At 32.6% G+C, this 144179-nt stretch overlaps 9 protein-coding genes, 1 long non-coding RNA gene and 1 other non-coding gene across 17 annotated transcripts in view; 5 read left to right on the forward strand and 6 right to left on the reverse strand.

Moving 5' to 3' along the window:
- The first annotated feature begins 16140 nt into the window (after positions 1-16140).
- Positions 16141-20369, forward strand: LOC103496452 (uncharacterized). 3 transcript variants are annotated; one of them, XM_008458302.3, is made up of 2 exons: positions 16141-16378; positions 19329-20369. In XM_008458302.3, the coding sequence occupies exon 2, from the start codon at positions 19357-19359 to the stop codon at positions 20161-20163; it is 807 nt and encodes a 268-aa protein (XP_008456524.1). In that variant the 5' UTR covers positions 16141-16378; positions 19329-19356; the 3' UTR covers positions 20164-20369. The 3 variants fall into 3 exon arrangements, with proteins under 3 accessions (XP_008456524.1, XP_008456525.1, XP_008456526.1); XM_008458303.3 differs by having other exon boundaries at positions 16175-16378; positions 19356-20369; XM_008458304.3 differs by having other exon boundaries at positions 16175-16378; positions 19376-20369.
- A 2293-nt stretch (positions 20370-22662) lies between these two features.
- On the reverse strand, positions 22663-27677 carry LOC103496451 (protein FLOWERING LOCUS D). 2 transcript variants are annotated; one of them, XM_017046515.2, is made up of 5 exons: positions 25790-27677; positions 24500-25261; positions 24374-24416; positions 24175-24283; positions 22663-23445 (listed from the first exon to the last, which is right to left on the reverse strand). In XM_017046515.2, the coding sequence occupies exons 1-5, from the start codon at positions 27555-27557 to the stop codon at positions 23362-23364; spliced, it is 2766 nt and encodes a 921-aa protein (XP_016902004.2). In that variant the 5' UTR covers positions 27558-27677; the 3' UTR covers positions 22663-23361. The 2 variants fall into 2 exon arrangements, with proteins under 2 accessions (XP_016902004.2, XP_008456523.2); XM_008458301.3 differs by having other exon boundaries at positions 22663-23392; positions 25790-27675.
- Positions 27678-34637: 6960 nt separating this feature from the next.
- Positions 34638-54846, forward strand: LOC103496450 (exocyst complex component SEC8). Its single transcript, XM_051082557.1, has 27 exons — positions 34638-34918; positions 37295-37349; positions 39159-39371; positions 39716-39889; positions 40362-40466; positions 40847-40956; positions 42593-42766; positions 43563-43740; positions 43858-43964; positions 45021-45325; positions 45431-45594; positions 45940-46055; positions 46872-46942; positions 47316-47446; positions 47542-47591; positions 48481-48581; positions 49260-49372; positions 49511-49622; positions 49918-50111; positions 50257-50342; positions 52022-52208; positions 52292-52369; positions 52581-52682; positions 52806-52880; positions 53445-53540; positions 54161-54210; positions 54295-54846. The coding sequence occupies exons 2-27, from the start codon at positions 37308-37310 to the stop codon at positions 54380-54382; spliced, it is 3222 nt and encodes a 1073-aa protein (XP_050938514.1). The 5' UTR covers positions 34638-34918; positions 37295-37307; the 3' UTR covers positions 54383-54846.
- A 541-nt stretch (positions 54847-55387) lies between these two features.
- Positions 55388-72201, reverse strand: LOC103496449 (kinesin-like protein KIN-UC). The gene is made up of 21 exons (XM_008458298.3): positions 71720-72201; positions 70523-70623; positions 70032-70154; positions 69614-69799; positions 68485-68706; positions 68233-68401; positions 67939-68088; positions 67463-67551; positions 61068-61280; positions 60787-60921; positions 59584-59763; positions 58827-59006; positions 58249-58362; positions 58051-58179; positions 57830-57968; positions 57609-57701; positions 57082-57207; positions 56749-56874; positions 56296-56439; positions 56061-56189; positions 55388-55763 (listed from the first exon to the last, which is right to left on the reverse strand). Exons 1-21 carry the CDS (start codon positions 71985-71987, stop codon positions 55621-55623), a joined length of 3159 nt encoding a protein of 1052 aa, XP_008456520.2. The 5' UTR covers positions 71988-72201; the 3' UTR covers positions 55388-55620.
- Positions 72202-78206: 6005 nt separating this feature from the next.
- Positions 78207-84983, reverse strand: LOC103496448 (putative ribosomal large subunit pseudouridine synthase SVR1, chloroplastic). 2 transcript variants are annotated; one of them, XM_008458297.3, is made up of 10 exons: positions 84414-84982; positions 81422-81501; positions 81245-81345; positions 81062-81134; positions 80847-80940; positions 80679-80727; positions 80136-80286; positions 79810-79866; positions 79308-79363; positions 78207-78736 (listed from the first exon to the last, which is right to left on the reverse strand). In XM_008458297.3, the coding sequence occupies exons 1-10, from the start codon at positions 84880-84882 to the stop codon at positions 78676-78678; spliced, it is 1191 nt and encodes a 396-aa protein (XP_008456519.2). In that variant the 5' UTR covers positions 84883-84982; the 3' UTR covers positions 78207-78675. The 2 variants fall into 2 exon arrangements, with proteins under 2 accessions (XP_008456519.2, XP_016901969.2); XM_017046480.2 differs by lacking the exon at positions 78207-78736 and having other exon boundaries at positions 79304-79363; positions 84414-84983.
- A 1649-nt stretch (positions 84984-86632) lies between these two features.
- On the forward strand, positions 86633-90352 carry LOC103496447 (uncharacterized). Its single transcript, XM_008458296.3, has 4 exons — positions 86633-87658; positions 88556-89041; positions 89196-89708; positions 89943-90352. The coding sequence occupies exons 1-4, from the start codon at positions 87131-87133 to the stop codon at positions 90024-90026; spliced, it is 1611 nt and encodes a 536-aa protein (XP_008456518.2). The 5' UTR covers positions 86633-87130; the 3' UTR covers positions 90027-90352.
- A 2019-nt stretch (positions 90353-92371) lies between these two features.
- LOC103496445 (glycerol-3-phosphate dehydrogenase SDP6, mitochondrial) lies at positions 92372-97725 on the reverse strand. 2 transcript variants are annotated; one of them, XM_017046531.2, is made up of 7 exons: positions 97156-97725; positions 96464-96937; positions 95675-96006; positions 94996-95156; positions 94403-94661; positions 92785-93083; positions 92372-92693 (listed from the first exon to the last, which is right to left on the reverse strand). In XM_017046531.2, coding segments are annotated over exons 1-7 (1890 nt in total). In that variant the 5' UTR covers positions 97520-97725; the 3' UTR covers positions 92372-92692. The 2 variants fall into 2 exon arrangements, with proteins under 2 accessions (XP_016902020.2, XP_008456517.2); XM_008458295.3 differs by lacking the exon at positions 92372-92693 and having other exon boundaries at positions 92704-93083.
- Positions 97726-102272: 4547 nt separating this feature from the next.
- LOC103496444 (ras-related protein RABF1) lies at positions 102273-106257 on the reverse strand. Its single transcript, XM_008458293.3, has 8 exons — positions 106023-106257; positions 105661-105734; positions 105301-105384; positions 105072-105166; positions 104776-104881; positions 104210-104299; positions 103976-104062; positions 102273-102579 (listed from the first exon to the last, which is right to left on the reverse strand). The coding sequence occupies exons 1-8, from the start codon at positions 106045-106047 to the stop codon at positions 102541-102543; spliced, it is 600 nt and encodes a 199-aa protein (XP_008456515.1). The 5' UTR covers positions 106048-106257; the 3' UTR covers positions 102273-102540.
- A 22488-nt stretch (positions 106258-128745) lies between these two features.
- On the forward strand, positions 128746-132130 carry LOC127148522 (uncharacterized). The gene is made up of 2 exons (XR_007819547.1): positions 128746-129058; positions 131722-132130. It is a non-coding gene; the product is annotated as an uncharacterized LOC127148522 (long non-coding RNA).
- MIR172F (microRNA MIR172f) lies at positions 128840-129002 on the reverse strand. The gene has a single exon (NR_120717.1). It is a non-coding gene; the product is annotated as a microRNA MIR172f (primary transcript).
- Positions 132131-144053: 11923 nt separating the features above from the next.
- The window catches only part of LOC103496441 (probable protein S-acyltransferase 15), a 3743-nt gene continuing 3617 nt past the window's right edge, over positions 144054-144179 (forward strand). The window contains exon 1 of one of the 2 annotated variants that reach the window (XM_008458291.3): positions 144054-144179. This exon is cut by the window's right edge and continues 223 nt beyond it. In XM_008458291.3, coding sequence (XP_008456513.2) covers positions 144130-144179 — 50 coding nt within the window. In that variant the 5' untranslated portion in view covers positions 144054-144129. The other variant, XM_051082558.1, reaches the window with a different exon arrangement.

Below are 144179 nucleotides of genomic sequence, written 5' to 3' on the forward strand. Positions count from 1 at the left end.
GCCATTTTCGACACATTATCCTTCTTTAAATAGATGACTTTGGTCTATTAAAAAGAAAGAGATAAAAGGCTCCGTAAGGAGTTGACCTAGACATAAACAAAGAAATCAAGATCAAGCCGTCTGGAGGCTCGACTAAAAGGAGTCCAAGATTTAAACTGAATCAATGAATAAAGTCAACTAAAAAATTCGACATTCAAATAGCTCGACCGCGTAGGAGGAGTAGAACAAAGGTTCAAAGAAAAGTTTGTATGTCCTTATCAATGAGACTGGTCGATGTTCTTGGCTGGAAAAGAGAGCATGAACAAACTAGCACAACCTGAAAAAGGTGTGAAGGAAAGAGATTTCCCGACCTTCTTTTCCTACTAATGCAAATGCCCTTTTCATCCTTACTTAAACATCTTGATTTCTAATGATAAGAAGAGAATGAATTTGAGCATTGATGTCTCACTTTCAGTTACTAACCTCGTAATGGCAACTCGATTCCCTATCTAGCTTAGTTTAGTCTCTCTCCGACTCTGATTCTTCATCTCATGCTATTTCATGGAAGAACAAAATAAGGATGCCTTGGTCAGAGCTAGTCTGCAGACTCAAAGTAGGTAGGACAGTAGGTAAGAGCAGCTAGTCTACAGAACCTAATACGGTAGATAAGAGCTGGTCTACTGCCGATCCAAAGGAATGTTCTGAAACCAAATATATATATATATATATATATATATATATATATATATATGTAAGCCTCTACTGCAACTGGGCCTGATTCCCCCTTTCTCCCCTAGTCAGCATCTCATGTTATAGATTCAAGGGGTTCTACAACCTATTCCCAGCCTTGAAACCTCTACTATTCTTTCTTTCTTCTTTCTACTTGAGCAATAAATAACCTATCCTAATGGCATCCGCCATCCGCCTGTGGAATGAGGAAGTTGTTGGGGAAGCTGAAGTTGGTCTCATCCCCGTGTTCACTTTTCTTGCTCTTATTTAGAATATTGTGTATTCTAGGATAAACTCCCACTCCGTGATAGAAAAAGGCAGAAGCCAATAAAGAGGTCGTCCCCACCATAAGGCATTGGATGACGAAGGAGACATAAGAAAAGCCCACTACACAGAGGCACCAATGGAACTCAAAATCAGAGAGCTAAAATTAGCGAATAAGAGAAAAGCGTCAATGGAAGCTAAAGGTTCACGCTCGCCCTTGCATTGAGTATAAAGAAAATGTAGCGGTTTGAGACCGAGTTCAGGATTCTTCCTTTGGAAAGGTAGGTTGCAAGAGATTTTTGCTACTATCTCTATCTCCAAGGCAAGAGGAAAGAAGGCTCAATGAAATATGAGTTTCACTCACAAAAGACAAAATGGGTTTCAAGTCCCCACTACCATGAGTGAGTTCTCGCTGCTTGCTTCTACAATACGATCGAGAAGGAATAGAGGTAAGACTTATTGGCAAGGTAAGATAAAGTAATCAAGGGTCATATCTCCAACATCTTTCTCCAAAAATATACTGCACTACGCAAATAAAAAGGCAAAAATTTTCATATTACTCCTTCGGAGGCTCAAAGAATATTGAGAAGCGACTGGGAAGAAGGTGAATATGGAATTTTATGACTCCTAGCGGAGTGGTCCAAAGGAGTTGTTTATATCCATACTAGCTTTCCTTCCTCTCAAATTCCAAATCTAATTTTTTATTCTGGAATATTCTTTTCACCCTTTATTCACTTTGTTGCACTCTTTTTAAGGATAAGAAAGAAAAGGAAGGAAGAAATAGAAAAAGAATAATAATTAGATGTTAATGATTAATTAAAAATAAAAAAACAATGACAAAAAATGCATAACGCTAACACAGTTTGAGTACAATGATATGATGTATGTGTGATAAAAGATTCCAAGGATCGAACGAATTCGAAAAATAAAATTAAAGAAAAAATTGATAAGAAAGAAAAAGATTAAAAAAATCAAATGAATTGAATTAGTGTGAGATTTTTCTACTGAATGATATGTTTAAAAAAAAAGTAACATAATAGGCAACAATTGACCAGATGTTTGAAATAATCCTTTTAATTGCACTTTTTCGATGATTAATGTTGTTACACTTCGGTCTTGAACTCGTTTTAAATCCGGTAATCTGGTACTTAAAGAACAGAACAACAACTGCAAGGTAGATCGTTATTAAAATGGATAGGGTGTATGTTAGCTTTACCTATTAGAGTCGTACCCATATGAGTGTCCTTGGGGATCACCACTCTTTTTTATGACTGTGTAGTCCGACGAGACCACCAGTTTGACATTGACATTGACATAGATATGATTTGAGAGATCTTACGCGATCGCTCACACTTATGACTGTGCAGCTGATGGGACCACCAGTCTGACATTGACATTGACATAGACATGATTTGAGTGATTCGACGGAATCACTCGCAGCCCGATCGTCTTAGGTGTTCCTTTGGGTTCACCAAAGACCAGCTTGTTCCTACGGGATCACAATTTGTAATTTTGTTTTATTTTCTATTTACTTTAAATAAATTTTAATTCTTTTCTTTTAAAGTAAAGTCCATAACTTAGTATAAGAGGTGGATCTTTACACATGAAGACAAAACAAAATGAAGCCAGATTCAATTGGGAAATATTGTAATCGTTGAAAAAAAAATAGAAAAACAAGGGAAAGAAAATACAAAAGATACAACAAAAGGAAAACAAAAGTTGATTGAAGAAGATGAGTTTGATAATAACGAAACTTAAACTGAAGAAGAAATTGACATTGATAGCATTCAAGAACCAGAAGAAGTTGAAACAAAAGGAAGCAAGACAGAAATTAAAGAAATGCAAAAAGAAAATAATGTTAGTCAGCAAAAAAAGACAAAATTCTCAACACAAGGAAAAAACAACAAGAGAAACGAAAGAAGAAAGTCAACTCAAGAATACATTGATACTGCTCCATCCTTCGACCTACAAATTTCACAATATTTTAGAGATGATTTATAATATTTGTAAAGCTTCAAATCTTTAAATTTAACTTTCGAAAATTTCCTTATTTTATACTTGAAAAATCTGTATTCCATTTCACTCTTTATATCCTATAATATCTTGTAAAACGTATGAAGGGATCAATTACATTTAATACCACGATCGTTTATATTCAACAATACCATCGTTTAACCACATAAATAAATAGTCACTTAAATAATATACTCCATGATCGCGTAAATTGTACAACACCATCGTTTAACAACATCTTATAAATGATATCCTACACGATCGTTTAGTTGTCATTTATATTCAACAATACCATCATTTAATCGCATAAATAAATATTCGCTTAAATAATATACTCCACGATCGCGTAAATTGTACAACATCATCATTTAACAACATCTTATAAATGATATCCTACACAATCGTTTAGTTGTACAACATCATCGTTTAACATTATATGTTTTTCCAATCGTTTAACAATGCAATAAATTACATTTTTTAAAAGATCGTTTTGACTTCATTACACGATTATTTATATATATATATATATTAAATAGTAAGGAATGCGATTTCACATTTTAAAAAAAAGCACGCGATACACAAATTGTATAATATTGCCCCTTTGGTAAAAAATACCAATATATACGTTCCGCCTTCTTCGTTTTCCGTCACTTCGCAATACACAAACGCACTGATCACTCAGCATTTCGTCTCAAAGATTTTCAATTCCATTTTTCTCTTTTTCAGTCCATTTTTCTCTTCACGTCAAGGTATTTTGCTGAACGTTTCCTACTATAACGTTACACTTCGTCTTCTTTATATTTCAAACGTTTCAACTTCTGTCTTGAAAAACTATCGTTATGTTCTTAAATTCTTATTCTCAAGCATTTAGGTTTTTGGATTCGTTTAAACTTCTATTCTACAGATTGTTAAATGTTTCAACTTATTATTACTTGCCAATTAACTATATTACGAATGTCTTTCTATTTAGATGAAACGATCTGTTACATCAAGTAAACGACTATTTAATTTTAGGGTTTATGGTTTAGTGTTTTATAAACGATCGTGTACATAACGAAAGTATATTATGATCATTATTTTCAGGATGGTTGTACCTAGCAACAATTACTTTCCTGCCACTATCTCATGCTAAGTGCACAAGATTGGTTGTCTTATTAAAGATAAATTGACCAAGGAACAGCTGCAGTTGTTCCACAAATTAATTTTTAATCCACTACTGAATGTCAACATGGTCTTCAACGACCAGTTGATCCATCACTTCTTGTTGAGGCAGATACCTGAAGAAGCCAACGCAAATTGCATCTGTTTTTCTATTTTAGGGAAGTATGTCTATTTCACCCTAAATGAATTCAAGATCATAACTGGGTTGTGGCCAACCAGTGTAACATTAGAGAAAGACTATGATAATAAGCACCTACAAACCCTTCTATTTGGATCAGAGAACAAGAAAATAACAACGTGCTTGGAACTTGAAGAAATTTTCAAAAATTTTGAGTTTACAAATGATGAAGATACTGTGAAGGTTGCCCTGGTCCTTTTTATCAAAACTGTGATGGTCGGGAAGGATAAAAAACACACTTTCTTATACACTCGTTTGCTCAACAGTTTGAAGACAATTCTACAAGGGAAAAAAGAAGCATATGAGTTAAAGAGGGCAAGAAGTTCCAAAGCCATGGCATACTACAACATAAAAGGCTACGTACTTGCTTTTCAAGTAATTTTTATTTGTTTATACACTTTAATTAAATACAAATTAAACATCAAAGTTTAACATATTTGTTTAAATATCTTAGTTGTAGGCTTATGAAATATTCTCAACTGCAAGTGAGCACCTCTAGCCACAAAAAACAGCAAGGGATCAATCCCTAGAATATTAAGATGAAATTGCACACAAGCTTCATCTTACAAAATGTTGCAGAAGAACATATTCGACAATAAAAATGTAAGTAAAACTTTTCAGCGATCGTTTAAAACAATTACACGATCTTTTAACAAAATTACACGATCGTTTACATTTGAACATATACGATCATTTAGCTTCATGCAATATCATTTATGTCAAATACCATATCGAGTATCATGTTATTTTATAAACGATTGTTTAGTAGCTTGTTTGATATACAACGTATTAACAATTCTTTGATTGTAACATTGCATACTGTTGTTCAAGCTAAACTCAAACTATCAACCTAAGAGAAAGCTTTCATGGAAAGTCGAATTCGAGGGGATGATAACATGGAAATGAAGGACAATGAATCCATGCCAGATATTAACAACAGTGATAACAGTACTCCTGATGATACAACAAATAATCAATCATTGGACAACAACTTGCAGTCAACCTTATCTCCACAACTATCACCACGAAGGAAAAAAAGACAAATAGTGGTTGATGCATCCAATGACCAAGAAGAAAAGTCGTAGATCCAATGACAAAAAACAACAAAGTCATTCAAAATCCTATGAAAGATTGAAAAAGGACATCAAAGAAGTTCGTAAGGATGTATCCACGTAAACTTCTATAGTCTTTAGGATCGATGACACAATCAGAAAGCAGTCATTGGAGCTGTCTGAAATGAAGCAAATGCTAGAGAGATTGCTCCAGGTAAACTTTGTTTTCAGAAAGTATTTCGTTTATCAATTGTTTAAATAAACGATCGTGTAACTAAAATATCTGATCGCCTATCAAATCTCAATGATCGTTTATCATAGTTACACGATCGTTCAGGTATAATACATCATCGTTTACTTTTTATACACGATCGTTTAGCAATCATTTTTTAATTTTATTTTCATTTTTATTTATTTATTAGAATCAAAATCAAAATCAAGGCAATGATGATACTCATCATTTCCAAGATGATCTTAATGATGGATTTAATCAAGACAATATGGAAAAAAATGATGATCATCATATTAGAGAAGATATGAAGCAGTTACTTTGGTTAAAAATGAACCAGTAACGGAGAAAGAAAGTTCTACAATTGATTTAGAATCTTTATTGGTATGTATATAAAAGAACTCTGAAGTACTTTGCATCAATTATTATTGTCTTTTACTTTTTCCTTAGTTAACAACATTGTGCATTATAGGAAATAAATGAAGATCAACAAATACCAATGAAGAGAAGAAAGCTATGTAAAATAGCAAATAAAAAGGTGTCTGATCAAGATCAACAAGTTAATCCACCCACAACATCTACTGAGATCATATCAAAACCTACAATACCTGTCCCAGATGTGGAAATCAAAGATGTAGATAGATATGATCCCATGTGGAAAGTGGATCCAAAATTATGAAAACATACTTAGCATCAAAAAGATAAAAAAAACAACTCATGAAGAAAGGAAAGTAATCTCCACAACCAGAAATTTTTTTTTTTCAAAAAGCTTGAAGAAAACACATGGATACTAAGAGACGTAAGTATTCTTTTCAAATTTCATTTTATATATAAAAATACACGATCGAGTATAATATACTTTATCTAACCAAATGATCGTCTATATATATTACACGATCGCTTAGTAAGGAAAATGATGTTGTAAACGATCATTTGTATTTTCTAATTCACTAAATGATCATTTATATATATTACACGATCGCTTAGTAAGTAAACGATCACTTGTATTTTCTAAACGATCGCTCATACTCTCCTTTCTATTCACTAAACCATCGTTTAATTTTCTTTACAAACCATGGATTTGTTATTGTCCCACTTGCAGGAAAAAAAATGTTGCATATCAAGCAACTTTGCAAGTATACTTTTAGAGTAATAGATTCCGCGTTTATAGTAAGTTGTTATTCTTTATTTTATTTTATTTTTTTGTATGGAAGTTAAGCTACATAATTATATTTTGACTAAATTTTTTTACTTGTTCTTCAAGACTGGAATCAATAAGCCACACTGCATAGTTTGACAACGTCTTTTTGATACTCATGTGTTGACAGTAGACAATAAGAAAGTTGAATGGACAGACACAACAACACACTTAAATCTATGGACAGAAGAAGATTTGGAATACTATTTCAACATAGCTGTTGGTGATTTCCAAGATAAACTAGGGTGCAGAGATGTCAACTACGTGATTGGCTGCATCAACATAAAACAACACTGGTTGGCTATTGCAGCTAATATGAGAAAATGCAAGATGTACGTGTTCGACTCGATGCCAAATTATGTTGAGAAGAAATTTGTGGATCAAGCTCTTGAAATGCATGCACGATGCATCCCCTCACTCGCAATTGCAATTGGAATGAGCCTTCATTCAAAATATTTCAAATATAGCCCCTGGCCAGTACTCAGATCGAATACTATATTATAGAAAGGACGTTCATTGGATTGTGGCATTTTCTGTTCAAAATTTATTGAATGCCTTGTAACAAATGCTGACCATGATTGTCTAACTGTGCAAAACATGAAATTGTTTAGATAACAGTATATAATGGAACTTTTGGCAAATAAATACTTTTGATAAATAAATATATATTTGGTTCTTGTACTTTTGAGTTAATGTTTATATTCGTTTATATATATATCACAAAACAATGGGTTGTATAAAAATATAAAAACATCCGTGTAGAGAAATACTCATCGTGCATATATCTTTAAGCGATCGTTTAGTAAAGTCTAAACAATCTTCTTAATAAACATAAAAAATATTAAGCGAGCGTTTATATAAACCACATTAATATCTAAAAGAATATTAAGCGATTTCCTAAACATACAGTTGAAGAATATTAAGCAATCGTTTATATGTATCACACTAATATAACAGATCGTGTATATATCTTTAAGCGATCATTTAGTAAAGTCTAAACGATCTTCTTAATAAACATAAAAAATATTAAACGATCGTTTATATTGTTGGAATTTGTGTCCTAAAACTCATACTTTGTTATTTGATTCAATAAAATTTATTATTGAATACTATAATCTTAAAACCAATAATCTTTAAGGTCCCGAGGCTATTTACTAGTTTGTCATATATACTTGAACTTTATGTAGAGACATAAACATGAATTAAGTTCAAGTTAATAGCCCAAATGGTCTATAATGTATGAATAAGGTTGGGCGCCTTATTCTGGATAAACACTATGGATGCGGCCCACTCCGTAGTTAGTACAAACGATGTAATCTTGAATCGTTCATGTAGAGACATGGGAGTGGAGGTATCCTATGTAAATGGTTTGCATAAGACTAGAACCACAAAGTAGTCACTTTTAGTTATAACACCGTAAACTATAAACTGACTATTTCATTTTATGATGGCCTAGGTAACTTGATCTTAATCCTGAGCTAACTATGAACTTCTGTTCATTCGGTAGTATCCTTAGATCTGCATAGGTGAGGGCAGCTCAACATCGTTGGCCCAATAAGCCTTCCATTTTAGGGGTAAGATCGAGTGGATAGCTAGGGACATAGGGTGCAAGATGGAATTCACTCCTACCCACTTCAAGGATAGTAGATAGGTTGTTCCCTTAAGGACTGAATCCAAGTCTTGAACAAGGCGCCACACCTTCTCATTGGCCCGAGAAGGATTCTAATTTATAGGTTGGACCTTAAATCAATTGTTCAATAGTGGATCAGTGGATCTTAAGGAACAAGAAATAGTCTCGGGGGTAAAATGGTATATTGACCTAGCCGAGATTACGAACAACCTGTGAATGATCGACTTACCCATTATGGTTATATCAGGTGGACAGAAATATATCTATAGTGAGGGGAGTGCAACTAAGAGTCTTTAGTGGAATGACTCTTTAGTTAACGAATGTTGATTAACTTTGGTCTAAAAGAGTTTAGCCAGTTAATCTCGAATCATTGGAGCCCATGATCTATAGGTCTATTAGGTTCCCCTACTAGCTCATATGGATTCAACTAAGAACAAGTATGTTGAAGTAATTCGAATTGTTTGAATAAAGATAAGAGAGAGAAACCGACAAATATATAAGATATAAGTCGGTAGAAATAAACTTTAAGTTTTATGTTTATATATGATTTAAATAAATATGAATATAGATTCATATTTAAAAGCTTAAAAAGTTTAGAGAACGATCAAAAAGTCAACATGTTGATTTTTGAACTTTGACCGAATTTATATTCAAATATGATTTGAATTTTAGAGAAATGAATACGGATTCATACTCGGGAGGTTAGAATTAGTCAAGATGGGAAAATTAGTAAAAAGTCAAAAGTTGACTTTTGACTAAGAAAAGTCAAAGTTTGACTTTGACTTAAGTTGGTCAAATGACCAAAATGCCCCTTTGACTAATTACTATATTAATTAACGTTAATAGGAAATGTGGCAGCCGATTATGAATTGAAGGCCACTAATTTCATTAAAGAGTTAATGAATTGATTAGGTGTTGATTAGATATGAAATAATTTACATGCAATTTGCATGTAAAATTCATATAAAACTTCTCATTACCAAATGAGAAAATGATGAGTTTTTTGCTCTAAAAAAACACCTAAACGACTGACTCCCATCTCTCTCAAATTCTCTTCGCATAGCCGAGTCCCACAACTCAGTTCTTGGTCCTGAGCATAGTAGGTCAGCTTGGTGGTTGTCCTTGCTCGTGATTTTCAGGAAGAGAAGAAACTTTGGATCAGAAAAGAAGTTGAGAACTACAAAGGTAAGTTTATCGTTTACCTTCCTCTCTCTTCGTTTAGGTCCATCGCATAGCATGTACATGTTAGTTTCTAAATCGTTTAGATGCATATAGAGTAAAGCATGATCCTTTATTTTCCGCTGTTGCATGTCTCTATTGTTTGGTTTTTCCATCATATATATCTAATGTCTAAACGATATCAAGTCTCCATCAAATTTAATATCAAACGTGTATACATAATAATGAAAGAGAGATAGTACGCATTTTCATTAATTGTTCAAACCTTGCCTTGCTTACAAGTCCTACTATTATGTCCTTTACGATTACAATTGGAACATCTGGTTGAACTACTAAATACCCCAACAGATGGAATTCTTTGTTTTCTTGGTCTTCCAACCTGCCGTTTAAAGACTGGAGGTAATATTTTCGTGACAGAATCTACAGCTTTTCAATCAAAATGAGATCCAACAGGTTGAATACAACCATTGTATGTTGCTAATAGTGTTTCTTTATAATAAAACTCATATACATAAGAATAGGTATCTAAATTAAGCATTCGTAAAACAGCAAGAGCATGTGCACAAGGAATTTTTCAACATCTCATACTCGACAACTACAACATCATAAGTTTAACTTCACAATAAATTGTTGATTTTCATCCGTTACTTGGTATTCAGTTGTACTGATTGGATCAACCTAATACATAACACAAATAACGACAATTAATAAAACAATAAGAAATAGATTTCAATCTCTGTATACATCAGATATACATAGATATCAATCTATTAGTGCCTATCTGAGACAGGAACAGATAAATTACTATCTTTATCTATTGGATAGACAAAGATAGCAATCTATCTCTAATTGTTTGAGATTAAAAAAAAACTTACCAATAATCTTCTTGACTTTTCATGTTCTAAACGCAGAATGTTCTCAGCCCAAGAAGCCAAATGAATCCTCATTGTAGAAGCAGCTTTACTTCGTTCATAAAACCACTTTTGCAATACATCCCTAATTGAACAAAGCATCGTTGCCACAGGTAGTTCTCTAAGATCTTTAGACACTGAATTTACACTTTCTGCACAATTTGATGTTATCATTCTATACCTTCGTCTACATGAATATGCCCGAGACCACTTCCCAAAACCAACATTACTAAGATAATCTCTAATATTTAAACAAACAAACTCCATGCATCTCATGTGGCACTCAAATTCTTTAACAGTGTAGGCATAAGCACAGCTAAAGAAATACTTATCAAGTAATGGATCCTTAAAATGGACTTTCAAGTTACTTAAAAGATGTTTTGTGCACACACAATACTCAACATCAGGAAACACTCTTAAAACTCCTTTGGGGATGCTAAGATGCCTATCAGAAACAATGACTAAATTAGCCCGCTTTGAAAAACTACTTCGTATCTTCTCAAAAAACCATGTCCATGATACATCATTTTCAGAATCTACAATGGCAAAAGCAAGATGGAAGATTTGATTGTTACCATCTTGTGATGAGGCTGTTAATAGGATGTCACCAAACTTACACTTCAAAAATGTCCCATCAATAGAAATAATAAGTATACAATATTTTCACCTTTCAATTGATGCACCAAAAGCCATAAAGCAAAACTTGAAATGACCACTATCATCCATTTCTAAAGCAGTGCATGTACCTATAATAATGAAAAACACATTTCTATCAACACAAACATAAAAGAACTGAAAGAATCTGAAAGATGCCAATATTGGTCTATCTAGATAAACTGTGATATTAGTCTATCCACATCTATCTGCAAATCAATTTAAATTTGATATAAAAACTAATCATACCTGGGTTAGATTTAACCAATTTATCAAAGAATCTTGAAATCAATGCATATGATTCAACTGTGTCACCATGTAATATCTTTACCATATGTTCTTTTGACCTCCAAGCTTTCTGGTAACTTATATTAACTCCAAGATTTGTACGAGTCTTATGCTCAATCTCTTTAGGAATGGAAGGATCAGTAGACATGAATCTAAAATCATCTATCAAACAATTGTCAATTACTGTTGAAGAAGCTTGCATGTGAGAACTTTCGGCAGTACTCAATGAACAATCGTGGTCAGAAGTGTATTTTCGTAGCATCCACAAATCACTTTTCTTATAATGAGATGCCCTTACATACCATTTACAGCCTTCTTGCAGACATCTAAATTCAAGAGATCTCAAATTTGATACTGTAGTCCTAAATTGAAAGTTGTTCTTCACTACTATTATGCAAAAACATTTTGAAAGCACTTCTTTACTTTCAAATAAACTTTTTTCCTTCAAATCAAAATAATAAGAGATGTCTCTTATAACTTCATCTTTTGAAACAGAAGAAGAAAAACCTATATTCAGTGACATATCAACATTCCCCCGTACACTACTAGATGAAAAAGACGTTCCCAAACAATCAACACTTACATGGGCAACTAACAGATGTCTACTAGTTGCATTTTTAGCAAAAGCTAAATACCAAGCAACATCATTGTCCTTTATCGGCACCACAGTTTGAACATTACTTTTACCAAAATCAAATAAAACAGATAATTCTACTGATTCATCCAATTCGAGTTGTTCACATGTCAAAGCAACCAAAGAATTAAAGCTGACTTGCATATCTACCAAAATTCCAGACACTAAGTAATTCTCATAAAGATTGTAGCAATTCCATTGACCTCCATTAAAAACAACAATAGAAAAAGACATTCTAATCTGGAAATATATATATATATATATATATATAAAATTGAGAATACTAATCTGGAATATATATATATATATATATATATATATATATATATATATATATATATATATATATATATATATTATATATATATATATATAATTGAGTATTTAAATGTAATAAGAGAATACTAAACATTCGTGCAAAGAAGTTAATAAATACTAAATGATCATTTAACACCAATACACGATCGTATATAAAAAATCAAACAATCGTTTAAAGACACTGATCGTTTAAACCATCATATCCAATTTGATACACGATCGTTTAAAGATACTGATCGTTTAAATCATCGTATTGAATTTGATACACGATTGATTTAAGACATTGATCGTTTAAATAATCGTATTGAATTTGATACAAAATCGTTTAAAGATGCGGATCATACAAAATATTGAAAATTTTCGTGTTCATAAAGATGAATGATCGTGTTCATATAACAAAACGATCGTCTGTATATCGTTAAGCGATCATGTTGATAGAGGTAAACGATCAAGTAATTCAATGAATATTATCCTGAAAAACTTCAAACTATCAATCTTCATAATGATATACACATCTTACAGTGATTCTTAAAAGTTCAAAACGAAAAAAAAAAAGAAAAAAAAACCTTAAATTCTTACAAACAACAAAAAACTCAAACGACATTCATACTGAAATATAAATTCTTAAATCAACGTAAACAATAATCAAAACCTTCAACAATCTTCATAACCAAATACAGGATGTCTTACAGTAATACCTACATATGCTAAACATTCTATCTTCACGCTGAAATATATAATGCTTAACGAAATTTTATAATCAACTAAATAGTTCAAAGAAAAACGATATTTAGAATACTCACCAAAACCAAAATATCATAGATGATATTAACAGAGAAAATACACGATCTTGATTGTCCAAGATGACAAGAAGAGAAACGATGTTATCGAAGATTATGGATATCAAAACGAATGTTGTTGAAAATTACGAAAAATAGCTCGAAATAGCTCGAATGATCAAGATGAAAGATATATAAAAAAACGAGATGAATAACTTGAAAACGACGATCGTGAAAAAATCGGGAAGAAGAAGAAAATCAAATTTGAAAGATCGTTATAAAAGATTAAAGGCAAATAAGGAATTCTAAAAAAATAATTTGCCTTAATGGGCTTGTTATACTGGTCGTAAATAGTTTACAGTTTTGTTACATTTATGTAAGTTTTCCTTAATAAAAAATAATTATCAAGGTTCAAAGTCTAATTTTATAAACAAAACTAAAAAATAAATAAAATTGTAATAATTTTTAAAGGAAAATTTTTATAAATATAACAAACTACGGTCTTGTGTAACAAAACCCATAAAGTTAGTCATTTTTTAAATATTCTAGGTTTTCCCTTCCACAATTTTTCTCCTCTTATATTTTTTTATCGTCTTTCTTTCTTTCGCTACAATTTCTTTCCATTTTCTTCTGCGATTTCCATCTTTCTTCTGTGATTTATTTCAATCCTTCTTCTTTTCCTTTTTTTATGTCGTTTAGATTTAGGTAACCAAATTCGATTTTTTTTCTATCGTCTTTCTTTCTTTTCTTTCTTCTTTCTCTTTTTTTCGTTCGCTGTGTGTATCGTCTTTCTTCTTTTCCTCATTTAGATTAGGGTAATTAAATCTAAAAGATCGTATAGAAAGAATCTTGAGAAAAATCGTTTACCCAAATTTAAACGATTGTATACCAATTTTTTTTAAAAAAAATCGTTTAGATTTGAGGTAGCCAAATCTAAACGATCGTATAACCAAATCTCGTGTACCAAATATATTACACACGTTGTTAACAGGGCACTTTTTATTGTTTCTATTGTGGATCTATGGGCTTTTTTTGTTTTTAGAATTGTTAAATATTTTGCCGCTTTGTTATATTTTTTAAAAAAGACCCCTTCTTTAAATTTATAATCTAAATTAAAATCAAACTAAAGAAATCTTTAAAATATAATATCTTAAAATATACAAACTGAATAAAACTAAGGGAAACTTAACAAACTAATAAACTATTTACGACTCGTATAACAAAGCCCATAAAGTTAGTCATTTTTTAAATATTTCAAGTTTACCCTTCCATGTTTTTCTATTCCTCACGATGAAATCGTCTTCTTCCTCTTGCGATTTCTTTCATCTTCTTCCTCCTGCGATTTCTTTCATCGTCTTTCTTCTTTTCCTCTTGTTTTTTTCTGCGATTTTTTCCATAATATTTCTTATTTTTCAATTCTTTTTTTATGTCGTTAAATCTTTCCATCGTCTTTTTTCTTTTCCTCTTTTTTTTCGCTGCAATTTCTTTTCATCGTCTTTCTTCTTTTCTGATTTTGCGATTTCTTTCAATGTCTTTTCTTCCTTTTTTATTCTTTTTTCGTCGTTTAATATTTTCTTTGTCTTTCTTTTTTTTTCTTTTTTTTTTCGCTGTGATTTCTTTTAATCGTCTTTCTTCTTTTCATTTTCTTTTTTTACGTCGTTTGAATTTGGATAACCAAATCTAAACGATTGTGTACAAACAAATAGCAAATCTAAAAAATCGTGTATAAAAAATCTTGAAAAAACTCATTTAGATTGAAGTAGCCAAATGTAAACAATCTTGTAAAAAAAAATCATCCATAGACAAATCTAAATAATCGTGTACCAAAAGAATTAAAAAAATCATTTAACCAAATCTAAATGATCGTGTAAACAAATCTAAACGATCGTATAAAAAAATAAACGATCGTGTAGCAAAATAATTTTAAAAAATCGTTTAGCCAAATCTAAACGATCGTGTAGACAAATCTAAACGTCGTATAAAAAAAATAAATGATCATGTAGTAAAAGAATTTTAAAAAATCGTTTAATCAAATCTAAAAGATCGTGTACCAAGTTTTGGAAAAAAAATTGTCTTAGATTTGGGTCCCCAAATCTAAAGATCGTGTAACCAAATTTAAACGTAACCAAATTAAACGATCGTGTAACAAAATTAAACGATAAAATTAATAAATTAAATTGTAGTCATATCTAAACGATCGTGTACCAAACAATAATAGCCAAATCCAAATCTAAACGATCAAATCTAAACGATCGTGTAACCAAATTTAAACGTAACCAAATTAAACGTGTAACCAAATTAAACGTGTAACAAAATTAAATTATAGAATTGAAAAATAAATTATAGTCATATCTAAACGATCGTAACCAAATTGAAATGTATTCAAATTAAACGATCGTGTAACAAAATTAAACGATAGAATTGAAAAATAAATTGTAGTCATATCTAAACGATCGTGTACCAAACAATAACAAAATCTAAACGATCGCAAATATATTACGCGTGCTTTGTTGATGGCGTAGTTGACGGGACATTTTTTGTATTTTACATGGTGGGCTTCTGGCTTTTTCCATTTTCAAAATTGTTCTATACATAAATACTTTGCCGCTTTTTTATATTTTTGAAAAACCTCTAAAACTAAATTGAATCGTTTCTAATATATTACATATATATTTAATCATTTTTCTTAAATTTCTCTGTAGTTTAATTAATGATATCCATTAAAGACTAAACAAATAACAATGAAAGGTTACGGACAAAATTTAAATTTGTATGAGACCTGTTATATCGATTTATATTATAAATTTAAAAGATAAAAAAGAAAATTATACTGGGAAAGTGAAAAATAGTCTTAAAACTAAGTTAAAAATCCTTAATCATCTAAATTAATTTTCTTGACACCTAAATTAATCTTTGTATAGGTACGAACTAATATGACCCAAACATGTGTGTGTATATATAAACAATGCAAGAGGGAGAAAAATGGGCTGGTTGTCCTCCAAGGCAAGCCCCACAGGATTCAATGGCAGACCTCTGCTGACGAATATAAATTCGAATTTGTCTCTACCTGCCATCATCATCTAACTTTTTCCATAAAAGCTTCAAGAAGAAGAAGAGGATAACACCCATTGCTGCTATCTCTCTCAAGAACCACTGACCGCCTTGGTTTTCTAGGGTTTCCTGTAAGTTGTCTGATTTCCATTTTGCCAATTTATCCATAGTAGCTATGCTTGTTTTCTTATATATCGTCGCACTGGATGAAGAATGGAGATTCTGTAATCACTATGATGGTTATTTTTGTTTATAATATGATATTTTAGCTGGGTGTTGGTAAAGAGAGAATATTGAGGGCTGATAGAATTGCCCAATGATAAAAATAATTCCAATTTTCTAGGAACGTAACTTTAGGTTTACCTCTGAATTATGGTCTCAGGTTAGTTTGGACAAAAGCACCGCTTCAATTTCATTCGAGACCAAGGATCAGAATGAGAATTTCTGTGATGTTAAGAGTCTTTGTAATGTTAATAAATAAGAAAGCTTCTTCATAGGTTAATCTACTTGTGGTATTACACCTTAGGTTTTTCAAGTCAATTCTTGTTGGATCCTTTCATCCAAATGTATAATTCTTTTCTCTTTTTTTTTTCCGACAAGAAACATTTTGTTGATAGAATGAAATAAGCATCTAAATTGTTTACAAAAGAGATTTCCAATTGGGAACTAAGTAAGAAAGACTGAAGTGTTTAAAAGGGTGCTTATCTTTAAACCAATTGAAAGCTGTAGACAGAACCAAGCCCGTAAAACTATAAAAACCGAACAAGAGTTCCTAAAATAACGTTTCGTGCACTCGCTCTATAAAGTTCAAAACTAATCACGAATGATGGCTAATCAAATTGTCTTCTGAGATCCTTTGAAAAGGATGCCCCACCAAATGTATAATTCTTAGTCATACTGGCTTAGAGATCCCAAGTTTGAACCTTCGAGGTGGGGTGCAGGCGCCCTCAAATATAGACTAGCAAAGCTCCAAGTCCTGGTTATCGAAGAGAGAAAAAAGTATAAACTCTCAAATCAAGCTGTAACAAATCACTACTTTGTCATCAATATCACAGTTTGGGGCTGAGTTAAAGACACAAGATATAACAACTCTTGTTGATGTTGGGAATTTAGGAGGTGCAAGCTGGTGTGGGTAGGCTGAGTTCGCTTTTTTCCCCTTTTGTTCAAATCTGATGCTGAGCTGATGTTTCAGTTCAGCAAAAATCTAAAACAAACTCAAAGAAAGAATGCTGTTTTCATTTTGTTAAAAAATCATATCCACTGCCTCCCAAAAAAAATGATTGATTCTCATGTACTGTTGGTTCTGTGCATGGTTGACCGGAGGCAGTCTTCTGAAGCAGTGTAAATGCTACTCTTAAAATACTTCCTGGTCATACGCTAAAATGCGAAGAATGGGGAGAATGGTTTCTGAAGGGTCATTGTCATTACATGATATATGAAGCTTCCAATTAGGAATTGACACCTCTACTGAAAACCAATAGCAATAACAGATTCAAGGGCCATGGATCCAAATTATAAAATGCCGCAAAAGAGCCTAGAAATTGTACAAATTTGATTAGGAAGAAGGGATAAGGTCCTTTTCTGTAAGAACAATGGCTTCTAAATACTATGGTCAAATCGGTCATCCCCAGGCTGTTGATCACGTCTGTAATTTGTGTATCGGTCACAGTTAAGCAGATAACTCATGCTGTTTTGGAAACTTGTGTATGTATGCATGTGTACACAGTGCTCTTGGACTTAATATTGAAAGTTGAAAGACACAATTACTAGAGTCCATTTGATAACAGTCACAACCATGTTTTTCATATTTCATAACTAAACCCTTGGATTTTAAGTTAAATTGCAAAAGCAAATGCAAGTTTCTAAAAGTTTGGCTTTTGAAACACTCTTCGAGAGTAGATTGCAAATTAAAGAATTCAACAGGGGAAAGTATTGTTTGTAGCTTAATTTTTAAATACGAAAAGCAAAATGGTTATCCACAGGCCTTAGTTTTTTATCTTTGTGAAAATTAAGTTTATAAACACTATTTCACATATTGATTTCTTTTAGTTATCTACCCAAGAATGTTTTTGAAATTCAAGGGAAGTTTTGAGAACTAAGAATTTTAGATTTTAAAAACATGATTTGTTCTTGAAATTTGGCTAAAAATTCAAACGTTTACTAGAAAAAATGAAAATCACGGTGAAGTAGTCGTGAAAAAACAAGTATGATATTTAAAAAAATTAAAAAGAAAAAAAACAATGGGACCTAGGTGTTCGATACGACTCATGGGTTGGAGTTGGACAACATCCTCAATGAGATTCACCTTCATCTTTATATGCCTTGGCATATGAAATTTGAATGTTGGTACTGCATATAGAAATCGAGGTGACATGGATTCATTTTCTTTGCTTCTTGTAATCAGAAGAAAGAGAGGTGTAGAACTATTTGCAGATCCTATTTGCTCGGATGTCCATGCATATGGGTTTGTGTTATGATTACATTTTGCAGCTGCACCATACAGAAGTTAGCTTTTATTAGAACCAAGTACATTGACATTTTTTTTTTGGATAAGAAACAATTTGATTAATGGTGAAATTACCAAAGAGGCCCTCATATGGGGGATTTAGCTGCTGGAGTATGGACATTAGGAGATTAGGACTCAGGGCATGACACTAGATTAGAGAAATGCTCTTTTGGACGAATATTTACAAAAGACTTCCCCAGTTAGATGTTTTACATAGTTCTATTAGATTTTGTTTTTTTCTTTTTGATGTGAACATAGTTATTGGTTGTAGACCCCTGCCAATGCCAAAACCAAAAGTAAGCAAGAAAAGCAAATGTGGGCGACAAAGAGAAGATAAGAAGGCTGCCTTTTTCTATATAAATTTCGGACTTCACTAAATTTCCTATTACATTGCTTTTCTTATTCTACTTCTAATTTTATTCCCTAGTGTTATGGCATCTCATTGCTGCTAATTTGTTTTGCTAACTGCATGAACAAATAGCACTTTTAGTTATTCGACAATTTGTTGTCTGTCTTCTGTTTTTTACCCTTTCATTTCCATTAGCAATTACAGTTGTTATGTTTAATAAACCCAGTGATGAACTGCCATTCACCTTTGAAAGGATGCATGGATTCTCCACAGTTGACGGCTTTGTGGAGATAGCTGAAAGCTCAGCAGAGATGATCAAGTATATAGCAAATGAACCTTCAACTGGGCTTTTCTACATTCAACAGCATACAAAAAATGCTGTTCCCAATGTTATCAATCTGAAGAATAGTGTGGTAGACAAATCTCATGAAACAACTCTCCACACTGAAGATTCAGAGGATTCAATCGCAATGTTAAGATCGATGAAAGAATGTGGTTTTCCTATTGCTGATGAGATGATCAGAGACATAAGGAAGTCTCTTGCTATAATGTCAACCAAACAGCCAAGAAGGGGCTTGATCCATAATACTTCTGGCATGCAGCAACAACAGCCAGGGAGAATGAGCACTTGGAGGTCGGCCACTTGGGGGCGAAGAGCAATTGGAGCCCCATTTAATGATGACAGTGGAGGTTATATTTCGACAGTATTCAAGTCGGCAAGAGAAAAGGCGAGCAACTTTAAGTGGCCACAACTTGACATCAAGGAAGATCTTGCAGATGTTGAAGTTGATAAACTACAGCCACAATCCATCCAACCACCAGTTGCTTCTACTACTTCTAGCTCGTCACAGCCAGATATGGACAATGAGGAGTTGCCTCTGTCCAGTCAAGTTAATGATGAGTCGCAACAGGACGACAGGGTTGATGAATGTTTGAATACTGATTTACTTTCGGTGTCCGATAACTTTGATGATTTCAGGGCTGATAAAGAAGCGAAACTGGAGGAGTGGTTGGGAGGATCTAGCGGCTTGAATGATTTAAGAGATTTGAGGGCAGGGTAAGGCCATTGACATTGATTTTGAAGTAGTGTTGATGTCGTTTACAGTGCCTTTTTTTACTGTAAAAATGATAATAACAAAAATCACTCTAGACACACGTTCTTTTCTTCATTTTGTCCGACCCCGAATTGCACTAGTGAAGAGTTGTATTTCCATAGCTTTGTAACATGACGTTATTCTTATTGGAATAAGTATTTATTGGAGTGCCATATGTTCATTTTTACCTTTCTCATTTGAAAATTGATAAAGGATTTGAATACAATTATACCTAGAAGGTACTGGACTGTCTTGGAGATTGGACTGTCTTGGTTTAAGGATTGGCTGGATTGTTCTTTTGTTAATTTTTATATAAATGTTTTTGTATGGATGACCGTACTGTTGTAAAGTTGTGAATGCTGGTTCTGTCAAAGAATGTGTTAACTGTCTCTTGTGAAATTAATACTATGCCAATTATGTGTTTGGCCGACGGTTATTCGGAGATATTCAAAATCTCCTTGGCGTTTTATGTGTCAAACTATTGATTTAGTGGCCAGTCGTACTTGCTATCATCTTGGCAATGGTGCTTCAATTTCTTTCTGGAAGGACCCTTGGCACAGTTGTGTTCTTTCATAGTTTCGCTTGGCTAGCTTTCTTGGTATTGTGGTGACTGATGTTTGGGTTGAGGATGTTAAAGCTTGGGATTTGCGCCAAGTCGTAATCTTAATGATTTAGAAGTTCTTGAATGGGCAGCCTTGTCATAGCTTTTATTTTAGCTCCGCTTTCGCAATACCACTGATTTGTGGATTTGGATTATTGATTCCTCCTCGTCCTTTGTTAAATCTCTCGTGGACGACTTGGTGGGTTATGATAATAATAATAATGTCATGGATGTTTATTTCGCTATTTGGTTGGATAGTTTTCCTAAGAAAATTAAGATTTTCTTGTAGGAACTCAGCCTTAGTGTTGTTAATACTGTTGATTGCCTTCAACGTCGTATATTCTACATGGTCTTCCTCTCTCCTTGGTGTCATATGTGTTGTTCTCAATTGGAATCTTCTGCTAGTTGGTCGGCGTTTTCTTCTCATAACATGTTTGATTTACCCGCCGTCGTAAGAAAACTCTCTGGTTGGCTATCATTTGAGCTTTTATATGGATACTTTGGGTGAGCACAATAAGCACCTCTTTTGGAGCACTTGCTCCAGTTTTGATCTTTTCATGAATGTGGTTATTTCTACTGCTTTGGAATGGTGCAAATATAAGCACCCTTTTAAGCTTTTGAAGTCTTTTTTATCTTGTCTCACTTTGGCGTTCTTTTCTATAATTACCTTTGGATATTTAGGCTTTTCCTTTTATTTCATTCTATTAATGAGACGGATGAAATGTTTCTAAAAATATTTTATCCAGTATAAAGTTAAGATCGTTTATACGATAGTGCTCTCACATGTTAGAACTTTTTCTTCCTTATTCTTAATTAATCCAAACAATAGTGCTCTCAAATGCTAGGACTCTTCCTTATGCTTAACTAATCCACTACAATGGTTCTCTCACATGTTAGAGTTGTTTCTCCCTCGTGCTTAACGAATCCAATATCACAATGCTCTTACACAATAGAGCTCTTTCTCCCTCATATTAATTAATCCATTATAATTGTGTTCTCACACAAGTAATTCTATACATGCTCTTACACACTTGGGATCTTCCATCCTCACACGTGGGACTCTTTCTCCGTCATGCTTAATTAATACAAGATAATAGTGCTCTCAAACATTAGGGACCATACTTAATTAATCCAAAACAATAGTGCTCTCAAACATTAGGGATCTTCCCCATGCTTAACTAATCTAATACAATGCTCCTCTCACGTGTAAGAGTTGTTCCTCTCTCATGCTCAACTAATTCAATACAATAGTGCTTTTGTACAATAGAGCTCTTTCTCCCTTGTTTTAATGGATCCATTACATTAGTGTTCTCACCCACCTTCCTCCCTCTACACTTAAAGTAATCCAATAAAATGCTTTTACGCACTAAGGATCTTCCTTCTTCGCACTTGTTAGTCGTTAATTCAATACAATAATGTTCTCACACGTTAAGACTCTTCCTCCATTTGCAATTAGCTAATCTAAAACAACAGAGCTCTCACAGACTACTAGGCTCGTCCTCCCTCACAATTCATACTCCTCTTTGCTTCAGTTATTTTAATCCAATCTTAGCATAAAGGCTTAAAATGACTTTTTTAAGGGGTAATTAAAATGGGTACCAATTTTAGGAATAATATTCAAATATATAGCAACTTTTTGAGAAAAAAATTTGCAAACATTGCAAAGTCCACCGTTAATAGATTATTATCGTGTATCAATGATAGACATGGTTTATCAGTGATAGACTTTAACAGATTTTACAACATTTGCAATTTTTTTAAAATGTTCGTATATACTTAACTATTTTGAATTTAAATGCTATATTTACGACTATTCCTTTTTTAAAATAAAAACTAAAAAATGTATTCCAAACTCACCCCAAAGATACAAAAATTGAAAATTGAATAGTATTTCAGTGTAGGATTATATGAATAAACAAATGCATATTTAAGGATATTACACTAAACACAAACCAAAGTTTCAAACCTACACCTTGCAAATTCGGCATTCCTTCTTTCTGTTCTAGTAGTGTACAAGTAAACGATTTGCTAACCATAATTTCCCAAGCATACCCTTCTTTGGTAATATTCACCAAGCATAGGGCAATATTGCTCTAATAATCATTCTAACAATTGATTTTCAAGTACCAATTCAAAACCTTTGCCACCAACATCACATGTCCATGCTCTGAAGCTTGCATGGACCTGAAAATGAGAAGTTCCGCTCAGAAGGTGCTGATTCCACTGTGAACTCACCATAAAGCTGAAACAGGTGCTGAAGTTGAAGCCTTTTCTCAGCAAAACAAGCTTAGCATCTCCAGATCATGGCTAATGGGTAATACCATTTCGAGGTCAGTAACTTCAGTCTTATCGATCGATTTGGTTAAGGCATACGCTGGAACTGTCTTGTTGTAAGCATTTGATGTTTGAGTTCCAGGTAGATTACAGAAAAGGAGATCTGCAGTTCAACCAGCTGCACAAGGATCTATGTTTTGACGGCTTTGTTGTTAGGTTGCAAGTTGCAACAAAAAAGTTACCTTTTGAATGGTCAATTGTGTCGACTGTCAAGAGTATGAGAAGTCTACTCAATGCTTAAAGATGTCATGTTGGTTTGATCTGTGAGAGGTATCATAAATTCCATCAGAGGAAGGTTGGATCATGACGTGAATCTTAAACAAGAAAATAAAGTAAAACCAATCGTCATGAGTCGTTAACCATTGGCAAAGGAATTATATACATAAAAAAAGATAATAAAAAGAGTTATTCAACATAACCAATATGTTATTTTTATAAGAAACATTTTATTGATGAATGAAAAAGGGAATCTAGATTGTTGTAGGGTAGGGTCAGGCAGGTTGCCTTATGAGATTAGTTGGAGTGCATGTAAACTAGCTCAGACACTCACGGATATTAAAAGGAAAAAAAGCCACAAACTTAGCGTCATGCTTTTTTTTAATCAATACATTCATAGTAGGGGTTGACAACGGATTGCAGGTTAAATTATACATGAGGTTCATATGGTTTAGAAAAAGTTATAATTTAGTTACAACAGTTTGAAGTTTGAATTTTCCTATGGTTTTAAAAAAAAAAAAAAAAAAAAAAAAAAACAAGCCACTTCATTAATGATTGAAATTCCTCCCTGTGGTTTGAATGCTTGAATTCATCCCCATGGTTTGATAGATTTTTGTAGGGACTATTTACGAGGGTTTTATAAAACAATAGGGACAATTTATGAAGTTTTACCACATCATAAGGATGAAATTTTAGTTTTTAAAACTAAAAGAATAAATTCTAACTTTAGGCTTGATGTAACCACAGCGGAAAGTTCATTCTCAAAAAATTCTGAAAGGCACGGCCATCAACATCCATCTAAAGATCAAGGCGATTAGGCTATTTACCTGAAGGGTTGCAGAGGAGTCTTGATCCATCTGCTTAATGTCATTTGGCGTGTTAGAAACAGGAGCAGCTGCTGCTACTCTAGTACTGTTTCTCACTATTTTGGCCCTCCTACAGAAGTGAAACAAGATTGCGAATATTGGAAAATCAATCTTGAAAAGTAGATTATCAAATGAACAGTGACAAGAGATTTAAACGTACCTAACTGCATTTCGAGTGCTACTGGTTTTCATCTTCGATGTCCCTTTGAAAACCAAGTAAAACATTAAGTGTGGCCTATAATAATTTTGACTTAAAGGGGAAAAAGTACACGCAGACCATGCTCACCTGATTTAAGAGCTAAATAAGTTGAAGAAGGTTTCTTATTCCCCCTCTCAGCTTTAATGGAAGCAATAACAGAATCAGCATTAGGACCCAGACCTTTTCTTCCCACTAGTCTCACACCTAGCTTCTCACACAAGTAATTCAACCTCATTTCATCACCTCCTCGCACCTCCCGGAGTTCAAGGGCCTGTTGCCTCGACAACAGAGTATAAACATGAAGCTGTTGCTGTTGACTAAAGTGTGATTGAAGTTGTTGGAAAAGCAACTTATTTGTGTGCCGTTGATCTGAGTTTGGACCTTCGTGATTCTTCTTTTGAGGATCATTAAATGTCACCCTCAGAATGACTGTTGACTTAGGGTCAGCATTCTTTCGACCAAAAATTACAGAGAAGCTACCAAATTCTAAATCTGGCTCTCGGAATAGATCTGCAAGAAGACAGGCACAAGAGTGTGCGTTTTTGGAAGGGCCTCTATCAATCTTCAGCTTCAAAGCTCGAGCATTGGCATAGTTCGCCATATTGGCTGCTTCTCTGAGCCCACTGAGAAAAGCTCCGTGCATCGTTGCTGGATATCGCCTCGTAGTTGCCTCACCAGCAAAGAAGAGTCTTCCATCTCCCACATTTTCTGCTAGAATGTCATAGTCATCACCTGATGCGCCCACTGCAACATTTGAGTAAGAGCCCAGACTAAATGGATCACTAGCCCATCTAGTACAGACTGTCTGAATAGGCTCTGGAACCTCAATTCCTTGGGGTTCATAGATACCTGCATCTCTTTATGTTGAGAATCTTTTAAAACCACAAAATTAACTAGAGCAATCATTTCAAAGATATATTAAAAAACATTTCAGTAGGAAAATACAATGAAGACAAATAACAACACTCAAAACATTAAAAGGGTAAGAAAATAACAAAAAGTTAGGGTTCTCCTGATCTGACTTTTCTATTATAGGAGTTACGTAATGGGATATCTTAATTTCTTCTAAAAAGTTTCTTTTCGATGAATCATTCCTTTTTTCTAAAAAAAAATCTCACTTTTCCACAAAAAAAAAAAAAAAAGAAATGAAAAAGAACGAAAAATCTATTGAGGCTATAAAAGAAGACCCGGTGAGAGAATATAAATTTCAATCATGGATTTCAAAGATTTGCCCTTAGTCTTAAGAAATCTAAAATGTAACCAAGTAATGGTTAATAAAATTCTCGAGCAAAAAATGGTAGACAAACTAACTTTGTGCGAAAATTTCAAGTTCAGAGATTCCCTACAGAAAAAAATGGCATGAGCATAAATTATTACCCTTAAGAATCTCAATAACTCGGGTCACGGCATCTGTAGGGGGCATGCTCTCAAACTTATGTGCAGCTTCACCGGCAACCAAGGCTATCAACAGGGGACCACCTGCAACAGTTGCATAGTTGTAAAATAGAAAGAACTCTCCTCGACGACTTGGATCATCAGACAGGTGCCCAAAGGTATCAAGATCCATTTCCCAAAACACACGAGGAAAAAGCATTGCAACCTTATTCAACAGTCCAAAACCAAGCCTCTTTATGCCATCCAGCTTTCTCTGAGGCAATTCTGGAATAAACTTAATAGAGCCACTCTTCAAAACGCCAAGAGGTACAGTGCACAATGCCATATCACCTTCAAAGACCTGATTTCCAGCAATAACCTGCACGCCATGGCCACTGTATCTAATAGTGTGCACTGTTTTCTCAAATAAAATGGGAACATTTTCAGCCAATGCTTGAACCAACCTTCCGTTGCCCCCAGCCAAGAAGCAATGATCCCCTCCCATATCATATGGATCATCTTGGTCCCAGAATGCAAGCGAAAGCTTTGACAGCAATCCTGCATTCGCATATTCTAAATTAGCAAGATGCCAATTGAACAAGTTCATCTCTTCACTATTAATTGCATCCCCATGAGCCTGCCAAAACGTTTCCAGTGCAGCACCAAGAGAAACATCAACAGAGACCTCTCCCATTGACTGCCTGAGCATACTTGCCTTATCCAAAAGATGGTTAAATGCAGTTTCCACCTTCAAGTCCATATCAGGATCCACAGACTTACCACCCAGACTATAAAGTGGACACTTATCTCTAACCTTATGAAGAGAATAGCCTAATTGTCTAGCCATAATCCCAAGTGGGTTTCCTAAAGTACCCGTCAAAACACTCCCACCTAAATCTGCAGCTGCACATACCCGGTTTCCACCCTCCATCTTCTTCGTATACACCCGCCCACCCGCTCGCTTCCTGCCCTCCAGAACAGTCACTTTAAACCCAAAACGCATCAGTTGCCTAGCAGCAGCAAGACCTGCCAGTCCCGCCCCAACCACAATTACACTAGGCTTAGATGGTTCGGCAGGAATTTTTTCTTTAATTGCAGGAGCAACCCCAAAATTAATATACCCATGTGAAACCAAAAAATTATAAGCAGTGTCTAGTAAAGTATGACAATGAGTAGGTATAGAATCAATAAACATTTCCTTAGTCACCCAATTCGACACATTTTCACGCCACTTCGCAATGATGTGATTCCGAATGATAATGTAGTTCACCTGTTCAATACCTCCAATAACAGAGACCACCCGAGCATCAATTTCATCCTCCGTTAAGTGATCAGCAGGAAATCCAGCCGTCAGCGCAAGCAAGGCTTCGGCAGTGGATTCTTTATTGATCACGATAATCTCATCAGCAACATCTGGGACATTGGAGCTAGAACTTCCAACGTTATTTCTAGATACCGGTACTGAAGCTGAAGAAGAAGAAGAAGAGACGATGCCATTGTTGCCACTGAAACTTCCATTGGGAAATGGGGGGAAATTAAACGACGTGACACTTCGCTGTGGTCTGCCTCTTCTCCGTTTCTTGGGAACTGTGAATGGAAAAAACTGGCTGGAACCATTAGTAGAGTCTTGATCTGGAGTGATACTCGTGTTGATCGTTGTATCGGAATTAGGGTTAATGTTGAGGCTGAAATTCTCTTCCGGTAAAAAGAGAGTGAACGGAATCGGCGGGAACGAGGCAAATAATTCGGAGCTTTGGTCCGATGGATCCATGATTTTCCCGGCGATCGCGAGGCCGAAGAACCGAGAGACGGTCGTCGGAGGAGAGAAGATTAAGGGGCGGTTGGTTCATCATCCGACCATGGGTAAAGGAGGTTTACCCAGGTATCGAGTTTACAAAAATACCCCTCCTTTCTCATTCCATGGGTAAAGTTCAGAAGAATATGGGGAAATTGGCAAACATAACTTAAAAAAAGAGGGTTAAATGACTTTTGGGATAGTTTTTTAAAACAAAGAGTTTTAGGACAATTTAGGTGTGAATGTACACAAATGTCCTTCATTAAATTTCTCTTTCCCTTTCCCTTCTCTTCCACGTAAAAACTTTCAGCTTTGGCTTTCCCTTCTCTTTCGCGTACAATTGTTTCTCTTTCTCTTCTCTTTCGCGTAGAACACCTCAAGTAAAAAAAAAATCGCCTTTTGTTGGCTTTTGAAATTTCCCGCTCTATTCCTACACTCTGCTCTTCGAAGATACTTCGATCATTCATCACTTGCCGTTCATTGGTCCTCCATTGCATTTCGTTGCTTCTCCTTTTCGAACCATTAAATCAACTTTGAGCCTTTTCTCTTATTTGAGTGAGTTTTATCTCTAACCCATTTTTAATTTATTTGCTGTAAATGTTTGGTTTAGGTATTTGTTGTGAGTTTCATCCATCTGGTTTAGGCTTTTTTGGAATCGACTTATTTGTTGGAAATTAGTTTAGTCAAAGTTTGGTTTAGGTTGTTAGAAAGTTAAATGGGTAGTAAAATTAATTGAAGTTAAATATAGTTGGCATTTTGCTTCTTTTTCTTGGGATCCCTTCTTTAAATCTGAATTGGCTACCTCTTAGAAGTGCAATTGAAGCTCTTTTATTTAGCAGTGAGTTTTTTTTTTTTTATCTACATTGCTTTCTATCTATTGTGTATTATTGTCTTATATTGTGAGCAATTTCATGCCGCTATGGATGCTTCTCACACTCTGGCTTTCACTTTGATCACTTTCACTTTAATCCATTTGGAGTGATTTTATGCATGTTTATATGCATTAGTTTGTATTGTTCTATGCATGTTTAGTTTGTATTAGCCCCTCATGGTTTATCTCGCACATATCTCGCACCTTCCAAACTTTCACTATTTATTTTAAAATCAAATTAGTACACCTCATAATCCATTTAGAGTGATTATATGCATGTTTAGTAAGTCTCTTAGGCCTTCATGGTTTATCTCGCACGTATCTCGCACACATCTTGCACACATCTCGCACGTATCTCGCACACGTCTCACACATTCCAAACTTTCACTATTTATTTCGAAATGAAATTGGTACCCCTACTAATCCATTTGGAGCGATTCTATTGATGTTTAGTAAGTCTCTTAGACCCTCATGGTTTATCTCGCACGTATCTTGCACACATCTCGCACATTCCAAACTTTCACTATTTATTTCGAAATGAAATTGGTACCCCTGCTAATCCATTTAGAGTGATTCTATTGATGTTTAGTAAGTCTCTTAGGCCCTCATGGTTTATCTCGCATGTATCTCGCACGTATCTCGCACACATCTCGCACATTCCAAACTTTCACTATTTATTTCGAAATGAAATTGGTACCCCTGCTAATCCATTTGGAGTGATTCTATTGATGTTTGTTAAGTATCTTAGGCCCTCGTGGTTTATCTCGCATGTATCTCACACCTTCCAAACTTTCACTATTTATTTTAACTTTCACCATGCTGTTATGACATGTTTAGTCAGTCTCTTATGCAATTATTATTTCATTTGTTCCTTTTTGTTCGGGCTTCAATTATGACATCGACATCAACTGATGGACCCGCGTACGAGATTAATCCTTCCCATCCTTGGCCAGTTGTCATTGTCGACTCCATTCCACTACAACGAAATAATAGTGATTGTGGCATATTCACCATTAAGTATTTTGAGTACATAGCTGTTGGTTTTGATTTAGATACATTATGTCAAGAAAACACGTCCTACTTTAGAAAACAATTGGCATTTCAATTATGGACCAACACTCCTATGTATTGAACTTTGTTGCGAGATTTGTAGGAGTTGTATATCATGTATGTTGCAAAATATGTATCGATTCTTCTCTATAATGCACAAGTATAGATGCTATATAAATTAGAGTAAACGTAGTTTATGAATGGTCAATTGATGATATTCAAATATCATATTTGTTTGCAAAACTACTTGTAGGTAAATGATCGCTTAATACTTTTTATGTTTATTAAGAAAATCGTTTAGACTTTACTAAACGATCGCTTAAAGATATATGCACGATCTTTTACATTAGTGTGATTACATATAAACGATCGCTTAATATATAAATTAAAGCAGCTGAGTAGCAAAGAATTAAAAAAAATATATAAATTAAATTACAAACTAAACGAATAGTCGTGTGAAATATATAAACGATCGATTAAACGATCGTTTAGTTATATTTAAACGATCGTGAAACCAGTTTGTATATTAAACAAATTAAAATCTGTGTCAAAACGTTTGTGTTTTTTGTGTTCCTAAATGAATAAAGCAGTTGTTATTTTCGTCTTCTTCATTTATCTAGAAGCACATAAAGTAAGAATGTTTGGAGACATCATTAAGAAAACACATCCAGACAGATAAATAACAAACTAAAAAAAAGTAACATTCATTAATTAGTGTAATAATTAGTACATTGGTAGAGAAATTTTTAAATTTGTATGCTGGACTTCTCGGTATATGAAATTGTATTGGTACACGTTAATCTGTTGTGACCTATTTCTTTACATCGACCATACTTATGCAATTTCGGAGCTTCACCAACACTTGGAATCCTTTTTTTCTTCGGTCGACTAACTCTTTTGACTACTTTCGGAGGTAAAACAATCATATGTAGATAGTCTTCGCTTGTCTTCCAAGCTGACTGATTTACAACTAGGTAGACGGCCTCCGCATATGCTGCCAACAAACATTCATTGGTGTAATAATTAGCACATAATCTATAAACATTTATATTGCGATCTCGTGCTGCAGTAATGGCATGTGAGCATGGTAGTTGCTCAGCTTGAAACTCCTTGCAAGTGCACTCTTGCAAACTAAATCTTTTACTTCAATTCATTTTTCACTACCCATTGAACTTTCTAAGAACCTAAACCAAACGTTGACTAAACTAATTTACAGCAAATAATTCCATTCCAAAATAGCCTAAACCAGACATTTACGGATGAAACTCGCAACAAATACCTAAACCAAATATTTACAGCAAATAAATTAAAAATGGGTTAGAGATGAAACTCACCGAAATAAGAGAAAACGCTCAAAGTTGATTGAATGGTTTGAAAAGAAGGAGCGACGAAATGCACTAGAGGATCGACGAACGACAAGAGACGAATGGTCGGAGTATCTTCGAACGACACTAGAGCAGAGCAAAGTATCGGAGCAGAGCGATTCTTTTTTTTTTTTTTTTTTTTTTACTTCAGGTGTTCTACACAAAAGAGAAGGGAAAAGGAAACAATTCTACGCGAAAGAGAAGGAAAAGCGAAAGCTGAAAGCTTTTACGTGGAAGAGAAGGGAAAGGGAAAGGGAAGGAGAAGGAGAAATTTAATGAATGACATTTTTGTCCATTCACACCTAAATTGTCCTAAAACTCTTTATTTTCAAAAACTATCCCTAAAGTCATTTAACCCTCCTTTTTTAAGCTAATTTTGGCAATTTCCCAAGATTATTTTAGTTTTTCGAAGTATTTTAAAAAAATGGATACATATTAAAAAGTAATATCCTAAAATAAATTAAAATATTTATAAACTTATTTTAAAAACTACCGTAAAATTTTGGATGCATCAAATATATAAATTCTTAATAATATTTATTACCGATCAAATCTAAAATTTTACTATATTTTGTAAATATTTTATCAAAATTTACTATTTTTAACTTTTTCTAAAAAATGTTTTTAGAGTATATTATTTGAAGATTAATTATTAACATACTATAAAAAAATATGATGAGACCAAAACCTTACTCCTACAACTTTCATCCATCCACCCTAGCTTTCTGGGTGGTTATGAGTTAGTCGTTTGTTACCCATGGCTTTATTCTTTTCTATTTTTTTATTCTTTCTTTTCGACTTTAGCACCAATTTAAATACTCATGGGAAGAAAAACACATGTACATTTGACAATTTCTTCTTTTTTCTTCAAAAGTGTTTTTAGGTAAAAATTTGTTTAATTTATCCATGGAGATCATGATAGAAGTTCGACAACGATCATCGAGAATGGTGGTTTGAGGTAGTCAAGGACAAAATGATAATCATATGTTGGCGATATTGGTCATTGAAATCAAACGATGACAATCACAGAAAAAAAATAGTTTTTGGCAGTTGGCCAATAACAATCATAGAAAACAATTGACAAAAGTTGAGCGGTAATGGTTACTATAAAACAGTTGACAAAAACAAGGCGACAACGGTCACTAAAAAATGACCAACCAAAGTTGTTAGACAACAACCACGAAAAAACGGTGAAAGAAAGTTGGCCGACGATAGTTCACATGATTGTCGAAAATTGGTTGGTGAGGATAGTTGAAAGTGTTGGGCGGATTGTTTCATACAAAATATAGACATCAACCATTAAACACACGAAATTTATCTTTTTAAAAATTGGTTTTAGGTGTTTATCCTAAACCATAATATTCTATAAATTCATTTTTTCAAATTTTATTTTAAGTTGTTGATAAGCACATGATATTTTTCTAAAACAACTTATTTTTTAATTTAATCGTTTGAAAATGCAATTCAAACACATCCTTAATCCTCTTCAATTTCTCTTTGCAAAACTTATCCTCTCATAAAACAAACCTCAAGAAATTCCCCATCCAAATTTGGTCCGCCTATCTCCTCGTTGTAAAACACCAACTGTGTTGTACTGAAAACAATGTAAATGCAACTCATTTATGTCAAGTATATTATTGCTTTATTTGTCAAAATTACATACTTATATCGTAAGGGGTGTTTGGGGGAAGGAAAGGGAACAGGAGAAGGGAAATTATGAAAACCAAATGATTATAATAATCATTGGGAGAAGAAATAAGTGGAAAGGTTACGGGGATTATTTAATCTATGTTTGGGAGAAGGAATAAGTGGGAGAATTATGAGAAATTGTTTATAATACTTGTTTGGGAGAAGAAATAAGAGGGAATGAATATGACAATTCTTTTTTATTATTTTAAATTAGCGTTTGTAAATACGATGTTAATTTTGAACATTTTGTATGCAAGTTTTATGTGCCAAAAAAATTAATTGATGCTTTATATGAGAAAGAAATTACATGTATTTTTTAAAAATTGATGTTGTAAGTGCAATATCGGGAAGTTGTGTATCGATAACAATTGATTTTAAAAAGTTTATTATTTATTTTCTTTTTAATTCGTACAAATGTATATTCTTTAAATTCGTATTTTAAATCAAATACACAAATATTTATATTTTATTTACCAACATTTAAATTTTTTATTGGAAACATGTTTCATTAGTTTTTGTAAATACGATGTTAATTTTGAACGTTTTGTACGCAAGTTTTCCGTGCCAAAAAAATAATTAATGGGCTATGTGCGAAATAAATTACATTTTTTTTTAAATTGAAGTTACAAGTGTAATATCGAAAAATTGTGTATTGTTAACAATCAATTTATTTTATTTTTATTTTTTTTAGTTTGTATCGTAAATCCAATATACGAATATTAATATTTTATTTATCTAAATTTGGAATTTTTATTCGAAAACATGTTTCATTAGCTTTTGTAAATACGACGTTAATTTTTAACGTCTTGTATGCAAACTTTTCGTGCCAAAAAATTAATTAATGCGTTAAACATAATAGCATTGAAACGAAATGTGATATGGGAAACAAATGTTTTTCTTTTCGAATGTAGTTAAACGACGAACATTAATTATATTGTACAACTTTATTTTGAAATATAATATTAAAATAATAAATATATTAATAATAACAATTATAATAATAATTAACTTCTTAATTTAAAATAATAATGAATTTCTTATTTAAAATAATAATAATAATAAGTTTCTTAATTTTAAATAATAATAATAATAATATCACACCTCAACAACAAAAAAAAAAAGGAGGGGTTTGAGAGGATGAAAGAGATTAAGAAAGAAATGGAGTATAAAGTATATTATTTTCCCAACCCTTATTCCTTGTCTCAAACATGCAACTTTTGGTTTCCTTTTCCTTTCCTTCTCTGAGTATCAATAACTATATAAGTAAAACAAATTCTTGGAAAACTAAAAATATGGGTCTTTTTCTTTTTTTAAAAAATAGGGTAATGACTTCTAGAACTGCTTCTTATGAAAAAACTGTTTTTATGACAAATTGAGGTGAGAAAAATCTAAAACACCCTTAAACCATAAACATACTTTCATCTTTTTTTCCCCTAAGAAGTAATACGAGCTTCCTTCTCCATATTTTCTCTCATCTCTCCAACTTCTCTTCTCAAATTCTTTGTCATTTCTTATAATTTTTAGCCGCTCTTAAACGAACTTTCTTGCCAATTACCATTTTAGTTAACTACTTATGTTTATATTTTTATCTATGTATTTTTGTTGTAGATAATCTAGTTCGGTTGGTCTTTGATGTGGTGTTGAGTTAAGTTATTTTTGTTGGTCTTTTGCGTAATTTGTGAAACATTTAAACCTTAAATATATAACATAAAATCAAATTTGTAGTTGTTTAAAGTGATTTGGAGTTGTTTATTTAGCAAGTTTTTTATTACTTTTTTTTTCATCTCATAAACATCATGTAATTTCTAAATTTCAAATGTTTAATCCAGAATGATGTATATATGTTTTATGTGATTTGGGGATTTTGATCTAAATATGTTGTGGATGTTTGTAACTACTGTGTTTCTTTATCTTGCAAACATTTCGCGTGAGAGGTGAAAGAAGAGAGGGCGTGAGAGGTGGAAGAAAGAGAGGAACCGCAAAGTTGCAGTCTTGTTTGTTTCTTTAAAATTAAGGACAAATTGGAGTTTTCACTTTATTATTTGTCCCAAAACTCTTTTCCCCACCAAAAATTTATCTTTTTCTTTCTTGGCAATTTCCCTAATTCTTCCCGCTACCCTCGTTGAAAATTTCTTGCTTTGGGACTTTAGGGCAAAATCGGCAGATCAGCATAATTTTTTTTCTTCATCACCATTTTCTCACGTTCTCAGCAAAATCATAGCAATAATTCAGCTCCCTTCTCTCTCTCATCAGCATTCTGTTAGAGCTTTGGACTCAGTTCATCTCCCTCGTCGGTTGGCGAATCAAACATCGGTGATCTCATTTCTTCAGTCTTCCACGACAGTCAATGTCTCTTGATTAAGGTTTGTTCTCCTGATCTATTCTATCGAATTTAGTTATTTTTAATGGCGGAGGTTGCTGGTTGCTGGTGAATTATCCTTCTATTGGTAGTTGAATCATGGTTTCTGGGAATTCATGACGTGGGTCTGGTTTTTGGATGGTGTAATTTTTTTTGAAGGTTTTAGTTACTGCCAATCCGTCGTTTTTTATTTTCCGAGTTTGTTGTAATGCGTGTAATTGTAGGTCTCATCTTGCTATTAGTCACTTCCTGGTTGTGGTCGTCTACTGTACTCAGTTGTAACTTGGAAATTTGTGACATTTGATATCTAAAGTGGCCTATGCCCATCACAGTTTCTATCCTACACATTTGGCTGTAAAAATTTTTGTAGGATTTTTTCCATAAACTTGAACCCATTGCAAAAAAAGGTTTATTCTGAGGAAGTACTTATCCTCGTTGCTTTCATAAATATTTCTGGGTTTTACCCTTTGTAATCTTAATTCTATAAATGAAATCAGTTTCTCAAAATAAAGGGAAGGAGACATTGCATTCGTGCTGCATTTAATTTTTTTCCCATAGAGTGACTATGCTTCTCAAAGAGGAGAGGAAAAGGACGGCCTGCACTGGCCTGATTCATTTTAGGAAATGTTATTAGTGAATATCGTGCTATTTTGTAGTTTGTTGCTGTAGTAGATTATTTGGCCCTTTGAGCTTGGTCTAAAGAATTTTTTGAAAGACTTGAGCTTCCCTTTAATGATACCGGCTTGATATTTTTAGGGAAACGCTTGAAAATGGGAGAACCCAGAAAGAAGGGAGGCAATATACAAAAACGGCCTCCAATCTAACATAATGATACCTAATGTGTAATTACAAAAAAGCCAATTTACCAATGCCTGTAGGGACATGTTGAATCTAAATAGAACCATACCTCACTTAGAGGTCTCTCAAACCCCTCTAAAAAGTTCTATTGTTTCTTTCTCCCAAAGCCCCCAAACTATTGTTTCTTTCTCCCAAAGCCCCCAAACTATGGCACACATCCCAATGTGCCACAAAAACCTTACTTTTTCACAAATCATGAAAAGGGGGATGGAGAAGGAACTCCTTCGTCATCTCTGTACAACCTCTATGTCAGGTTAAACTATACCAATTCTTCAAAAAACACTATGATTCCAAACTACACAATAAATTTCACTAGCCCAAGAAGATAATCTAGATCTTTTGTTGGCCTCCTGCAAAGAATGCAACATAACGACCCCATTGTTGGAAATTTACGCAAGATATATAAATGCGGAATAAACTAAACTATATCTCAAACTCCCACGTCATAAGTTAGAACCAAATAAGCAATCGATCATAAAATTGCAAATACTCAAGTGTAGGAAAAAAGGAGAACGACTCAGGAAAATATGTTGGTTTGCCTCAAACTTGGGACTACGTCCAGTCTTCTACAAGTGCAGGTTCTACTACAATGTTGATTGAAAAGAAACCCTCGAAACACGCTTACAAATCTCTTTCCCAAATACCCCAACAAAAGCTATTTGAATCTAGTACCACAACACGGTATCTTGGAATAAAATAAGATAAATCCCCAACCCGATAAGAAAAATACACACTGTATTTTATAAAAGTCACTCACTGTCACATTAATACTGAAGAAATAAAAAAGAGAAAAAAATTCCCAAGGCACGACTTCTTCTTTTTTCTACCGTTTGGCAAAAGAAAATTGGGCTCACTTGAAAATTTTCCTTCCAATTAAGCACATATGTAAAATGGCACTAATAATGGGCCAAACCCAAATTTCAGCAGCCTCAATGTTTTCTTCTTTACTAAGCATCGGTTCATAATTTACCAATCAAGAGACAATTTTTCCACCTCCACAATTTCCCAATCAAAGAAAAGCTTATGGGTTAAGAAAGAAAGAATTGGGCTTTGGAGTTTTGGGCTCCATATCCTAACACCCATCATGTTGGTCATCCTTCTTGAGACTCTATTAAAGGCGTTATTTCTTCCATGGAGAACCTACCAGACAAAAAACTTAGCCTTCCTCTAATTTTCACTTTCCATGAGGCAAAGACGGAATAACTATTGGGAGATAGGTTTGTTAAACAAAGAAGAAATGATTTACACGAGAACTCATAAGAAGGACTAGGGCTCTAGGAATAAACATCCCTTCTACCTTGGCTACAAAGAAACTCTCCAAGCACCAATAGAAGATTGATAATATCCAACATTTCCCTGTTGTACAAGGCTCGAGTGTTAGAAATGTTATTAGTGGCTACTGTGTTGTTTGGCTCCGTTTTGTTGCTATAATAGGTTGTTTTGCTCATTCAGCCTTGGTTTTGTGAATCGATTGAATTGAGTTAAGTTGTGCTCTAACAGTTACTTGCTTGTTCCTGTTTAGGTAAAGGCTCGAAATGGGAATTTTTGATGGCTTGCCAGTCCCTCCTGAGAAAGACGTGAGTCTTCATTTAGATGCTCATTTTCATGCAGTTTTGGGGTGTTACATGGGTTATGGTTCTTCATTCCTTTCATATGTTATTATAACTGCCCATCAATTTTATTTTTTATATTTTGCCATGTTCGAAAAGATTTTTAATGTGAATACGATTAGTTGATCACATTGCACTGCACGGAAAAATATTTGGAGGTTTAAATTAGTGTTTAGAGTAATAGCTTGTAGCAAGTTTCATTTTCCTTCTGCACATCAGGAAAGGTTCATTGATTCATAGATTGAGTGTTATTCTGTTAGACCCCAATAATATTCCGGTATAGTAGGAGAGGAAAGAGTGAAAAAGCACGTGTAATTGGGAGTGTGAGTGCCAATACTGGGGTGCACAGTTAGTTAGGAGGGAAGCGGAGGTTTAAATAGTGGGGAGAGCAACTGTGAGAGGGGGGATCATTTTGGTTGAGGATTTCTATGTCATCCTTGAGAGAGAGGAGAGAGAGTAGGAGTGTTTCCTTTATTTTCGTGTTTCTGCAATTCAAATTTCAGAATTGATAGTTCATCGATTCTTCATTGTACTTCTTTCGAATTACCAATTGAATAAGAACATTTCTAGTTGGTGTTCTATCGTATTCATGATATTTGTATTACTTGCAATGCTTTTGTTCACACATTGTAAATATCTGTTTTTGTATTATATGCTCGACATGACTTCTAGTGATGGCATTTGAAACTTAGTCATGTTTCATTCTTCATATTGGTTCTCCTGCCCAATTAAGCCAATTGGGAGCCTTCTTTTCTTTAAAGCACTGACACATATTCATGTATGATAGGATACAACTAAGATACAGGGTATTGTAAGTGGCAAAGTGGTCTTCTTGCCAAAATCTACTGAGATTCAACCTTTCGTTGCTCCGAGTTGACTAAATGCAATCCATTAAAGCATAAAATATCCAATTAATGACATAAAGATACTTACTTTAATCCTTCAACAATGGAGGAGGTTGAGTTTATGGAAGGATTTGTGATTGACCTTGGCTTGAGGATGCAGATGTCATATTACTAACTAGCTATCTAATAATTAGTTTAAATTAAAGGAGGTTTCAAAAGGGAGTGAAAAAAAGAAGAAAGGAATTGAGAGCTTTAAAACTAGCCGATGGCGGTGACGATGGTGAACGGCTTAGGGCAAACAGCATTTCTTAGTCGAAGAAATGGGAAAAACATGAGGGGGTGACTTGTTCATTGAAGACAAAGACTGACGAGGATGCAAGGGAAATGAGGAAATCTAATTTTAGGGTTTATTTCTTTTACTTTTTCGACTATTTATTTATTTACTTTCCTTTTGAGGTGTTGTTAATTATAATGCTTTTATGAAATTAAGTGGGTTGTGGACTTAAGATTCAGCCCAAGTATTCAAAATTTTGGTTTTGGCGTGTCCTTCTCACGCATCTAAAAGGGACACATGTATGGACGTAGCAATATCAGATACATATTGACACTGATTCTTTGCACTATTTGAGGTATTTGTGATTCATAGCTTATTTGTAATCCCCTTGGCTTTCAGGGATCTTTCGTCGCCCCTTTTTATACACTCCATTTTTTTTTTAATGAATACACTCATTCCATAACGAACAAAAAAAAAAAAAAAATCAAAACTAAATCCTGTGTTGACCCTTGCTATTGTGTGCATGTCTCTCTCGTCATTCATTATGGGCCTGTTTTTTTTTTCTTTTGGGTGGTGGGGGGTAAACATTGAAATTGATACTTTTCGAAAGGCCATGTACTAGGCATCTTTATATTTGGGTATCCATGTTAAATGCAGTATTTGAAGGATGAACTTTCGAGAGTGGATGAGAGCTGGGCTGCTGCAAGGTTTGATTCACTTCCTCATGTTGTTCATATTCTAACGTCGAAAGATCGTGAGGGGGAAGCACAAGTTTTAAAGGAGCAGAGTGATGTTATTGAGGAAGTTGTGGATGAAGTGGTGCATGCTTTTCACAGTGGTTTCAACAAAGCCATTCAAAATTACTCCCAGGTTTATTATCATCATCATTATTTTTGCCTATGTGCTCACTTTTACTCTCTGATTAGGGACTTAAATGTTCTCTTATCCTTTCAATTAGTCATTATTCTTGGGACATATTTTCTTTAGTTGAACCCATTGGCAGCATTGAGATTTCCTTGGTTTTGATAGTATCTCGTTTCAATATACCTGGAGTGTTGTTCCAGGGATCTCTATAATTCATATGTACTGTAGAATTCTCTGTAATTTGTTAAACAGCTCTTCTGAAGTTTTTCTCCCTTCTCTTTTCGTATTTGTTGCAGAATTTTATATAATTCATTTATTAAACCAATTTTTTTTAATTGATTTTTCTTCAGATATTGCGTTTATTTAGTGAATCCGCCGAAAGTATAGCAGTTTTGAAAGTTGATTTAGCTGATACAAAAAAAAGTTTCAGTGCGCGCAACAAGCAGTTGCATCAGCTTTGGTATCGTTCAGTTACATTGCGTCATATAATATCCCTTCTAGATCAAATTGAGGGCATCGCTAAGGTATGTCCTCTTGATTTTTTGGTTCTAAATCTTTACATTTCCAACAAATGATTATCTGAAATCTGTAAATTGTTGAAAACTGATTTTTGAATGAGTTTGTATTGTCACTGTATTCTACTTTATGATCGATGCAGTTTACTTCATAGAATTGAAGTAGGAAAAAGCTCTTTTGAGTACAATCACTTACCTTTTATACCTAGTGCCTTCACAATCACAGGCCTTTTATACCTATTGATCACTCTGCCTTTAACATTGAAACCATTAAGCAAATGAAAGAACAAATGTTCTGACTTTTCTTGAAGATTATGTTTTCTCTTCTTTTCAAGGCCTCATAGAAGGCGAAGGTACCTAATGACTACATCTGATGTTGACTGTCACTCTTCTATGAAAAATGGGTTCAATTTTGGTGGAGAACTGTTTTCCTTCATTCTCAATAATTGTAGTAGGCATATTCATCTGAATCATATCTCAGGTTCCAGGGCGAATTGAAAAACTTATCGCGGAAAAGCAATTTTATGCAGCTGTTCAACTACATGTTCAATCTGCATTAATGCTTGAGCGAGAAGGGCTTCAAACAGTAAGTTTATTAAGAGAACTTTAATTGCCCGACAGGAATGTTTATATTCATCAGTTGCTTCTAGTGTGATTATTGCTCTGTTAGGGAGAGTTTGGAGGAATGAAGAGGGAAAAAGGGAAAAGGGGAGGAGAGTGTGGGTAAAGGGAGTTACTTTCCTTCTCTTTATGAGAGGTAAACTGGGTTAGGGGCTATTATCATGAATCAATGTTTGAGAATCTGAACCTAGGATTTGATAGAGCATGCTTATTTCTTTGGCCATTTTTCAATTTAAGAATTCTCTCATCTGGTTCCTTTCACTTGTAGTTGTTATTTCTAGTACTTGAAGGACAATTTGCTTGTTCTATCATGGATGCATTGTGATGACACCCATTCTCATGTAGGTTGGTGCTCTTCAAGATGTGCGGTCGGAGTTGACAAAATTACGGGGAGTTATTTTTTATAAAGTTTTGGAAGATTTGCATGCTCATCTTTATAATAAGGGTGATTACAGGTACTTGATTTCTTCTTGTTCTTTTTTTAGCTTGACATCAAGTTTCACATGTGTTTTTATGCATTATGATGGAGTAACTGGTCATTTATACTTCTCTAGTTGTTGGTTGCGGTTCATGTTATTACTTTTTAATGCCATTTTGATGTATATTACTGTTAGATGATATAAGATTAAATTTGGCTTCACCCATCAACTTAAGCTTTTGGATCAATTGGTGATTTAAGATGGATTAGTTTAGGAAGTTCTGGGTTCAAAATACTACAATATTATTTCCCCCACAATTAATATTAATTTCCATTTGTTGGGACTTCTTATTTTAAGTTCACTAAGTTCACAAGTGAGGGGGAGTATTAGATGATATAAAATTAAATTACTTTTTACTCATCAATTTAAGCTTTTAAGTCAATTAGTGATTTAAGATTTGCTCACGTAACTATGAGTCTAATTTGAATGTGATGAAAATAAAAAGTATGTTATAATTTAGATATTGTGTTGATTCTTAAACATAAGTTTTAACTTGGGTTATAGGTCCAAAGACTTCTGAATATTTGAATTCAGTCTGTTATTTTTTATTAAATGCTCAAACTAGTTCTTGATTTAACTCCTTGGTTGGTTTTATGATTGGGACTTAAAAAGGGGTATTACCTTGTATTGTAGCATTGCATCATCTTTTTTAATTGCTTAATGTTGGTAAAACAAATGAAGGCAGAAGCATCTTGAGATAAAGAAATGAGAGATTGTTTTTTTTTGTTTGCTTTTCTTTTTATTAAACCACCAATTCACCCCAAAGCTTATGCTAGTGGTTGAAGGCAAATTTAATTATATATTACCAACACTCCCCCTCATTTGTGGGCTTGAAATATTTGAAAGGTCCAACAAGTGGAAATCAATTTTACCTCACTTGTGGGCTTGAAATATTTGAAAGGCCTAACAAGTGGAAATCAATTTTAATTGGGGAGGAAACGACAATGTAGGTTCTTGAACATAGAACCTCCCTAGACCACCTGTTTTGGTACCATATTAAACCACCAATTTACCCAAAAGCTTAAGCCGGTGGTTGAAGGCAAATTTAATTATATATCACCAACACTTTTATGTATGAATTATTGTCCTGCAATTCAGCAATTATTTGTTTTTGGTGAATTTTCACTTTTCTTTTTCCTTTTTGAAATGGAATACTTGTCCAATTGTGCGGGGATGTCGTAGGTACTGTTGAACTAATAATTGTAGCAGGCAAAGATAGACAGGTGTAGAAGTCTGTGCGTAAGTCTACTGTGATTGATTGCATAAAATTTCAGGCATCCTCTCTTTATAGTGCTATATGTAGTTCTTTTGATAACTGGTGAAGTTGTTTTATCGTTTTCTGAAAGTGAACTTTCCTTTTAGATTACTGGTGAAGTTATGTCTGTCATAAATTAATACAAAGTTTCTTTTTGTTTTCTTGATATGAGGAATTTGACAAAGTTACTTCATGTCTTTCTAAGAAAGGAAAAAAAAAAAAGATGTAGGCAAGCAAATCCTGTTTGTGCCTTTTTCAGCCACTTACTTGAAGTCAAACTATGTTGTTATTTAATTACATATTTCCTATGATATTTGGTTTTTGCTGATGCCAAATTGCTACAAAACTTTTCTGCAGTTCAGTAGCCTCAATCATGCAGGAAAGGGACGATGAAGTACCAACTGCTGAAGCTGTTGCTTTGTCTTTGAATAGCTCACAATCTCTGTCTCGAAGAACCAGGTCGCAGAGAGGTGACAGTCAGTTTGGCGTTCATGTAGATGGATCATTTAGAACAGGTTCTGTTGATGATGGGTAAGAGTTTTCACAAACTTTCTTTCCTGTCACAATAGAGGTTTCAGTAATTTATTTTCATTTTGTAAATTTGGTATTTCTTCAGTGCTCTTGATCTAGCCTGACTTTAGCCTGACTGATGTGAGAATTTACACGTTGTCATTTTCTTTTGTCATTTTCTTTTTTTGATAAGAAGCCTGCCCAACAAAAGAAAGCTACTACAAAAGGCCTTCCAATCAATTTTACGATTGTCATTGATTTCTTGAGCTTGAACAATTTGCTTGAGGTTATAATTTTTTGGTACAAGGTAGTATTTATATTTAGTTTGTTCTAGTAGATTAGACTTATTCCATTCGTGAAAGGCTAAACAATGTAGTATTTATAGTTAGTTTGTTCAAGTAGACTACACTATTATTACTTTCGTGATAAGTTACACTACATCACTGGGTGAGGGCTCACATGGATGGACAAGAGATGGCCAGAAACCAATAACAGAATCTCATTGGGTTACATTATTAGCGAGAATTTTTAAAAACCCTTTGTTGTTCATTTGCAAACTATATCTCCTTCAATCTAGGCAAGGGCCTTCTTACTCAGAATCATGCCAAAGTCTGCTCTCTGAGAGCAAACAACATATCCTTCAATCCAAGTATCACGTATTAATATTTTTTGGATTGAGAAATTGCAATATATGAACAGAGATCAATAATATGTGCTCAATCCATTTTAATGGAACATTAATTTTCTGAGCAACATCAAACGTTGCTGATGTCCATAAGGAAGTATGTTGTTTTCATTATTGTTCCCTTGTTTCCAGGTCATCTTATGATGGCCACGAGGAAGCTAGTACTTTGGAATTAAACGATGAAGCTGTTTCAGACGGCCAGTCAACTTTTTCAAGGGTCAATGGTGGAGATGGTGGTTTGAAGGAGGCGAAACTGGCTACACGTCAATTGCCAACATGGCTTTCAAATTCCATTCCGGATGAATTTCTAGTAAGAAATATTTTCTATTCTCTTCTTTTTAATAAAAAAATCAGAGAATTTTCGTAGTCTTACAGTTTGATTATTTCCCTTGACTCTGGCTCAGTTTCTTTTATTTTTTGGATGTAGGAAACAATTAAGAAGCTTGATGCTCCACTTCATGTGAAGTATTTACAGACCATGATTGAATGTCTGTGTATGCTTGGCAAAGTTGCTGCTGCGGGTGCTATCATATGGTTTGTTTCTTGTCAAATCTTTTTTCACCAAGCATTGGGGGTTACAAAAAGGCTCTCCGATTTTTCATAGGTCTCTCAAATGTTAACTCAAAAAGAAACAATAACATCATCATTAGGGATGGGCTGACATATAAGTTCTTCTCTCTAAAAGTTGGGATATAATTCAGGAGAATCTTATTATAGTAAAAGATGTTTCCGATTCATCATTTAGATGAATACTCAATTTTGCTCTTTATATGGATTACATGGAAAGAAAGGAGCAACTGCCTTTTCACAACGACAAGGGAAGCTCTTTTGATAGCTATTTTTGAACTCACTGTCTATCATGCTATGGCTTGGTGCAAATGAACATCTCTCTATAGCTCATACAATCCAGGGAAAATTGCAAAAACTACCCCTTAAGTATGATGGTAGTTGCAATTACCCCCTTAAACTTTCAATAGTAAGAATTGGGCTCCTAAGCTTCTATAAATGTTAAAATTGGGACCTCAAACTTATAATATTTATAAAAATTAAACTCACAAATGATAAAAATGGAACCTTTAAATTATACATATATGTAAGTTTGACGATCCAATTTTAACGTTTTTTAGATAAGGTGGAGGTCTTCATTTTTAAATTTGAAGGTTAAGGATGGAACCGTAACTACCATAATACTTTTGGGGTGATTTTTGCAATTTACCCTACATTCTATCTTCTCTATTAACCAATTGGAGGCCTTTTATTATTATTATTATTATTATTATTATTTTAATTTCATACATCACAAAGTGTCTTATCCAAAAAAATACATCAACGAAATATGCTTCTTATAAAAAAGAAAAGACCCTACTTTTTGGAATCTTAATCTTGTAGGTATTGCTTCTAGTCTGTTTCTTTGAGGAGTATACTTCTTCTTCTTCTTCTTTTATTTTTTCTGCAGCTCTTCTGTTCGCTTATTGCTTTATTTCTTTTACATGATTCATTCTATCATAACCGGAAAGGCACTCAATCTATATTTGTTTGATCTGAATTTATTTGATTTATTAATTCCTTTAATGTTTTCTTATCTGACAGCCAAAGATTGCGACCAACTATCCATGAGATAATAACTTCTAAAATCAAAGCTTATGCAGAACAAAGAAATTCTTCTAGGTTAGGCTTTGGTCAGGCTGTTCGATCTGGGACTGCTGCTCATTTTACGAAGGGACAGTTAGAAAGTTTCCATGTACCAAAACATAAGTCCCAGAATGGGATATCACTGGCTGGGACATTGATTGCAGTGAGCCCTGTCTCACCTGTGATGGCTCCCATGGGAAAGGCACAGACTTCTGCGAGAGATCTTCTTGATTCTGTTTTGGAAACTGTTGTTCGTGTATTTGGTCAGAAAACATATTTCATATATTTTGATTAGAATATTTTTCACATTTTTTCTATTTCCTTCTCCCTGAAATGCTCATTGTTAACTGCCAAGGGTGATCATACAGAGAATCATGTTGTTGTTGGGGAGCTTCTTGAAGCAAAAGTATTACGGCATGCAGATATGAATACACCGAAGTCAATGCCAACTGATGATAATTGGAATCCAGACTCTGAAGCTTCTCAAGCTACTGGAGGCTATACTATAGGCTTTGCCTTGACAGTTTTGCAGGTAATCATGTAACTTTACTCTCTCTCTTTCTCTGTCACTCTCTCTATCTTCTTTTTTCTTCTCTTAAAAAAGTTTTAAATTATAAATCAAGAAACTTGGATATTTCTTTAAGAAAAAGAAAAAGCCGAAACCAAAACAACCTTAGTGGACAAAGGGACAAGAATGACCCTTCTCCAAAATAAGTAAATGGTTCAAACTAGAAGCCTCCTTTGTTGATAATGCAAGTTTTTACGAGCACTTCATGCGGGCTATGAATTGTGTAAGATCACGTAGTTGTAGATATCTTTACCAAAATCTTGGTATTTTTGATTTATATGCTTTTGATAGCTTTGTCTTCGAAAACAGAGTGAATGCCAGCAACTCATTTGTGAGATTCTGCGTGCAACTCCTGAAGCAGCATCAGCTGATGCTGCTGTACAAACAGCTAGGCTTGCGAGCAAGGCACCCTCCAAAGAAAAGAGGCATGTATTTAGCGGATCTTGTTTATCATTCTTGAGCATATTTTGGAATCCTTTTTTACTTTCATTTGGTTATCCTTTCATGCTTGATCTTCATGTAACCTTTGGCACGTTAAGCTTCTTTATCAACCTTCAGCATATTTTATTTCGCTTCTTTCTTCTTCATTGTTGTTTTTCTAAATCTTCTGCTTTCTTGCTCTGGTCCTCTGGATTTATAATTTAATATCTGGACTCTGAAGGTAGCTTTTGAGATCTAATTTCTTGGAAGGTTCTTGCCTACAGTACATGCACGACATAAAGGCAGCCGTACTGTTAGCTCCTTTACTCTTTGGTTTCAATCCTGTCAATGTTGGATTTGGTGTGACCGCGAACTTTGGCAGGAGAACTTATTAATCCATGTGCTCCTGGATTATTTATTTATTATTATTTTAATATTAAAGGACGATCAACAATTATTGATTTTAAATTGGCAATCTTTCTCGTAACCTGCCTTCAAGTTTTTGGAGTTTTGGTCCACCTATTTCATCTATCAATGAAGTTGTTTCTCTTGGTTTTTTCTTTTGAAACGGAGTCAAGCCTCTTTATTAATAATGAAAAATAAACTAAGTTTCTCTTCTTAGTTTTAAATAATAATAACAACAATTATTGATTTTTCTCTCCCAAATTTCTGGTAATTCTGTTCGTTCTTCAGTCTATAATATATTCATATTTCTAAGGTATTAGAATGCTATGCTACTAAAACTCCTCACGTTTATGCTTATATCTTTTTTTTCTTGAATTTTTATGGCAAAAATGCATTTTCATGCAAGTGAACTGCAGGGATAGGGCAGATGATGGTCTTACCTTCGCTTTTCGTTTCACAGATGCTACGATATCTGTTCCTAACCAAGGTGTGTTTAGATATTAGTACATGAAAAGTAAGAATTTTGTTTTCCTTAAACCAAGGGGCGATAGATCTGTTTGGAGTCGGTTTCAATGAGCTACTTTGACCTAAAATGTGAAGTGAACTATAAAAATTAATGAATTTCATTGGTTCAAGTATTCCTGATTGATTATGTTGCTGTCTGAATGGTTAATAACGACCTTGTGATTTGAACCTGGATACTCTAGCTCAATTCTATTCTTTCTTTCTCTCTCTATATATTCATTCATCAAATGCAATCGTAATTGTCATGTTCTGTCGTGTTTGGGTTTTCACTTCATCCACTTCTCTATTCTTCAGCGTATCTGAATACTTTTCCATATTGTTTAATTATTATAAAGGTGTGGATCTCATCCGTCATGGTTGGAGTAGGAAAGGTCCCAATGTATCACAAGAAGGGTATGGATCTGCAGCTGTCTTGCCTGAGCAGGGCTTTTATTTGGCAGCAGCCATATACCGGCCAGTTCTTCAGGTTTCTGACTGTTATTTATGCAGACAATAAAAAAATAAATGAACAAGTGATGAGTCAATGTTGTTTCTGTCCTGAAATTTTGATGTCTTGCCCAGTTCACAGATAAGGTTGCTAAAATGCTTCCAGAAAAGTACTCGCAGCTTGGGTAAGTATTAAAAGCTAGAAAAATACAATAACATGTTTCTATCTAGACACCACTTTAAAAGGATCTCACTTGAAATGGCTAATGATTCATTGCATAGTTCCTTTATTCTTCTATTCTGCATCTGTGAAATTATGTGGGAGAGACTGTCCTAGTTAAACGAAGACATGCTTCGATGATCCGCTAATATAAAGATAAGTTGTGTTGTTTGAGAAATTTCCACTGTATCTGAATATTGGTTATCAGTTGTAGTCTAAGAAACACGGACACTTCAGTTTGGATAGTGTGTCCGTGTCCGACACGTGTTAGACGTTTGGACACTCTGACACTTGGTGGACACTTATTGGACGCTTGCTAGTCCAACAAATGTATTAGGCATACATAGAACTCTTGTTGAGTACACTAAAAGGTGACAATAATAATAACTTTTGAGCATGGAATACATCAAGCTAAGTCTTTTAAGCCTATAAATGCGTCAATTCATTTACTATAAAAATGATTATATTATTTTAATAAATGTGTCCTTGCCGTGCCGTGCCGTGCCATGTCCTAGATTTCTAAAATATGGTGTATTACCGTGTCTGTGTTGTGTCGTATTCGTGTCTCATATCCGTGTCTGTGCTTCTTAGGTTGTAGTGGTATAAAAACTTATCCTGCAGCATTCATTATTTTCTCTGTCCATTATTCACTTTTAAGTTTATTTTTATGTGTTAATTATAGAAAGAAAGAATTTGTATGTGATGGTGAAAATATACTATTGACATTTATTTTAAGAATCTAGTATCTTCAGTTGGTATTTAATTCATCCAAATATATTATCTTCAGAATGGCTTTATTTTGTTTATTTTTTTGCAGTATTATTGATTTTAGTAATTAATTCCTGAAATTACAGGAATGATGGATTACTTGCTTTTTTGGACAATTTTGTGAAGGACCACTTTTTGCCGACTATGTTTGTGGACTACCGAAAAAGTGTGCAACAAGCTATTTCAAGCAAGTTCTCTCATCTCTCAGCTTCTCCTTCTAAAAACTATTGGAGGATTGCAACCTGAAAAGTTTTCTTACAATGCAACCACAAAAATCAGTTCCCCATATGTTTATAATTTTTCTTGAAATAAGCATATTACTAACATAAGCAGAATTGAGGTGTAGAGTGAAGTTGTAGAGGTTCGATCAAGCAATTTCTGTTCACTGCAGGTTGGGTTAAAGATGGAGTTCCAATGAGTTACAGTTACGAAAAACTGAATTGTGCTGACCATGAAAATAATATCCTGAGGGTTTAGGGTTCATTTGAGTTCTCTTTGTATAACTCTAATGTACTTTGAGCATTAGTCTCGTTTTATTAATAAAATTTGAGACCCATCTCCTTTTCCAAAAAAAAAAAAAAAAAAAAAAAATCCTGAAAAGACAATTCTCAGTTTGCTCCATTGACCCTTTTAATTAATATGATGTAAGAATATATGCGATAGCGGGCTTGGGTTTCTATTGGCCATAAAATGAATAGATCAAATAGAGTTGTATGGTGTGAACTTTTCAAAAGAAGGAAAAGTATTGCTGGGGTACATTCAGTCTGATACGTGATCAAAGACTTGTCAGTTGTTGGTGCCTTGTGGCCTATGGGCTATGACATTTCTGGCGAACTATATTTCTAAATTTAATACTCTTTTTTAGGTCCGGCTGCATTTCGCCCAAGAGCTCACGCTGCTGCAATTTATAATTCATCTGTCGAGAGGGGTCGACCAGTCTTACAAGGACTACTGGCTATTGATTTCCTTGAGCGAGAGGCAAGTCAACATTTCTTCAATGGAGAAGCTGACTTTCCTCTGCAATTATAGTTCACCTTTTTGTACTCCAGATTTTGATTTCCTACGCTTATGTTTGGCTAAAAAAGATTCTTATTTGGACTTCCGAAAATGTTTTAGGTTATTGGTTGGGCTCAAGCCATGCCCAAGTTTTCTAGCGACCTTGTGAAGTATGTGCAAACCTTCCTCGAGCGAACATATGAAAGGTGTCGGACATCGTATATGGAGGCATGTGTTTTTGTTCCTTTTCTACATTCCTTTTTCTTCTATTGACATACATACACTTAATACTCATGCTATCCTTCTCATTTTAGCTTTCCTTATTGGTTGTTTATTTTCTCCGTGCATATTCTTCGTTGGGTTTGAAATTCTGAACCACCGAATTCATATTTGATCAATATTGCTCATCTTCTCATGTAAACTCAAAACAATAGAATCCCCTGTTGCATAATACTGTACTTACCCTATAGCAATTTCTTTTTTCAAATAACCTTGTACTCAAGAGTTTTGGTTTTAATTCCAGGCAGTTCTTGAAAAACAGAGCTATATGCTTATTGGGAGACATGATATTGATAAATTACTGCGACTTGATCCAGCTAGTGCTTGTTTATCAAATCTCAGTAGCCAGTCAGACCTGGAAAATAATATTTCTGGTGCTGAAACTGCTGAGATTGAATTAGAGCTCTCTAATTTGTTACTGAACTTACCGCCAATTAAGCAGGTTTGGAAATAATATGCTTGTTATGACAGCTAAGTGCACTGGTTCAGACTTCGAATTTTTAAGTTCACAGAGTCTGCCTCCTTTCCGTTCCAGAGAACATAAAAATTAGAATGAAGCTTACTGTTTTGTTAACTATTCTTTGTAGGAGTATCTTATTCGTGATGATCACAAACTAATTTTGCTGGCATCTCTTAGTGACTCACTGGAATTTGTTGCAGACTCTATTGACAAGTAAGTTCCTTAATTTGCTTGTCCATGCCTGTTTATTTTCTTCTTTTGTTTTTCCTTTTGTTGGTAAACTTCAACTGATTCAAATTTAGCCCTCGAATGATTTTAGAAGTTGCTCGTTTAAGTAAAGCTGGAAGCTGTGTAACATTTGCCCCTATTTTCTTTAGTATTTTTCTTATGGTTCAAAGCGTTTGTTCTTTGACTTACTAAATGTTCCTGTGATCTATTTAAGTGAGTCATAGCTAAATCTCGTTCAGCAAAAGTCTTTAACCCGTTGTATGCATTCTGTTAGAATAGATTTCACTTTCACTTTTGAACTGAATTTGAGATTCTATCCAAGTTTTTTAAATTATATTTATCTCTGGAAGAGGTTAACAATTAGTTGTTTGTCTGTTAAAGTTGGCTATAGGTCCTTTTGTTAGTCACCTATATCAGTAGCATCCCAAGGTTGGAATGTTGTATGTGCATTCAAGAGATTTGGTCAGCTATATCTTCACCTTCTTATTCACATCAATTTTAGAGGCAGAATGACTAAACCGATAATCAAGGATTATGAGTATAAACCTATAAAATAAAGTATTATGAGTAAAAACAACTTTAAGTCCAATGTCCCTGTTGATCTCATATGGACGCTCTATTACACCCCATTTCTCCAAGTGAGCAACTTTGGGAGGATATAATGACGGACTTCATTGTTTTCTGTTCTTTTTAGGTTTTATTAATGTTAAAGTAAATTAAAGTGGATTATGACAAATTGTTGTGGCAACAACAGACCTAGAATAAGTATGTCCGAGTGCGTCCCTGGATTCTAGGGTCTCTTTATTTGTATTCATAGTATATCTCTTTTGTACTTTGAGTTTTTCATTAAAAAAGAAGCCGTCTCCTTTTCAAAAAAAGAAAGAAGAAGAAAAACAGACCTGGAATAATTGGTAATTGGTTAAGCCCTAGTTTTGATGCATGCTAATTGGCTAGGACTACGAGTGAATTAAGCAAGCAAGCTCACGGTCCGTGCATGGTGTGTTAACAACATGCAACATGTTGAACATGTTGCATAGTGCATGTATGTGTAGTAAAAACATAGCATACGAGATTTGGCGGAGTTTTCAATCGGCTTTGTTTGTGTGGTGCTGCTTGAGGTGTGCATGTGTTAGATGCTCGGTGTATGGGGTTGTGGGAACTTCGTGAGAGGTTTGTCCATTCTCAAAGGGGAGAGTTGAGACGAGTGGTTATTTTTGCTTGTTGTGAACCATATAGGCGTTGAAGGCTGTCCTAGAGAGCCTCACCACAAGTCTTGCTAGGCCATTGTGCCTGCTGAAGCAGGTTATTAGAACCTCTCAGCACCATACAAGCACCACCCATTTGGGTTAAGAAGCTTTGAGACACGATGTGTGTTTCATTGTTCTTTCACTCCCATGGAAAGTGTTGATTGTCTTTTCGTCCTTGTTAAAGATGGCGTGTTAACATGTTAAAGAGTTTGGACATTGAAGACTTTCTTTACTTTTTGTATGGAATGAAACAATTCTATAATTTCTCTTTAAACAGATTTATTTGTTTCGTATCAAAAAAGTTAATTTGATGGAAGTTCTTATTTTCAAAGTAGAGCCACATTTTTTGCTCATTTTTAATATGAATTCAATAACAATAGCAGTATCATAAACGAACAGTTTTTCGTTTGCATACAGGTTGGGACAGACAACTTTCAAACCTTCATATCAAGCAGAAGTTAATGGAAGGCACCATCATAACCGAACAAACAGTGCACTTACTCGGGATCTGGCATCATTTTCAGAGGAGTATAGGAAATTATCTATTGACTGCCTCAAGGTTTTGCGTATTGAGATGCAACTAGAGACACTTTTCCATTTACAGGTTGAAATTTGTGAATTGCCTAGGATTTTTGAGTTTGCTTGATAGATAAATGAAACAATTTTGTAATAGTATTATTGAAACAGGAAATGACAACTAGGGAATATATGGAGAACCAAGATGCAGAAGAGCCAGATGACTTCATTATTTCCCTCACTGCACAGGTAAGTTAGATGATTCTTTAAATAGAATCTCTCTATTGTCTGAATACATCGAAGAGACAATCCATAATTTATTTTTGAATTTTTTTCCTTGCTACCTCGTTTTATTAATGTTCAGTGTCAAGAAATTCATACCATGTCCTGAAAGTACTGTCACTAGGACAATCTCATTTAGAAAGAAAAAGTTCACTTTTTTTTTTTTTTTACCTTATAGATAACACGTAGGGACGAGGAAATGGCGCCTTTTGTTTCAGGACTGAGGCGGAATTACATATTTGGTGGAATCAGTGGTACTGCAGCAAATGCATTTATTAAGGTTCACACCTTTTTCATACCTCCAGATTCCTTGGGAGTTTTCATCATCTAACTTTTTAGATTTTAGCTTTTCTTAAAATATCTCCTCAGTTCGTCCCTCTCACTGATAAGATTGCATGTTTAGGCGGTAGCTGATATTAAATCTATCAATCTCTTTGGCGTTCAGCAGATATGTCGGAATTCAATCGCACTTGAACAGGTACATCATATACATCCCATCAGTTCTGGAAAGAGTGAAGTAGCCTGAAAATAGTTTTGTCTGGAGTGTAATGATACTCTAATTCGTGTTCGCCAATTTTTTGACACACGTAGTAAAGAATGGTCTCTTCTCTAGATATTTAATCTCAACATAAAATTGCATAGTCACAGCTAAAGCAGTACGACCAAATCTACTAGAGGATTAATAAGCTGAAAAGTTGTAATGTCTTTTAACCACATGGTGGCTGGATTGTTGATTCTTTCTTTTCTAGCATCTCTAATTGATGCGTAAACTTATGAAGTCTTACGATGTTCTGTTTCTACTCAAAAAATTTATTTTTCTTGTTCGCTTGACTTGGTTATAAAAGCCAAGTTATGGTACGTCCATCTGTGGCTTTAATTCCTCTTAATGGAAAATGTAGAAATAATTTTTAGTTGGATACTTGGATTATATTCGGTTAATCTCAAAGTCATGGGTACAAATAGATTATAGATATAACAGGTTCGTACGGTTGCATTGTGAAAAATGCTACACAAATTTAGTCGATTTTGTTATAATTTTCAGGCGTTGGCAGCAATTCCTTCAGTTAATAGCGAGGTAGTACAGCAGAGATTAGATCGTGTGCGTACTTACTACGAACTATTGAACATGCCATTTGAGGTGAGTTGTTTAATTTAGTTATTAAAATCTATTGCATAACAGAGTCACTGAACTCTAAAAAAATGTCTGATAGGTTCCCAAACTTCCAATAACTTTGTGTCTAATAGGCTCTCGAAAACTTCAAAAATTTTAGAAATTAATTGATCTATCAGGTACTAATGAATCCTATCTTTTGAACTTGGTGTCTATCAAATCTATGAATTTTAGAAATTTAAAGAGTTCAAGGACTCAATTTGTAAGTTTTAAAGTTTGGGAACAAAATAACTCAAACCTCTCAAGTTCTTTAATGACTAAATTTTTAATTTACCCTAAACTCTTTTTATTCAAGTCCCTATTTGATAATCATTTGGTTTTTTGTTTTTGAAAATTAAGCCTATAAATCACTGTCGTTCATTGGCCTATATGTTTTGTTGTCTAGGAGTAGTTTTTAAAAGTTTGTTTTTTTTTTTAGAAAGTTGGCTAAAATTCAAATGTTTATATAGGAACTGTGAAAACCATAAGTAAGAAAATGTGAAAAAACAACCACAATTTCAAAAAATAGAAAACAAAATGGTTATCAGACATGATCTAAACTTTAATAATGCTGCTCTATTGGCCATGACAAATTGATTCTCCTGCAGGCCTTGCTTGCATTTATCATGGAGCACGAGCATTTGTTTACTGCAGCAGAGTGAGTTAACACTTCACATTCTGTTTAATTAAGATGATCTTATGAAACTGTCGATTCTGAACAATGGATGTGTTCTATTGATAGGTATGCAAATCTTCTCAAGGTCCAGGTTCCAGGAAGGGAGATTCCACCCGATGCACAAGACCGTGTATCCGAGATCTTATCTCGTTAGGTTTCGTGCCACTCATGTATCCGAAATCTTATCGCATTAGGTTTTGTGCCACTCATGTATCCGAGATATTATCCCGTTCACTCCCCAAATGCTCCGGATGGCCTTTGCTCATGCCATATGCCATTTTCAGGGGTATCTGTTCTAAATGTGAAGCATATAGCTCGGTAGTTGTTGAAGTATAGCTGAATGGCAACCTTCGATGAATCATTCCTTCCCTACGATGGAGGTTGCTAGCTATCCCACGGTTTTGTTATATGCGGTAAATTTAATCATTTCATTTGTGGCGGTGGTTTTAAATCCTTGTGTAGAATCAATTTTGGTTCTTTTTTTGGTTTGTCGATCCTCTTCAGTAACTTCAATTCAGGTTGGTGAGAATTGATAAGGTTTCTTTTCATTTTTTTTAAAAATGTACATGTAATGTAGAAACGTTTTACTTGTATAAAAGTATATTATTGTTATTATTCTTTCTTTTTCTTGTTTTTTTTCACTAATTTCATCTGAGGTGGGTGGTTCTAACTTGAGTGATGTTTTTCGCTAGCTCAAAACCTTTAGTCTTGAAGTTAACACAAATGATGACTTAAAAGAAGAGGCACAGAAAATCTGAAGAGAATGTCATTAGTAAATCATTTTAGAAATTACCACCGACAGTCGGGGGCTAGAGTCTCCCTCGATTTTATATTCATTATATAATGTATATTAAAGAACTAACATTATATTGATATTGTTAGTTGGTTCAGTGTTAAACAGTCTTCCAAACACTCCTTAGTTCTAGGTTGAAGGCCTCAATCTTTACATTTTTTAAAAGATTAATTTTACTAAAAGCTCATTTCAACAAATTTTCTTACTGAAAAAGAAAAACAATAGTTTTAGTGGTACAATGTTCATCTTAAATTCACTTGATAATGGTCGAATATTAACTTTCAACAAATATCTGCTTTAAATTAAAATTTGCAAGAACGATCTAGATTGAAGTATATCGATACATTTTAGGTGGTATAAGGGGAGTGAAACAAATAAAACTTTGATTCTTTTTTACAATGAAAAATGCTCAACACATTACCAAAGTAGGCGTCCTTGCGGAAATGATTGGCCCTGCTAAAACGCGGGAAATTGTTGTGTGAAATCAGAAATGAGATATGGTAAAGAAATGGATTTATGATGTTTCGGAAAAAAAAAACAAATAGATGGTAGGTAACATTTGAAAGCTATACATATTGGGATCTTGCTACTTGCTATTCTTAATGAGCCTGAGCCTGAAATGTAGGGTTTAGCTTCAGCATTTTCCTCGCTAAGTTACGGATATCCTCTTTATTTGATTCTCGTGATATTCGCTCCAATTCTCTCACTCCATCGCTGTTTACAAAATCTACTGCATTTTCCTCTGCACATATACGATAGGTGTAGTTATGGTTCCGTTGGATAATCAAATGACTTTTTGGATTTTGGAAAACACCACTTCCACCTATGAGTAATATCTTGTCATTTTGGTAATCCTTTTACTTTTCTTTTCTTTCTTTTTTCTTTTTTTTCTAAAAATTGAACCTTTCTCATGGTCAATTTTTTTGCAATGGTATGTAGCATTATATCAAAGTTAGGATGAATAAGTAGGAGATTCCTTTTGGTCACTTTATATATGTTGTATACGCATGACAAAAAGCTAAGAGGTTCGAATCTTTACCATTTTGCGCTAAATGACACAAGGCAAGCTCGATATGGCGCCGAGTCGATGCAGAACTTGTATGAGAATTGCTAATTAACCACGTAAGGGCACCATCCTCCATTAGCAGAGAACGGCCTTTCTTGCGTCCTGCAGCAATGTAAAATTAGTTTGGAGAAAACTTAAAAGGTAGATGTAATTTCTGTTCAAAACAAATTAAATTAAATTTAATAGAAAAAAAAAATGTAGTAAAAACCTTGAACAATTCCCCTTGATTCACATTTAGCAAAATTTGCCATTCCCCTTGCAACTTGAGCAATAACATCATTATTGCCGGATGTAACCATTTCCAGAAGAGCTTTAATACCTCCGTCATCCTTTAGCATCTTGTGCAACTTTTCTGTTACAGAAATTTTCAGTATAAAAATTTATTGAAATCTCTATCATGGTAACCTGAAAATATTATATATTAGGGCACTGTTCCAAGAAAGAAAAAAGAAAGTGTATACTATTGCATCTGGAGGATTCCATTCATCGGGTATGTCGAATAAAACAAAATTAGTGACGACTTTGATACTGAATTAAATTATTGATTGGCCAAAAACTTAAATTAACAGATGAAGGTAAATTTAATATTGTATCATCTAACGTATTGCTTTTCAATTCTAAAAGTTGGGCAAGGTGGAGTATTGGCAGGTTTTGAGTTTACCATTTCCACATAAATTAGCAAGGGCGCCAGCAACCATGCGAAGAGTTTGGGGATCGTCTGTTCTGGATGCTGTTCTTGCCAATAGCTGGGCACCCCCTTTGCTCATTATTACGGCTTGATTCCTCTCTGAGTAAAATCCCCAAGGCCAGTCCCCAAAAAATTGAAATTTGTTAGTGCATTTTTATGAATGACTTGGTTTAAAATAATACAACAGCATATGGCTACATTTGTGTATGAAGATCAATAATGTTGAGGAAAAAAACAAAGAAAAAAGGACTGAAGGAGATTATGCAACAATTCTGTAAATCTTTTATTCCAAGTAGTCGGGTTTACCGTTCATTGCTAAATTGGCAATAGCTCCCGAAGCCACTCTGAGAATTGTCATATTTCTAGATGATTGCAATAGCATAAGTAAAGCATCCAAGCCACCTTCATCTACGATTTTTTCCTGATTTGAATCTGAAACCAATGAACACCATCAGATTATAATCCAAACATCCTCAACTTCTAGTGTATTAGCAGTGAGAGCGGAGAGAGCCATTCATTGAGGGGTACACACATTCCCCTGAAAATAGAATTTGACAAGCCAAATGGAAATATAATATTTTTTGTGAAATATTTAGTCTTTTTCGTCTTTTAAGTCTTCCCCTATATGAGAAAACATACTTTGCACATATTGAATAAAATCTATATTATCTCAAAACGAAGATAATATCGAAGTCCATTAAGTCATGTTTACATGCAGTCAATCAAAAAATTGAAATATGACCCAAGAATCATGAACCCAAAATTTTTAGGAGCATGTTGAGGATCCTAGAAAAGATGAAGTGACGTTTAAATTACGGGGAGAGAGTGCACACCTTCAGCAGCAAGATTGGCCACCACCTTCACAGCATGGACTTGGACATCAGAGTCTGTGGAAGTCAATAATTGTAGAATCTTCTGAAGACCAACTGGATATCGAAGCAATGAACTTCCGATTAGATAATTTAGAATTTCAATTCAGATTAAAAGATCTTGTACAAGGCCCATAGAATTTTTCATTTTTATTAAACTTGAAGTCTATCAACAATCATCTTACCTTCTTCACATATTTTTGCAATTGTTGCACGTTGACCAGAATTGGTCTCTTTCAATTGACCCGCCTTGTGAAAACCCATGGAAGATGCTAAGTTGGAGGGTTCTCTGTGTATATTATCCTTCATGTACGATTTCTTATCCTGGGATCAATGAATCATAAGAGAAGACCATAAAAAGCTAGAACGATTTTCATACAAAGGGGAAGTGCAATACAAAATTTACCTCAAAATCATTCTCACTCGTGGGTACACTCCTTTTTATTTTAGCCAATTCATTTTCGACAGTTTTCCTCTGCTTCTCTTCTGACAGAAGTTTTTGCCTCGTGATATAAAGTTCTTCCTTCAGTTTTTCCTAAAAAATACAAGGATATGTAAACAATTCATTGACAATAAGTTGCTACAATTTAGCTGGATAGCATACCTTCTCTTCCACTAGATTTTTATGCTCCGACTTCAAGGATTGGAATTCAGTGAGAATGCCTTCATGTGACTGGCATGAACGTCTTAACTTTTCCTTGAGGTCTTCGATTTCTTCCTGCTCATAGAGCAAACAAAAGAAATGAGTAGGATAATGACGAGGACAAGAAGAATTTAGTCTCAATTATATAGTTTCCTCGAGGTCGCGACTTACAAAACAAAGAGGCTTAATGTATTTAGGCTCAACAAAAACCCAGTAGTGCAGAAGGGTATAACCGTATAAGAGTCTGCAACCGAAGCCTTTGGCACAATCTTTTCCCAATCAAGGTTTCTAACTATAATTAGATTACAACATCGTAGAAAGATGTCTGGGTCCCTTTAAACTGGATTGATGACATGCAAAGGGAGGAGGGTGCTTGTTCTTGAGTTGAGTATCGATTCAAAATCATATTTTATATGAGATGTCAAATCACAAAGGAGAGAGATGAAAATAAATCTTTTTTACGAAGATGTAATGACGGTAACTAAAGGTCAAATAACACAGTTTACTAACTTTCGGATATATCTTATAAAGAGATTAACCTGCATTGAATTTTGATGATTACTTAGGCAGCTCTTTGCCGAATGTAGCTGTTCTTCTATAACTTCAACATGAGCATTCTTATCCTCCAACTGTTTAGTTAGTTCTGCAATTTTCTTCTCAAATCTCTGAGCCGCTTCTGCAAGTGCCTTCTTATACGCTGAATTTTCTGTTTCATGATGCTGTGCACCGCAAAGAAGAAGAATAAATCTACTGGACACTACCGATGAACTAAAGGTAACAGAAATCAATCTTTTACAGTATTGCTTCAAAGTCAAGCACTAAGGCCAACTAAAGTGTCAATAAAGGGAGGAGAGGCAGTTAAGAATATAACGATCAATAATAGATGTAGTAAAACAACTGTAAGCGGTTAAATAATTCCACGTATGTGACAACCATTCTTTCTTTTTCATTTTTTAGGAAAGAGAAAAGGTTACAAATAGTTCAAACTTCAACAACTTGTTTTCCATTTACAATTGGAACACAAATTTTCAAGAATATTTATAAACAAGTGGAAACCAAAAAGAAATGAAGTATCAAACAGAATCGATCAAAACACAAACACTAGCAGGCAAATAATCTTTTGCGACCAAAAGCTGGAACAACATACAAAACTAGCAGTAGTATTTATATCCGATTTCAAATTCACAATAATAATACAATTCCAATGTAACGATGAATATATAGCTAAGGAAAGTAAAGAAAAGGCAAGGCTTCCAGCTCCACCACCAACTATCTACAACTGATCAATTTACTGACCTGAATCGACTTCTTGTGATCAGACAAGATCTTCTTCATAACTTCTAACTCTTCCTTGCCACTTACAGAACGAGCATGTTCAACTTCCAGCTGTTTCTTCAAATCTGCTATATTCTTCTCATACATTTGAGTAGTATCGGCCAAAACTTTCTGATACGAGTAGTTTTCAAGTTGATGTTGCTGCCGGTACATAAAAAGAGACCATCATTTTCATAAACTCTTTGGTGCAAAGGAAAATATATCCCCTCCTATAAGCCACTATTTCCAGTACAAGGGTTTAGTAGAATAGTTGGAGATTAAGCTAGTTTCTAAATAAAGTAAAGATTAAGAACTATAAGTAGGATTCTATATTCCAGTTTACTCTAATCATTTCTTTGTTTTTCTTTTCTCTTCTTGTTTTTTTTCTTTTTTTTTCATTAATTGGGATAAGGAACCACATGTCACCGCTTAAAAAAGAGATAGAAAGTGGAAGAAAACTGGCCGGATCAGAACTGGTGACATTTGGGACCAAAATTAATGAAAATAGTAGAATTTTTGGTGGGCAAAAGAACAACAAGGATTAGTCTTAACCCATGCATCTTTAAGGTCCTGCTTTATGATAAAAATTAGAAGTTAAAGAAAAAGGGGGAATAGCCTAATTCATTAAACATAACCCATAACCAGGGCCACTCACGTGACGCACGCTACAGCATACAGGTAAAAGGACTGAACAAATGGGGTCTATAATTTTTGCTGGCCAAGCATGGCTCATTATGAGGACAACAGATACAAGCCAGGTGTTTATCGTGGATTATTAATTATATATGTTGTAGCTAGCAGCAGTGAAGCTGAAGACCAGACAAGAAACTAATCCATTTAGGAAGCATAACATTAGTTATAAAATGCAGCGTATACCAAACCAATAGGCCACCGCAAATCATGTAAAAGTAATTGAAAAATTGAAGACTTGAACATAAGATTGTCTAACGTAAGACTACTGAAAAAATCGTCCTTCAAAGAGACCACCCTTGTGCTAGACTCATATTGCTTGACTTAGTTTTTAGATAATGACTTATACCATCATCACACGCTAGGTTAACATAATACACTTCATAAAACAATGTAGAATCACGAGTTCATTAAATGAAAAGATAAGTGGTCAGTGGTCTCAAAATGAAAATGTGCGAAAAGAAGTTGTAAATTGTTTATCAGGATTGATAATACCTTACTGTGTTCTAAACTCATCTCCAGATGACTAACTTTATCACACATTAGGTCATTGCGATCTCTTTGACGGTTCAACTCGATTAATAAATCTGCCATCTCCTTTTCCATTCGCGTATTCTCCTTCTCTAGAAACTGAAATAAACATCATCAGAACAAGATTCTCAATACAGGAACTACAGAAAACCCTTGAAATAGAAAAGAATTCTAAAGCCATATTATAAATGAAACACCGTAGGAAAAAGTTACTTAAAAAAGTATTCAAAAGGAGAGATGGCTACCTCAGACCTTGTAATTAAACTATTTTCTGCTTCAGCAAAGGAGGCTTGACAATCTCTCAGCTCTTTTTCCAGTTTGTATTTCTCACATTCTCTTAATTTTTGCTGCCTATCCACTTCTGCAGTGAGATTGTCAACTTGATTTTCAAGCTTTCGGCATAAACTTTCATAATCAAATTCTTCTTTAAGTTTTATCATGTTGACAATCTTCATTGCCTGATAAAAGAAAAGATAGCAGCCTATTAATGTCCTGAAATAAAATATACAAACGAAGCAAAATATTCTGATTCATGATTAGGACGGTAGCAGAGGTTAACACTTCAATCATTCAGGAAATGAACACCTAGGTAATACAAGCCAACTGAAATTCTGTCAAATTTGAAGATCCTAAAAGATAACAATAAACCCAATTATACAAAGATGCATCTGGTGTCGTGTTGGAACTCCAACACAGTTTGGAATCAAGATCTTTTATTACTTCACTTTCTTTACACAATTAGAATTGAAGAGATTTCAATCCTTGGTTACAATCTACAATTCTGTTCTTCTCTCAACCAGAAAATCAGAATTCTATTTCTCACTCAATTCTCTAACAAAACAGAACATGTCCCTTCCCTCCCACGCTAACTCTATTTAACAGCTTTTCCCGCCCAAATACAGCTGTCTTTCCCACCAAAACATGCGCACTAACTCTATTTAAAATCACGTGTTTTTTATCTAGTATTTTCTACACGTGCTACTTACTAACAAAGCCTATTCTTCCTTCTACTGTAAACTTGTTTAATAAGAGGTCTATCATTACTTCCCCCTTTTAAATTCACCTTGTCCTCAAGGTGAAGAGTTGGAAATTTTTCTTTCATTTCTTCATAGGATTCCCAAGAAGCTTCATGCTTAGGCAACCCTTTCCAGCTCACCAAAACTTCCCACTGTTCAGCCCCTGTCTTTCGGTATTCAACAACTTCTTCTGGTTCAGACTTCCATGTATAATTCTCATCAACAAACTGAATAGTAGGTTGAATATTTTCATGCTGTCCCACCAATTTCCTCAACTGAGATACATGGAATACCGGATGAATTCTTGAATTCTCTGGCAACTGTAAACGATAGGCGACGGGTCCAATCTTCTCAATAATTTCATATGGCCCGAAGAAACGAGGAGCAAGCTTTTCATTCCTCCTACTTCTCACCGTAATCTGTCGATAAGGGCGAATGCGCAATAACACAAATTCTCCTACAGAAAATTCCACATCTCTCCTTTTTCGATCCGCATATGACTTCATTTGCTCTTGTGCCAAGCGCAAATGTTCTCGTAAAGAAACCAGAACAATATCTCTTTCCTGCAGCATCTCTTCAACAGTAGAATTCTTAGATGGAGAACTTCCATAAGATATAAGAGTAGGAGGTTGTCGGCCATAAACAACTTGGAATGGAGTCATACCAATTGAACGTTGATAAGTCGTATTATACCAATATTCTGTCCATGGCAGCCATTTAATCCACTCCTTGGGTTTCTCATTACAAAAGCATCTCAAATATGTTTCCACCCCTCTGTTCACAACCTCCGTTTGGCCATCTGATTGAGGATGATAAGCTGTGCTTTTATTTAATTTGGTGCCCGACAAACGAAACAATTCAGTCCAGAATTGGCTAAGGAATACCTTGTCTCTATCCGATACAATAGATAAGGGAAACCCGTGCAATCTTACTACCTCCTTAACAAACAACTCTGCTACCAATTTAGCAGTAAACGGATGCTTCAATGGTAAGAAGTGCCCATATTTGCTCAATCTGTCTACCACAACCAGAATTACCTCATACCCATTTGATTTTGGAAGTCCCTCCACAAAATCCATGGATATCTCACTCCATATAACCTGAGGTATCTCCAATGGAACCAGTAAACCGGCAGGTGATAGAGCCATTGTTTTATTTCTTTGACAAGTTAGGCACTCTTCACAGTGTTTTTTAATTTCTGCCTTCATCCCTTTCCAGTACAACTCCGCTGCTATTCTTTTATAAGTTCTCAGAAACCCAGAATGTCCACCAACTGCTGAATTATGAAAAGTTTCTAGAATTACTGGTTTCAAAGAAGATTGCTGAACAATTACCAATCGGTTCTTATACATCAGCAATCCTTTCTGCAACGAATAGCTGTCTACTTGCAACTCTTCTCCTTGCTCAAGCTGTCTTACTATCTCTTTATACTTAGAATCTTGAGACACCTCTCTTTTAATCACATCCAAATCAACAGTGATCGGTATAGACAACCCAAACAACTGTACTTCCTCTGGTTTCCGTGACAGAGCATCAGCTGCTCTGTTTTCCACTCCCGGTTTATAGTCTACCTCAAACGAGTAGCCCAACAATTTAGCTATCCACTTCTGACACTGCGGTTGTATGATCCTCTGATCTAACAAAAATTTAAGTGCCTTCTGATCAGTTTTGACTCTAAACTTCCCAATCAGCAAATACGGTCGCCATCTTTGGACTGCTAACACAATAGCCATAAGTTCCCTTTCATACACCGGTCGACCTCTATCTCTCAGTGCTAATGTGTGGCTGAAATATGCTAGTGGTCTTTTGTCTTGAACCAATACAGCTCCAACTCCATATCCAGATGCATCAGCCTCTATTTCAAATTGCTTATTGAAGTCCGGTAAAGCTAACACTGGTAAGGATACCATTGCAGACTTCAACCGGTCAAAAGCCTGAGTAGCTTCCTCAGTCCAACTAAATCCTCCTTTCTTTAATAACTGAGTAAGTGGTGCAGCAATAGTACCATAATTGCGCACAAAACGCCGGTAATATCCTGTCAATCCAAAGAATCCTCTAGTTTCTTTGACATTTGTAGGTCGTGGCCAGTCACAAATTGCTTTAATTTTCTCCGGATCCACTGCCACACCTTCTCCCGAAATCACATGTCCCAAATACTCAATTTTCTCTTGAGCAAACTGACATTTCTTCTGGTTAGCATACAGTTCATGTTGCCGCAGCACTTTCAACACCATTTCCAAGTGTAACACATGCTCCTTCTCATTTCTACTATAAACCAATATGTCATCAAAAAAAACTAACACAAACCTTCTGAGAAATGGTTTGAAAATTGCATTCATCAAAGCTTGAAAGGTAGCCGGAGCATTGGTCAGCCCAAATGGCATGACTAAAAATTCATAATGGCCCTCATGTGTTCTAAAAGCCGTTTTCTCTATATCTTCATCAGCCATTCTAATTTGATGATACCCCGATTTCAAATCAATCTTGGAAAATAGAGTTGCTCCACATAGCTCATCAAACAATTCCTCTACTACTGGTATGGGAAACTTGTCGGGAATCGTGGCATTGTTTACTGCTCTATAATCTACACAAAATCGCCAACTCCCATCTTTTTTCTTAACCAACAGAACTGGACTGGAATATGGACTTGTACTCGGCCTTATCACCCCTGAATCCAACATTTCTTGAACTAACTTCTCCATTTCCCCCTTCTGATGAAATCCATATCGATATGGCCGCACATTAATTGGTTCAGTCCCATCTTTCATATGTATATGATGCTCTATCTCTCTCCGAGGAGGTAATTTTTCTGGCCAATCAAAGACATCTTGGTACTGTTTGATCACTGAACTAATCAGTCCCTTGCTCACTGCTTCTGTGTTTAACAAACAATACTCCTCATCTCCTACTGTTCTCACTTGCAAGGATCTACACTCAATCAAGAATCCACTATCCCTTTCTTCCCAGTTTTTCATCATATTCTTTAGGCTGATCCTTGCCTTAGTCAAGCTAGGATCCCCTTTGATCTTCACCTCTTTTCCTTCAGCCACAAAGGATAGAGATAGGTTCTTCCAATCTACTATAGTTACCCCCAATGAGTACAACCATTGCATTCCCAAAATGACATCTACTCCTCCAAGTTCCAAAGGAAGAAAATCCTCCACAATCCTCCAACCATTCAACTGCACTTCTAGTTTTTCACAGATTCCTTTACCCTGAACAGCTGCTCCAGAACCTAAGATTACGCCATAGTGTGAAGTTTCTCTGACTGGTAAAATCAATTTCTTTACTAGTTTTTCAGACACAAAGTTATGTGTTGCTCCGCAGTCGATCAATACAATCACTTCTTCTCCAAGCAATTTACCTCTCACCTTCATAGTTCCAGGATCATTGAGACCAACCACCGAGTTGATTGATAATTCAACCACTGTGGTTAAGTCCCCATTGACTTCTAGGCGGCCCAAATCTTTTTCCTCTTTTTCTTCCTCAACGATTTCATATTCATCTTTCCCTTCGGTTATTACAAACATCCTCAACTCACGTTGTTCCTTCAATCTACACTTATGATCTGCAGAATACTTCTCATTGCAACGAAAACATAAGCCCTTCTCTTTCCGAGCCTGAAATTCTGCATCAGGTAGCCGTTTATATGTTCCCTCCCTTCGATTTTCATTGGATGCCCGACTTCTCAAGGTTATGGTTCGAGTGGAAAATGAAGAATTTCCTTTAATGTCTCCTGCTACTCCTCCCGGATTTATTTTCCCATTGCTAGCAATCTGACTAGACAACTTACCCCCTGAGTACCCACTCATTTTCGCCTCCATTCTTACTATTTCTCTATTTTCAACCATTTGTGCCGCTTCCATCATTTCTGCCAAACCCTTCGGTCGACAGAAAACAACTTATGATCTAACCCACGGCAACAGGCCATTCATAAAAGTATCTTCAATCACCCATTCCGGCAATTCATTAACTGGAGCTACCATTTTGTCAAACAAATTTATATATTCCTCTACAGAACCCTCTTGTTTAATTCTCAGAAATTGCCCGCCAATAGTGCCATCTTTACTGGACCGAAAACGTATTAACAACCTCTCCTTCATATTCGACCAACTAACAAATTTATTTCTCTCCTCTTGAGATCTATACCAATTCAGTGCTGGACCATCGAAACTAATGGTCGACACCAACATTTTTTCAGACTCCGTTAATCTATGAATTTGAAAATACCTCTCTGCTCGGAACAGCCAAGAATCGGGATCCTCTCCAGTGAAAACAGGCATCTCGATCTTTTTAAATTTGTTTCGGTCAGAGTTTCCATCATCGCAGTCGATCCTCCGTTCTCCTCCATCGTTTCGGTGATTCCGATCCGATTCATTCATTCTACTGGAGGACGCGTCGCTTTCTTTCCCTTTCGCTTTTTCAAAATCCTTCACGGCGGGTTCTGTCGCTTGCCCACTCATCATTGATCTCTCCTTCGAACTCGTCTCAATGATCGTGAACAAAAGCTGCTGCTGTTTTTCCGACTGAAGACGCATTAGATCGATGCTCTTCGCGATTTCGGCTAATCCTCCCTCAATCGCCGGCATTTTACTCAACTCTTTCTTCATTCCGGCAATCTCCTGGTCGATGTATTCCAGCCGTTCTTCAATGCGGGTCTGCACCATCCCTCCCGAATCACTGCTCTGATACCAAAATGTTGGAACTCCAACACAGTTTGGAATCAAGATCTTTTATTACTTCACTTTCTTTACACAATTAGAATGGAAGAGATTTCAATCCTTGGTTACAATCTACAATTCTGTTCTTCTCTCAACCAGAAAATCAGAATTCTATTTCTCACTCAATTCTCTAACAAAACAGAACATGTCCCTTCCCTCCCACGCTAACTCTATTTAACAGCTTTTCCCGCCCAAATACAGCTGTCTTTCCCACCAAAACATGCGCACTAACTCTATTTAAAATCACGTGTTTTTTATCTAGTATTTTCTACACGTGCTACTTACTAACAAAGCCTATTCTTCCTTCTACTGTAAACTTGTTTAATAAGAGGTCTATCATGTCGCAGCTTTTATTGTTCTTATTTCAAGTCCAATGTGACCTGCTTTCTACCTTCATTAACAAAATTGTTGTCTGCTTTTATAAAAAAAAAATTATATGACATCAATGACGATGACACTGTAGCCTTCTTGATTTGAGGGGATATAATAATTGCAGAATCATGTCTAAGTATTAAATCTAAAGGTCATCGTTTTATCTCAAATTTTATGCACCATATCCACACATTGACGGAATATAAAAGTTTGCAGCATCCAAATGAAACTTCCAAGGTGAACTGTGAGATAGTTCTGTTCGTGGAAATTTTCTCCACCAAGTGTCGTGGCTAGCTGTGATCTTCATTCCGCTACTTAAAAGTATGAAGTCATCAGAACTCCACATAAATCTAAAAAATCAGTTTCCAGTATCTATTACACAGACTTTAGCACCACAAAATCTTAAAAAAGCTTAAGTTACCCAACCAAGAGGAACAAGCCATGTGGCATTGTTCCGTATAAAAGGTTTAAAAGAACGGATGATGACAGTATGAGGATGAAATAGACTATACAATAACAAATTGAACTCACACGTTGTCCAAACATTATTGTGCTAGCAGTTTCTGCATGGTATCTTGAAGATGGTCCAATTGTTATAATGAGAGAAGTCCTAGCAGAACCTACCAGAATTAGACTTCATTAGTTCAAAAGCAAATTAAGAGAACATCAGTGGACATAATATGAACAAAGAAAAGTCTCTGTCTTCGAAAGGCACGCTGTTAAAATAACCAGCAATTGAAAGAACATACTGTCGATCCTATAATTCTTTTTTAAAAGAATATAGAATCGCTAAGGATGTATGCCAACCAACACATCCATCAACGGATCTAATTGTCAATGTAATACGTGAATTTAAATCCAGGAGATTATAACATCGTGAAACTATAAAATATAGGATAAGAGAGGAAAGTAAACTCGTATATTCACTGATGCGTGATATAGGAGATATATATATACTTTATTAGAACTGGTCATGGGAGAATCAGATAAGATTTCCAGAGTCAAACCTCCAAAAGAATCACGAAGAAGTCTTGTAAGCTTAGAATCTCTGGTGGGTATATGGGAGCTGTTTTCCGCCAATGCATTGATACATTTTCCGAGGGAAGTGAGAGAAAGATTGATAAATTTTGCTTCTTCGAGTAAATGACCTTCACTTCCTGCAACATGAAGCACAAGTATGGACAACTTAAACTAGTTGTTCGTGCCACACCATGTAAAAGGGCAACATCCTCATACTAAAAAAAGACGTTAAAAGAAAGGAGAAATGCAAGGGTTGGGTAGTGGCCACAAAAAATAACAACCAGATTTATTTATTCTTTCTGATCCTGCTAGATCCACGACCAGGAGCTTGCTTTTCCGAATCATTGGTATCCCATTACCACCTAGAATATCAATTGCATGGTCATTTGCATTCCCTTGGGAAGCAGTCATATCTTCATTTCTTTTGCTGACCGCCCTTCGTACATAAACCTGTGAAAATTGAATTGATAAATAATATACTAGATACAAATTTGAAACCATTGATGAATATTAACGTCCTACTGAATAACAACCATGAGAATTGCATGACTTCGTGAACTTTCTGTATTCAGTTTTGTATTGGCTGCATGGCGATTAGACTCACTAATCTCCAGTAAATGTAAAAAGTGATCTATATCTTGAATTTTGACGACAGTAGCACCAGGAGCTGATACTTCTCCAGTTTTGGGATCTTCATTAATTGGGATGTTAACCTTTTCGGGAGCAAGCAAATCTTGAATGGATTCCATATACAACTGAAAACATATAGAACACAGTAAATTCTCATTCATCTGGAAAAAATCTTAGTAGTCCTAAGAAGAGCTATTACTATCAAGCATGCAACGGAAACATGCGTGTGTCCAAAATGTACGAGACACGGAGATTCGGGCTTGTTCATATAAACTAGATTTTGAACTTTCTTCTTCTTTTCTTAATTTCACTTCATGAGAAAATAAAAAAAATTGATAATAGTGGAGAAAAAAAAACTGAACTTTTAGACTTCTTTTAAGCATATAATTAGGCTAACATATTTGGTTTTATAATTTTTTCTTTTATGTTCGTAGGATTGAATCTTTTAGAGATTTACTTAAAAGAACGTACATAGAACATGCTGCACCATTAGAAGGGCAAAAGTATTCATAAGATAAAAAGTTGCAAAGCGTATGAAAAGTTCAACTCATCTCAAATCTCATTTGCTCTTCATATTCCAACTTTTTTTTTATATATGAGTTCAAGTCAGCTTATGCACATCTTGATTAATCTCATGGGATAACCCACCTAACCCTACAATATTTGAGTTTTTAGGAAACTCGTATAAAATTAATTACTGGATAAGTGGCCACCACACTGAACTTTTTGGAATTCATCCATCCAATTTATTAGTTTTTTTTTTTATATATTCTTCCAACATTTTACAGCTCCAGTCTCGGCTAAAAAAACTTTAAATGGTCGTAACCTAAAATTAACCAACCAAAAGTAGAACTATAAAGCAAGCTCAACAAATAAAAGACTGCATAATCCGTCCAAGTAATTGGCTGCAAGAATCTACTGACACTAAAGTTTTCAGTGCTCAAAATCAAGAACCAAGAAACATAAACAATCAGAAAGATTCATAAAAGTAGTATGACAATCACTACTCATAAAAGAACACGTGCATAGTACCTGCAAATAGGAAATTTCCACGCTATCTGAAGTAGGAGATACATTAGCAATTATGTCCTCCAAAGCTCTAACCATGATACCACGCTCGGACGCATCTTCTTTACCCATCCTTCCAAGTGTGTAAGTCTTACCAGTACCTGTTTGACCGTAAGCCATAATTGTGCCATTATATCCATTTAGCACGCTCTGCAAAGAGTACGCAAACCTATTAACACAAATAAACTAGGATAGACTGTAAAGACTTGAAAGATGAAATGATTAATCTATACAACAAGAAGAATCATCAGATATGGGAAGCACATCAGAAAAATGCTATGAAAGTTAAGATCACATGCACGCATACAGCATTTGAACCACAACACAACACATCAAACATGATATTTGGAGAATTCTCAATGACCGCTTATCAGTCACAAACCTCAACAACGGGTTTTGCCACCACTTCATATACACGCCTTTGAGAAGCGGATTCCGTAAAAACTTCATCAAATCGATATGACTCAGAACTCCAGTTGTTTTTTCTCAATTTCAACCGCTTCAGCTACATAGTGAAATAGAACATAAATAAATAGTGGAAAAAGAAGAAGAAGATCGATACAACCACAGCTAACATGAAAAAAAATAAAGAAAAGCACTTGAAGCACACTGTAGTAACTTGTGCATAATGATGAATTGATAGGTTGCTCGAATAATATATACATCTTAGTATCACAAATATTTTCTATCCAATACATGGACCCTGTTGAAAAATATGAACTCCAACTTAATGATGAATAGGTAAGCCTTTTCATGAAATAATTTTGAAAATACATTTTTCCTTTTTTTTTCTTTTTTCTTTTTTTTTTTTTTTTTTTTGAAGGATACAAAACTTTTCATTAAAATAATAAAAAAGACAAATGCTCAAACTACCTCTGGTTGTAATTCAACACAATCAGCAAAATCTGCATCCGAAAGAAGATCCTCAGCATTTCTAGGTCGAACTCTAACAGCCACTCTCACCCGTTGAGAATCTATCATCAAAAGGTTCACGTTCCAAAAACATCAAAACTTGATCGAGTATGATACTTAGATGACTGTCAAGCCAGCCTGGTTTGGTTAAGACTTGACATATAACAAGGAAATAACACCCCTAATCAAATTAAGCATTTTGTATATCATATTTACATTAAATGTTAGGTAATAATTACTATTCACCTAAAAGGCTAAAACTTTAAATCAACAAATATACCAGTCAACTGTTTCTGGTATGAATTTATCACTTAACTAAGAAGCTGAAACCAATAGGTCCTCATATTGGAATTTACACAGGCCATGGACTATCTTAAGCATTGTTTTTCAGGATATGGACCATCTCCGTGGAATTTCTGCGAACTACAATTTACTGTTTTCAAATTCCCAACACCCAACGGAGTTCACCAAAACAAATGTTCAACCACGTTAAAACTTTGCTAGTCATCGATCAAATATCTTCAGAGTGATTGAATGGCAATCATCAAATTACGTCAGTATTTGAACATTTAGTGATGAGTCCTACCAAAATGATAGTACCAGAGAAAATATTACTCATTGTATGCTTTACAATTTCTTTAAGCGCCTTTCCCTTAATCCAACATCCAGCATGCTAACCATTCTCGTATGTGCTCGTCACAAGAGAACAGACACGTAGAACAAAGTTTAGTAACAAAAAGAATCGCAACTTCTTCGAACTGTCAGTTTAAAACATTCCGGCCACTTAAGTTTCCCCAACTATCTTATTTATATTATTGTTCATTTTGTTAACAAAATTCCAAATGGAAACAGAGCTAATTAACACCTACCATCACAATTTCGTACTTAGGCCCCAGAGATAAAAATCTGCTCACTAAACTGACAAACATCATCATAAATTTGCACATACAGGATCAAACTGAGATGTGCGAGTTTACACTCATTTAAGAATGTAAACACTTCCTATAAAATCAGACTTAACAAATTACAAACCAACACAACACCTAAACACGCATCAAACCAAAAGCAGTTAAGAAACAGAGCAGCACGGCAAGCATCCAAACCGCGCAAGCAAATAAACAAACGCACGAAGAGATAGAGAGCAAGAGAAATCAAGACCTTCATCGCCGTCAAACGAAAGAGACCTTGAATTAGGAGTAAGAGAGCGTCGAGAAGCAGTAGACGATTTATTACGAACAGCAGAACTAAGACTCTGTCCATGACCAACACTTTTCGAAGCAGCAATGGAGAAAGAAGAAGAGCTATTATGAGCAGGAGAAAGCGGAATATGATGATGATGATGAACGCCGGCTTGCCTGTCGGACTTCAAAGAAGACCTTAAACCATTACCGCTAATACCACCAAAACCACCACCATTTGAAGCCATTTCTGTGCCAAATCAAAGATTCCGATCAGAGCATGGAGGTGGAAGGTTGAGGTGGAAGTGAAGGGCGAGAATGCAAGGAACATTTACAAGAGAGGATGGAATCCATGGCGGAATATGGGAGAAGTTGAGGCCGGCACGTAGAGAAGAAGAAGAAGAAGAGAGAGAGAGAGAGAAGCGGTTCCCGCGTTGGCAATTGGGTAACGTTTGGGGCGGCAGCGTTTATTTATTGAAATTTAGATTTATAGTTATTTAACTTATAATTTATTTTACTGTCACTATTATTATTTGACTCAAATTAAATGCCCATTTAATTTCAATCTCAAAACTAACCAATAACAACTCTTTGTTTATTTAAAAAAAAAAAGAAAAACAAAGAAGAAAGAGAATATAGAAATGGATAATTTTTTCTTTTTTTGAGATATATGAATAAATTAACTTTCCTTTCAAAAAAAATAATAATAATAAATAACTTTATAATGTGGTCAATAAAAATAAAACTAAAACTAAAACTAAAAGTGTATTTTCTCCTTGTCCCCTTTTAACTTGTCTTTTTGTTTGTGATATTGACACCTATGTTGGGGATGTTTTCTTTCTAATTTGCATGGACATTTGTTATACTTTATTTTCTAAAAATAAATTGGAAAAAATGAAAAATTAAATTAGATGGGTTGCAGAAATATTTACAAATATAACAAAATTTTATAGTCTATCGTATTTGTCAGTATCTATTCGTGATAGATGTAGTTCATATTTTTGTTATAATTGTAAATATTTTAATTCATGTTGCTATATTTTAAAACAAAAAATTAAAAAAAAAATCATTATTTCACTCAAAATGAAAGGAATTTGCAACAAAAAATTTGCCTTCTTTTTAGTTTGATTTAGAAAGACTTGTTGGATCTAGGTTTTCAAATATATTATAGAATATAGATTTTAAGTCATGGAATATAGATCATTTTAAGTCATAGAATATTCCATGTATTTAACTTTAGCTCTCCACATACTATGTCACAATTGATTATAGCTGCTAACTTTTTAAAAACAATACATAACTTCTCATATCTCATGATATAATGAAAACCAATAAAATTTTAAAGGTAGGGAACTCCCTAAGACAAATGGAAAAATATATATATATATATATATATATACAAACAACAGATACAACCAAATATAGCTAAAAAAAAGTTCATGTTCATTAAGTTATTCCCTCGTTCACATTTATATCACTCGTTTAATAAATGAATAATCATAATGGATAACAAGTTTAAAAACAATAATTAAGTGTAGAACACCATTTAAAAAACTTGCAAGTATAATAAAGTCTATTGGTGGTCGTGGTCCGTCCCTTGTAGATTATGAGAGTTTATCTATTATATACTTTGTTATATTTACATTTATAAATACTAATATTTTTAATTTGATTGTTACATTTGTAACTGTTTCCTAAGAAAATGGTATTCATCCGTCTTAATAAATGATGACATTTTACTAAGAAGACAAAAATAATGGTGTCTTAGCTTATTATCTTAAATTCATGTTTAGTTTACAACGAAGAGAAATACCAACAAAGCTAAACCAAGCAATTTCTTTCAATTTAGAGTATTACTTACTATATTGTAACGACCCACTTAACTATCGACAAATCTACAATTTTGTCAAGGAACTATAGAACTAAAACTAATATAGTTGTCAAGACATATATAGATCCAAAACGTTGTGTTAGGGACCGAATTTAATCTTAAAATAGTAATTATAAATAATGATTGAGAAAAGGTAGAAAACTGTTTAAAAGCTGCAATCTATTAGTGAGGTCTATATAATAGGGTATAGAATAAGATTTGATTCATTTTCACTTTGAAAAGTAGAGGACAATTATTGGTGTATCTATGTCTATTTGTGGAAATTGTAGGGACCTCAAGAGACATAAGTCATTGATAATGTTGTAGGACATTTAAATTTGCAAAGATTTTATAAGGAAGTTGTGTATAAAGTATAGCACATGCTATGTTTTTAATTCTCACTATGTATTAAGAAAAATTTAAATAAATAAAGGACAATGCTTCTTGTTGGAAATTATTGTTTGACACTTATTGAAATATTTATACTTTGGACCAACTTGAGATGAATAATTCAAAAATAATGCAGTAAGTGCTTATTTTGAAGTTTTCATCTTCTTCTTCTTAAGTGTAATCATTTCTCATGAATCGCACGAAGGGAGTACACAATTTACAGTCAAAAGAAGTAATATGAATCAATTACTAAAAAAGTGAATTAAATTTCTCTAATCACATTGGTCCAAATTGGTTAGTGGGTCCCACAATTAAATAGCATCAATTTCACGACTTATGTTAATTACAAAAGACATTACTTTTAAGGTTTAAGTGTATATATAGCGTAATTTCGAAAGAATTACCAGTACAACAAAATTTAACAATAATACAATTTATTGTCGATAAACTTCTATTAACGTTATGTTATGAGAGTTATAACTAAATTTTGCTACATTTTACCTGCTTTCATGTGTATCTAAGACTAAACGACGTTCTCTATCAACTAAACAATCCCTTTATTCTAATAAAGATCTAATGTAGTCATTTATGTCAAAATCACTTACCAAAAAAGTATAATGGATACCTTTTTAAATTAATTGAAGGAACCATGTAATGTTATCATTTAGACTCATAAATGTGAATGCATGAGATGTTGATATTTGTAAAGTGTAACTTTCATGGGACCAAAGTTATGGATATGATGGTAACATAAAGTAACCATAAAGATAACTTTCCAGTGTCCACTCCCTACATCAATGTTTTCTTTTTCTCGAGAATGTTGATAATTCTTTTCCAACATTCGGGAAATAATGACAAACTTTTTAATATGTTTTCATGAAATGTGTTGAAGTTCGTGAAAGACATTAGAGAATAAAATGGGAAGACAAAAGAAGATTTTTTTTTACTTGTTGGTATAATAAAGATAACATAACGAGTCAAGTAACATCTTTTACTTATCCTCCAAATATCGTCAAAACAAGAGTGATAAAAAGATACTAGAAAATAAAAGTAACGAGAAGACATTTTTATTTTAGGTTAAAGGAAAACTTTTGATTCTAATCCCGTGTGAAAGTAAAATGTAGACCTCATTTCATTTATATTTTTACTTTTAATTTTAAAAATTAACTTATAAACACTTATTTTATTTATTATTTTCTTTCGTTAATAAGGTTCAAGTCAAAAATTAAAACAAAAAGTAAAATAATTACCATACAAAGATCTTAATTTATCAATTAATCTTGATGTGTAATAAGATATCCTATGTACTATCAAGTATATAATAATTTAATCTCAATTTGATTCTTAAGCTTTAGTAGGTAAGTTTGGGTTGCATTTTCAAATATTTATTTAACTTTTAAGAAAAATATCAATTCAAATAGATTTTTAGTCTTTGAAAATTTGAAATTTTAACGATTTCAACTCTGACCTAAAATAAATATATGTATATATCCATCTAATTTTGTTAAGACTTTGTATTTTATACATTAAAAAAATATGTTGAGTTTCTAAAACCGATTATCGATTCCTTTGACGAAAACTAAATCATTACTTCTATTAAGTTTAGGGTTCAAAAGTACACTTTTAACCTACCTTTTATTTTTAGGAATTTAATAACAAATCATTCATACATGACAATGACATAGTGAAGTATAAATACTAGAATTCAATAGGTTTATAAATCACAAAGATTAAGTCCATACTTTTCTTTCCTTTTGTAAGAATGAAAAAGGATGAAAATCAATATGTAATTTTGATGCTATTGGTTGTAGTATCATTTTAATCATTTTGAAATACCTTTTCCATCCATTATAATAGTGAATTTGGAACAAATATTAAGAATAGAGTGAGGACCAGGTGTTTTCCACTTCTCAACCACACAAAAAGAATTGGGAAAGAAGATATTTTAAAAAAATAATAAAAATGTTATGTGGCAACATTCCATTAAACTATATTCGAGATGCACCAAGGAAGCATCATGTTTTAAACATTGGAATAGTTATAAATATAACAATTAGATTCAAAATAATTAAGTATATAACTACATTTTAAAAAACTTGTAAATATAACAAAATCTATCAAAGTATATCAATGATATAAGTTTATTACTGATAAATCATGTTGTAAATATTGAACTATAATTGATAAATCTCTCATACTTTGCTATATTTGCAATTTCTTTAAAATGTTGTCATATACCCAATTATTATTTCTAAAATTCATACTCATTATAATTACCCTTGAGCACGTCTAGCATTTTCAAACTAATTTTAATTACACGATCAAATCTAGAAAAAGTTCTCAATTAACTTTTTTTTATCACTCAACTAGATAAAATATACGTTCTCAATCAATAGTTTGAATTCCCACACCCCATCCAGGGATAAAAATCTAGCGAATGATCGATTCAATATTTTTATCAAATGGGTGACCCTAGTTTATTCATATTTGACGTAACACTATTTGTAAGTGTGTACTTGGAAGTGATATTGAAATTGTTAAAAATCGTCTATTTTCAACATTATTCCATAACACATTTTTAATTACTCAAAATTGAATATTTTAAATATACTTTTCATATCATCAAAACTAGTTTTAAATAATTAAAAGCATAATCAAAACCACCCCGATACACATATTTAATCACTAAAAATTAATTTGATATTTAATTTTACACTTTGTAAATATAATTTTCATATTATAAAAATTAGTTTTGAATGATTAAAAATAAGATTCAAACTAGTTTGGAAAAATGGTAAAGGTGATGTTAACGATTTTAGAAATGCTCAAACACCGCAAGGTAAATCTTGTTCTAGTCCTAGCAAAAACAACAAAGAAGGTTAAAATGAAATACCAAACCTCGTACCTGATGGAGTTTGAGTTAATGGATGTACGAAAATCCCATTGTATAATATCCATTTTGTCAACCTCAAGGACGATTCTGTTGCTACTGTAGAACAAGAGAGGCTCTGCTCTGCTGTCCGTTTGTTTTCTGTTGCTTCATTCAGCTGACATGGGATGGCAGTTTTGTTTGTAGTCGGTGCAAGCTGGAATTTGGACAAAAACCATGTTACCAGATCTCAAGTTATTTCAAATAGTACATAGATCTTAATAAAATTGAAGCTAGCAGGACTAAATAGAAAGTTAAGCTAACAAGTTACAAAGCTAAGAAATAGGCCAGTTATGGTCTTGGATATGTGGGATTAGAGCAAAATCCATGTTCCCAGATCTCAAGTTATTTTAGAAAGAACATGGACCTTGAAAAAAAAGAATGAATTGCTGGACTGAATAGAAAGTTAAGCTAGAAAGCTCTATCTCTTTTGATTAAACGGCTAGATCTTTGCTTCGAGAGGAGTCTTTGTCGGTTTGAACGCCATTACTAGCTCTGTGATATCTCCCTTCCTCTTTTTGGCTTTGTGATGGGTTAGCTATGAGTGTTTTTGGCTTGATTCCTCTCCTGCTTTTGGGGTGTATGGGATTGTTGCTTTGTTTAGTTTTCCCCTTCTTTGTGGGTTTCTTGCAACGTCAATCCGTTTTACAACTATCTATTCTTCTATCCTTTTATGTCACCCTGCTACCCTATGGTGCATTTGTATTTTTTTCAACTGATTGGGTTGCACATCGGCTCGTCTTGGATTTTTTATTGCCACCCCCCCCCCCCCCCCCACTGGATATTTTATTTGAAATTGTTTCCAATCCCCCATTCCGTTCAAGTATTGTTTTTGATCATCCTTATTTCAGTTTTATAGTTTAACATGATCCAGTGCTGCAAATCTTATTTCAATCAAATGAAGCGTAATATATCGAGAACATAAAACTAGTCAGAAGACTCATAGGATGACAGTCATATAGAGACCAGGAAAATTCGTACTATATGTTGTATTCTATTAGGCATAGATGCAATAGATAAAAACAACAAAATGAACGGTTTTTTTTTTTTTTTTTTTTGTTAAGAACAAAATGAAAGGATATTGTCAGTAAAGGCTCTTACCTTCTAAAATACAAGCTTTCAAAGTCAGAGCATGTTGAACTTGCAATCCATATAAGATATTTCCTTGCTAAACGAAGCTTTTCTATGAGCTTCATACAGAAACCTCATCTGTCCGCAATGTTGATACTATGCATCTGCTGGAAGCGTTTGTAAGCAGGAGTAGATGACTAAAGAGAGTTGAGAAAAGAATATAATTAAATGTGAAGTCATATATGAGTAATGAATACAAGATTAAGGCCGGGTGTTAGAATACCCTCCCACACTCGCTTTCAGTGAGGTGAGAGAAAAAGCATCATTGCAACTACCTGTATGTTCCTTTACTGTTCAGTATAATACACAATGAGATGAGAATAATTGGATAATAGAATGGTATCGCACGTCATTCGTATTATCTATAAAATTTGATGGTCGACAACCTGCACCTTCAATGTTGTTGATTGAAATCTTCAACTCAAGCATAATTCTAAATAATCAGTGGCCATGGTGTGAAGCGTGAGCTGGAATAAACAGCATCCAACCTCTTCAAATGTCGATACTGTCCCAGCAGTTAGAGAAGTAGTACTCGGCTTCCATGTGGTATGTCTGAAATCATTCCTACCACATTCAAGCTTCAACAACTATGGACGACTCTGAAATCATCAGAAACTCAACTTTTCCAACCAATTGCCTTCAGGTCACTTTGCTTTAGTTCAGTGTAACTTCCAAGCCTGAAATAATGCAGAAATTTTTAATAAATCTACATGCCAACACATTTATCTCACTCATGTTCACAAGTAAGCAGCCAAAACTTCAAAGTCTTTCTAGTTTCACCCCGAAAAACTGTAAAAAAAATGAAAATTTGTTGCACAATCTTGACGGTTGTGGCCAAAGATAAAAAGGGAATTCTTGAAGAAAGACTCGAGGACAGAGAGAATGAATTATATCCACCTGATCATGATTTGTGATAAATTTTATTTTAAGGATTAAAATTGTTTTATTTTCAATTTATCTTCAAGAATAAACTTTTAAAATCTTCGTTGTTCAATTGAAAAGGTGTTTTTATTTGGTTAGTTTTCTGACAGCATATCATAGTTATAATATGCTGAAACATACTAGTCACCAACATTTCCGAATACTTACATGCAAAATAGGATAAATTATGTACCTTTATTACTTGGTTTCTGTTGTGTGAAAATGATTTGTAAGTGAATCATCTAATCTGATTTTGTACCCATTCCCAAACAGTAATAAGTTTGACAAATAAGAAACAAATCAAAGGTGATCACAACAAGAAATTACCCCAAATCTGATGGAAGTCTGTAGCCACCGATCCTTACACGCTTTAATGAATAGATCTGTTTCAATAAATTCCAGAAATTACACATGCAAATAGAACTAGCAGACAAACGCAAGCAATAGAACAAGTAGTTAAAATGGCACTAAAAAGATATCTCCCTCGATGTCATATTCCCAGTTTCCTCATGTCCCAGTATATAGTGTGGCTATCATGAATAAATGGCAGGAAAAAAACTCACACGAGGTAGGTAAATACATGTTTATATTTATAAGTTCAAAAAAAATATTTCATGAAGAACTATAGTTACCTATAACAAAGGCCTACAGTACAGAGGTACCAACAAGAACAAAAAGATACATCAATGCCCCCAGAAAGAAATGAAACATTTCTTCTTCCTCATTTTATCGTTATTGTTAAGAAAGTATCATGAGAAAAGTAAAATGAAACATTTCTTCTTCCTCACAGCAATGGGCACAGTCTTCTAAGGTCAGAACAAATGCTAACCTCTAGACCAGCAGCTTTTACAAGTTCCCTAACTTCATGGTTCCTTCCTTCATGTACCTGCAAAAGCACAATAAGTTAGTCGGAAGCTAATGCATGACAAGCGCTGCATGCAGAAAAAATGGTATTAATAAATTTTCCTCCACAGACTGCTGTATGGCATCAACAATAATAGAGTACAGATAAAGAAAAGCATTTAAGGTAAAAGGCAGCAGACTTTGTTGTTCTATATAATCATTACTTCATGACCAATTAGATCAAACAAGAAGTGATGAACGCACTGAAAGTGAATAGATATTTAAAATATATAATATGAATGGACAAAGCACCACGATACGCAGACGAGGCCTTGATATATCTGGCTGCCGTGGTAGCAACTCCACAGAATCCGGTGTGCAATGGACACCATCAATTGTTGTTCCCTCACTAATTGCTATCAGGTTCTGCTTACTAACATCGCCATCTATTGCTGCAATGTATCTACAATTATAGAGGGCAAATGTTACATTTTAATATTTCAGAAATCCAACATTTAAAACTTTAAAAGCTATATGTACTGGGAAGCACAATATAAAAGATTAAATGCTCTAATGCAAAATATTATAAGGAAAAAAGAACTAAAAAAGAAGATCGGTACAATATTTCTCATCCCTGAAATAGTCAGTAGATAAAGGTTCCAGTAATTTTCATTCAATAAATACGCCACAGATTTATAGGCCATAACCCACAATCATTCCTCATATATACTCTCAAAGATTTTTTCAAAACAGTTCATCTCTAGATTACTCCCTGAAAATAATGCCAGAAGTTACTTCTGTAGGTACCTTTACAATGCATTAGAAAGAGTATGGAAATAAATTTAAATCACTTACTCCTTCGATAAACCAGATGAAGGATGTGAGATACTTTGAGCAAAATCTCCTGAAAAAGAAAACCAATGGTAATTTTGCAAAGGGTTCAAGATCTATCCTTTAAACTCCAAACCTTTCGTACAGCAATCCTAAATAAGGAGGCAACCATGAGAAGTATGTATAGCATACCATCATTTGTCACTATAATCAACCCAGTCGTTGCAACATCAAGTCTGCCAACTGTAAAGAGCCGTGGTTTGGGTTGCCCTGGATATGTTTTATCCTGCAAATGCAAAGTTGTAGTTCAATAACTTGCAAACTATATTTCTTCCATCAAAATGATCATAAGGTTATCACTCTTTTGCTTGAAAACGGTATGATCAGTAGGTTTGAGTTTGACGTACCCAACTCTTCAAATAATCATCAAATAGACTTATCACAGACTTTGACTCTTTTTTCCCAGATGAACAAATATACCTGCCATGGCATTCCTTTATAGATTAGCAACGGAAGAACATAAAAGCCAAGTTCCCAAGAGAAGCTTGGGGTAGGAAAGGGAAATTGGTCTTAGAGAATAAGTGACCTACCCTTTTGGCTTGTTCAGAGCTAGATAAACTTTTGGTGGTAGTTTCTTAGGAAGCCTATTTCCATTCACGTAAATAATGTCTCTTGCAGGATCCACCCGAGTCTGCAGAAAGGTGAAATCATTTATACCTTCATAGTTGAGACAAAATCCATACAACCCAAATTACATAAAAACCAACCTGAGGAGTATTGCAAACAGAACCATTAACAGTAACGCGGCCTCCAAATATAAGCTCTTCACTACTCCGTCTTGATGCCACTGAAAAACGAGTATAATACCAACTATGAGATCTTAAGAGCACAATGGTAATTACTGTAAACAGGACATTGCTGGGCAGAGAGATGTTTGTGCAGAAATCGAGAAGTTTCTCCTTCATCCGCCTTTTAGAGAGAGAGACAGTTTTTTGTGGCTTGTTGGGGTGTGTGCAATTGTTTGGAATATTGAGGGAGAGGAATGATAGAGTGTTTAGCGGCAGGGACAAGAACCCTTGTGAGCTTTGATCTATGGTGAGATTTTATGTGTCCCTTTAGGCTTCTGTTTTGAAGTTTTTTTTTGAAACTATGCTCTATGAAACAATTTACTTAGCTAGAACCCTTTCATTTTGTGGGCTTGTTTTTTTGTACGCCACTATATTCTTTCATTTTTTTCATAACGAAAGCAATTGTTTTAATATATAAAAGGACACTGCAGAGGAAGACGAAACAGAACACTCCATGACCAATGCTAAACAATAGAACACAAAAAAAATAATAATAAAAATAAAAATAAAAATTTATCCTTACAAGCTCGACCAAATTGTATACAACTGAATTTTCATCAGCCCCCGTCCTAACAGGGATTGAGGCTAGCTAGAAACAACAAGGTATTCTATAGAAAGATTCCAACTTAAGTGCCTACCATTGTAAAAAAGGATCCAGTTGTTGGGGAGAATGGATAGAGGATAGATACAACTTTTAAAACAAATACCAAAAGGGGAGCAAATATTAACCAGGTTGTAGTCCAGACCTCCACAAGATATCTCTACCTCTTTCTTTCTCTTGGGCCAAATGTTTTTTTTTAACGGAAACAAGTCTCTTTATTAATAAGTCAAAATGAGACAAAAGCTTAAAGTACAAGTGGATTATACAATAGCTTTTTATAAAGGATCGACTAGCGCACTCAAACATCTCAACTAGGTTGACACCCCCTTAGTGCCCTCATAAATCCGGAGCTTTCAAAATGAAAATCTTGACTATTAAAAGATCTAATACAAAGTAATAGTAACGCAGAAGAAGGAGAATTCAAAAACAGTACAATAAAGACAAAAGATCCATTATCAAGCTGTAAAAATAAAAGCACTCCAATTTAAATTTAGATTTTGGATGCTGTAGTTGCCGAAGAGCTTTGAGAGAGTACACCATGGCTTACAAAACGCATTATCCAACATGTTCCAACATTAATTTTATAAACAATTGATCTTATTACCATGGCCTGCCAAACGCATTTTTACGGTACATGACAATTTACATAGTCGGCCATTCGTGGTTTTACTATGAGAATGGAACTCAAAGAGAAGAATTTCCCTTAAACCTAACCAATAGCAAATAACAGATCACAGACTACCGAACATGCAAAATCAGAAAGTATGCATAGACGGTGAGAAAAATATAAGGCCACAAATAAGTAGATGTTGCAAGAACAAAGAATAATAGAAGGTTCGAGATGGAAGAGCTGTGTTAGACCTCCAATATTATTTCAATATAGTAGGAGAAAGAAGAAAGAGATGTCAGAAGTTATTGGGTAGTTCTAATGTAACTCGGGACAATCTCGGGGTGAAATGTTGTAACTCGAGACAATCTCGGCCAATCTCAGGGTGGATTGTTGTAACTCGGGGCAATCTCGGGGTGAACTCGGGGACTGTTTTACTATTTAGTCTTCGGTTAGGATAGTGCTGTTATTTTTACAGTTTTTGAGTCTTACGGTTGAGGAGGGAAGGGGTAGTTTAAGGGAAGGAGAGGAGTCTGTGAGAGGGGGATTTTGGTTATTTTGTGAGTGGGCAGTTCATCCTTGAGAGAAGGATAGCAGAGTGTGTTGTTCTGGTTTTTTTTTATAGTATTTGTGTTTTATTTCCAGATTGATAATCTGTCCATCTTTCATTGTACTGAAGTTTCTTTTACTAAATTGAATAAAGAACATCTACCCTAGTGTTCTATGAAGCTGTCATATGAATAATATCACCAAAAATCAGAAAATACCGAACCTTGTACACAGAAGAGAGTCTAAGCCCAACAAATCAGTACCTCGTTCACAATATCCAATTAATTCAACTTTGTGGAGAATAAACCAATTGTTCATAAATAAAAAGTGAAAAAGTCTCATTGAAAATAGTACTAGTGTAAAAGGTTAAGATCCAATTTGAATAAGATATATACTATAGATTAATTAGTGGTCATCCAAATAATCATGTCCCATCTTCAAGTTACTCTCGCACTATTTTACCTAGTTGGAAACTCTTTCTTTTGGTAGAGCTTTTGTGGGCTTGGTTCTTTTTATTGTCTTATATTATTTCGTTCTTTCTCAATAAAAGCAAATGTTTCTAAGAAAATATGACCCTTCTTCAAGTTGGTTAAGACTTGAAAAGATATATCCACTCGTGAAAGAATGCAACTGAACGAATTGAAAGGATCCGCCCCTAAAGAAAGAGTCACATACGTTGCATTCCAACAAGAGCTTAAGCTCCTATTATATTTTCCTCTACACAATTTATTAGAGCCTTCGTTAGTCTGGGTCCGTCGTGCTGTTTTGATTCTTTTTTCTTGGAGTATAGTTGTTGATGGAGACCATATTTAAGCTAGTATACCGCATAACACTAGTGTAGAAACCGCTCAGTTTGTTCAATCTCTCCATTTCTATCCACATGTAATGAATAACTTGAAGTTCATGCCAAGTAAATCAAAATTAGCACCGATTTGACAATTATACTTACAAATTCTACTAACTAAACTAGAAGTAGATGCCTATTGCTTCCGTCCTATTGCCAAAACCTGTTGTCGACATAACTAAATAGTTTCCGAAAATAACAAGACTTCTACCCACCACGCCAAGAACCAAACACCAACAAGAAAAGAGCACATAACACAGAAAGGAATGCAGAGTAACAGAATTAGCATTTTGGTTAGAGAAGCACAAACCTCCAGCGGCAGCAAGAACTTTACTGAGACGTTGCGACGACTCCCTAATGTTCTCATTATAAAACCTTCGCGCAGCCTTCGAATGCTTAGGGGGTTCGGTTATGGGTTTACCAGCAGAAACCTTCTTCTTCTTGGGTTTGGTTTCATCCTCCGACATGGAATGAAGGAACCGTGTAGGCGGATGAGACTGGAGCTTGAGGTTCCCATCTTCGCCGCGAACTATCCACGGAATGAAGAGCTGACCGCCGGTATTTCGATCGATGAACTGAAAAGGGTCTTCAACTTCGGATTTGGGCTTGGGTTTTGGGGGAGCGAATGTGATGTTGAACTCAAATGAAGATGAAGAGGAGGCGTTGGGAGTGGAATTGGATGAAAGCGAACATGAAATACGAGGAATGGCGCGAATGGGGTTGAAGATTAACGAAGGTTTTGAGAGAAATGAGAGTGAAGAAGATGCTAATGAAACCATTTCTTGAATGGAAATTCTTGTTCTGTGAAACAGTTTATTGAATTCGCGAACTCGCCTTCGTGTTTATACGATTGGAGAGCGAAGACGATTGAGCTAACGCTATTGCTGACTTGATTTATTTATTGTTAAAGAAATATCTTTTATCTATTTTCATTTTTTTCCGAAAATGAAAATGAACCGTTATAACAAAATCTTACTTTATTATTTTTCTATCTTGTACTTTAAAGTTATATTTTTACGCGTTGTATCAATATAGTTAAAATCAGAGTAAGTACTAAAATAATTTTTTTTGTATAAAAAAAAAAATGTTAACAATTTAGAGAAAAATGTACAAATTTAAGTATGGATGTTCGTAATTGTATTAACTTATCCTATTCTTTGTGTATTGGGTTTTATTTGGATAATCATTTGCATAATACATCTAATCTTGTAAATTAGTTCAAGTTGGGGAATTCTTATGTAAAAGCTTCCACAAATTATTTGCTCGAAGACATTCAAATAATACATAATCAGATATCTCTATTCCTTTCAAACAAACGAGGTTATAAGGTAAAAAAAGATCAATTCCACTTTTCAATGAACTGGGATAGGTTGGAAGACAACTGTCGATGGCTTTCGAAATGAAGTGTTTAATCTTGCAGGAAACATTTTATTTATACAACTTACTCCAAACCTTATTCATAGTCTAGTCATTAGAAGAGGCTAAAATGATAATTGTGTTTTAAAATGATACGTAACAAATATTTACTTTATAGGCACCATTTTCGTGAGGTTAGTTGTTTCTTCCAGTTTTCAACTTAGTTGGGGGTGAGATTTTATAATGTCACAATGTAATGAGATTTCATTAATGTGTAATATAAAACATTGTGTTATTTTATTACCGTTGATCTTTTTTCAAATATATTGCATTGTTAATAGGAGAACTTTACAGTACAAAGACAATGAACACAAATTAAAAAAATCAACCAAACAAATGAACCTAAAAGGAAACAATACGCAACAAAAACTTAAAGAAAAAAATATAAAGAGAATAAATCAAACAATCTTCCTCGGAATAAACTCATAGTCAATAAAAATAACACGAGTCATAATTTCAATACTAATCACCGAAGGAGGTCGTCGAGTATCACCATAGACACATCTATTATGCTCACATCAAACATGATAGCAACATACCAAGAAACTTTACAAACTTCACGATTCAATGATTCCCTTTATTTAAATGGTAAATCCAAGCAAGCTCTGTATTACAAATGAAATCTGAAGAGTTGCTATATTTGCGATATTTGTAACATTAAATTTTTATTATAAATTTATGTGAAAGTTTAAATTTCAACTTAAGTTTTTGTTTTTATTTTAGTTGTGAGAAGATAATTAGTGTAAAAATTCGACAAATGTGATTATATATAATGCAATATAATTCATTTTTAATTTGGTTTTTTTTTTAACTCAGTAAAGGCATTTTTACTTTTTCTTTTAAGAGAATACTAAAATTATTTTTACAAGGAAATTACAATTTGATCTATCAAACTGTATTTTGTTATTTTAATTTATCTTTTAGATAGTGATATATTTTAATTTATCATGATATATCAAGGATAGATTACGCTATTTTGTTATATTCATAAAACAATCGAACATTTTTAGTTATTTAAAATAATATTTCAAAACTAAACTATAATTTCACCAAATTTGCATTTTTAGAAAAAAACAACCCACTAATTACTATTTGTAAATTTCTTACGGGGGGATAGGGCAGAGTCGAAGGCCCAAACCTTATACTCACAAACGAACCCCAACAACAATTCTTTCTGAACGCGTGGGATAAACGCGCGCTTTCTTCTACGAGTCCGAGCAGTACTGAATACCGATGTTCCAATCACAAACCCTAGCCATCTTCCTTTTCCCTTTTCGGAATCAGATCAATCAACCATAATTTTCTCCATGTTCTTCCCACTCTGACTCCATGGATTTGAATCCGGTGTATCAATCACGGTTCGGGCAAGCAGCATTGGTTTCTTTTTGAGTTCTGTTTAATGGGAAAAAGGGCAAATTAAGCGTTGTTGTTTTTGAAACTAGGACTGTGTGCTTTCATTTCTGAAGAAATTCACCGTATTTAAGAGAATTACTCGTCAATCGCCGAGAAGACTACTACTGGCTTGAATCGATTTCATTTCAGAATCTGCGATTTTCGTGTGAGTTCATTCAACAATTGGAAATTTCGCTTTATACTTTATAATCATTATTAATGGCGAACTCTGAGGAAGTTGGAAAAAGTTCGATTGAGGAGGAAGTAGAGCGAGACCCTTCCAATTTTGAAAATGGTGACGGAGAAGACGAGGATGTTGAAGATGAGGAAGAAGACGAGGAATATGAGGATGGCAATGATGAAGAACCGCCGCAAGAGAAGCCTGTTACGGATGCTTCAAGGTTGCTTGCTCAGAGGTCTAAGTTAGAGAATCTGGTTGAACGAATGAGGAAGGAGAAGGTCAGACTTCGGGTTCATGATATTTTGATCAAGGGGAACACGAAGACTAAGGATTCTCTAATCGAGGCTGAAGTGGAGGCTATTAAGAATGCTTCAACGATGCAAGAATTGCTGGAGGCCGCAGGCGTAGCCAATGCCAAGCTCCAGAGGCTGGAGATTTTCGACTCTGTCAAGATTACACTTGATTCAGGCCCGCCGGAGCTCCCTGGTACTGCAAATGTTGTTATTGAGGTCGTGGAGACGGGCAACCCTCTCTCCGGCGAATGCGGTGCTTACACAAAACCTGCGGTAGGATTTTGTTCTGTATGTGTGTTTGTAGATATCTGTGTCCAATGGGTTAATCGATGGCCTGTTGTTTGATAAGATATTGCCGAAGAAGGAAGAAATGATGTGCTTTTATATGGTTGCCTACCTCATTAAATCTAAATGGTTTGACATCTTTTTATGTGGCTTGTGCTCCTTGTGGTTCCCTCATCAGATATGCAAATCACATTAGTATAAGACAGAAGTGAGTTGCTGCAAATTAGAATCTAAAAGTGAGCTTCCCTGGTAGTAAACAATGTTGATCGCGAGCTCCCTGTATTTTGTAGCTTAGTACTACTATCCGTGCATAAAACTCATTAGAACTATTAGGGAACATGAACATGTAGCTTAGTACTACTAATAGAAACATTTCTTCCAGAACGCATGGGTTAAACTCATTCGAATTGATTACCAAACCTAACTATTGGTAATCTTATACTCATTTCTTGCCTAAGGAATGGTTGGCTGTTTGATTCATTATTTAGTGGAGTATGTGAGTGAAGTATTCTATGGAGTGTTTTGAATCAAAGTAGGTTGGAAAGAGGATTATGCTGTTGTCCGCATGTAACCAAAACACACTCGTCTGTCACTAGTAATTTGGAATCAACTTTTCTTTCTGTGTTGTTCTTTTTTTCCCTTTGGACGTTATACTTCCTGGCACTAAACATCATACATATGGATGTTTGAACATTTTAGTGCTTACTACATATCAATTGGCAACCCTGATTTCATAAACTCTGGTTAAATTTCAATGTGATTCCTCTGTTCAAAACCAAACCATGATTCCCAGGATAAATTTTATTGTTTAATTGGAATTCATGCTTGACCTAGTTGGCTTGCTACTTCTAGTAGAAAATTTGAAGCGGTATGATGCTTTTGTAGGCTCGTTCGTGGACTTTTGAAGGTTCTCTTAAGTATAAAAATTGGCTTGGATACGGGGATTTATGGGATGGCTCTTTGGCGTACGGTCCTAATCAAACATCTGAGGTGAGTGCTGGTGTTTATTTCCCTAGGCTGAAGCGATTGGTGACTCCTTTGGTGGCACGACTATCCCTACTTTCCCAAGATTGGTTGGAGTTTTCATCATACAAAGAGCGGTCTTTAGGTCTTTCTCTTGGTCTGTATTCAACAAAGTATCATGATTTGGGATACAACCTTGGATGGCGCACCATAACCGACCCTTCGCAGATGGCATCTAATTCAGTGAGGAGACAACTTGGAAATAGTTTACTTTCATCTCTAAAATATACTTTTAAGGTTGACAAGAGGAATTCAGCAGTGAGGCCAACTAGTGGATATGCTTTTGTTTCTACTAGTCAAGTTGGTGGTCTTGCACCTGATCACCGGAGCTTGCGATTTGTTCGTCAGGTTTGCTTCTTTTCCTTTTGGCTCTCTGTGACAACAAAAGATTTTTCCAAGCCTACGTGTAGTTAACAGTTGGTTGATGGACATTTATAGCTGTGCGGTGTGATATTTGTTTCTTTCAATTTTGAGGAAAACTTTCTGCTTCCAACATTGACAGGAATTTGATCTACGATATGCAATTCCTTTTGGCTTTGACCGTGCTGCCATGAACTTTGGAGTCTCTGCCGGTGTTGTTTTTCCTTGGGGAAATGGGTTTCTGAACAAGCCATCATCTCTTCCAGAGCGCTTTTTCTTAGGTGGTGATTTGTCTCCAGTATGCACCATTGGAGGCCCGACAACTGTATGGGGATTTAAGACGCGTGGAATGGGGCCAACTGAGCCAAGGCGCGAAGTGAGAGATGAAAATAAGGATGAAAACAATGATTCTCTTGGAAGGGATTTTGTTGGAGGAGATCTTGCAGTCACTGCTTTTGCAGATCTTTCGTTTGACCTCCCAATTCGCTGGTTAAGAGAACATGGAATCCATGGCCACATCTTTGCTGGTGCAGGCAACCTTGCAAAGTTGACCGAGAACGAGTTCCGCAGTTTCTCTTTCCAGAAGTTCATGGAAACATTTCGTACCTCTGTAGGAGTTGGGGTTGTGGTTCCAACAAGACTCTTCCGCCTAGAGGTCAGTCAGGATCTCGGTTTGTGTTTTCTATTATTTTGGCACATAATTTGTTGGTCTGGGTTTGATCTCTGTTTTTGAAGGCGTGCTTCATACGGGGATCCTATATAATGTCTTGCTTGCTGTTTCCTCCGCATAGTTTTCTATTGATCAGAAAAAAAAAAGGGATAACTATTGTAGATTGCATTAAGATTTGATTTTTACTTGCTACTTATTCTAGTTTGGTTCTATGGACAGGGGAATTTCTACTACATATTGAAGCAACAAGAACATGATCGTGGAAAAACTGGCTTTCGGTTTAGCATTTCTGCTCCATCATAAATCTAATTTTGACGAGGTTTGATGTTCAGGAATCACAGAGTAAGGCGGAAGTTATTTTCTTTCTCGAGTTATCATTTTGGACTGGATGAAAAAACTTTCTTTTTATAAACATCCAGGGAAGTTAGAAAAAAAGAAAAGAAAAGAAAAAAAGAAAAAGAAAAAGAAAGCTTTTCTTCAACCATGGAGAATGGAAGGGAATAATATGGTTTGTGATTGTCGTATTTGAACAGGTTACTAAAACCTCCTCTCGAAATTGTTTTCATTGACCCAAATCGGCGGATAATTTTTTGTCCTCCATCAATGATATGAGACAATTCCATTTCATAGCCTAAAATGTTATTTTTCTTAACAGTCCTCAAAATTTTATTCTTATTGGATATCTGAAATACCTGGAATCCATTTTCTACCTGGAATATGGTTTGTAACCTAACCTTGGCTCTCTTTTTTTCTTTTTCCTACTCTGTCTCTCTCTCTCTCTCTCTCTTTTTATATAGAAAAACCTAGTCTCTTACGGTGTGTTTAGCTAACCGAATCGAGAGGTTTCAGTCAAGGAGTTGGTGGATCCAATACTAAAGAACGTCAATTTGATATTGTATCAACTCCTTACAACAGGCTCAAGAGTTTACAACTCTTTACTTCTCGTGATTCTAAAGTATTTTTTGGGACAAGGAATAGAGTTGTGAACTTCTGAACTCTAAAAATTGATGTTTTTAACTATGTAACCAATAAATTCCTTTAGCCAAACAAGGAGTGAAATTTGAAACTCCAGTCCTCTAACTCCTTTGATCATTTTATCATTTTATGTTGGTAGTCTTTGGATTATGTTAAGGATTTTAGTGAATTCTCGTTTGGTATGTGAAGGCTGTAGAGGGAAGTTTTCTAAACACTGTTTTCCATAAACGAAATATTTAATAATGGTGTGGAATTTACAAAATAAAATACTATATCATCAAATGTTAAAAAGTCATAGTGTATATTGCAGTAAGATTATATTCCAACTCCCACAATTAATAATAGTGATTTGTGTAGGACAAATTCAAAACAAGGAGGAATGTAAAAGGCATTAGGTGACTTTGAGTACATAGAAGATCTATTTATCAAGAATATGGTTTTGAATAATTAGTTGCTAGAGAAGCAACGGTTGGAGGTGATTGATAAGAAAAACCTTTCTCCTATTTTTTTTTGTTTTGTTATTATATTCTCTCTTTTTAAGATGAGCAAACTATGCTTTCACAAAAATGAATACATTTGAAAAATCAAACTAATTCTTTAAAATCAACATTTGAATATTAAGTTATTTGAATTGTGAGAATGTGTTTTTGACAACATAATAATTATTGATCAAGAATATGGTTTTGAACAATTAGATGCTAGAGAAATAAAAGTCTCTAAAAGTTAAAAGCTGATCGATAAGAAAAACCTTAATCAATAAACGCTAAACAAGAAAGTCATCTTTGATATTCTCCTACTTTTTTTTTTGTTAATGTACATGTATTGTTTTGTTTGTTTGTTTTTTAAGACAAGCACGTTATGCTTTTCACAATTCTTGAAATAAATACATTTGAAAACTCAAACTAATTCTTTAAAATCATCATTTATATTTGGACTGTGAAAACGTGTTTAGAACATACATATAAAAATGATCTTTTCAACAAACATGATAATTATCAAACAAGACCAAAATTTATAGATCAAATAAAGCTTTTAATAAAATATCTAAATATATATCATGCATGTGCTTGCATCGATTGCTACCTAAGATAATATTCTTTTCCATTAGTAGAATTGCACATATTCACATGTGTTTGCCAAATGGAGAACCTAACTACTAAAACTTTTTTTGTAGCTTCTCTTAACAAGTTCTAAGAATAATTCTACAATTTTGAGTCAAGTATATACTTCCATGTGTTCATATGCAATCCCAATTAGAAAATAGCAAGCAAATCTCTTTTTATCTTTTCAAATATAGATTTGTTTAACTTTTCAAATACTTTATTTAAATTTATTAGCGTCTCCCTTTAATAGGATATAAAGTTTTATTATATTTTGTAAATATTTTCTAACAATTTTACGGTTAACATTAATTCTCCTTTCACAATTTTCTTACGTTCAATTATTTTTATATACTGCTCCTCACTAAATCAAATCCTCCACTCATTTTTCAAGTTTCAAAAGGCTATCGATTGCATTTAAAAGCATTTAGCCGTGCGCTTCATGTTTCATAAAAAACTAAACATAATTTACAATGAATGTGAAAACAAACTAAAATAAATTGAGTTATGATCCTTCTATTAAGAATGAAAAAAATAGTTCAAATTAATTTCCACAAAGTAGGAGATATAAACTTTAAAAACTAACCCAATTTCCAATAATTTATACCTGGAAATTCTGAAGAAAAAAAAAAAGTTTATACAAAATGGGCAGAGAAATGAGCATGTGAAGACAATTATCTTCTTGTGGTGAATATAAGATATAAAACAATCTTGAGTTATTTATTCTTTTGGTATATGTAGGCTGGCTGCTCCATATCTATCAGCCTACGGCAATTACAAGTTGAAGGCAAAAGATGCAAAGTAAATTTATTTTCACCTGATGAGTTTGATTCTAGTTTGAGAGAGTTCAGTTTTCTTGAAAATTATTTCTTCTTGGTTGATTGGGTTTGAAAACCTTGGATTCAAACAAGCTTAGTCACGATGATGAAAATATATTTATGAAACTGAAATATTTAACAAAAATAAAGAGCATTGAAGGAACTCACTAGTTGTGTTTTCCATCATGGAATTGAGCATTCTTTGAAGATTTGAAAGTTTCTAGAAATTTCTTGGCCTTCTCTAGTTCTTGCTTCTGTCTTGACCTATCCCATTTATGTTCAGCTGCCAATATCTCGATTACTCGTGGTAATGCGTGGTTAGCAGCGTCCGTATCGAGGAAAGCGAGTCTTGATCTTCTGGCAATGAAATCCACTGCAGATTCACAGTACTCGTGTCGTGCACAGTATGCAACTTCTGCCTCTAAGAAAGGGTAGCCATGGGCTAACCGCTTGCCCAAACTCTCATTCTAACATTTGAAAAGGAAAGAAAGAAAGAAAAAGATTTAGTCCTGGAAATCTTATCAGACAATCTAGACTAAAAATGTTTCTATAAGGTAAAAAAATCATTTAATAGTACGTAATATGTATAAACCTTTAGCAGCTCCATTTATGTTAAATCTCCTACTTAGACTCCTTTTGATAACAATTTGGTCTCTAATTTTTCAAAAAGTTTGCTTGTTTTCTCATAGGGTGGTTTACATCTTTTCTAAGAAAATATTTGAATTCTTAGCCAAATTCTAAAAAAAAAAACTCATTAAGAACTATTTTTTTTAGTTTTCAAAACTTGACTGGATAATAAAACCTAGAAATCAATAAGTGGATGCACCGGTAATTCAACTATTATTTTCCCAACATTTTTGTTGAAATCAGCCCTAACTGCGCAAGATCAAATCAGGCCTCCGGATCAGATTTGGAAGGCAACAAAATAGCTGCTTTTACAACGATTACACCGGCTTGGGGGAAGGGAGAACATAGGGTTCCTTTCTTTAACCATGTCTCCTTCGTTAAGGGACCTACTAAAATCCGTCACCTTTTTGGGCACTTTCTTCCTCCAAAAATCTATCAGAACTGCTTCCACGAAACACCGTCACCATTTCCTTGGGTGTTAAGAAAGGAGAAGAAAGATTTAGGTAAAACAATCCCATTTGAATAAAACTCCACCAGCCTAAAACCTTTGGTCAGAACTAAACACATTCAAGAAGGTGAGAAAGCTCAATCCAAGCAAATTCAAGATTCCCGCCAGATCAGGCAATCCTTAACTAATAAAGATACAGAACACCAAATTTCATCACTCAAGGTTGTAATGTTGGTCATCGATCTGACCAGAAATGGATTGGGATCCATTACCAACTTTAATCTTCAATACTTCCTTTATTTTCACTCTAGATTAAGGAATAAAGTTCCTAGGACTTGCTATTGGATACCTCCAAGGAGGGTCTATTTCCTGAGACTAGGAGGAACACCATAACAATTTGGAGGTTAAAACCACGTTACTATCCTGCAGATTGCCTGATCTGAGAAATTAATGATGGCGACTGACACATATAACCATTATTCCCATGCGGATTCGTAGACTAATGCCTATCCAACCCTAATGTGATTATTTTTGAAAAAAAATAAACAGAGGGAATTGGTTTATGGATAATGTGATTATCCTACCATTATGCAGAATTAAGGAGAGTCAAACGTAATTGATCTCTTTCGAGATGTGAAGTAAGAACTAAAAGAAGTAAATAAATAAAAAGAACAAAAAAGGGTTAGCAATGGTACAGAGAGAAATGCAAACCTGGGCTATGGCGGCCACTCTCTCAGCTAAAACGCCATAAGCTTGAGATAAATGTCTAGCAGCTGCAGTGTCCATAACCCCGGGGACAACTTTACCATTATGAGTCTTCTTCATGCGTAAATATTGTTGAGCTAAGACAGTGAAATATGCAGGTTCCCATCCATCTCCACCAGCAAGCTGCAGCTTATCAGTTACACATTCATTTGTCGGCTTCAGCTTGCCAGACTTTATAGCCGCACTAACTGCATCCTCCGCCATGCTGAAACCAAATCCAATCAGAACTATACTCACGGTGAAAAGAAAAGAGTAAAAAACATTGAATGCAGAAGAAAAGTAAAAGGCTAAAATGAAAAAGAACAGATAGAAACGAGTGGTTATGTGATTGATTATGTCTGGCAATACAGTAACGTTTAATTTAGACAATAGAGTGGCAAGACATCTCATGTGTAAGGCTCACTAAGAATTCCTTTCTGCCAGCCTACACAGCAAGAAATATTGAAGAATTGCTACATGCATTAAGATTTCCATTTCAATTATTAACAATTCTCAAGCGTGTACACAAGGCATTATAATCGCAGCCAGGATAATAGTACCTCCGATAAGTAGTCCATTTCCCACCGGTGATTGTGACCAATCCAGGATAATCTTCACATACAACATGATCTCTTGAGATGCTCTCTGTATTTTTAGCCGATGGATCAATAGCCAAAGGACGAATACCACTCCATGCTGAGAGAACATCTGTTCGCCTCACCTAAAATTTGGAAGAAAATTGAGTTTGGGTCTCTTGGAGAAGGCTACCAGAATGGAAAATGGAAACAATTTTTATCAAGCGCAAGTCAGAGTGAAGTTTAATAGAATAACATTAACAACTATTGAGGTGTCATGAGAACTTAAAAATTCAAACGTATACATAATATATAAGTTATCCATCAGACAATCCCGACCAACATATCTACAGTCCTCTTTGCTGCATCACTATACCAGAAGTCAAAATGATATCGCTGACCACCATCTAAAGTCCTCAATGGATTGGTAAATAAAACAATAATCTAAGACATCTTGTTCTTACCACAAAGCAGAACAAAGACGCCCTCGTATAAAATATTGAAAGAGATATTTCAACTGTTTGAAATCTTATCACAGCTATTCATACAATCAAGTTATGTTGAAAAGAAAAGGTAACATTTAACTTTGTACCAAAACCTACAAAGAAACAGGTGTTAATGAGAAAAAAAATACCTTTTGGGTTAAAATATAAAATCCACATACCTTCACGTTAAGGTAATCAGAGATTGCATCCAGTATAAACTGAATTTCATCCTCATGTGGCTCAGGAAGCATCGTGATGCCTGTGTTGGAATCTGTGGTTCCAGCAACTGTTCGTCCTAACCATGGAAGCATAAACACAACACGCCCGTCCTTAGTCTTGGGAACAATTAGACCCATTCCTTCAGGAGAATAATAATCAGGTAGAACTATATGGACACCACTGCTAGGACAGATCATAGACACTGCCTCTTTATCAGCCATCTTTCTAACTGAGTCACAAAATGGCCCAGCAGCATTGACAATCACCTTTGCATAGGTATCAAACTCTCTACCTGGTACACATAAATAGTCAGAGAGGACCACATATATATAATTAATTGTGTACATTCCAACTGATGCCATTTATCCGAGATACAAAACCATGTAAAATCTAGTTCCATATTCGAACAGGAGGTTATTGCAGTGATCTTAAATCAATATAGCAAGTGATCAACAAAAAAGACAGTGTTTGGAAGGTTCTAGCCATATTTTAAAGGAGATAATTTTTCCAAACCCCACAACTGAAGTCCAATCCTACAACAGTAATTGCCACAAAACAGCAAAAAACCAAGAAGGGAAAGAGTAAGAATAAACTTTTTCTTTATAGAGAGAGAATGAGCCATGAAAATTCCAATTACAGTAAAACTTTAAGCATCCACATGACATACCCTATAACAATTAACTAAAAAAAGGTCTTCCAAAACAATTCAATTCAGATATAGAAGATTGCAAAAGAGGGTATTTTGGCACCTGACAACTTGTCACGAATTCTAGCACCAATAATTCGATCACTGGCCTCATCCTTCAAAAATCCCACAACTTCAGCATGGTTAAGCACCGCTGCGCCAGCGAGAGCGGCAGTACAAGCCAGCCCTACATTGACCCGCGAGTCATTCATCTGCCCATCGTAATACACCACAGTGCCTTTCAAACTCCTGCCCCCACCATTCCTAGCAAGGGTAGGGAAGAGCTCCACAGACTCCTGAGCAGAATAGTACCGAGATAAGTGCAAGAGACGACGCCCTGCAACAAGATCGTACATCTTCAACCCAATCCAATAGTAGATGACCTCGAACCAGTCAAAACAAGGTGTCATGCAGGGCAACGCATGGCATAAGTGCGGTGCATTTTCAATAAACTGTTTTCGTTCCTCAAGCGCATGAAACACCAGTTTAAGCTGCTTATAATCCAAATTGAACACTGCTTTCTCCAAATACCGCACGCCTGAGAACGAATACGAGGCATTTTAGCATCCAATAACTAGAAACCTATAACAATTCAATGTTATTGATAATCAATCCATCTGTATCTGAAATTAACATAAAAATCGGAACCAGAATTAAGAAATCGAGTAGCAGAATTTCAGTGTATCATTCATTATACTGCGAACGAACCAACAAATGAACAATGACATAATATAAAATTCTTCAAATTCTAAGTACCTCCATGAATGAGCTTCGTAGAGCGCGAAGACGTGCCGGACGAGAAATCCTCGCGCTCGACGAGACCAACGCGAAGCCCTCTTGTGACGGCATTAAGAGCGACTCCACAGCCGGTAGCACCTCCGCCGACGACGAGAATGTCAAGCGGGTTGACGGGACTGGCTCCGATCAAAGCAGACTCCTGGACTGATCGCGGTGGAACGACTGCAGACGGATCATTGATCTTGTTTCTGTAGGACTCAAGCGCGTGACCACTGGTGCCACGGTCATTGGAGGAGAGAGAAGGTTGAAGTAGGATTGAGCCACCGGCTGCGGTGGCTACGGCGGCGACGGCGAGCTTGCTCAGCCGTGTGGCGGTGGCCATAGTAAGAGCGGTGGTTCAAGACAGCGGGAAAGATGGTGATGATGTCGTGTTGCAATAGAATCGCAGTCAATTTATGAATATAAAAACATATTAATTAATCGATCAATTAAAAACCTTTAACAAAAAAGGAATATTATAAATTTACGGAAAATTGGAGAAGTCTTGTGGATGGAAACTCGGAATTCGGATTTGGAATTGGCAATTGGGAATTCAATTATCATTATCATCATCATCATTATTATTATTATCTTTATATAATATACGAATATATCGTTGTATGGTGATACAACAAAATTATATAATTTATTTCTTCTTTTTTATTATGATTTGTTTTTTTTTTTAAATTATTATTTAAAAAAAGTAGAATTTTCATACCAAATAAAAGAAAAATATTCTAAAGAAAACAAATACGAAGGAAGAACAAAAAAAAAATTGTCAAATTACCAATCAAACAATTAAATTAATATTAAAACGTTTTAGAGATCTACAATGTGAATTAAAAAACAAAACTGAATTTAAAATTATAATATTTTAAAATTTCAAACTAAATGAAAATTAAATTCAAAATTTTCAATAAAAAAAACCACTCTTCTTGCTGTTTCTAATAAAATATATAAAGATAATGAATGCAAAGTATATGTATTTCAAAAAAGAGAATTATCATATATAATAAAGAAATTATTTACAAAATAAAAAGGTTAATAAATTTTGGTGTATTTTGTAAATTGTTTAAAGTTATTTTAACCTTTTAAGAAAATATCTCTTTAAGAAAAGTAAAGAAGAAGGCTTCTTTAAAAAAAAAAAAAAATGAAAAATAATGAAACTTAAAAATAGACAGTGAAAGAATATTATGATAGCAAAATATTCCTAAACTGCGATGTAAGATTCAAATCCTATTTACTAAAATGAGTAAACAAAATTTTGCTAAATTTAATTTTTTTTGCTATACTTATAAATTACATTTGAAGGGTAAATATTCCGTAAATTACAAATTTGTAAGTGTTTCCATAAATTATAAATTTGTAAGCAAACTACATTTGCAAAATGAAAGTCTCTATTTAAATAGTTTTAATCTTTTTTTGTTGTTGTTATATTTGGAAATATCCTTAAAATAAAATTGAATAATAATTTATATATTCTTTAGATTTCTTTTAAATAAAAAAATTAACAAACTATTTATATTTTATAGAACGAAATGCTAAAAATAAAATTTATTATACAAACTGTAAATATTTTGTCAAATATTATATATTTGACAAATTTTCTATTATTTAATTAAAATATTAAGTTAAATAATGGTTAAGATAATTCAAATATATCGTCTATTTAAATAGTGTAATTGTTGTTTACTAAAAAAAAATATGTTTTGGTTATTATAATTTTGCAAGGATAGCGATTTTAATATTCAAATCTTCCACATCCAAATATTCTAAAATATATTATTCAAATGTTCAATTTTAATATATATTTCTAAAATTAGTTTGTTAAATTTCTCTTAAAAAAAATTATTGTAAACGACAAAATTATTAAAATTATTTATAAAAATATAGCAAGATTCTATATCTACATGTTGATATATATTTTAGTTTGCTATATTTAATAATGTTTTTTTATTTCTTAACAAAATTGATTAAATAATAGCAAAAATATGTAAATATGTTTGAGTGAAAAATGCTAACAAGTTTTTGAAAAATCAGCAATTAATTAACTCGGAGGAAGAGAACTAAAATTTGAGTTAGTTATATATATATAGAAACTAAATTAGATATTTGATAATTCACAGAAATAAGTGACATTATAAAAAATTGAAAAATATTAAAGTGGGTTTTTCAAAAATAAAAAAATTAACAAATATTTACACAAAATTATCTGCAAAATCAGTAAAGTCTATTAAACTTTTTAAAACAATTTTTTTTTTTTTTTTATTTTACTTTGTAAATAGTTTTTTTTTTTTTTTTCTTTTGCTACCTATAAAAATTATAAAAAAAGGAAAAAAGAAAGAGAAAAAAAAGGTAAATGTCAGTTGTGGTTGTCCTGATGTGAACAGTGGAGATTGGAGAACATTATGGGCGTTTCATTTGCACCCATTAACCCACTGGTTTTTTTCGTAAATTAATATAATTTTTTTTTTATTATAAAAAGAATACCCTCCGACGTCCGTAGGAGCTCGTGACCCGGCGGCGCCACCGTACAAATGGACTCCGGGATCCACGTGACTTTACCCCCCTCCGTTTTACCCCAGTCACGTGCCGTACGCAATGGTTAAACGTATAAGTAAGTGTTTTAGTTTGTAATGTTGGTTGGGAGTATTTTCAATTTAATCTATTTTCTTTTTTTAAAAAAACAATATCTTATAAGTTTAGTAGTTCCTTTATGCGTAGGACACCATTACAGAGAAAGTAGTATATTGGATGATGATTGTGAGGCCCCAATCATCAAATGATAAATTTATACTCACAATGCTTAGGAAGAAGTTGTCTAAGCATTTGTGATCAATCACAACCCCTACCCACGCATGCACACGTTCAAATATGCCATTCATCAATCATTTGCAAAGTTTAACCTAATTAAATTACATACGTTAACAAGTATCTCACACTCACATACACATATATTATATTGTATTATATGTATTAATACTTTGAGTTTGATTCTATATTTCCATCAGTTCTTTTTAATAAGGGTGGATGGCATTTATCAATAATTTGTGAAGCTTTACCCCATCAAATTATATACACGGGAACAAGTATATTAAGATTTAAATTTGAATAAAAGACATAAGGTAGATTTCTAGAATAGATAAACGATATTCTTTTTTATGAATAATTATTTTTGTGAAGTTCAACCATAGTTACAAAGAAATTATAAAAAATAGCAAATTTTTATGTTTGTAACTTATATGTGATAGAAGTCTATTAATGTTTATCATTGATAGGATCCAAAAACTTGTTATATATTGTAAGTATTTTAGTTTATTTTGCTATATTTGAAAATACTCAAAAATTACAAATTATCAAATTAAATAAAATTTTAATGAAAATAAATGTACTTGGAGATTTTAGACTACATGACAAAAACAAAATGGAAACGGCCAATTGTCCTTTTTAATAAATATTACAATTGCAAGGTTGCATGAATCATGATCATATGCTAAAGGGAATATACGAAACAAAAGCATGGAGTTCTGAATATTTTACTTTTTATTATTATATGCCAAAGTTAGCTAATTTTAGTTAATACTACATACCAAGTGTGGTTAGAATCTCTAGTATTAAAAAATTAGTGCAATTTGATAATAATCATGAAATTGCAAGCCATTGACATTATTTTGTTGGAAGTTTAATTAATTCTCATCACCTCAAGAAAAATTTTGAATTTTATTCTTTCAAAAAATAGAAGTTAAAAATGCAACCAAATTCTGTATGCAAAGGGCAAAAGATTTTCATAATTAATATATACTACTATTTTTATAATTTAATTTGGATTGAAATTTTATTTTTAACCCCAAGCTCTCATTAAGTAACAATTTAGTCTAAATTGTAACAATTTAATCATTATACATTAAAATGTGTAATGATCTAGTTTGTATTGTAAAAGTTAGTGTTAAGGTTTAATAACATTTTTTACATAAATAAATCAATAAACTAATTAGACACTAAATATTTAAAATAAGAAACAACTTAAAATTGACAGATAGTTTTTTTTTTGGATTTGAAACTAAATTGTTAAGTATTTAAAATTTAAAGACTAAATTGTAGAACAAAAGTTAAGAATAAAATTGTAACAATGCAAAAACTAAATCGAAAGTAAAGTATGTAAGTGGTTGTTGTAAACTAAAATTCAAAAACTAAATTAATACCTATGGAACCTAAGAAGATAACCTCATCCACATGGATGTGCGTGCCCAAAATTAAACTATTCCCCTTACAAAAAAAGTTTTTCGTTTAGTACCCTAAATAAAAAGTTTATGCTTTACTTTTTGAAGAATTTTTTTAAAGGAATTTGAAGAACAATTTCTCGGGTGATGGGGAAAATTTTTCCATGAGTTTTTTTTTCTTTTTTTAAATTATTATTTGTAAGAGTTTTGCTCAAATACACGTTGATTAAACTCATTGAACTCAACAAATTTGTTAAAAATGACTATCATTGATTAAATTTATTATCTCTCGATTAATTATTGAATCGTACCGCGCGAAAGTTTAGTTGAATATTCTGAATTAAGTATTCGGTTGATTCATGGCTATTAAAAATTTGGCCTTTGGGTGAAATATACTCTTTCAGATGCAATACTCTATCTTATTCTTATTCTTCCACTATTTTCCTCTCTGATATCCAACCCACCCACCCATGTTATTATTTAAGGGGCAAAATCAAGAATCAACTAAAACACCAAACCTTTTAGTTGTACCGATTAAAAACCAAATTAAAACCCAAAACTTTCGTTCGAATGAAACTAATTGTCACCAACTGTACCTCTTTATAGTAAGAAAAGATCTTTTTTCACCCTTTTTCTTATTCATATGTTTCCAATCAATATCGGTGATGGGGTCGGTCCAACCGCCACCCTAACTGGCTTTTTTCACCCTCTAGATAATTGGACATTCTTATCGAAAATGGCAAAAAGAATCCACCAAAACCCCAGGTAAAGAAAACCAGATGCCATTATATATGATACTTTCTTTGATCCCTTCGATGATGCATTTAAAGATATCAAATAGAGTTTAAACTTCTCCATCCCCATTTGAACATCGTCTAAAAGAAAAGGAAATAAAATCCAAATAATCTTTCTGTCAGTCTCAGGAAATATAGTTTACAAATGCAGATTATGGTTTAAAGGGGAATGAATCTTTCACCATTTTCACATCTGTTTAATGTTACACTTTAGGCTGAAAGTATCAACTAGTCAAATCAAATAACAAAGCGAACGACTGCAGACTCACCAAACTATACACAAATCACATGAGAGCAGGCAGGTTTCCTTTAAAATAAGCCGTTGACAACATTATTCATGTCGTGCAAGATCATGAGGAAGTTGGTCGTGGCAACCGCTTCGCAATCTCCTGCCAAATCAAATAGTGAAAAATTGGTTGATCTCCAAGTGCATTGTGAATAGAAACATGTGGCAGAATCTATAAAGCCATGAATCTTAAACTGCCCCTCTCAGTATGAGTGACATACATTACAAGAGAAACTATATATAAAAGAGAGAGGTTTCTCATCGTTAAGTGATCACAAATGTCTTCACGTAACTCAAGCCACAAAATGTGTTGCTCAATGATTCCAATTTTCGGATGAAATATAGAAACTAACTAATTGACAGAGGACCAGTCATCTGTCATTCAACAAAAAGAGCGCACTTAAAAAGGAAAAATCCTAAGCCTCCAACAGTAGAATCATGAACTAGAGAGAGAGAGACAGAGACGTTCAATAAACAAGCAATACGGACAAATTAGAGGTAAAAAAACAGCATTTCAATCCAAACAAACAACAAATCAGCTAAGAGCTAATAGCCAGAAAATTTCCAAATAAAATTGTCCTCCTGCGGGTCAGATTTTAAGTGTGGCGCTGAGTGTCACAATCGTAACTTCTCGACACGATTGTGCGGCACTTGCTTAGCTCAATCAGCAAGTCAGCCGTTCAAAAATCGGAATCCGCGGTCAAACTCGCGGTATGACGTAGCCTCCCTTCCCGTTCTTGGAAAAATGTTTTTATAAAACGGGAGAGAGAAAGTAAATAGTTGAAAACGTCATAAAGAAAGCATTGAAGACTGTCAATTGCAAGGAAAATAACTCAACATGCAAAGAGTGCGACAAGGCTTGGGCGGGGGTCGGACTTAGTCATGTACCCCCTATAGTACATATTGAGAATTTTGGCCTTGGCAGGCTTGCATATGAAAAAGCCGAAATGTCACACTATGACTCGGCGACACCTAAACGAAAGAATTAACCTAAACTACTTTCAAGACATAAAGATAAAGTGATTTGGGGGTATTCGGGCATACGACCATCGGTAAATAATACCATGGACAATTATGCCCTTGACACTGAGCAATCATGATAGAACCACCAAAAGAGACCTGAGATGAACGTTCTGGCAGCATGGAACTTGATTTGACACCCTATGGAGATAGCATAATGAAAGATACAACCACCAACAAAAGCTGGGTAAAAGAACGTTCCAACCTCACATCTTCTTTAGGTTCAGCACTATCACCAAGAGAGAATTGGTTTGCTAAAGTTCCGCAACTCTAATGAATATTTGTAAAGTTAACTAACTATGACTATCACTTATGCAGTTTCTGAACTTCCAACCTTAAAACAGCAATATTCAAATGTTTAATACCGCTCTGCCAACAGTGAAATATCATAAAAGAATTGCTATACACAATTATGCAACTTGCTTGTTTATGAACAGAGGCTATCAAAGTCATACAAAAAAGGATAAAATCGGAAATACCTCAAACAGCTCATTTATATTATCCGCAGTCTTCGCAGATGTCTCAATAAAGAACATTCCATTCTTCTCTGCATACTCTGTCCCATCCTTCAAAGTGAAACATAAATATCTCCCATTAGTGAGTTAAAATATCTTCCCCATTTTGAAAAAAAGAAACAAATTAGACTAAGAATAAATAAAGAAGACAGGAGGAAGAGGGTGCAAATGCATTTGATTGGATAACACTGATCTTACCTGAACAGATACTTTCCTTTTCTCTTGAAGATCAGCTTTGTTACCAACCAATGCCAAAATGATATCAGGGCTGCCATGCTTCTGTAGCTCCTGTAAGTGCCCAGTATGAATTGTGAAGATTGTGAAAATCATAGCTACAGACACAGCCTTTAAAATCATAGCTACAGACACAGCCTTTTTAATATAACTACCAAGTTCCAACCAAAAAGAGCCATAAGTTCTCAAAAATCAGTTGTCCCTTGGTCAAGTAGGCACTTTTTCTAACGACCAACTACAAATGTTACCAACAACAACTATACTTGAAATGAAAAATCAGAGTGCCGGAGTGAGAGAATCAGGATTGAGGACCATCAAAGGAAATGCGAAAAGTCCATATACCATGCATGTAAACCAAAAATGAGGAGAGGGTACAGGGGAAAACAGACAGATAGTGACGAGTATGATTATCTGATAATGTGCTCATCGATTAAAAAGAATTCCATTTTGTTATAAATTTGGTCACCGGTGAGTGGGATGCTCAACTAATGATATAGTACCGAAACTACCTCATCACTTTGAAAACATACCTTAACCCAATATTGTGCTTTGGCAAAGGAATCGGAGCTTGTTATATCATATACAATAACTGCAACTGCAGCACCTCTATAGTAAAGTGGTGCTAATGCAGCATACCTATATCAAGAAAAATCAACAGCGATAACATCTTGCAACAAGAAGCTCTTGTGAACTTGAAAATAGACAGAATAGCGCTACCAATGAGAATATTGTTACTTGCTAAGAAGTTAAAAAACACATGTTTGAGGATATGAGATACCAACTAGAAATTTATCCTCGAACCAACTAGAAATTTGGATAATTCTACCTCTCTTGCCCAGCAGTATCCCATATTTCAAACTTCACCGTTGTGGAATCTTGAAGAGCTATCGTTTGTGATAAGAATGATGCTCCAACAGTTACCTAATTCTCTCAACAAAACACGTCTTATCAAAAGATTGTAGTTACTCTGGGAATCCAATGATAAAAGTATAAATTTTTTTTTGTATCAAGCGTGTATTTATTTCAATAATTTACAGTCTGTAACATGTCCTAACCTTAGACGTTGGATCAAACTGACCACGGACAAAGCGAAGAACAATACAGCTTTTACCGACACCAGAATCACCTAGCAGGACAAGCTGCATAAAGACAGAAAGAGAAGATGGAAAAAGAAGATATCATAAAAACTTTTAAGCATTCTAAGAAATGATACATAAGCATATCTTTAACTTCAGATATCATTAAATTCATAGCTCAATTATCAGTTTAAGAACGAGGAAAACATTGTTGCATCTTAGCTATCGTATATTTGTCTTGAATTGTTAGTCAACAACATCAGACTGTAATAGAGTCCATTAGCAGTACAAAATCAAAAAGGAAAACTACAAGTAAATAGTTGGGTGCTTCTCAAATACCTTGACGCGTAAATTCTTGGAATCAGCTGCACTGTTCTCTGGATTAAGCCCACCCGATCGCCCAGAAGCCCTGTCTGCATTATAAACCCCCCCAAAAAATCAATGAAACTCAATAGAACTCCTGTGAGTAACAGTAAAACCTTAATAGCAGATACCTAAGGAAAAACCCAGCAAACCCTAATGTCCCCCGTTAAAAAAAATCAAGGAACCAAGCCAACTCCATAATTAACAACATAGAACAGACCAAACAATCAACCTCCTAAATTCTCGATACACCCTCTTTGAACAAACATAAATAAACGAATAAGGAATCTGATAGACGTAACAAAGCAGAAGCAATGAAATTAAAGAATTGAAAATACCTGGGACAGAGGAGGAGCAACCCATGGCGATAAAGGGTATTTAAAAATAAGCGATACAAGTAATTGGTTTGTGATTAAACTTTCGTAGAGTCTGTGCAGAAATTGGAGAATTCTGCGAAAGAGACAAAAAAAGCTTGCGCCTTTGGGACTGGTTCGTTAATGGCTGTTAAAAGTTTTCCCAATATTTGACAACTCGACTTTCTCAATTGAATCGCGAAGAAGAACGAACGACATTGTCTCGCGTAAAAACGACGTGTCGGATTCGGGAAAGCCGATCCGAATCCGATATGTCGAAGAAAAGAAGATGAAACCCCAGTTGATTTGAGGCCCAATACGAAATTAGGCTAATTGGGCTAATTGGGCCGGGCTTCTATATAAGTGAATCATTTTTTTTCTTTCTTTAAAGACATCTCTTAAAACATTAAAAATATAAAATTTGGCCTTTTCTTTTTCTCTCCATAATGAATTGGTAGATAATAGACATTAATGTTTGATTCAAAACACTAGTTTTCTTTTTCCTTTTGAAAACTAGATATATTACCTTAGATTTCCCTCATTTCTAAATAACCGGTTTTTTTTTTTTTAGTTTTTAGAAATCGACTTATTTCATTAAAACAATAACTTTCGAGAAAACGTAATTTATAAGTGAAAGTAGTTTTTATAAGCTAAATTTATAAAATAAAATAGTTTTCAAATACGACCTAAATGATAATCAAATGTGATATATAATAAATAGATTTTTAAGAATAGAAAAGATGATACATGAAAAGATGTTATTTTGTCTTAATTACTATGATATTTTTCCCTTCAAAACGAGAAATCAAACCTCAAGGATAGAGATACGTTTCTTATGTCTTATCCACTAAAGTGGGTAAAAAACACACATTTATAATACCTACGTTTGTGTATGTGTGTGTGTGTATATTCTTGAAGGAAAGATGTTATGTTTGCGGACTAGATTGGGCTGGGCTCCACAAAATTCTCTTTCATTAGTTAATAAGTTGGGCCCTCAATCTTTGTACTTGAAGGCCCAAGTACAGGGCAATGACAACCTTGTCACTACTGCATTTTCAAACCATGATCAAACTTGCAAACCTTCAAATCAATTACTGTGATTGAACAAAAATGTTTTTGTTGTTGTTGTTGTTGTTTTTTTCAATTTAGAAAAATAGTTTTCTAAAATAATAAATAAATATTTTTGAAGTGTTAGAAAGCTTTATAAATCACATAAAATTTGACATTTTTCGGTTTAATTTTCAATGTTTTTAGGGAAGAATTATAGATTAGTCATTTATCTTTCAAAACATCTATTCTTATTTGTAGATAAGTCTACTTTCATGTAGATAAGCTTATCTTACATTATCATGATTTGAAAAATGGATGTCGCAATTTAAAAGAAAATGTGATGTTCTTTAGTGCTTTAGATCGAAGACAAGGATTTTTTTTTTGTTTGACATGATTACGACCTTTAGCTCCTTGTTTATCACGTACTTGACATGTGATTACTACTTCCATTTAACTCTCTTCATCTAGGAAGTACCAATGTTTTGTCAACTCACATGTCCTCTAGTCAAGAGTCACAAAGTTATTTGTCCTACACACTAGCAATTACTTACATTATTCATGAACTCCATTGGATAATGAATTTCCTTCCTATTATTTCTCTCATTCCATCATCACATTTTTTGTTTTGCTTGTTACGATTTCAATTGAGATAGCCTAGTAAGTAGAAAAAAATTACACAATCACAAGGCTTTAAGAAAAACATCCGCAGTGAAAGTTATAATTCATATAAAGCTAGCTAAATACTATATAGAGTTATAAAAATAATCTCAAATGCATCCTTGCAACAATACAGTCATACTTATAACAATAACGTAATAACTACACACCACTCAAAAATTAAAATCACGTGGAAGATGATCATTATCAATGATAAGCAACATTTACTATCCAACACCATAGAACATGCATCTACACACACTTTTTAAAATAGTTATTATGTTGTAATTTGAATAAAACTCAAAAAAGGAATTTGGACGAGAGAAAGAGCAACTCTCTTATGGTTTGTTTATATAGTTTTCTCCATCTAAGAACATGGAAGAACTACCATTTCTTCTAACGTGAACTTCGTCCATTACGTTATTCCACATAAGATATCTAAAATTAGGGTTTAGCAACGAAAAAGAGATAGAAAAACACATTAGTGTATATATTTAAAAAATATATATGTTGGAAGGGACAATCCAAAGTTCCTTTAGGGGGACAAGAGCACCTGAAGGATAAGGAGAAAATGGGTCATTCTTAATTGGCAACAAACTTTCTCCATCATAAGCTCTAAGCTGGGAAATTTGATTTTGGACAAACTTACTTTTTTAGTTTCTATCTTGTTTGATTGCAATCCTCAACAAATCTTTTCAAAACCCAATCTTCAAACTGTGTGTGTATGTTTTAGTGGTGGGAACCTTTTAATTAAATCCACTTCTTTGGGACTTAATCATTGAACAAATTGATTATCACATCACACTTAGTTTGGATAGCCCTATCTCTTCTTTTCTTTTTTGTTCATTATTGTTAATTTTATTGTATCTTAGTTTCAAAGTGTGACAGAAAGGCTTTTCCAAAATGTTCCAACTGTTGCAGATCTTTTTTTAGATTGAGATTGATGATTTATATATACTGCGTGGTCCATTGAATATTGTGAGATCTACATGCTTTGAACTTTTTTTTTTCATTCTTATTTCCAAATAATTTCCTTTGGTTTTTAATCTTTTTTAGGTGGAATTAAGTACTGTGTGTAACTTATTAATTATTGGGTAAATAGTTAAAAGTTGCATTTGGGTTGAAAATTTAAAGACATAAATATATATAGATATTTTGATCTTAATTTCTAGTTGAGTTTAACAATATAATCGAGGGGAGTTGGGAATTGAGTCATTCATATTCGAAATACATATGCACTTAAATATGTTTAAATTGATCGTAAAGATCTTACTTAATTATTTATTTTTGTTCAAATTTAAATTTATTTTAATGTGCATTTCAAACGACATCTTGCTAACTACGGAATAAATTACGCATGTACCTTCTCAATTATCCCGTTTTCTCAAAATATATAATATAAATTGATAATATTATACTAACTATAATGTGTTTAAAATTTCTCTATGATGAAAGTGTTTATCTCTTTAGCAATCATCTTGCTTCTTCTCAAAAGGAGGTCTCCTCTAGATATTGGTGGGTAGTGGAGTTGTGGAAAGTGTTTTGAAAATCAAGGTCATTCATAGAGCAAAAATGAATGATCCTGAGATCAATCTTCCAAACACAAAGAACGTTGATGATGCCTCTATTGGAGTTTTAAGAGTTGCAGTGAGATCTTCCTTTGGTTAATACAATTGTTTTTGTAGAAAGATGTGTCAAGAAGATGTCATTCTTACACATGTTGGTGAAAATCTTTTGCATCACAATGTTTCTTTCTTTGAAGGGACGATTAAGATATGTGATGGAAAGATGTTTACCCCTAATTGGATGTCATCTATTCTTGACTCTTTGTTAAGAATAGATGTTTGACTTTTCGTTAAGTATAGATGACATCCAACTAAAGCTTTTTAAACTAAATAAAAATAAAATTGAAACAAATTAGAAACCGAACTCCAAATTGGAACTTTTAAACCATTTTAATAAAGCTAAATTTTACCAAAAAAGTGTGTTGGCAAAGAAGCCAAGAAGAAGGAAGTGTGTCTTTTTTTCTCTCTTTCACATTATAATATTTTGGTTGAAGAAATTAAAAAGAAAAAGAAAAGGTTAGGGAAAGGGAAAGGGAAAGGGAAGGGAAAGGGCAAATAGATACAAAAGTGAAACTATTTGAAGAAATGGTTTGAAAAGGCAAAGAGAGACAAAAAATTGTTGAATGAAAGAGAAATGCATTGGCTTAATTTCCATGACCATGCAATTTCAAAACACATTGATTGAAATGTGAAAAACCAAAGAGCTGTTTTTGGAGTTGTTGATTAGACCATCCCACTTTTCAGGGAACATCACTCCTTGTGTTCATTTCAAAACCTAATGGGTCCTCTTTATATTCACACATATATACATCTATCTATATATATTCCCTTTCTTTCACTTCCATCTCTTTTCCTTTTCTAATCCCTATTTTTCTTATCTCTTCCTTCTACTCCCGTTTACTCTTAAATATTTAAAAAGTATCGAGATTGATGGCAATAGATGTGTATAAAATCTAAACTAAAGTTTAAGTATTTAATCAAACAAATGAACATAAAAACTAGTAGAAATAAAGTCCCTTTACGAAAGAATAACTACAAGAATAACGAGAACCATCAAACTTTCTTTTCTAAGACCAACTCGTCTAGAGAAATTGCATGGTTATAATAAGATAGTGGGTTGCGAAAGATAACCCTATTTTAAATATAATGGTGTAGAATGTTTAAGTATGTAATAAAACAATAAATATTAAATAATTAAAAGTACTTGGGCCTTGAAATGGGCTGGTGGCCCCATAAGTAGGTATGGGCTTAGTGAAGGCCCAATTGAGGTGGAAGCTGAGAGGATGTTGTACGGTGCGGCTATTCCAACGATTCTTCTTGTCGGTTCACAATTACACTCTTACGTCACCACTAACTTTATTAATTAATTTTAATGATCCATTCAATCTTTCTTTTTCTTTATTGATAATCTTTCCTTCAAATTTCAAACATACCATTTCTATCATAATTGAAGTCCTCAAGATTTCTAAAAAATTTCATTTCTCCAATAATTACATTTCAAAAAGTTAATTATTTGAATTAGAAACAACAATTCAATTTAAAAACTTTAACCATTTATTTCCTTAACGATATAATGGCTTACCTTTGAATACATAATCTTCATTTTTTATTCTTTTGAGGTGGACTACTAGCTAATATATAGTATGTATGCATAAAAATATAAATATAGACAAGATCTAGTAATAAGTAAATAAAGAATAATTAGAGGGGGAGTAATATTAATTAATTAAAGAGATCTAAAATTGAAATACCAAAATTTGTATAGATTTTCAAAGGAATATACTATAGAATATATCTATTTGTTCTTTCCCAATCACAGGTAGCTAGGCCAATATAAGAATTAAAAGAAAAAAAAATAAAAACCTCCAAAGTTAATTATGGCTAATGAAACTATATACAAAAAAAGAAAAAGTTTCAAGGGTCAGCATAGTAATTCCAACAGACGAGCATGACGACACATCGGCGAAGAATGTAAAACCTAGCTCTTTGTTCCTTCACAAGCAAACTACACCTCTGCTTAAACGACGCCGTTCCGGATCTTCTACTACAAGCCGAGGAGGATGTTCTCTTGCATAGCCTTCTTCCTTCTTCCGTCATTTTACTACAATGCCCTTCTCCTTTTGTATGGATTTTGTTTTAGAGAGGAAAAAGAAAAGAAGAGAGTGGATTTAGTTGGAGAAGATGTTTTTGGAGTTGTGAGAGAAGAATGAGGAAGTTTTAGTTTGAGGGGATTGGGAGTTTCTTTCTTTTATAGTAACGATATATATGGGGTTTTTTTTGGGGGGGAAATAATTGAATTAGTATTGTGATAAAAAAGAATGATGGATTTTGTGATTTCTTTTGGGAACAGTGATGTGTGAATATGATATTAGTTGATGAAATATGAGGAGTTCGAGAATTTGTGGTTTTATTCTAACCCCGAATGTCCATTGGTTGCGAATCCTATGCCAATCAATATATATATATATATATATATATAAATTAAGGTTTATATTTTTTATATGCTTTTTCAGTTTTTTTTTTCTTTTTTGCTATTTTTTTAAAAATAGTTTCATTCTTTACTATTTATAATACTTTGCGAAAGAAAAGGTAAATATTGGTAGGTTGGTTTGAAATGTTTTTTTTTTTTTTAAGAAAAAACAAAGGATAGAAATATGGATAAAATGTTGTGTTGAGAGGTATTTTAAAAATATATATAGGCATCCAAATTGAATTATTTGTATGAGCTAAAATGCTTATTATTTATGTTAAATAGTCTAATTAGTTAACTTTTGAAGTGTGTGAAAAAAGATATAATTTTGGAGAATTATTGTAAATAGCAAAATCGTTATAAAATACTTTATAAAATATAGCAAAATTATATATTTTATTATCTATAGACTATTTAAATTGGTTTTACAATGTTTGAAAATGTCTCTATTTTTTTTGCGTTTAGCTCGATGACATTGGATAATCTTCGTCTTGAGAGGTCATTCATAGGGATGTTAAAATAACCCAACAACTTGAACAACTCGGATACCTAACCAAAATTGTAAGAGTTGGAATTGTTAGTTTTTATTTTTAGTTGATTTGGATTGGATTCGGTTTACATTTTAAAAAATTTCTAATATTATTAAAATATATATTACAACTTATAAATATTATAATTCATGCATAAAGTTTTTTTTTTTTTTTTTTTTTTAAGTTTGTAATAGATATATTAAATTTTGATATTTAATTAAGAAAGAAAGGAAAATAAATAAATAATCGGACAATCCAAAATTATTTAGGTTATCAATTTCACCGATATAAAAATTCGAGTTGATAAAAGAAAAAATTTCCTCAAGTCAACCCAACTCATTTACAACTTTAGTTTTATGTTCAATTCTCAATCTATTTCTATTCGATCAAATAAGAAGTAAATTTCGTAAGATATGTTGAAGGTGAATTTGTTGTTATTTTATATAATTTAAGATTGATTGATAAGTAAGAATTATGAAAATTAAAACCTTAAAAGAGTAAGATAGGTGAAAATAGCAGAAGATGGAATCTGGGGTTTAGGTACATGCCGACTAAATTGATTGAGAAAAATAAAGAATTGATTAAAGAAAGAAAGAAAGAAATAAATAAATGGAAGTTAATGGTATAGGTACTTGAACAATTGACTCCCTCTACCCAAGTGGGGGATGTGGTTATATATAATTTTCGAAGTCTGTGAAGAATCTTATAAATCCAATGACTAAAACTTACTTTTACCATTCATTCATCTACCTAATTACTATTTCAATCAAAGATTCTATCTTTAGAGTTTTTAATTAATCAATTTGTATTTTAACAGTTTTCTTTTTTACTCCATCCACATCTACTATTTCCCCTACCAACTTTTAAACACCTCAATTAACTTAATCATAAACATTAATAAATTTTCAATTTTTATCCGAAATTTTATCTTTTTCTATTTCTATGTATTCATTCTTAATAAAGAAACTTTATCGTACAACTTTTCATTTCAAACATTAGAAAACTTTTTACGATAGGATAGTATGAAAACCTTTTTATACTAAACATTCGATCTTCTTTTTTTTTTTTTTTTTTTTTTTTTTTTAAATACAATTCAAATAAAGACTTCTAATTCAACATATTAATTTGAAACTTAATAGCTCAATTTGGTGCTCCAATTAAACATCGAAAAACTAAACTTATTTTGATCCTAAATTTATTGTTTTATTATTTACTTTCTGTTGATGTTTTTAAAAACTAAGACTAGGCCCCGAATTGACAACTCTTTTGTTTTTGTTTATTGTTTTCGAAAATTACGTCTATTTTCTTTGCATTTTTTTACAATAATTTTCATTTTTCTTAAGTAAAATTATTGAATTCTCAAACAAATTCCAAAAACAAAAACAAGTTTTGAATTTTTTTTTTTTAGTTTTCAAAATTTAACTTTATTTTTTAAAAATATTGATAAAAAGTAGATAATAAAAGAAAAAATTTAAAGGTAGAAGTAGTGTTTTTAGGTTTAATTTTAAAAAACAAAAACAAAAAACGGATACCACGTGAAAGGTTATATTTCATAAACTAGATTTTATATTTTAAATTTGGCTTAAATTTAACTTTTTAACTTAAAATCGAAAGAAAATAAAATAAAATTTCAAAAAATGAAAAAAAAAGAGGTTATCAACGAGTGTTAATTAGATCTAACATCATGACCAACATCTAAGTTTAAAAATTTAACGAACATGATGGGCTTTAGACTAACTACAATAAAACATTCTTGAATTCAATCATTTGTTTCAAAATATTGATATATTTTCTTCAAAATTTTAATATTACTTCACATCCATACACATCTTAAGACTATTGTGTTACTAGAAAATCATTAGAATATTGGACGAAAAATGAGAAATGATATTGCAGTGACCTATAATTAAAATATATATCCAATCATCCTCATACTATTTTAGGTCATTACTAGTCTTAATTCTGTATATGTTAGGTCGTCATAAATATCTGCTCAAGATTAATTTTGAGATATTTATTAAAAAAGTATTAGGTATTTTTACAACAATTAATCATGTATGTTTTTGTAAAATATAAGGTAAAAATTATTAGTCTTATTTGTAATTTTGGCTACTTGGCTTATATTTATTGATTACAATAATTAATTAATTTATGGGTAAAAATATCATTACTACTTTCCTACGGATGGATCCAAGTGATACTGTTTAATTTTGTTTCTTAGTTGAAAATAAATCTCTTGAACATTCGGAGAAGCATGACACTTTGATAAAAACAAATTTGTTATTAACTAAGTTAGTATAAGGTATTGGTCTTTGTTCCAAATATCACATTTTTTCCACTTCATTCAAGTAAGAGTTATATTCAAATAGTATATATGTTTTTGAGTATGATCTCTTTTTCCATTTATCAATATTCTCCGATCCTACCTAGGTTTATAAATATTTATATATTAACTTTATTATCTTTAACCTTAACTACAAGGTTTATTGACCTAGCTAAGCGTTCATTGTTCTCGTTTATCACAAAAGAAAGATTTTATATATCCCAACAATATTTCTTGGAAAAAAAAAAAGATACTATAGCGAAAAAAGGGAAGAGTGTGATGGTTGTTTATGTTGTTCCCAAAATCGAAAATCTTTCACCTTAGCAAATGAAGTGGGTCAACCTCTCTAAGACTTCTTTAGTGGAACACAACTTTGAAATTTGTTAAACATTAATATTACTTTTTTTTAAAATAATCTTACGTTAGTCCTCTATTTTCAATACAATCTTTGTTATTAGTTTGGTGTTGATTGTTTTTTTTTTTAAATTCATATATTGAATTCGTATATTGTAATTTTCTTGCACAAAAATTATTATTATCATTTATCTAATTTCAAATTTCAGTGAAATTTAACACTAGAAAAAACATATAAAGATTAAAACTAGACAACTAAAAAATATGGAAGCTACAACAATTAAGATATCAAGATAGAAATAGTATTTTGCTCCAAAATTTTATTATAAAAAACGTTTGATTATGATATAATAATGTCCATATAAAATTGATAGCCTGATAATAAACAGAATTAAACTATTTATATTAAAATAATTAAACATGGTTTAATTTTGTTTAAATTCCATTCACATCCAATCAAGTCGTCATTATTCTATTCTTTTTTTCTAACAAATACTGGCTTGTCTAATTTCCGATATTACCCTTACATAATAAAAGGTACATTAGTGTATTATAATATTTTTCGATGCTGCAAAGATATTATAATAAATAAATATCAATTTTAAATTTTTCTTACAAATTAGTATAAATAGAAAATGAATGAAAAATTATTTATAAAGTATAGAAAAAATCTTAAATAAAATATAGGAGGTTTTATATGAGTTAAATAAAATATTATAGAATTTTGTTATATTTTATAAATAAATTTATTTATAAAAATGTAATTTGAAAAGAATAATAATAAATGAAAAATTAAGGTTAATAAAAAAATAATGGAAGGACAGTAGGAGAAGATTTGCATTAAAGTGAGGAAAGATATTCCTTGTTTTATTATAGTTATAGTTCTTTTTTTTCTTTTTATAAATGCAAAATATTGACTACTGAAGTTTATGGGCCCATGCCCTTTCAACTCCCACAACCGCACGTGTGAACAACTTTGGGTTTTAATTTCCTTTTTTTTACTGCCAAATTTTGGTTGGACTATTTTCTTAGTAAAATAAAATATGGGGTTGAGATTTAAACTTTTAACTTAGAAATAAATGGTTTCTCGACCATAAAATTATTTTTTATTATTGTTGTGTAAAACTAACTAGGGTGGTTAGAAAGAGATGCTATACTTCTCTTATGTATCATTTATTAAATCGAACATGTTCGTAAAAGTTAGAAATGCTATGTAAAATAGAGCATAAACATGAATTGTTGTTTGGATTTGTAAATTTTGGTATATTATTGATATAATTGTTGTGTTCACAATGAGTATTACAAGAGGTATATATATATATATAAAAGTAGCTTGGGCTTACCACATATACAAAATAAGTTATAGTTTCATCCCCTATTGTAAAAAAGGAAAGCATAAACAAGGAAAGTAAAAATTAAGCTTTAGCAAATTGAGTTTGTGAAGTAGTTTAGTGGAGAGACAAGAATAATGCATTTGGAAAGATGCTAGCAGGTTGCTTTGTGGTGGATATAGATTATGGAAGAAATCATCCTATTTTCAATGTGTTGGAACATGAAACAACAATTTAGTTCTTACTGTCCCAATATATGAGAGCATCCACTACAAAAAAGGAGGCCTTTTACAATGCTTAAATTCGTGGAAAAAGCTTTTTTCCAACACCAAAATGTGCATTGAGTATAGTCATCAACAAAATCCCCTCAGGAGAGGTTTTGCCAACGCCAAATTAAACATGAATTGACATAAACTTCCCTCTCACGATAGCAATAATTGGGTTTATAGTGAGTCGCCTTTTGTTGACACCACTAATATAGCTTCGGTAGAAGGCACATCAGTGCAAAATGTCAATTAAGGACAATTGGTAAAAAAAAAAAAGTAAAGTTTTATGGCCAAAGAGTTCTTCTAACATAATGTAGAATGTAAAGTTCAATGGTAAAATGTATAAATCTAGAAGAAGTCTTGAATTGATTAACAATATGAACAACATATACAATATTTGGGTGGGTTACAATTAGATAAATAAGATTACCAACCAATTGTCGATATAAAGTTGCATCCTCGAGCAAAACACCATCAAAATAAGTGAAACATTTATGTGTAGTGGTGTTGCAAATGTGACAGAGTCAATAATATCAGAGTAAGCCACGATACTACAAACATATTTTTCTTGAGATAAATAAGACTAACAAATAGTAGGGTTGAAGACATCCACAAAAGAAAACGAGTAAAGAAGTAATTAATAATATCCACAAGCAAAAGGAGCAAACACAGGACAGACAAATGATGATTTTCAGATTTGGAATACGGGCTTTTCAAATCCCAAGTATGAACAACAAAAATGTGTTTTATTTGGCAATATAGGGGTGTGACAATAAACAACGAAGAATCTCAGTAGAGATTATGATATCATGTAAGTTTTTATATATAATTGAGATAATCGTTATGCATAGTTGTATATTTACACAAATAAGGAAAGTATAAATTAGTTTAATAAACAAACACTATAACAAATATGTATCACTACAAGTATTGCAATAGTTGGCTACTTTTTCTTTTTCTTTTTCTTTTTTGTTATATTTATACAATTAGATATTATTGTAATATTTATAATTGATTAAATACTCCTAATTATGATAACAATGATTATAACAATGAAGCTACTATGAAATTTCATGAAAAAGAAGATTGGATGATTGTATATCTTGCTTTGTTAAAAAGTCTTTTTCAATCATGGAATACTAGTTTTAGGTTTCTTTTTCTTATTTATTTTATTATTATTATTATTATTATTATAAATTATTATAATAACGATAAAGTGGACACGACTCGTCTATAATTGACATGCATTTTTAAATCGAATTACCTAAAAATTGTTTATAAACCACTTTGAGGTTTGTATATGCTTATTAACTTTAACACAACTAAGGTCATTAAAGATGGTAAAAATATACAACAATAATGATTTCCATCCAACTCATTAACTACATAATTGTTTTTGCATTTACATAGTTTTTTTTATTTATTAAAAATCAAAATTAATATGGATTAATAAAGATTTTTTTTTTTCAGAATTATAATATGGTATAGGATCTAAATATATATACATACACGTTGGATTACAACATAGTAGCTGGAGGACTCGTTTGAAACAACACTTAGTCAAAGGGTGATATGTGTAATTTAGTATTCAAAATTAATATATACAAATATGAAACTAAAACTTTCTTTTAGAGATAACACAATTAAAACATTTAATAGTTGAAGAACAAAATTGAAAGATAGAAAAAGCTATTTTGGGTATTTTGCAAAAATAGCCCATTATATTTGTTTATGAAGGAAACCATCGGCCAGCAATACTCCAACAGAAAATTACTGGGCTGGTCCATTGAAATATTGGGCTTTCACAGAGATTAGAGACTTTTTTGGGTCTCCACAAAATCTTAATCGTGGGCCTTCCTTTATCCAGCATGGGAGCCAATTGTTGACATCCCGTGATAAAGTAAGAAAGGTAATTATAGTAAATATGACCATTAAATTTAAAATGATTAAATAAGTATATAACAACATTTTTAAAAAATTGTAACTATAATAAAATTTGTTAAAACTTACCACGATAGAAGTCTATTATTAATAAATCATGTTGTAAATATTAATCTATTCGCGATAGAAATTTATTATCAATATATTTGCAATTTTTTGAAAATGTTGTTATATACTTAATAATTATTTCTAAAATTGCTATTATATAATGGTTAATAATTTTGGAGGTAATAATAAAGTGTATAGCAACATTTTAAAAAATTTGTAAATATAACAAATTCTCTCGTCGATAAATTTTGACAATTTTTGATACATTTGCAATCTTTTAATTGATATACATGTTGATGTTTTGAATCTAGTTGTTGTTATTGAAACTGCTACTGACAAGTATGTTTTAAATTTAGTTTTATTTTTTAAAATATAATTAATCTTTAAAATTTAATTTTAGGTAATTAATAGGTAGGATCATCAACAACATAATTGACAAGATGGGGGAAATGATTCCTTCTTAGGATTCGTTTCCATGTATAATTGGAAATATATTTTCTTAAATTTCAAATACTTTCTTGAACCAAACATGGATTTAACCAATAGGTCCTCTACATTCTTTCTTATATATGTGTTAAATGATTAGCATTCTTTAATTATGATAATTAATCTTTTAGAGAAAAGGAATCAATTCAAATTTCCTTTTAATTTAATATAGATTTTGAGATTTAAAATTCATACTTTTCGGTTGACTGTAAACTCTGTACAAGTTGAGCTACAATTGTCTAATATTGTTTATCTCTATATACAATTTATTGACAAATAAATATTTTTATTTGCATATTAAGAATTTAGAGTTCTTATTAGCATATAGTTAACATGCATAATTCAATTAACATGTAAAGCCTACAAGGTATGCAAATTCAGATCCTCCCTTTCATATCGTAGTCTCTTTTTCTCCTAGAAAAGAAAACATGACCAGTTTAATTAATTATTTTGATTCAATTAAATATTATTTAGTTAGGCTAAAATTCAATTGAGCCCAAAAATAAATTTAATTTAGCCTAAAATAAAATATGACCCAAATCCATGTGATTGAGCCCATGGGTATGGTCCATGGACTAAAACAGACTCAAGTCCATAAAAGCCCACTAGGGAATTCTATAAATAGAGGAGTTCTCTTCATTTGTGGGGGTTGGAAATTTTTGACTCCATAAGGTCTAGAGAGGATTCTCCCAAGAGATAGAAGCTTCCTCAACTCCTGAAGTCAACCAACCTCGAAGATCAAAGTTCTTTGAAGATACAAACTTTCTTCCAAGACTCCAACTTCAAAAACACCCTCGAAGATTGAAGCTTCTTTGAAGATACAAACTTTCTTTCAAGACTCCAACTTCAAGAACACCCTCAAAGATTGAAGCTCCTTTGAAGATACAAGCTTTCTTCCAAGTCTTCAACTTGAAGAACACCTTCGAAGATTGAAGCTCCTTTGAAGATCCAAGCTTTCTTCCAAGTCTCCAACTTCAAGAACACCTTCGAAGATTGAAGCTCCTTTGAAGATCCAAGCTTTCTTCCAAATCTCCAACTTCAAGAACACCTTCGAAGATTGAAGCTCCTTTGAAGATCCAAGCTTTCTTCCAAATCTCCAACTTCAAGAACACCTTCGAAGGTTGAAGCTCCTTTGAAGATCCAAGCTTTCTTCCAAGTCTTCAACTTTAAAAACACCTTCGAAGATTGAAGCTCCTTTGAAGATCCAAGCTTTCTTCCAAGTCTCCAACTTCAAGAACACCTTTGAAGATTGAAGCTCCTTTGAAGATCCAAGCTTTCTTCCAAATCTCCAACTTCAAGAACACCTTCGAAGATTGAAGCTCCTTTGAAAATCCAAGCTTTCTTCCAAGTCTTCAACTTCAAGAACACCCTCGAAGATTGAAGCTTCTTCGAAGATACAAGCTTTTTTCCAAGACTCCAACTTCAAGAACATCATATGCTTCGCTTCCTCAAATCAAGCGTAAGCATCTAGAAGAGAGAGAATCAGATGATCAAATTCTAGAGATCGAACCACATCGCATCAAATCAACATAAATACAACATCAACACAAGTTCAACTTCACGAATCAAATTTCTTCGAAAATCTCGTGTGAACAATTAGATGTAAATTTGAATTTAATCTTTAATTAAGAATCTTTAAATTTTAAATTTATTAAAAAACAAGTATAATTCAATTGATACATAAGTGCATTAAAGACTATAAAATATTTGGTTTTGTTCCTCTTTCTCCAAATTAAATTAAAATTTTTTAAATTGTGTCAAATACATCGATGAACTTATATTAATGTATAAAAATTCAAAAGAAGAGATCTATCATTTTTATATTTTAAGAACTAAATAATACAAGAACATCAAAATTGACTAAAACGATAGTTTAATCAACGAATAAGTCACAATTATGTTATATAAAGAAAATTGATACAACTTTGTATGAGTGGGTATTGGTAGGGGTGGGAGAGAGGAGAAAATTAATTACCTTAATCAATGCACTAATTTATGTCTTTAGTGATAATTAATCCAATTAATTCCATAGTGATCCTAAAGTGAGATTCCCACTAACGTTATATACACAAAATATTCAACAACAAAATAATAAAAATAATTTGCTGTTATTTTAATTATTTGTTTAAATTTCATATCTATTTTTGTCTGGTTCTATTTTCATCATAAATTTTTTAAAAACATACGTTTTAGAAAATTAACATATTTTTGTCTTCACAGTTCAGATTTCTTTAAAAATAATTGAGTGAATTCTATTTTAAATAACTAAACCGTAAAATAAGATAATCACTCATAATCTAGAAGTTTAATTTTTAATTAAAGTCTAAATTTTAATCAAAGCACGATCATCCAAATATAAAAACTAATGTTAATTTTAAAGACAGATACTAAAGTAAGTATTTTTTTCTCTTTTCTTTTTATGTTTGGGAACTAAAACATACCTGCTTTGAAAGATTTTTGAACCAAAATAGGATTTTGAAGTAAGTTTTTCTGATTGATATTTAAAAATAAAGAAACCACGTTTAATTTATTGATTGCCTTGTTGGAAAGAAAAAATTAAAAAAATAAAAAATTGTCAAAGATTCAAAAGAGCACATGAAAGGTTATGTAAAATATTCATAGGCAGTAATGTTCTTTTTATCATTAAACCTTAATAATATCCACTTTTTTCTTAATTAAACTTTTTTTAGTTCAATCCACTCCCATTTTCTAGTCTATCATACTTTATGAAAAAAAGATGGAGATTTCTTTAATTAATTGATTACAAAAGTGCACTATTGTTTAATATTTTTAAAAGTGAACGTCACTTAATTACTTTTACTTTTAAATTATACATATATTTAAATAACTTTTCTTAATATTTACAACATTTGAGTCAAAATATTATTTGGGTCATATTGGATCTAACGCATGGATGTGTTGATAATTAAAAGATTTGTAATTTGATCTTTTTCTATTTTTATTTACTAGTTTTAATATTTATATTAATTTTAGTTTATATTTTTTAAGATTTTTAATTATTTAATAGCATGAAAAATATTGAAATTAAACATATTCGCATATTATTATTGTTTTTTCTTTGATGAAAATTTAACAAATTTGAATAAATAATAATTTGAAATAACTAATTAATTTAAAATCCAATAAACATTTTTTCATGTTTCTTTAAACCATACCTTTGAAATAATTGTAAAGTTTCACAAGGAGTATCACTTTTCTCTCTCTCTCTCTCTGTTTTTTTTTTAAATTTAAAATCATATGATCATCAATAATTTTACATCTTTTTAGGTTGGACATCAACCTAAACAGTGAATCAATATTTTTAATATATATTTTAAGAAAATAAAAACCAATAATTTAAATTTAAACAAATGAAAAGAGTTTGAATTATTTTTTATTAATACTATTTTAAAAATAGAAAGTTTAAAAAAGGAGTACTAGGTTGTCGGCCATTAGAGGAACATTTATCAACAATTTTATGCGTATTTAAAACTTTAAAAGAAAAATAAACCAAAAAAGAAAAAGAAAAAACAATGCCATTTGCTTTCTTATTGTTGCCCATATTAATTCTTTATTTTATTTTCTAAAGTTTTTTTATACTCAAAGTCTCTCTCTCTCTCTCTCTCTCTCTCTCTCTCTCTCTCTCTCTCTCTTTTTCCCTCTCTTTTCTTCAGAACTATTATTATTACCAACAAATAACTCCTGATTTCAATTATTCCTCTTTTTTTTTTTATAATTATAATTATTATTATTATTATTATTATTATTTATTTTTGTTTTTAATTTCAATTTCCTATTCCCTAATTTTGGAAATTGACTTTAGCCCTTAAAAAACATGTATAAATGTTTTTGTCACCTAAGTTATATTCATGTTTAACTACAAATTTTTTTTGGGTTAGATTCTAGTGAATAGATTTATTTATTAAGTGATTATCACACAAATTTAATAATAAAGACTTGAAATAATTGTTTGTTTTGAGTTTTAAGATAAAATAAGATTTAAAATTTTTAAAAAATAATAATAAACTTAACTAAATTAGGATGGATTTTTTTAAAAAAATAATCTATCTTGTTAAAATGTTAGGTATGGATTTTCTTTTATTTCATTGTATTAAAAAAGATTATTTGTAGTAAACTTTTGATGAAGTGAAATTTTAAGCCTATTTAAACTAATTTCATGCACACAACTCAAAGTTTTAATTTTGGGATTTATTTATAGCTTTAGTTTGTGATGACTAAAAATATTTTTCAAAATACCATGGGTTATATTATTAACTATTTCAAATATATGAAAATTATTTTCAACGATTATTTACATACACTATTTATTTATTTAAAGGGATAAATCCCTATCCCCTTCATGATTGCTTTTTGGTTAATATGACACAAAAGTATTATTATTGTTGAAAGAGAGATATAATTAAGTGAGTCGTACTATTGTATTTGCACCGCCACTTATTATAAAGATATATTCTCTATAGTAATAATTAATATATCACCTTGTCCATTTCTTATAAATAATCAAACCTTTCTTTTCTTTTCTTTTCTTTTCTTTTCTTTTCTTTTCTAAATGATGAGGATCCAAGTTAACTATTGTTTTTTTGTATGTATTATATAAATGTGTTTTATCTATGTATATATATCAACTAATTGATCCATCAAATCTGATTTTGGTGCTAAATATATTTGATATTGATTGATTTGGAAACATGAAAATAAAACCAAATAATATCACTCTTTGACTACTGTCTCCAAAAAGATGCATTTAGTCTTTGGTGCTTCTAATATGCAATGTAAGTGTTATTATGAAAATTATATTAAGTTTTATTATTACTCACATTAAATGATGTTGGTAATAATTTACGCTTGTCCTATTGACTAAGAGTTAGTGGATTGAGCGTAAGGACTATATGGACCTCTTTTTTTTTTTTTCCTGTTGTTGCCGACGCTCTGTCGTCCAATAAAACATGTGGTTATGAATATGACGCCACGTCTTAGTTTTGGCTTCTTCATTGTCCACATAATTAGTTTATACCAACAAATGTTGTGTTGTGCATTTATCCATATTATCGTTAGAGATAAATCACAAAATACTTTTGCAACCTTTTTGTATCCAATCATCCAACAATGTTAGAAGCACATCACGTGAATCTACATAAGAACCTTTTTTATTTTTTATTGTTTTTTTTTTCTCTTTGATATATTGTAGAATGCCCCTCTAGCTAGTAGAAGAAATTGGAGGGAGTTCTTCACTTAGATTCGACACAACAAAAAAGGAAGTCCAATATACCAATTTCATCAAAATACGTATAGATAATATGTCTACCATATCAATAGTGTAGGTCTGACTTCATCGTTGTCCACCAAATTCATATCATCATCATTATCATTGGTGTCATATCCATCCACATTATCACTAGGGATAAATTATATCACACATAACATTTTTCTTACCTCTATCAATCATCCAACAACGTTATGACTCCCCCATTCAATAATTTTTTCCTGCCATGCTTTCATCATCTCTTCATCTATATATATATATTTAGAAACACACCCATGTGTTCCACATAAGCCCTTTTTGTTTGTCATCTTTGTCTTTTTTGCTTTTTATTATAGAATGCATTCTAAAAGCAACGTTGATTTAGTTTTGTTCGCAACATAAAAAAAGTGACGACAAATACTAATTTCAATAAAATTAATAGACATATCTATAGCATATATATATATATATATATGTGAATAAATAAAAAAATTAATGAAAATTTTAATAATTTGGAGGGGGGTGTTGATATAATTATGGTGAAAAGGGAGGATGAAAGGAAAAAGAATACAATTAATTTTTGTAGAAAGATAGTGAGTGAGAGAGAATATGTACTATGTGATTGGGGGCCACAAGGGCTGAAGCAATGACATTGCCTCAGTTTTGGAATATTTCATCAATTGCTTTTTCTCAGTGCAATCTTCAATTTTCTTTTCCCTTCAATCTTATCATTATTGCATTTTCCCCTCAACTTTTCTCTTGATTAACCTAACTATCTCTCACTCTAATTTTTATGTATTTGTTCAAGAGATTATCTTTTTCTCTTTTCCTTTGGTTGTTGGATATGATTTTTATTTGACCCCTACCTTATTATTTCAAGATGTTAAATTTTTTATTTGTTAGTTTTAAGTTATGAGTTTAGATTTTAATTTTAATCTATGGTTTTAAAATATTATCGTTTTACCATTTAGATTTGAGTTTTGTTTTATCCTTATCTTTAGGTTTCAAAATTTACTTTTATACTCTCATTTTACCTAATTATTTGAATTATTATTTACTTTTTAACCTTTGAAATTCTATTAATTAGTTTAAATTTTTTTATGAATTATTATTTTTATTTTAAATTTAATAGTGGTAAAAATAATGAAACTTTGTTAATTGTAATTCTTTAAATTAATTAATAGACATTAACACGAAAAAGAAAAAAAAAAAGAGTATTTAGTAAAACTAAAGGCTATAGGTGTAAATTTTGAAATTTAGAGCCAAACTACGATAAAACTTGAATCTCAAAAATAAAACTATAATATTTTGAAACTTAAGTACAAAATTGAAATTAGATTCAAAATTTTTAAATTTTGGAATTAATTTCTCACAAGTTTCCTTGACATCAAAATGTTTGAGATTGTGGTTGTTCCATAAGATTATTAATCAAGGTACATGTAAGCTAATCCAAACACTTGTAGATATAAAAAAAAAAAGTACAAACATTTTTTAAAACCAGAGATTAAACGAAAACTATATCCGAAATTGAAGACCCTTTATTTAGTTAACAAAATTGTTTCCATTAATAATATATGATGGCAATTAAATTAGTTTTCATATAGTGTGAACATGTATTTGTTATATTGTTCATATTGTTTGTGACTTAATTAGGGAGAAAAGGAATGTCTACAATGAAATCCAATTGGTTATTGAGGACTTCTAAATGGGTTGAGGAGATAACTCTTGTACTCATTGTAGATTTGTTGTTTGGACAAAGGATTTGTGTACTAATTGCTTAATGAAAAAAAATTTAACGTTCATTTTTTCTCTTCTCCATAAAATAGAACAATTTGTAGTCGTTTGAGACAAAAATTATTTAAGACGGTAAAAAAGTCTACATACCAAACACATCTTGCTATGATAAATATTATTTAAAAATTTTTAATTAAGTATAATAAACATTATTTCAAAACTTCCAATTTACTGTAGTTTTACTATTTGAATTCACTATTTCTGGATGAAACTAAAATAGTCTACGCACCAAACATATACTATTATAAATGAAATTAGATTAATCTACGCCTCAAATACAAAATAATATAATCAAATTATAAGAGCGTAGGACTAATTTTGTATATATCTTAATTTATATACTTATTTAGGACACCTTTAATTTATATGCTATTGTTACGTATACTATACCCTCATTTTACAATTTTATTACATTTTAACCATGTATTTATAATTTTGTTAGTTTAATCAATAAAAATGTAAGAACCAGCCGAATTCATTGAAGGAATCAATTAATTGATCTTTCTTTATTAACTTATCAACGTTATTTCAATTTATATTACATCGTTGCCTTTAAATAATGGACCATTTTGTTCTCTTAATTGAGGTTAGAGAAATTTTGGATCAATAAAAACTTTTCACACTCATTTACTAAATTAACGGCCAACGATATAAATAGGCTGAATTTAGGACTAATTAAAAGTTGACACGATTCTCAAATTGAAATCGAAGACATAAATTGACCCATATAATTTTGATGATGTCACAAGCTTTCATCATGACCGTTGGATTAAGTTAATTGTTTTTGTCAAATTAAATATTATTTATTTGAGCTAAAGTTAAACTGAATCAACAAAATAAGCTTAATTTAGCCTAAATGCTAAATATGACCAAAATCTATTCATGTAACATAGTTGAGCCATCTATGAACCAACAAAGTTTAAACTCATGAAACCCATCTGAGAACTCTATAAATAGAGAGTTCTCTTCAAGAGGACATAAATTTTTACTTTAAAAGGTCTAAAGAATTTCCTAAAGTTTAAAGTTGGTTCGAAAATTCAAATTTTGATTTTCCAAGACTCCAATTTCAAGAAACTTCAAAAACTCCAACTTTAAGAACCTTCCGAACTTTAAGAACATCACATGTTCCACTTATTCAAATCAAACATATGCATTCAATCAAGAACAACAAACCACATGCATCATAATGAACATCAAAACAAGTTCATCTCTCTCTTGTCATCCAAATCTACAAGCAAATCGATGGCACCAAAGAAAGCTGCATCCAAATCTTCTATTGCAAGTGACGCTTGCAAGAGACCTGTTATATGAAGAGGATTGGTGTCAACCCATCATAAAGTATCTTGAACATGGAAAGCTTTCAAAGGATTCTGTCATAAAAATGAGGTATAGACGAAGGAGCTGCGCATTTCATTTATTATAAAAGAGCCTTATGTCGTCGTTCTCTTGAAGGGCTCTTTCTTCGATGTCTTAGAAAGGAAGAATCGATAAAAGCTCTTAAGAAAATACATTAATTTAAATGTCTGTGGGACACATTAATCAGGACCAAAGCTTCAATTCCAGTTGAGAAGAATGAACTACTACTAACCTAAGATGATCCAAGATTCGAAGAAGTATGCAAAGAAGTGTGAAGTTTGTCAATACCATGCATGCAAACTTCATACACCAACCTCCAGAGCTTTTACACCAAAGGTTAGGGACTTGATCTAGTTGGTCCTATTACACCAAAGTCATCAACAGACCGTTCCATTAGAATATAATTATCAAGCGAGACTGTCCAAAACTTTTGATAAGCGCGCATGTTAAACCTCACTCATTTCAAGTTGGCAATCTAGTACTTGTTGTAAGAAGACCGATTATCATGACGAGACATACAGGAAATAAGTTCACACATAAATGGGATAGACCCTGTATTGTCAAAAAAGTTTATACAAATTGAGGATACAAAATTGTTGAATGAGATGAATTAAAAATTGACAATTAGCCCAATCAAGGTAAATTTTTCAAGAAACTTTATGCTCAACATCATTATGTAAAATTATGTAAAGATGAATGACAAGAGAAAAAAAAACGCGATTCAATCACGATACTCCAAGCCCATGATATATGTTATGATCAAATCTAGTATATATTATACGAAATAACAGTCAATCATGAATCTAAATATTTCCAAGGAAGAATGAAAGGGATAAAAGACAAAACCCCACAAATAAACTTATACCCAAAAGTGAACGGATAACAGGTATCATATACACTAACTAAAATGCTAACGTGTGTGTGGTTAACCCAATTGAACTATAACTCTCGGAGAGTCTGAGAAATGAAATATATTTTCAAATTTACTTTCCTAAGAAAAGGAAAGTATAAGGAGGAAGTGGCCCCCAACCTCTGTGGCAATAGGAGCTGGAAAGTAATCTAGGACCTTGGAGCTGTAAGGGAAAGGAACAGCTCATATATTAATTTCCATTTAAGCTCTTTTTCTTTAGATCATATGTTAAATATATATTTCATTTATATATATATATATGTGTGTATATATAGAGATATATTTACATCCACTTTTCTTTTTGAGCCCTCGTGTATATATATCCACCTTAAATCTTCCATCTTTCTTCACACATATTCTCAAACCCTTCTTCTTTTTTCTTCAATTTCTCACTCTCTGTTCTTCTTATTGTTATTTTCCCTCTTATTGTTTTGGGAAATTAGATTGAATTACAGTCATAATTTGCTTGTGCGGCATCATCAAGATTCACAACAAAATAAGAAATAAATAAAGAAAAAAGAAAGGAAACCCTAATTATTTGTTTTTTAAAATTTTGTTTTTGTGGGATTGATTTGTTTGGAAGATGATTTTGATTGAGAATCTTGATGATGCTGCATTAGCAATAACATCAATGGCTATGTATATCTTGGGATCTCAATAATCTCAAACATCTAGAGGTCAGTTATGTTCTTTATTTTTCTATTTAGATTAAGTGATTTTTTTTTCTCAGTGATAGGGGATTATGATTTTTTTGACCTTGCAGATCATGTAAATTCCTATGAACTAGTTTAATTCTGATTCTTCTTCTTTTTTTTTTTTTGGTAATTTATTAGAGGTTACTTAATTCAAATCTCTAATTAAATTCTTTATCAGTTAAACTGCGTTGATTTGAGGAGATTTCAATTTCAAAACCCAAAAGTTTAGAGTTTCTGTTGTCTTTTGAGTTTGGAAATCAAACGACCCCAATTTTCAGGGGTTTCATGGATGATGAGAGTCTATTTTCCAAAAGAAAGATAAAAATTTGAAAGAAAACCTGAAAAGCTTTAAGTGGGTTTTTCTTTATTTTCCTTCTTTTTGTCTCTCTCGTTCGAACGAGATGATGAGATAAGTTTGATAGAAATTAATTACAGAGTTGATCTAGTTTAAAGACAAACAAATTGAGGTTTTTCTTTTTTTTTTTCTCTCTCTCTCTCTCTCTCTCTCTCTATATTTGTTTTTGTTTATGTGGGTCTAGAGAGGGAGATTGAATGAGTGACATAAATCTTCTCGTACAAATTTAGGGTTTGAATGTTGCAGATTAATTGATTGGGGATTGGCCAATTTGTAAGAGAGATATGATGGACATGAAAATTATAGAGATCAGAAAGAGAAATATAAAAAGAACAAGAAAACATGAATTCCAGCTGTGTGTTATGAGTCTTCCGTACTGCTGTTTTTTCTGTCCCACATCGCTTGTGATCATACACCATTTTCTGTCCTCAAAGAACCCTAGATTTATACAATTCTGCTCAAACTAAAAACTAAAAGAAATGGTAAAAGAAAATTACATCACAAAGACACAAATGGTAAGTAGGTACCCTGGGCATCTCAATTAAGTTGATAACTTCGAAACAACCTTCTTTTCTTTCATATCTCTACGTATATGGTTTCATTTTTGTTAACCCTAATTTTACAATTTGAAGTAACCTTCCAACATGGTGGGGACTAGACTTTCAATTTCTAGAAATAGTTTCAAATGGAATAAAGTTCCAATTTAGAAACAAACACATGTTTGGAATTTTAATTTGCAATTCGTTGTTAATTGTCAATTCGAAGATCCATTGTTGAATCTTTCTCTATAAAGAACTTTAGATATTTCTACTTTTTTTTTCTCTTGTTTGGGTAAAATAAGAAAAGTGAAGAACTTTCTTCTCTCTCTCTTTTTAATACTTAGCTTATTTTGTATGAAATTCATTTTCAAGAGTTTTGGGTGTAGGTAGCCATAAATTTTATACCAAAGTGCATATAATTGATATGTACTTATAAGTTGGAAGTTTTCGAGGTTTAAACTTTTTCATACTCACTTTTGTTGTACTCTAGAATTGGAAACTTTATTAGGTAGTAAAATTAATACTCCAATTATGCTAGAATGTTGCTTAGTCAAATATCAAAAAGACTCTTTTTTAGGGTAGTTGTAACGTGGGTAACACTTTTTGGAATAGTCGTAATTAAGTGTATATCAAAGTTTTAACGACAGGTTTTACCGAAAGACCTAGAAATTGTATCTAAATTTTGCTATATATTTTTTACCAACATTTTAGATCTGATTACTATGTTTTAAATTGTTTTTGTTTTTAGTTTCATACAACCTGTCCAAATAAGACTTTTGGTTAGATTTTTAAATCCAATGGTTTATGCGAACTCACTTTGAATTTTTTGACATCTCTTTGTTTCTAACTTTTTAATTTTAGGGACAATTTTGAATTTGTAAACGATTTCAAAATAAATTATATATAGACAACTTAGGTTAAAACAATGATGCAAAAATTTGTTATTCATAAAAATTATTCATTCGAAAACTTTAAGAATCTTCTGTGTAAAAAAAAACTTTAAAACCCGACTATACAGTATGAGTATGAATGAGAACTCGCAAGAAAGAAAAGAAAAAAATTTATTTAAGATATAATTATAAAAAACAAACATCCATACACGTACACACAAACCTTTCATTATATTGAATAAGATTATAAACCATATTTTTGCATAGTTGGATGTGTTGTCAAGATCGTGGACGTGAATATTTGAATCTTTTAACTTATATAATATTTTTTTTATTATTTGTACTAATTTATTAAAAATTAAGCAAATCTTTTGCTTTTATTGGAAGTAAAAAAAAAAAGAATAAAATTTTGTTGGTGTTATTAGTGTGGAAAAATCATGTGAAAGAAAGAAAGATGTCAATTTCAAGTCAGTTTGGAAACTGTTTTTGTAGAGGACAATAATGAACAAACACAAGAACAAAAAATAATAGTAATATTGATTATTATTCTTAGATGGACCATATCCACACACACACACACACACACATATATATATATATATCCCTGCATTCCTATGCAATAGGTAGAAATATAATACGTAAAGGAAATGTCTTCAATTTGTTATCCAATCCTTTAAATGATTAATTAATATATAGATCTAGTTGAATTTAAAGTGTAGAAAGATCATGCGATCTAATTAGAATGTTGTTTATATATACATATATATTAAACCTTTTAATTTCATTGACACCTCAATGTATGTATTTTTTTTTTATTTCTCTCGAATAATTAATAACACAGTTCTCTCCTTTTACTTATAGATGAAACCAACATTCTATTAGTCAACTACGCAAATCTACGCTTTGATTACAGCTTATTAATTATATTTAATATGTCGCGACGTGATCGGGACTCGGAGCAGTCGACATCCCTAATAATTTAATCTTTAATATTTAAAAGGTTTGGAGTCGCCACCAATCATATTAAGGTGTGATTGGTCATAAAAAAAATTGATGTAAATTCAGATTTAAGGTTCGGGAGTCAGTTGTATGTAGGGAAGGTATTAGCACCCATAAAAATGATTACCAAAATTTATCTTTTAAACTAAATTAAAGAGTTTCACAAAACAAAGTTTTTTGTTTGATATTTTTTAAATGTCCTATGCAATTGATGATTACATGGGTGGTGGCATGGGAGCCATTAGAAAAATAGAATTTAATTTTTATTTAATTTTTTTTATTTACCTCAAGAATATTAAAATATCAAACTTTGATATTTTGATCTTCATCATATACTTCTAATGGAAAATTTCATGTATTTAAAGAATTAATGAATTTCGAAGAAAAAACTACTCAGTTCCATTCTAAAATTTTAAAATATAAAATTGTTAGATATACTTTGTTTAAAAATAATTTACTAATTAATTTTTAAAAATTGAGAAATTTCATTGTATTTATGGAATTTTAACCATAAAATCCATAAATAAACATTACTCTTTCCCATAAATAATACAGTATAAGACAGTTGTCAAATATAGCAAATAATACAACCAATAATATATGTTGCCAAATAATACAAATTGGAGATAATATCCTATTATTCAAAAATAAAATATTGGAAATAATATACTACAAATATATACAATTTGATAAATAATGTTTGGAAAGTAAATAATATACATTGGTGAAAAAAGTATTCTGCATCCAACAAATCTAATCAATCGATATAAAACATATTTAATAAACAGTAAAAACAACCAAATTAAACCTTAAATTTAACAAATTTAAATCAAATGGCTTAAAGCATAGGTAATTTGATGTAACAATTTTCAAATGACCTAAACCTAACAAAATTAAAACACTAAACCTAACAAAATTAAAACACAAAAGCAGATCGATGTGATGGTATTCAAATGACCTAGGTCTAATAAAATTACAACACTAACAAAATTAAATACATGAAGCAAATTTGATGCAACAATATTCTATTGGTATTCAATTGGTTTAACCTAACAAAATTAAAACACCCTAAACTTCAAAAAAATTAAATACATACAACCTAGCAAAATTTGATAACCCAACAAAATTAAAATACAAAGCTAGGCATAATTTAATGAAAAATAGATTCAATTGGACCTAACAAAATTAAAATACCATAAACCTAACAAAAATTAAACACACAGCTAGTCAAAATTTGATGAAGGAATAGGTTTAATTAGTCTAACCTAACAAAATCAAAAGCTCGTTAAAATAAATTTAATGAATTAAAAACAAAACAAATTCGAAGAATGGAAGAACAATCTAGGAAAAATGGAAAGAATAAACTTTCCTAGAGCTTTTCACCCTTTTAACTGATCTTTCCTTCTTCCAAAAAATTCTCTCCCTCCCTCTTTTTTTTCTCTATTTTTATATGAGACTGAGATGGTAGCCTTTTTTCTAAGATTGCAAGATCGTGAGGATCGTGTTTGTGATAGTAGGAAAGTGGGAAGAATCGTAAAGAGGGAGGGAAAAATCGTGGGACTTTGAGGAAGGAGTGGTTGAGAGAAAAGAGACATGAAATTTAATTATTGTTTTTTTTAAAAAAATCAAATTCAAATCACCTTAATTTAATAATAATAAAACAATAAAATAAAATAAAGCAAAGTAAATATAAAAAATAAATGGCCAGAATATGGTATCTACCTAGTATATATAAAAAAATCCATGTTTTCCTTTTAATTTCGATCAATGCAAAATAATTTTGTAATATTTGGAAGTTCAGGATTTAAATAATATGTTTGTGTCCATACTTTCCTACAAATATTCATTTTTAATTCATCAATTTTTAAATGTTCAACATTATATTTTTAATAAATTTTAATTAAATTCAATTCGTTAATGTTAATTTTTAAATGTATATGGATCAAAATAGTATTAAAAAAAAAACAGTTCCTCTACAACTCAAGCATAAAAAATTATTGCCGCGCGCGTACATCTTCTCTTACACAAAAATAAATAAATAACATTTTGAATAATACATTTATGTTTAATAAGTAAATAAACAAAATGATCACAATTTGTTATCAAACTACTTAAATCAACTCTATTTTAGCAATCAAGGTATATTTAGTTTTTCTTTTATAATTAAAGATTCAAATTCCCGTTTTCTATTTTTTTTGTTGTTTGTTTCACGTTTCTCCTATCTTGTTTCTTTTTTTAAGAATAAGAAACGAGAATATGTTTGATAACTAATCCATTTTTTTTTTGTTTATTGAAAAAATAAACACAAACAGAACTTTGTTTGATAATCATTTTTTGTTTCTTATTTTTGGTGTTATTTACATTTTTGCTTCATTTTCTTAGTTTAAATATAATTTATTTATGTAGAAAATAAAAAGTATGTAGAATTAATTCAAATTCCAAAAACAAATAATTATTAAAATTAACACCGTCAAATATACATTGCAAAATTAATAACTATAATATAATAATTTTTATAATATATTGTTAAAATTTGATTTTAACTATTACTTTACCTTCGATATATTTTTCTTGAATGACGTTGATTCAAATTCAACTCAACTATTTATTATATAAGTGTTGTTGTTGTAAAATATAAAAGATATCCTAAATAATATATGAATTTAAATATTAAATAATTTAAAATTCAAAATAAAATTACATACAAATCTAAAATATAAAATAAATACAGTTGAAGAGAAAAGAAATATTAAATTTAGATTTAAAATTTCAAAATCAAATAATACATTAATCTTAATAATGAAAAGTGAAAATTTAAATTTAAATAAATATACAGTTGTGAGAAATTAAGATATATATAAATAAAAAATTAACCAAGGAAGAAAATATGAAAAGTTAATAAAGAAAAAAAAAACTAAAACAAGTTAAGGAATATAAAAAAAGAAAGAAATAGAAAAAAGGTCAACAAAGTTGGAAATAGAACTGAATGTCTTTTAAGTCAAAAGTGAATATTGATGTATCTTTTTATCAATGAGCCAACAAGAGATTTTAAATTGTATAAGAAATATAATCATATAAAATAGGACCATAATTGAGTGAAACCTTTTTTCGTATCCAATTTTTAAAAATGTTTCTTAAATATTAGGAACGAGCATTTTTGTTTCTTAAAAACAAGAAAGAAACAGGAACGTTAAACAAAAAGATTCTTCAATGAAGTAAATATTAAAAAACAATTCACATAGTAGATTTGGGAATGGTTAGGAAAAGTACACAATTAAATTACTTATAAAAATGTAGCAAAATATTTAAATTGAGTTTTGTAAATAGTTTTAATATTTTGCTATTTTTAAAAATGTCAATAATTAATTTATATTCCAGGTAAAAGGAGAAAAAAAGGAAAGAAATAAGAAAGGAGAAAGAAAGTGTGATGAAAGCAAAACAACAATAATAATGTGTTAGGAAGCAAACAAATAAAAACAAAATGAAAAATGGACCAATGTAAGGTCACTTATAAAAAAAAAGCCAATACTATAATAATTCTTCAATCTTGCTTTTCAAATGTACTGCTACTATCCCAAAAACACAACAATTGTTTATTCCAACTTTAAGGTTTTTTCATTCTTAAAAAAGGCCTTTTCTTTTTTTTTTTAATTTCTTTTTCTAATAAAAGTTTATTGTAAGGTCTAAAGGGAAAAAAAATTCAATATAGAGAAAGAAACACAAATGGTAAATCCAAAGAGAGAAATTTTTTCTTTTTCTTTTTCAAATTTATAACGATTTAACTTTTAGTTAGGTTAGATGTGATTTTTTTTTAAAAAAGAGATAAACTTTGTACAACGGTCTAATTTTATACTATTATGGAAACGAGTATATAAATTACAGACTACATGTCATTGGTAAGAAACTAGACAATTATGATTGTTGTTTTGGTTTCAACGACGGGTGAGAGTGAATATCTGAAGTATTAGACTTTTTAGTCAAAGATATGTACTTTACCTATTTGAATTATGACTTTGTTGAATGAAAAATTTTGACCGAAATCATATCACATCATCACTATAGAAGTTCTCATTGGGAAATTTATAAAACGACTTGGTCGAGTACCTAAAAGAGGAAACCGTGGAAATAGCAAAATCCTGGAAAGAAAAAAGAAAAATAGAAAATCCCAAAATTATTTTGATTTATGGCAAAACTGCCTATCAAATTAATTTTTCTAAAATTTTTGGCCCGAGTTTACCCCTCCGCGAATGACAATTGCTCACATACAAATACAATGTATTTGTTGAGATAAAAAAATCAAATAAAATATCACATAGCACGAATATAGTGTATTTGTAAACACATTCACTTTTTGTAATGGACGTCAATCACCATCAGTAGGAGGACCCTCCAATGAACATATATGTGTGTATGTATATATATATATATTGTTATTTAACTTCAAAGATAAATTTAACTATTTAGCATTTTTTGTTCTTCAAATTATTCATAAAAAAACAGACATAAATAATATATATGTACGCCCCAAATTAAAGGTAATTTATTTGTAATTATCTTAAGTTTAAAATTTAAATTTTTGGGTGTTATTTAATTATTGAAATATTTGATTGGTAGAAATTGGAACTTATTAGATATTTTGGAAAAATATCTAATTGTTTATATTTGAGGACGCGCGTAGCCTGATCGAGCCGTTTTCCCTGTCGAGTCGAGCCGCCTGTCTCCTTCAGCCTTGAGCCGCCAAGCCACCTAGCTTATTTTTTGTTTTTTTTTTACCTATTTTTGGTAAGTTTTGATGGTGTTTTGGTTGGTTCCTAACAAAGATCAATTTTGGACCCTAAATAATTTAATTATGGATTTAATTGAATTATTTTTCATGATAGATCAATTGGGAGTTGTACTGTAGAATTTTCCTAAACTAAGGGTAAATTAGATTTGACCTCAACTTTGGGTAAGTTGAAACAATTAGAATTTTAATCCTTAAGCGACTTTTAATTAATCTATTTACTTTAGTTATTGGGTTCCCTTGTTGTTTAGGACTTGACTCTTGGGAAGCTTAACCGTGACTATTAGGATAATTTTGGTTTAAGCTAATCTCCAGGTAAGAGATTCTCCTACTAGACCTTCAGACTGAATTTAATAGGCTGCATGTAATTATGATTATGCATTGATAATGAATGTCATTATATGGATGATTAATGATGATGACTGATATTATGTTTATAACCGGTAGTATATTGATGATGACGACTGCGTTATGTTCTTGATGACGATGTTTGAAGAATGTTATGATCGATACTTATGCCATGTTTATAATGATGTGATGATATGTTCATGCTATGGATAGGGTGTACTGTTATCTTTATCTATTAGAGTCGTACCCACATGGGTGTCCCTCAGGATCACCACCTTTTTATGACTGAGTAGTACGACAGGATCACCAGTCCAGTATGACATAGACATTGATTATGAGTGATTCGACGGAGTCACTCACAACCCTCGGGTATACTAAATACCAGTTTGTCTAGGTGTTCCTTTGGACTCACGGAAGACCAAACATGTTCCTACGAGATCACAGATCACACATGTTCAAAAACGTGCCAGTTTAGGGGTACCACTTTACAGGACTCTAATAGGAAGTTAATAAGCACCTAGCGGGACTAGTAGTGGGTCCCTTACTGAGTATACTTTTATACTCACTCTTTCTTGTTTAATTTTACAGGCAGAGGTAGAGGTAAGGACAAAGGAAAAAGAAGTGACCGTGGTGAGCCATATGGAACACTTTTGCTTCAGCCTTATGTTATTTGTTCAGATTTCAGTATTTATGTATTTGTAATTTTTATTAACTTTCTTCTCTTAAAACTAGATATGGCCCGAGTTAGGGTTTTATTTAAATTTATTTCTACGTACATTTGTTTATGATTTTAATGAGTAATTTGAGATTTTGCTTTATTTTCTATTTTTAATTTAAGAAATTTTATTTATCTTTTAATTAGTAATGGCCTCGGCTTAGTATAAGGAGTTGGGTCGTTACAACATAATACATATTTTATATTTTAACATTATTTCTAACATTATTTTCCACCCTAAACCATTAATTTTAAATCAAAATTTTAACATTATTTTAAAATCCAAATTCTACACCTTAATTTTAGATTGTTTGTTTTAATCCCTAAAATCATGCCAAAGATAGTATCCCACCCTAAAATTACACTCTAGTTTTAATTTAGTTTGAATCTCTAAGATTATGCCAAATATAATGTTCGAGTCCCTACAATTATTTTGTATAATTTATGAAACAATAATTTTATATACATCTGTCATATGCTATGATAAACCTAAAAATCAAAGCTTTGTAATTTAATAATATTTTAGCATATATCTCTTCATTTAATTATTTCCACACATTTTAAATAATTTTGTAATTTAAAAATATACTTGACTACTCAGTAAACGTGTTTCCTTTGTAGACTGTAACAGACGATATGCCAGATGAAGGAGATGCTATGATGTGAAGCCTGAAGATTGAAGATGCGAACGGACGATTGAAGATTGAAGATGTCTTGGACGAATTTGAAGATTGGAGATGGAAGTAGAACAGACGATTGAAGTTGCAAATAAGATTTGAAGTTGAAGATTGAAGTGAAACGAACGAAGTTTAAGATTAGAGATGTGCCGGACGAAGGAGATGCAAAGGGCGATGTGAAACAGACGATGTGATGGACGAAGGAGATGCAAAACGAATGATGGGTTCTCTTCTTATGCGAATGAGATGCAATTGTAATGCCCCAAAAATTAAGATAATTAACTCCAAATTTTAGAAAGTTAATTAACTCCAAAAACGAATGATGGGTTCTCTTCTTATGCGAATGAGAATTTTTAGATGTTAGCCAAGTGCTAATATTTATTAATTAAGATACTGAGTTTTTCTTTTATGAATACGATCAAATTAATTGGAGAATTTTTACTGTCAGCTAGGGAGTACCTTGTTTGGCTAAAATCTCCAGGTAAAAGATTCTCCTACTAGACCTTCGAACTGAATTTAAGAGACTGTATGTAATTATGATTATGCATTGATGGTAGCTAAAAGACATAATAACTTGATGCTATTGATAATGATTGTCATTATATTGATGATTGATGATGATGACTGATATTATGTTAATGACTGGTAGTACGTTGATGTTGATGCATGATATATTAATCACATGATTAAGGACGTTAAGATTAATATTCATGTCTTGTTTATGATAATGTTATGACATGTTACATGCTATGGATAGAGTGTACTGTTAACTTTATCTATTAAAGGCGTACACATGGGTGTCCCTCGGGATCACCACGAGGGATTACCACCTTTTTATGACTGTGTTATCCGACGGGATTACCAGTCCATTATGACATTGACATTGACATAGATATGATTATGAGTGATTCGACGGGATCACTCACAACCCGATTGTCTTAGTGTTTCCTTCGGATACACTAAAAACTAGTTTGTCTTATGTGTTCCTTTGGGTTCATCGAAGACCAAATATGTTCCTACGGGATCACAGATTGCATGTGTTCGGAAACGTGTCAGTTCAGGGGTACTTCTTTACAGGACTCTAATAAGAAGTTAGCAGACACCTAGTGGGACTAGTAGTAGGTCCCTTATTGAGTATATGTTTATATTCACTCTTTTTATGTTTAATATTTCAGGCGAAGGTAAAGGTAGAGGAAAGCTGGCGAGCGACAGAGAAGGATACATGACATGCCATATGGGGACTCAGTTTTGCTTCCGCGTATATGTATCAGTGTTTCAGCATTCTGCTTTTATTGAAAATTTGGTCTTCCCTCTTTTCAAGAAAGTGTTTAATATTATTGTTTCTTTTTAGTAATGACCTCAGCTTAGTATAAATAGTTGGGTCGTTACAGCAAAACGGATGATGCGAAGGATGAGATGCAGATGAAGTTTGGGTTTTTCAATTTGAAGCGGGCGAAGTTAGGGTTTTAAAGTAAGGGAAGGAAATACTTGAAAATTTTTTGTTTCCAAATTCCAAATAATAAAAGATTTGAAACGATGACTTGTACAAATTGAATGAGATATGATATAACTTGCAGATTTTTGAGAATGTGATTTGATGGATTCTTTCTGTTTTAGGGAGAAAGTAGGGAAAGTATATTATTCAATTGTGGGTGCAAACTTTTATTTAATTATAAAGTATTTGCGAATTAGTAAACAAATGTATTTAGGAATCGTGTTTGTCACTTAGGTGGGGTATTTAAGGCATTATCCTCCCATTTTTATTTTAAATTATTATGTTTTGCTATTTTGTCAATTTAAAAATAAATTTGTCATTTATATAAAGTAAACTTCTAATTTTGTCTAATTAAAATGGCTTATACCTAACCCCAATTTTAGTCCAGAATAGAAAATTAGGCCAAAAAAGACATTGAATCCGAGCCCATCAAGCAATAGGAGCCCTAGCCAGCCTAAAACCCATGAAAATCCTCTACGTAGAGGTCTTGCCCTTTCATTAAAAAAGAGGGGGAAGGACAGAGTTGAAGCTGAGGAGTCAATCTCTGAAGCTTTCAAGACGTTAAAGTTATTGTCGATCTTGAGATTACCATCTGAAATGATGGAATTTTTCTTGAGGTAAGTCGTTATCAAAATGATAGATTGTTATCGATGTAAGTATACAAAACAAGAATTTATTCCTAGTCAAAAATAAAAGAATACAAGAATAGAGAAAGACTAGATGAAATATGAGGGTTAGGGATTACCTCAATTACCTTTCAAAGTTATCTTTTTAACCCTTCTTACCTTTGTGGAAATTGAGAGTAGTATGGGGAAGAAGGGTGTCGAACCCTATAGAGCACTTAGGATTCAAAACTTCAAAATTTACAAACAAGGTTGATTAGTAGTTTCAGGATCTAAAAGAAAATTAGAAACACAAAAGGGGAGGTTTGTGGAAGTAATTCTTGAACTATAGTAAAGAACAAACATTAAGGGATGATTAGTGACAACAAGTAATTCAAGTAAAGTCTTTCTTTCAAGTTTAGTAGAGGGATTTTTTCTTGGGCAATTACCATGTTTCTTATCATTGAAAAAGAAGAAGATCAATTAAAATCTTTTCTTGAATATGCAAGAATGGAATTTTTACAAAAAGAAAGTAACCAAATCTCTATTAAAACATGATCAATCTCAGCAACCAAAGCATGTTAAAATTGAGACAAAATTCATCATATTCAAGATTTGCTAAGGAAGGGATAGCCACTACCCTTAGCAAAATTAATGCCCACTTCAAACTTGTTATGCAAGAATCAATTAGTAGAAGATTGAAGACAATATCAACAATTAATTCATCATAACAAAACATTGAAAATCAAAATTTAAGTTCAGCACTTTAAGAGTTTGTAAAGAAATTTCAATGAAAAATTGATGGGAAAAACTTATTTATTTTATTGAAATTTCAAAAGAAATTGCAAAGGGAAACAAACAATCAAATAAAAAATTGAAAAGATATAGAAAAGAATTTAATTCTCAAAGAAAACATGTTAATTTAACCCTAGAAAAAGTCTCAAAAGATTACCTTAGCCCATGAAGATTGATGAAATTCTTGAAGAGTTGTTGAGGAAAGAATCCATTTCTTTGACAAAAGTAATCTTTTATTGATAAAGTTTCAAGAATTTTGCTACAAGAATTGAATGAGAAAGATATATTTTTTTTTTACATTCGAATTTCTCTTTTCTTTCTCCCAAAAAAAAATATGGGGGATTTTATAGAAGAGAAAATTAGAGGAAAAAAATGGAACTAGGTTAAAAACTGCCATTTTGCAGTTAATTTTGGGGAAGATGATGAACTGGGCCACGAATGGGCTTGGGTCGGGTCTTGGGTTGATCCAATTGAAGAGAAAAATAAAAAAGGAAACGTGGCTGCTGAGATTCGAACTCACGACAGGGGAAAGGCGCGTGCGGACGAGGGCTCGACACGTGGCGGACTAGGCACGGGTCGCAAACCGGTTCGTGGATCGGGTTGCCGGATCGGGTTTCCAGGTCGTGCAAAAAAAAGAAAGGAAAAATAGGGCTGCGCCTGGAGTTCGAAGACGCGACTTTGAGGCGGACGCGTGGCGTGATTTGGTGATGCCACGTGGTGCGATTTGGTTCGTCCGATCTTTTCCAATTTCTTGGTTTTGCCCTTAAACTTGTCTTTGACCGTTCTTCTTCGTTATAACTCCGATTTAAGTGATTTCAGTGGAATTGGACTTGTATCAGGATGAAGTTTCATATTCTGCATAAAAATGACATTTTAGTGAGTAAATGAATAAAGGATAGAAAAAATTAGTCTAATAATATTAGGTCTAAAATAGCCCTAACACCATCTTCTAAAAAATTTGAAAACTTGCAAGTAAACCTTACTAAAATTCTAGAAGATTGAAGATTAAATTGATTTATATCCACAACTTTTTTAAAGGTGAGGAATAAGAGAAGTTTTAAGTTTTACTTTACATTCATTCGAGGGATTAGATCTGCATTACACTGATATCAATACAAAGTTTAAATTCCATGAATTTGAAAACAAAGGATTAAGTGAAAACAGAGTTGTATGTCATGTGTTCAAATGTGTTTGATAACAAAATTAAAAAATTGAATTCTAATTTAAACAACTACATATTAATTTTAGTTACTCACTAAATATTAATTGGCAGTAAATTTGTTTGTGAACATGGTTTTATGTTAAAAAAATCGTAGAATTATTATTTCTAATATCATATAATATATAGGATAAATTGGGACTTATAACTTATGGTTTGGAAGAAGTTAAAATTTAGGTTTAGGGTTTATAATTATAATTAACCTATATGGGTTGATAAGAACTTCATAAATAGTCCCAATGGTAGACACAATTTAAGAGGATTTAATAAACCATAGAGATTGTATATGAAGTTATATCAAACTACATAAACTAAAATTTAAATTTTAGAACCATACGAACTAACTTTATCCAAACCATAGGAATGAAATTTGGAATTTAATATATTTTATATAATTACATATTTTAAAATTATTTGAAAAAAATTGAAATGAGTTTATAACCTGGCATTATATTTTTAAATATTTTTATCTTTATTTAATATATTTCTAAAATTTGAAATTCAAATTCTCAATACAATGAAACATAAGAATGCCATTTTATGAATTTATACTGTTTTGATCACAAAATTCGAAATCAATTTTCAAAAAAAGAAGATTTGGATTGTTTACGAAACACATCTTCTTACATTTGAAAACATGAAAAAGAATCTGAATCGTGAATCCTAAATCTTTGTAAAAGTGTGACTATGTTATTTTGAGAAAGTAAAATAAAAGAAACAATAAACTATTGACACTTTATAGAAAAATTAATAAAAAATAAATTTATTACACATAATTTTTATGAAGTATAAATATTTTGTTAAATTTTTTATTTTTAATAATTTTCATAAATATAAATAGAAATATACAAACGATTTTGTAATGAAAAGTTAGAAGTACAATATGAGAGATTAAAGTGTTATGCTTGATAACCTTCATATTAATATTTTCAACTTTCTATTTCTATAATAATTAAAAAAAAAAGAATTTCTATTCCTTCTTTCTTATTTTTTTTATTAATTTTTTAATGTGAAAATTGTGAAGAAAATTTTATTGCTTCCTATTCAAATTTTCTTTTCAAAACACAAAAATAAATATTATTTTCTCTTTTTTTGTTCTATAATTATAAATAACACTCACTGTTTGTGGTATTTAATCATAAAATTGGTTCATTTCAATTTCAAACTAAACTGTCTACTGTAATTATAATGAAAAATAATTTTAAAATAATTATTATGTATTAATAATATTTTAAAAAATTACGAATATGGCAAAAACTTATATTTCTCGTAGAGTCTTGTAGTTTATCAATCATATACCAATAATTGTTATATGACTAATTGGTAATAGATTCCCATCATTAATATATTTTAAGATATTTTCCTATATAATCGCTAAATTTACTATAAATTTAATTATTTTGAATATAATCGTTAAATTCACGACTATCTAATTATCTATTTATATAGCTAAGTCATTGGGCCAGTTCTTCGCTACCAACGTTGGGCTGCGACACGGACAGGTTTTTTTCAAGCCCAAATACGGCCCATTTTGTACGTCGAAAATTACGCCGGTTGACCAAATTGCCCCGGGCAGCTAAAATCCTGAAGTTCCAAGCTCCCTCTGTCCTCGTTCTTGCTCTGCTCGAAAACCCAGATGAACATGAAGAAATTCATATCAATTCCCATTTTTTCTGTGTTATCCTT

Source organism: Cucumis melo, chromosome 3, assembly GCF_025177605.1.
Source record: "Cucumis melo cultivar AY chromosome 3, USDA_Cmelo_AY_1.0, whole genome shotgun sequence".
NCBI lineage: Eukaryota > Viridiplantae > Streptophyta > Magnoliopsida > Cucurbitales > Cucurbitaceae > Cucumis > Cucumis melo.

Bases quoted from the DNA above. Each gene is read 5' to 3' on its own strand.
- LOC103496445 (XM_017046531.2), bottom strand. From the start codon at position 97,519: ATGGCCACCGCCACACGGCTGAGCAAGCTCGCCGTCGCCGCCGTAGCC. The intron at 96,007-96,463 runs GTGCCAAAATAC...TATGTGTACCAG, and splicing joins AATTCGTGACAAGTTGTCAG to GTAGAGAGTTTGATACCTAT. The intron at 95,157-95,674 runs GTATGTGGATTT...TCCAAATTTTAG, and splicing joins CTGATTACCTTAACGTGAAG to GTGAGGCGAACAGATGTTCT.
- LOC103496448 (XM_008458297.3), bottom strand. From the start codon at position 84,882: ATGGTTTCATTAGCATCTTCTTCACTCTCATTTCTCTCAAAACCTTCG. The intron at 80,728-80,846 runs GTATGCTATACA...TTTCTTTTTCAG, and splicing joins GATTATAGTGACAAATGATG to GAGATTTTGCTCAAAGTATC. The intron at 79,364-79,809 runs GTTAGCATTTGT...TTATTGAAACAG, and splicing joins TAAAAGCTGCTGGTCTAGAG to ATCTATTCATTAAAGCGTGT.
- LOC103496449 (XM_008458298.3), bottom strand. From the start codon at position 71,987: ATGGCTTCAAATGGTGGTGGTTTTGGTGGTATTAGCGGTAATGGTTTA. The intron at 69,800-70,031 runs GTTTGTGACTGA...TACTCTTTGCAG, and splicing joins TGGCAAAACCCGTTGTTGAG to AGCGTGCTAAATGGATATAA. The intron at 57,208-57,608 runs GTGTGCACTCTC...CATTGGTTTCAG, and splicing joins GGCCAATCTTGCTGCTGAAG to ATTCAAATCAGGAAAAAATC.
- LOC103496452 (XM_008458302.3), top strand. From the start codon at position 19,357: ATGCATGGATTCTCCACAGTTGACGGCTTTGTGGAGATAGCTGAAAGC.
- LOC103496447 (XM_008458296.3), top strand. From the start codon at position 87,131: ATGGCGAACTCTGAGGAAGTTGGAAAAAGTTCGATTGAGGAGGAAGTA. The intron at 87,659-88,555 runs GTAGGATTTTGT...ATGCTTTTGTAG, and splicing joins GTGCTTACACAAAACCTGCG to GCTCGTTCGTGGACTTTTGA. The intron at 89,709-89,942 runs GTCAGTCAGGAT...TTCTATGGACAG, and splicing joins CAAGACTCTTCCGCCTAGAG to GGGAATTTCTACTACATATT.
- LOC103496450 (XM_051082557.1), top strand. From the start codon at position 37,308: ATGGGAATTTTTGATGGCTTGCCAGTCCCTCCTGAGAAAGAC. The intron at 47,592-48,480 runs GTAAGTATTAAA...CTGAAATTACAG, and splicing joins GAAAAGTACTCGCAGCTTGG to GAATGATGGATTACTTGCTT. The intron at 50,112-50,256 runs GTTTGGAAATAA...TATTCTTTGTAG, and splicing joins ACTTACCGCCAATTAAGCAG to GAGTATCTTATTCGTGATGA.
- LOC103496451 (XM_017046515.2), bottom strand. From the start codon at position 27,557: ATGGATCCATCGGACCAAAGCTCCGAATTATTTGCCTCGTTCCCGCCG. The intron at 24,417-24,499 runs GTGAGCATGGTC...TGGTTTTCAAAG, and splicing joins TTATTTAGCTCTTAAATCAG to GGACATCGAAGATGAAAACC. The intron at 23,446-24,174 runs GTAAATAGCCTA...TTCTTGTTTAAG, and splicing joins ACTCCTCTGCAACCCTTCAG to ATTCACGTCATGATCCAACC.
- LOC103496444 (XM_008458293.3), bottom strand. From the start codon at position 106,047: ATGGGTTGCTCCTCCTCTGTCCCAG. The intron at 105,735-106,022 runs GTATTTTCAATT...TTTATAATGCAG, and splicing joins TTGCTCCTCCTCTGTCCCAG to ACAGGGCTTCTGGGCGATCG. The intron at 102,580-103,975 runs GTATTTCCGATT...TTGATTTGGCAG, and splicing joins ATATAAATGAGCTGTTTGAG to GAGATTGCGAAGCGGTTGCC.